This window comes from Giraffa tippelskirchi, chromosome 1, assembly GCF_054371585.1.
Source record: "Giraffa tippelskirchi isolate mGirTip1 chromosome 1, T2T-mGirTip1v1.2.pri, whole genome shotgun sequence".
Classification (NCBI taxonomy): Eukaryota; Metazoa; Chordata; class Mammalia; order Artiodactyla; family Giraffidae; genus Giraffa; species Giraffa tippelskirchi.
Genome location: NC_137275.1, coordinates 178,414,509 through 178,558,687, shown reverse-complemented (window position 1 = coordinate 178,558,687; position 144,179 = coordinate 178,414,509). Strand labels below are relative to the sequence as shown.

General features: G+C 40.2%; 1 protein-coding gene and 1 pseudogene across 5 annotated transcripts; one reads left to right on the top strand and one right to left on the bottom strand.

The window, feature by feature from the left end:
- Positions 1–43,958: 43,958 nt before the first annotated feature.
- Positions 43,959–119,130, bottom strand: MELK (maternal embryonic leucine zipper kinase). 5 transcript variants are annotated; one of them, XM_081508865.1, is made up of 20 exons: positions 118,992–119,130; positions 118,373–118,576; positions 118,048–118,253; positions 112,522–112,617; positions 110,865–110,950; positions 109,075–109,191; positions 108,053–108,196; positions 107,084–107,152; positions 105,250–105,342; positions 99,824–99,922; positions 83,233–83,301; positions 81,594–81,692; positions 75,950–76,036; positions 68,839–68,967; positions 63,259–63,381; positions 54,805–55,036; positions 51,784–51,880; positions 50,437–50,605; positions 47,183–47,286; positions 43,959–44,486 (listed from the first exon to the last, which is right to left on the bottom strand). In XM_081508865.1, exons 4-20 carry the CDS (start codon positions 112,577–112,579, stop codon positions 44,309–44,311), a joined length of 1,953 nt encoding a protein of 650 aa, XP_081364991.1. In that variant the 5' UTR covers positions 112,580–112,617; positions 118,048–118,253; positions 118,373–118,576; positions 118,992–119,130; the 3' UTR covers positions 43,959–44,308. The 5 variants fall into 5 exon arrangements, with proteins under 5 accessions (XP_081364991.1, XP_081364984.1, XP_081364975.1 ...); XM_081508858.1 differs by lacking the exon at positions 118,048–118,253; XM_081508849.1 differs by lacking the exons at positions 118,048–118,253; positions 118,373–118,576.
- Positions 119,131–120,553: 1,423 nt separating this feature from the next.
- Positions 120,554–121,299, top strand: LOC145513491 (large ribosomal subunit protein uL30 pseudogene; annotated as a pseudogene).
- Positions 121,300–144,179: the final 22,880 nt, after the last annotated feature.

The following is a 144,179-nucleotide window of genomic DNA, read 5'->3' as shown; positions in this document are numbered from 1 at the left end:
AATAGCCAGCTCCAGAAATTCCCCCTCAGCCCTGTCCCTCGGGTTCTTGTTCTGCTTCGAACACAGACCAGAGGGCAGTATATTAAAGTGCATTTGTCACTCAGTCGTGTTCGACTCTGCGACACCATGGACTGTAGCCCACCAGGCTCCTCTGTTCGTGGGATTTCCCAAGCAAGAATACTGGAGTGGGTTGCCATTTCCTTCTCCAGGGGATCTTATTGACCTAGGGATTGAATTTGAGTCTCCTGCATTGCAGGCAGATTCTTTACCGTCTGAAGCACCAGGGAATCCCTTAAAAGCATGCATCTCTTTTGACACAGCAAATGGATTTTTCTAGGAATGTCTAGAAACACAAGCAAGTCACCAAAAAGATTATGTGAAGATCAGTCTTAACAACACTCATCATGATGTTATTTATGTTTGGTTAAACCCTATGAAACTGCCATCTCTTAGGTCAAGAACAGCCAAATGTCAGAAATTTCATATTGTTTACTTTAATAATGTAACAAAATTAGAAACACTTAAATGCCCATTAATAGAGATGGTTGGCTGCATTTCAAGGCCCACTGGAAAACTACTTAGCTGTCTGAAATGATGTCACAGAACTATACTTGGTAGAACAGAAAGATTTCAGAATTATTTTTGATAAAATATAGTTGCATATTGTCTGATTCCTCTTCCATAAAAATGAAAAAAATAAATATGCAGAGATAAGGATAGACTCCAAGACGTTAAGAAGGGTTTTCCCTTGATATTGGGATTGTACATAATTTTTATTTTCTTTTTTTTGTTTATCCATATTTTCTGACTTGTATAACAAATGTGCATTGCTTGTATAATAATAATAATAAAAGGAAACAAGGGGTTTAACACACTCACACATACACACAATAATAAATTGTATGTCTCAGATTTGAATCTGAGATGCTGACCAAAGCTGAAACCAGGACCCAGGTCTGGCTATGGAGGGAGGTTCTGCCCTGCCACAAATGGGACCTGAGGGTGGGCCTCGCTCTTGTTGCAGGCTGGAGGCAGGCAGAGGAGGCAGAACAGGACATTGGAGAAGGGGCTGTGGACTGGGGTGGTGCCCTATTGCACTCTTAGGTCAAGTGATCTGGACAGCTGCCTGCACCATGGGCACTCCCCGGCTCTCTCGGGCCTGGCCTTAGGGCAGAAGAGGAGTAGGAAACATGTGTACAGGGGTGTGTTCTACCTGAACAAAAACTGAATTTCTAGCGTCTGAGCTTGGCTCCAAGAAAGGCAGGGTGGACAAAGCCAGGTCCACCCTAGATTCACCAAGGGCTCTGTCTCAATGAGGCCAGATAGCATTCTTGCCATTTGCTCGGGTGTTTGCTTCCGTATTTCCTAATAACATTTGTTTTTGCCTCATTCACATTACATAAGAGGCAGAGGTGATTTCAGTAGAAGCAGAGAGCAATTAAAAAGAACAAGGTGAGAACAAAGTGGGGACTTCCCTGGTGGTCCAGTGGCTAAGACTCCATGCTCCCAATGCAGAGGGCCTGGGTTCAATCCCTAGTCAGAGAACTAGATCCCACATGCTGCAACTAAAGATCCTGCCATGTTGCAATGCTCCCACTAAGATCTGATGCAGCCAAATAAATAAATACTGGGGGCAGGGGGAACAAGGGGGAAATGTTTAAAACAAAAGGATTGGGACTGATGCCTTATTTGTCAGTCATTTTTTTTCCTACCCCAAAGGACATTAAAAACTCCCCGGACTCTGAGAGAAGAAGATCAAAGAAGATCAAAGGGGTCCTTGAGAAGGGCCCAGAAGTCTGCCTCTCCCCTGGCTGAGCCCGTGGTTACAGGGATAACAGAAATCTCAGGTGAGTTTGGAGAGATCTGAAAGTTGGGGAGACCTGCGCCTCTTCCCCAGAGGAGGCCATGGAGGTACAAACCTGGGAGAGTCCCCATGTTCATGTGTGGGCAGGAGGGACAGAGAGAGAAAGCTGTGGGTGGTGTGCCTGAGCAGAGAGGGCCTTGGGGAGCATCAAGGAGCTTACTATCGCAGGAGAGAACAGTGGGATTTTCCCATGCCCCTTAGCGGCCTCTCAAGTAGCTGAGATTGCGACACTTTTGGAAAGGTCTGCCTTGGGAGGGAGAGATGGTGGAACCAAAGGCTGAGGGCATCATCTACAAGGGCCGGCAGCACTGATTGTCTCAAGGGTTGACAGCTAGAGTGGGTGTCTCCCAGAGCACAGACAGCCCCCAGATCATTTTGCAAAGACCCTAAGTGAACTTCCACCCAAAATTTACAGTTCAGCAGCTGAAGAGTAGGGAGAGAAACCCCAAAGTAATGAGATCACTTGGAATTCACTGAGACTAACTTCTTGCCTTGCAGCTGAATGACAGCTCAAAAGAGAAAGCATGCCCGGTGAAGAAAGATAAAGTCTCCTTTCTTGAAAACCCAAGCCTGTGGCCTGAGACTGGTGAGAGGATAATAAGGTCCTACTGAGCACCATGTCCTATGGATCTGCACTTTCTCAGGTATTCAGGTGGCCAGCAGAAAAGGCCAGGGTGGACAGGAGTGGAGAGATGGAGAGAGCAGGCTAACCAAGACTCAGAAAAGCCCTTGGCTGGAGAGACACAAAGTGAAGCAAGGGGGTGCTTAGGGCACCACATAAGCTCACGGCAGAGTCAGGTTTGGGACTCAGCTCTTTCTAACCCCAGGCGTTGCAAGTGGCCGCAAGACGAACAGAGCAGATTGGGGTGGATGGATGGGAACTGTAGAGCCATCCTGGGGGACATGGCTGGGTGGGCAGACAGTATCCCAGTCCAGACTACTCTCAGAAGACAGCCTGTGACTGAGATTTCCAGGAGCTCAGGTGCATGCTGAGCCAGCTGTCTCCAGCCATGGTGTCCTGTTAATAACTGTGCTGACTGTCCCCACGCATGTCAGCACTAATATCCCACACAGCCTTCTAGGACCTGATTTATCAGGATGGAGGGCACACTCTTACAGGGTCATAGCCCACTGTGGATCTCCACTCCTTTAGCGGTAAGTGGCAGAACATATTTTCTCTGCTAACATGACTGTATGTTAGAGGATAGATTATTTTAAGAATCAAGACTAAATTGAAACAAGGCAGGCTTGATTTTCTTCCCCCAAAACCATAGGAGAGGGTCATCTATCAGCGTGACGTAGTGGGCACAGTACTAAAGAGTGACTGTAAAGCTCAGAGTGAAGGACTCCATTCTAGCACTGATTTGCCAAAGTGACCTTGGGCAAGTCACTTACCCTCACTGAACCTCAGCTTCCTCATCATCAAAGTGGGGAACACTGTTCCCCATCCTAGTGCATAAAATGGTCTTACAAATATATCAGGAAAACACAAACTGGACATTTTACCAGGAAGTACATGTACACATATTCATGGCTGGTAAATACCGAAGAAATGTTCAAAATTTGTAATCAACTTAGAAATATAGATTAAACCAGCTAGAGGACATTTTTGATTATCAAATTGACAAATATTAAAATGTGATAAAAGCCAGCATCAGTGACTGTGTAGAGATACAGGCACTTTCAAACACTGTTGCTGAGAATATAAATCAGAACAACCTTTGTGGAGAGGAAACTTGGCTGTTAAAATGAGCTTACCCTCTGACACTGTAACTCCAAACCCAGGCATTTCTCTGGAGGAAATAATAACGGTGTGAACAAAGATGTAAGAACTTTAGGAATTTTATCCCTATAATTTTATCCCAATTATGGGAATCTGCTTATAATAGTTGGGGTTAGGGGACAAATGATCTAAATATCTGATCTTTAGGGATTGGGTAAAGAATGTTCCAACCATCTGATGGAACATTATGTATCCAATTTAGCTGTCAAAACAGTTAGTGACACAAAATTATTCCTTGTTAAGGTTTTTTTTTTTAAAGCAGGCTATAAGACAGAATCTAGAGTGAAATCTATGGAGGAAAAAATACTAGAAGAAAATACACCAAAATATGGACAATGGCGAGTCACTGGCAATGGGCTTCTAAGAGATTTTTATTTTCTTCTCTTTGTTTATTTGCATTGCCTACATATTCTACAGTGGCCTTTACACTCTTAATTTTACAGCAATAAAAGTTATTTAGTAACTATCCTTACTCTGTCTCCCAAGAGATGGAATGAGGATTGAGCTGTTGATACTAAGGAACTAGGACCACATAGAGGATCATGATTCCACTGCCTTCCATGAAACCCCTGCACTGGGTCAGAGTTGGTCATGCCCTTCTCAGGCCCCCATTCACTTATTTGTGTTCTTCTCTTGGTACTGACCACATGCTCTCTTCTCTTAGATTATTTACACATCCATTTCTCCTTGTGATCTGAGAGGTCACTGGTACAGAAGCCACCATGTTTTGAGTTTGTCACCTAGTCAGGGCTTGTCCTAGAATTACTACCCAGTGAGTGTCTGTTGAGTTAAATAAAATGGTCATCAGCTAGAGCTAGGTCACCTTGGATGCACATCCTGCTTGCTGCTTCTCAGAGGGGTCAGTTGCCCTTGTCTGTGCCAGCCCCAGCAAAGCCCATATGCAGCACCTTCCATCTCACCAGTCTTCTTCCTGGAAGACTGTTCACAGCTTGCTGATCCAGTGAAACTTTACCTATAGCACCTCCTCTGTGGGCAGCAGGGGTACCAGGCCATCCCAGACACAATTTCCTTGGGACCTCAAAACAACTCAGGAGGGAGATCAAGGGCTCTCAATCCCATTTTACAGATAAGGAAGCACAGGCTCTGCGAATTAGAATGAGTTGCTCTTAGAACTGTTTAGAAGAGGAGCCTATGCTTCCAGACTCTAATCCAGTGCTATAGCCCTGTGCTCAGGGTAACAGAAACCCAGACCCTAATGGGTACTCTCAAGTCTTCATATAGTAACAGATTCAGATCCAACACTACCCTTCACTATCTTTGTAGCTTTAGGCAAGGCCCTTTCCCTCTCAGAGCCTGTTTTCTCATTTGTAAAGTGGTGCTAATAATCTCTGTCTCAGAGGGTTGTTGAGGGGATTACATCAGAGAGGGAAGCTCCTCACACAGGATCTAGCTCAGTGTATACAAGTTGCCTCCCTGGTCAGGTGAGCCTTTGACAGAGGGCTGCCTTCAGACATGGCTGCCCAGGTGGGCTTTCTTTTGTGCTTCTCCATGGGAATGACTTTGCTCTTCGTGTGCCCTGAGATCAGAAGGCACTGCCCAGGAGACTGATGGCAATGTCTCCTCCTCTACCTCTCACCCAAAAGAGGGCTCCAAATTCCTTCTACAGATCCTTTACTGGGCAGAGGTAGGGGGTGGCAATAATAAGAAAAAGAGAGTGGGAGACTGACAGAATACATTTCTGCCACTGACTCACTGTGAACACATCACTTCTGGAGTGAAATGAGTCACATCCCTCCTAAAATATCAGATCCTAATGCCAGGTGTAAATCTTACCTTACATGGTAAAGTAGACTTTGTAGACATGATTAATTTACAGACCTTGAGATGGAGAGATTACCCTCAATAATCTGAGTGGATCCTAAATGCAGTCACAAAGATCCTTATATGAGAGAGGCAGAGGAAATTTGACACAGATGATAAGGCAATGTGAACATGGAGGCAGAGACTGGAGTCATGTGGCCATGAGCCAAGGAGTGCTAGCAGCCACCAGGAGCTGGAGGAGGCAAACGATGGATTCTCCCTTTAGAGTAGGGAGTGTGGCCTTGTGGACACTTGATTTTGGCCCAGTGAAACTGATTTTGGACTTCTAGTCTCAAGAACTGTGAGAGAATATATGTTTGTTTGAGGCCATCAAGTTTGTGGTTAATTGGTTACAACAGACATGAAAAAACAAATGCACTTACTCTCTCTGAGCTCATGGAAAAGTTCTGTGATGACATGCTTGTATAAATAAACTCTCAGGGTTTATTAGGTCAGGTCAAACAAAGCTTTCAGTTAAATGATGAAGAAAGTGACTCACTTATGGGTTGTGGTCTGCGATCATCTGATGTCAAATGTCATCCTTTTCAATGCCAGAGGCCAGTGCAGGATTGAGCACAACCTGACACTCTAGAGTGGGTCAGGAGTTCTCAGAAGTGCTCCACCCAGCCCCAAGACCCTGCAACTGGCCCAATTATAAACTGTGTACTCTTCTATGTAAAGGGCACTATGGTTACTTTTGTTTGAGAGAAAGAGTTCTGTTTCTCAAAGAAAGAAAAAAGAAAAGAAAGAAAAAAATCTTGGCATAGTCTCTAAGAATGTAGTTTTAGGAAGTGAAACAGCAGAAGAATGAATTATTAAAACCACCAGTCTAGTCCAATCCTCCCTATACAGACCAAGAAACCCAATGCCCAGAGAGGAGACAGGGTCTCACCCAGGGTCATGCCAGCTAGCTAGGAGAGGTGGCGAAGTGGCTGTTGTTTCATTTCTAGAATTACATTATTTAGACTGTGCCTCCAGCCTAGTCAGCAGCTGGACTAGGGGTACAGCTCAGTCCTTCCGGCTCCCCACACTTACACACATAACGCTCACACACTACTAGATTCCTAGCACTCCATGGTGTGCCAACTTACGTCCTCAAGAAGTCATCGTTGTGCTGGTTTCCTGGGGTTGCTATAACACATCACCACAAACTGGGAGGCCTAAAACAACAGAATGCATTCTCTCGTGGTTCCGGAGGCCAAAAGCCCAGAACCAAGGTGCCGGCAGGGTCATGCTCTCTCTGAAGGCTCTAGGCTTTCAGCTTCTTCTGACAATCTCTGGCACTCCTCGACTTGTGGCTGCATCACCCCATCTCTGCCTTTATCACCACAGGGCCCTCTCCCCTCTACGTCTCTCTGTGTCTCTGTTTCCTTTTCTTGTGAGGACATCAGTCTTTGGATTCGGGTCCACCAGTGTGATGCCATCTTGACCTGACTACATCCCCAAGGGCCCTCTATCACATGACAGGTCTAGGCAGACATGAATCTTAGAGGGACATTATTCAACCCAGCACAGCCATTTGGGCTCTTTATCCAAACAAATGAATAGCAGATGCTTCAGAGCCTAGCCTTGGCCAAATTCTTAAACATCCAAAGGATTTTCTCTGTACCTCTTTCTGCTGTGTATGGTAGTAAAAGGAAGCCCATTTTACTCTTTCTAGATTGTGCATTCAAGGGTGAAAAATGAGTTCCCAGTCCCCTCACATAGCCCCGGCACAAAGGAGGAAGCTGGAAACATTTGTTGCACAAATGAATAAGACGTCGAGAACACAGCCTGAAGAATGCCATTCCTGGAGATGGAGCAGCTGCCACTTCTCCTAGCTTGCTGGTGTCACAGCAGGCAGCTGAGTTGCTGAGAGTCCCCAAGATTCAGGGGCTCTGCCTGAAGGAGGCAGGAACAAGACTGGCATCTGGCAACCAGCCAGCAGGGGTCAGAGTGGTCTTATGGCTGCAGCCTCTGAGGATTCAGTTTGGCTCCACTCATCCAGCAGACTCCCAGAATCAAAGCGTTTCTGATTGCAAGGGCTAAGGAAATATCTAGTCCAACTCTTCTTTGTGTAGATGGAGAAACTAGCACCCAGAGGGAAGGGCCTTGCCCAAGCTCACACACAGCTGGGATCCAGGATTCCAGACTCCACTCCTTGGGTCAATCTAGTGCTGCCTGCCTTATTGGTCTGCCTGGAATCAATCCTTAACAAGTTAATTCAACAATGAGCTTTTAAAGGGATCCCTCCTTCATTGAATTTGATGTACACAATGTATATCCTCTTTGACCTAATGATAGCTCTTCCAGAAATGGACCTCAGATATGCATAAGGATGTTCACTGTGGTGTTGTTTATAAGAGAGAAAAATTGGAAACAACATACATTTCAACAGTATAGATCTCAGAGGAGCCTGGTGGGCTACAGTCCAAAGGGTTGCAAAGAGTCAGACACGACTAAGTGACTAAGCACACTCAGTTTAATCATTGATGGCATATTTGGTTTTGGAATATTGTGCAATCATTAAAAATAAATTTTAAGACGACACAAAGAAAATGTTTACAATATATAAAACGGGAAATAATAGCTATAGTATGTTCCTAATATTACAAAATTATATATATATACATATATATATACACACACACATATATCCTGATACCTAAGCAAAGATGGCACTTGTTTGGGGTCACAATTTAGGGCATTCTACACCCTACATTTCATAAACACACTCACACATGAATAGTTATTCCAGAAGACATGGGCATTTCTGTTGCCTGGGATCTGGTGCTTGGTGCTGCAAAGCGTAACCTTAAACACCAACTTGCAATTAACATCATTTAAGCCCTAGGAACTACATCTCTACCTCCTGCCCTCCATTTCTAAAACAAAAAGGGACTGAATCCCAGTGCCACAATACTGTGTGGGGTGAGTTGCTGCTGACACCAGAGACGGACACTGCCTCAGAGTGGAGGCAAGATTTGAGCAGTGGATGTGCTTAAAGAAAAGACAAATTAATTTGTCAAATACTTCCTCTCAGATAGCATGAAATGCAATCTTTTCTTGCATAACAAAGTATCATCTCCCAGTAGTGCCAAGTGTCCATTTCCTTGCTCTTCTTGTTGTAATTCGTGGTTCCAGGAGTACTCACTAATTAACACATTTGCAACAGCTGCACATAACAGCCGAGGAATGTTCTACAATAGCAAATAATTCATTTTACTCTTAAATTTGTATGCATGTAGATCTAGATATAATATGCATGAAGCATGATGCCAATTCTTTATATTGACAACTAGATGGACCTTGGCCATTAAAAATAGCATCGAGTTTTACTATTTTGAATATTTAGTTTAATTTACTCAAACATCTGAAAATTAATTAAAGTTTTCAGCTTTATTGGAATAATTTAATCTAAATTTTCAATATTTACTAATTATAATTTGAAGTTCGCCTTCTCATCTTAATAATTTTGAATATTTTAGAAGAAAAACAACTTCTTTAGGAAAATGATTTAAACATGTGGTATATGGGACTCCAATAGTATGCTTGCCCTTGTCCCTCAAGTGTACAGATTAGGCCTGTGTTTAGAAAAAGATCCTGAGAAAAAATATTTCAGAATTTTAAAGGAGGTTGAATATAGATTGCAAGACTGCCATGATTTTTATTCTTTTATCTTTTATTTGTATTTTCCTAAATTTTCCACAATGAAAAAATACTACTTGTCAAGTCGGAAAAGAGGCTTCCCTGGTGGCTCAGCAGTAAAGAATCCACCTGCCAATGCAGGAGATGTGGGTTCGATCCCTGGGTTGGGAAGATCCCCTGGAAAACAAAATGGCAACCTATTCCAGTATTCTTGCCTGTGAAATCCCATGGACAGAGGGGCTTAGCATGCTACAGTCCATGGGGGTCACAAAAATGTTGAACATGACTTAGCAACTAAACAACAACAAAGTTGGAAAAAACACAGTTTATTTTCAAGTGATGCGTATTTACCAGATCAGCTCTCCAACCCCACCTCAACGTGGAATTTCTACCCTCAACCAGGATCCTGGGACAGGTTTCTAATTGTACCCCTCTACTCCCACTACCACCCCAGTCTTCCAGCAGGAGGGACCCCAGGGTAGCTCTACCTCAGACCACTCAGCGTTTTCCCCCTCAGCCAACATCAGAGTCAGGTAATGAGATACATAAAGGAGCTCCTGAATGCCCCATGGACCACACTCCTGGCATAGCATTCTCTGCCCAAGGTTTCCCAGCGCAGTTAACTCAGTGCTACTTCTGGGCCCTAAATAGAAATCAGCACCCTCCCCAGAGTTTGCAGTGACCACACCTCCCCCACAATAGGGCTAAAACCCCCATACCTGACCTTACAGAATTCTCCTCTGACCTTACAGGATTCTCCTCTGGAAGATGATCAGATGAGCAAGCACACTGGGGGTAAGGGGAGATGCTATGATGGTTCTATTCTCAATTCCCCAACAGATAACGGGGGAAACATGTTTCTTCAGAGAAAATAGCAGTGGGATGTTCTCCCTGGTTCCCATCCAATCCCAGTCTCTGGCACCTGCAATTTCCCTTCACCACCACCCCACTGCACCCCACGCTACTCCCAGTGAACTTAAGTGAGGCTATTTTCCCTTGTCAGGCCGTCTAACTTTGAGGAAATGCTTCCCAGAATTGGGAGAGGGAGCGTTTACACCTTCAGGGTCCCCAAAGGGCGAAGCTGGGAGGACTTCAGAGCTGAATCAACCCCTCTTTGCATACATGAGGCTCAGATTTCCACCAAACACTGGCCCTAGGTCACAAAGCAATCATGTCCCAAGGGGAACCCACGAGTTTTCTCTTCTGGCACCCTGGACAGCCTAAAACTTTCCTTCACATTGTTACGTTTGAACCCTGGGGACTTCCCTGGCCATCCAGTGGTTAAGACTCTGTGCTCCAATGCAGAGGACAAGAGTTCAATCCCTGATTGGGGAACTAAGACCTCGCATGCCACACAGCATGGCCAAGTAAATAAATAAATAAATAGAATACCTGCCACATTCTTCAAGAAGATGTGCTTACACTTCAGGGTTTTTTAGAAAATTATCTCCACCAGGATGCTTGCCCTGAGCTACAAATTGAGCAAAGGCAGAGACTACAGTGCCTAATTCACCACAGTGGCCTCGGGGGTTTCCAGTGTGCTACCTGGTTCGCTGAATCTAGATGGACCTTTCCTCATATTTTCACATCTCTGAAAGGGGGTTATAACTTGTAATCAACCAACCACAGGTCAAAAGTTTAATTTGCAGCATTTTTTTTCTTAATAGATCCATCATTGTGCACCAGACAATTGATGCATCTTAGATTCAAAGAAATATGGTAAACACAACAATCGTGGCCAAAACATATTTGTCAAATGAATAAATGTACCAAGTGCTATGATAAGGGTCTACACATATTTCATTTACTTCTCCTCAAAAATCCTCCTATGAAGGAAGCAATATTATTCTCAGTTGACAGGTCAGAAAACTAAAATCTAGTACAGTTAAGACACTTACCCAAATCACACAGTAATGGTGGACCTGTAATCACCCCAGAAGAATGCAGTTCCCTTGTCAACAAGTAGGGTGACCAAGCAGCCGGGTTGGCCGTGGTCTGAGAGGTTGCCTGGAACATGAGAATTTCAGAGCTAAAACTAGCAAAGTCCTTGACAAACCAGGGTGCTTGAGCACCTTGCCACCAAGTCCAAGAGTCATCCACCCCTCTGCCTCCATCTCGTCCAGGGCCTGACCCTAAATAGGCCCCTAGAGCTGGCAGGATTCCCACAGCTGAGTCCCCTCTGAATCCGTAGCCCCTCCACTCTTCAGTACTAGGAAAGCCACCTATGTCCCCCCTTCCCTTAGTGTCTGCTGTCAATAGGCAGAAGATCCAGATGTTCACTGGACTGGCTGGGCTGTTCCCACAGCTGATGATGGCACATCTGACTGGGTTCTTGAAGCTTCACTGAAATCAAATACCAGGCTGTGTCTCCTTAATTCCCATTTCATGCTGCTATATGAATTTTGACAAGAAGCTCAATGTTTTCACGTTCTGAAAAGGTAATAATATTAGCACATTCAGACCCAAGAAAAAGGGTCCATTCCTTTGAAAAGCCTCCTAGCCTTGCTGACCAAGGTTGCTGGAATCCATGCAAGGCCCAAGTTTGTTTAGAAGGTCAAGTTGCCCATGGGCAGAACTTCTCATTGGTGGGGGGACCCCAACCTGAGGTGCTTATTATTGGATTGGCCAAAGAGTTTGTTCGGGGTTTTCCATACACTCTTATAGAAAAACCAGAACGAACTTTTGGGCCAACTCAATACAATGCAGACTCCAGGCCTCGGCCCAGACTTGATAAATCAGCCTCCAGGGATAGAGGCCAGCTATCTACATCTGAAATAAACTCCCCCTGTGGTTCTGATACATGCCAAAGTTTATGAACCACAGTAGAAGACAGTATTAGAAAATCTTGTGACTCATGTCACCTTACTCAGATTCTCATGAAGTTGGGCCCCCATTCAGGTGGGTCCAGACACTGGTGCCCCAACCACGGTGACCCTTGACCTGACCCTTGACCCAAGATCTTTCCTTCTGGGTCTGTCACTGCTGTCCCCACAGTTGGACTGGAGGTATTAAACAGCTCTGTTCCCCCTCAGGGGGTGATGGCTGCAGGACCTGGGAAGATTGCAGTCACAGATCAAGTATTCACGGGCACAGCCGCCCAGAGCCAAGTGCTTCTTTGGCATCTTTGGTGCCTTCTCCCAACCATCTTCACAGGGAACCGGGCTCTGCGTCCTCTCTGCCCCAGCCACCCCTGCCTCTGCTCACCACTTTCTCCCCTCTCCTGACCTGCTGATTCCCAGGGTTCCCAGTACTGGTGGATTTTACATGAGAAATGAATATATCAATCTAGGTCATCCCACCCTGACCACAAATCCATCCATGGAGCCACCAGGTCTGGGCTTTGCCCTCGGCTATATCCTCGGGGCTCAGCCTGGCACGTTGTAGGAAACAGTAAATAACTGGATAAATGGACTATGAATAAATCCCCACATGGCCCTATGAAGCAAGAACTATTTTTATCCCCACTTTCACAACTAAGGAACTGAGGCAGAGGTGAAGATATGTACTGCCCAATGACTATCTGGCAGAACAGAGCTGAAACCCATTCTTTGAGTCCCAGATCCCCAAGTTCTACCTCCACTTTTGAGAGGGTTCAGGAGTAGACAGACCTGGGCTAGTTTGGCAACTGGTTTGCTGTCTGTCCTGAAACCTGGCAATGTCATTTAAAAATCTCCTCTCTTCTTTCTCCTAGATTTCAATTTCTGCTTCTCTTTCTCCCCTCTCTCCCTTCTCAGACCTCACCTGCCCACTGGTTCCACAGCCTGATAGAGTCACAAAGACCCAGTGATCTCTTAATGAGGGACTTCTTTTTTAAAAAAAATATTTCTTTATTTATTTGGCTGCACTGGGTCTTAGTTGTGACGTTTGGGATTTTTTTTAGTTGTGGCACATGGGACCCCCGACCAGGGATTGAACCCAGGCCCCCTGCGTTGGGAGAGCAAAGTTTTAGCCACTGGATCACCGGGGAAATCCCTCTTAATGGGGAACTTCTCAAAATAAAGGCAGAGTCAAGCTGAATACTGAGAAAGCCCATCATCAGACTCAGGTGATTCACTAGCCACAGTGAGCTGGAGAAACAGAGGTAAATAAATATTGAAAAGAACTAGTGCTTTTTTGGTTTAAAGTCTGTCCTCAATATGAAAGAAAAATAAATTTAAAAAAAAATCAGCTCCTGAAGATGAAGAAAAAGTGTTTTTGAAAAACTTAGAGAAACAGATATAATAATGATAATTGGAAACTGGCTTCCACCCTTTAAAATGAATCCTGATGAGATGCATCCTGAAGTGTAAACAGATTTGAACAATAAGCTTATTGAACCATATACAATTATTTCTGGAGAGAAATGGATGAGCGGTTGGTTAGACAAATGGAAGAGGTGTGAATGATTCTTAACACTCTGATCTGGCAAAATGGTCCTTGGAAATTAATGGAACAAAAAATTATACCGGGGAAGAGAAGCATCATCAGGAGAAGGCACTAAACATAGGAACCATGAAATGAAAACGCATTCTTATGAATAGGAGAATTAATGAAATGAATTTAAGAAAAGGTCAAGTTGGGGAGAATATCGGATGGGCTGCAGTTCCACAAAGCCCCTAAATTTACTGTGGCATTTGAAGCACAGGACTTTGGAAGTTCAAAGTCCCAGAGAAAATCATCCATTCCATGCTTTTTCTTTACATGAGGACCTCAGGTCCAGAGAGGTTAATGACTTGTCCAAAGCCACACAGCAATGAGGGTACCAGTCATTTATGCTACACAGATGCTACATGTGGATCAAGGAAAGTCATGCTTCCATTTACTCTAAACTGCAAATTAGCAACTGAAACTACACTTCAGAAGGTGCTGACAAGCATGAGACAGGCCTAGATGAGCCAGCTCAAGAGTCTCCATGCATGGAACATGCTCTCTAGAGTCAAAGAAACCTGGGTTCAAATCCCGACTTTACCACCCAACAGTTATGACCTTGCAAATCACTCTACCTCTCCGAACCTCACTCTTCTCATCAGTAAAATGGGACCAACACTGCCTACTTTACAGAATGAAATGAAATATCCCAGGAAAAGCACCTAGCACTTGATAAGAATTCAAGAAACAGTGCTGATGTTATAGACATTGCCAGAATTCATTGTCTTAAGATTCAAAAGTTCACCAAAGGGGGGGGGACCTTTTAATGGCAATAGAAGGAAAGTAAAGCATCATGACAGATTGTCTGATCTTTCCCCCTCCCCCCAAAAATGAGAAATGGAGTGTTTCTCAAAAGCTTGCTAACTTTCCTCAGAGAATCCAAATGGCTCAGGTTTGCAGAAAAAATACACTTAGTCAGTGTGCACCACTTGGGGAAATGCTAGCATCTCTTTACAGTTTGGTTCTTGAGATACTCTTGAGGATTTGGACTGCCCTACCCCAGCTCATACCCTGAGGGTCCCTCTGTAGAACAGTGCCCCTATAACTAGTGGTGCCCACTCTGCAGGAGAGTAGGGTCCTTTGTCAGGCCCTCCACCCCCATCACTGGGTGTGGCTCAGGGAAAAAGGCCAAGATGGACCCTGATGAAGAGACTCCACTTACTATCACAGGAGAACACCAGGGAGGCACTATCCTCCCAGAGCTGTCTCAGGAGCAGTCAGGAAGGGGCTATCTGGCTGAGGCACAGGATTTTGCAGAGGTCAACTTTGAAAAATACCCACAGAGCTCCTGAGGTCTGCAGAGCCTATAGGGGACTCCACTCAGCAGCCCTATTTGCAAGGGAAATATGTGCCTGGCTAAGAACTAACTCCTGATCTATTCCTATGAGAAACCAAGGTGTATTTAGCTGGAATTATTTTCACAAAATGCTGCTATAATGAGTTTAACAGCTTATTGCCCAGTAAACTATCATGCTTTAGCTCTGTACAGATGTGAACTAAGAACCTGCAATCCGCAGGACAGACAGACTCAGGCACTCCAAGCTAAGACCATATGGCCATAGTTCTCTAGATCTTTCAGAATAAGCTGCCTGTCATGACTGAATTAACTCAACAGCAATGACATCCAGTTCAAATTCCACCGTATTTATAAAGCTTCCCAGATCCCCCATCAGAATCAGCTTCTTCCTCTAGATCCTGGGGCTCTGTGTTGACCACTGTCTGTCTGGAATTTAAGAAGACATGTCAAATGACAGCAATTGAGGTCAGGAACCATCTTTTCCTTCATCCCCAATGCCTTTAGCAGCATCTAGGTGGGTACCTGGCACACAGTCAGGCCTAAGAAGCATGAAATGAAATAATTGTGGAAAATGTAAGGCTGAGCCAAAAGGACTCAGAAGCCAAATTTTCCAACAGTGACTTTATTGTTTTTATTTCCCTTATTCTTGGTAGGGAAATTCAAGGTAGTTTATACCAAGGGACTTATAGTAAAAGGTAATGGACTCTGCGTCCAGTTATGGCTGGAGAGTTGACATCCTAGCTCAGTGAGCTGCCTAAGGGAGGGCAGATAAGACTGTTCTTTGGTAATGGATGGACCCAGGGTCAAAGTCTGACTCTACTGCTTACTAGCTTGGGCTTCATTTTCCTCATCTGTAATTAATAGATAACAGTGCTTGCCTTGTAGGATGTACTGAGACTTAAATATGATAATGTGCAAAGCACTTAGCTCACAGGAGGCCATAAGCACCATAGTCCCCTTCTCTGTTCATATTTTAAAGAGACATGGTGGGATAGAAAGTGGTGCAGTCGCTTCACTGCCCTGGACTAGGTTTGAAACTTCCCTTCCCTACATGTACTTGTGTGACTTTGAGCAAGTTATTTACCTTATGCAAGCCTCTGTTTTCTCATCTGAGAAACACAGTATGTATTTTATGGGTTTGAGGGAAGGTTAAATGAGATTACTTAAATGCTGAGACTAGTGCCTGGAACTTATTCAGTCCTAAACAAGTGGATGCTATTATGTTCTTCCTTAGGCTGGTTCAAGGCATTTATCAGGCCCACATTCAGAGCTGGACTTTGTGGTGGGCTCTGTGGATTTGGTGGTCCTGGCTGAGAGGGCCTGCCAAAAGGCAAAGGATCTAGCGAATGGGAGAAAACCTCCGATCTGGTCAGGACCACGGACAGCTCCACAGGCATTGCAGGCTAGACTGTGGAGGTGCCCGAGGTGCACAGTACCTGACGGTATGTCTTTCCAGGGGATACCAAGAACAGAGAACTTTAAGGGAATCTATTTCCTGGTCCTCAGCTTCCATAGGAAACATTTCCTAAAACTGATCTGCTTGTGGTGGAAGCATCATGCCAGTTTTCCATTCCATCTTCCCTTTTCTATAAAACCCCTTCTACTGTAGAGACTCATGCATCTTTTCACCCTGAATTTTATTATGATGCACTGTCCATTGAGTCCCAGCTTCTGGGACATCAAATAAAGGAATAAGCCAACAAATGGTGTTCTCAATGTCACGTTTAATCAAGGCTCTACAAATATCCCTCACCAGGGCCACCATATAAAGTTGTGCAGGTTGTCCACTGCATAATTTCTAGGGTTGCCATCTACATCATAGTCTATGTAAATGGCTCTCCCTGGAGACACAGATTGAGTGGCTGTATGAGGTGGTCTTCCCCGATCCATCTCATTAAGAGAAACATTTCCAGTAAAATTTAACTGTTTAATAATTATCAAAATTTGCAGTACATTCATGTTATTTTTATTGTTTCTATTACTAATATTTGAAGTAATAGTTCAGAAGAATTTTTTAATTCTTAGAAGCTTATGGTCACAAAAAACAAAAGAATTCAATTTATATACATCTCTTTGTTGCAGAGAAGTATGATAGGAAAATCAATAAAAGACTTTCATGCATAAAAATACATTACATTAGAATAAAATTCTGTGGGGGAAGTGGATTGGAAATATAATTTCCTACTGTTAAATCAGAGCTCATTCGTGTATTTTTTAAAAGGATGGTCGTGGGTCTCAAATTGCTATGATATTTGTATTTTATTGGATACATTCAAAATTGCAATGTGAGAGTTTTATCTTACAATGTCTATATTTAAAGTATACCACACATTACATCTTTTGTAATTCTTTTTAATTGTTTATTTTAAAGTATTTAAAATTGCTTCAGATATTCTAGATGTCAACTTTTAAATGCTCAAAAAGGGATACAGATTTTTAAAATCATTTTAGGGAGTATTGAGGAAAAAATGGCTAATTCCACTGATATTAACCCTATTTTAGACACTGGCCTGTCCTAGAAAGTGGATGCCTCCTCTGCACAGCAGAACAGGTATCCCACGTTGGAAGCACTAGTTCTTTGCTTTGCTTTAGGCCAAGCTCTGGTTCAGGGGCTAGGACATTACTATGTGAAAAGAATGGTCTTTGGCTACCAGACCAGGTTTGTCTGGATGTCTGCTATCATTTTTTTCCTCATCACAGAACTTGGGTTTTCTTCTGTGATTCTGGGCAAGTGTTCACCTTCCTTTGGTTTCCAGCAATCTGGCTGTCAGGAAGGGGTCAATCAGACTCTCAAGACTCATTTGGTTTGGGACTCTGGGTTCTCCTCCACCAACGCTCCCTCACTGAGTGCCTGATACCATAGCTGGTACATTGTAGGCTTACAGTTAATATGTCTACCCATGTGACAGCCTCAAATATGGAGAGATCTGCCTTTTCCCAGTAGAAAGTTCCAAAACAAAGCTTTTATTAAAAACTTAAAAAAAAAACTTTTTATTTTGTATTGGGATATAGCCAATTAACAATGTTGTGATAGTTTCAGTTGAGCAGCAGAGTGATTTCAGCCGTATTTATACATATATATGAATCCATTCACCCTCAAACTCCTCTCCCATTCAAGGCTGCCATATAACATTGAGCAGAATTCCATGTGCTATACAGTAGGTCCCTGTGGTTATCCATTTTAAATATAACGGTGTGTACATGTCCATCCCAAATTCCCTAACTATCCCTTCCCTGCATCCATCCCCTTACCCCAACCCACACCAACACCCCCACCACAACCATAAGTTCATTCTCTAAGTCTGTAAGTCTGTGAGTCTCTTTCTGCCAAAACAAAGCTTTTGACCTATGTGTATGTATAAACTTTTAGGAATATAGATGAGCTAGAGTGCTACTTATTTAATAAATTTTAAAATTCAATTTCACATACATGTAAAGTAACTTATACAATACATACTACTATACCAATATATTAATTATAAATTAATATGTTAATTAAAAGTTAGCACATTAATATAAAGCCTTACAAGTTACAAATATGTTTAGAAATATTTTTTCCATGTTTACATTTAATTCATGAAACAATTATATTCATTCTTTTCACATACATCTTTGACATTGGTATCTTTGTCACCACTAGAACCACTTTCCAAGTCATCTGACACAGCTTTCCAGAGAACATCATCTTCACTTCCATTCAAGTCATTTAGAATACAGGCCAGTTTGCATCTTAGGATGATGCTGTCACTGAAAATTATACTCCCAACCCCAAGTACCACTCTCTATTCATGAGCTCTGCAAAGTAACCACTTAGAGTATGTTGTCTTTTAAAGCAATCTTTAAAAGGCTTGTTTACAACATTCAACACTTGCAATTATAAGGAAAAATGACTAAATCTACACTTAGTGTTTTTGTCTCCATTCCTGACCTTCTTAGCATTTGAAGCACAGCATTGGTTGAAGTTATCAGGAGCTAATATGTCATCCCCAAATAGTGCTTTGTGAGTTAAAATAGTGCTTTGTGGCTATCAGGAAGGGGTCAATCAGACTCTCAAGACTCATTTGGTTTGGGACTCTGGGTTCTCCTCCACCAACGCTCCCTCACTGAGTGCCTGATACCATAGCTGGTACATTGTAGGCTTACAGTTAATATGTCTACCCATGTGACAGCTTCAAATATGGAGAGATCTGCCTTTGGAGTGAGTCCTGTAACAAAAGAGACTTAGTAAGGGCTTGAATAGAAGGTAAATCTTTCTTTTCTGAGAGGTAATGGGTGAGTGACTGAGTGGTAGATGAATAACCGGGTGTTGGAGTCTTTGGCTAAATTCAGTACCCTCTCTCCCAGGTTTGGGCTTCACCAAGGCTGCCCCCCCAGGTCCCTAGAGTCCTTAATTGGAATCTCCCCCAAGACTGACCCACCAGTACAATGGGTTCCAGTTTAGGCAGAGAGGCTGACAACAGCCTCATTTCAATCCAGACCCAAGCCCAAGAAAGGAAGCTATGTTTATCACATTATTCCTTGGTATAAACCGCACCTTGGAGCCTTCTCCTCTGCTACCCTGGTAAGTCTCCCAGCCCGGCTGAGAGGTGGCTGTTTAGCCATGAGGACAATGAAGCTCTAGACTTTTTTAAACTACATGTATAGAGACATGAAAACTTGGCCAATAATTAATCTCCCAAGTGGTTACAAACTTAGCCCAGTGGCTCAGAGTTAGACATCCCAGATTTAAATCCTGTTCTTCCACTCAAGAGACATATTACCAGTAATGAAACACTTAATCCTTCAAGGCTTTGCTTTTCTTACCTATAAAATGGGGATAATAATGTCTGTCTCAAAGGGCTGTTATGAGGATTAAAATAATGGTACCCAGCCCAGAACCTTGTACATCTGTAAGAACCTCAAGCTTCACGACTCAAGCTCTAAGGGCAGAGGACATAATATAAAAAGAACCAGATGCTCCTTGGGACAACACAAGTTTTCCCTGGGCAACAAGTGGCCACACTGCTTACCTTCGCATTTATGAAATGTAAAAAAGAAGATAGCAAACTGGCCACCTGCCCAGACTCACAACGATTCTAGCAGGGGACTTGGTGTGTGACAACTATGTTAAAAATCATGTTTGCAACTTGATTCTCTTATTACAAAAACGATACAGTTCATTATACAATTATACAGAGGAACAAAAAGAAAATTACAATCACCTCTAATTCCCAGAGATAACATTAGTTATTATTTTGGTATCCTTCCAATTCTTTTTTGTTTGTTGGTGGTTTTTTGTTTGCTTGCTTGCTTTTCCTCTCTTAATTGCAAACAGCGCATCATACCCTCCATATTATTTTGTAACTTACTTTTCTCACTTAACACCTGTGAACAGCTTCCTATAGGTGGCGCTAGTGGTAAAGAACCTGCCTGCCAATGCAGGGGACGCTAGAGACACAGGTTGGATCTCTGGTTTGGGAAGATGCCCTGAAGGAGGGCATGATATCCCACTTCAGTATTCTTGTCTGGAGAATCCCATGGACAGAAGAGCCTGACGGACTACAGTCCATAGGGTCGCACAGAGTCGGATGCGACTTACCAGGCATGCACATCATTTTAATGATACATAACCTACTAACTGACATGACCTAAAAAAAAAAAAAAAAAATTTTTTTTTGGAGGCTTTTGAGTTGTTTATAATTTTTCCCATCACTAAGAAGTCCTCTTAGAATTTTACAATGCATAAAGCACTTACTCCCATCACTTTGAATCTTCTCATTAACTCGAAAAGAAAACAATTTGATCATAATTCTCTCCACTTGACAGGTGAGAAAACTGAAGCTCACAAAGAACAAAAATGGCTTGCCCAAGGTCACTCAATAACTGGTAAAGCAGCGCCCAGCCTGGGTCTTCTGGATCTCCAGTCTGGCCAACCTCCTGACCCTCCTCCCCACCCCACCTCTCTGAACAGAGTAATGAATCCTCTAAAAGATGCTATGCATCTTCTGCCTCCTTCTATTCAGGAGCAGTGGGTTTAGAGGCACCACTTAACCCAGACCAGAAACCTTGACCCCCTAATCCAAAGGAGCTCCTCAAATACTCTCCAGCCTCTCACCCAGCTTTTTTTTTTTTTTAATATTTATTCCTTGTCTGTCCTGAGTCTTAGTTGCAGCATGTGGATCTACTTCCCTCACCACAGATCAAACCCAGGTCCCCTGCATTGGGAGCATGGAGTCTTAGGCACTGGACCACCAGGGAAGTGCTTTACCCAGTTTTATTTTAATCATTGTATTTATCAGTACTCATTATTTTCTTGTTTATTTACTTGTCATTTATATAGTTCAGCAATTTTCAATAGGGCAGAGCTAACCCTCAGTGTGTGCAAAACAAGGCGTGGGTTGTCTCACACCATTATAGCATCTGAACTTTAACCAGACATCCATGTGAGTCAAAAACCACTCAGAATTACCTAAATATAGACTCAGGCTCCATCTTACACACAAAGGCTTGTATGCTTGGTGTAACTGATACTGACTTTTCCAGGAACAGAACCCCCATGGAAAGCAAGAGATTACTTGACTTTCTTCAACTTGGCGTTTCCTCAGTTCAGAAAATCATGTCTTCAGTGGCATTCATGATATTTGAGTCACTGTTACTATACCTGTATCAGTCTGCATTTTTAGCTGTCACATTCAAAGCAATTCTAAGTATATTCACCAGTACCTTTTTTCAGTCCTTATTTCAAATTGTCAAAGAGAAAATGTCAACGCTCAGTTAGACATTATCTCTTTTTTTTATTCTTAAATTCAAACATTCATTATAAGTAAGTGAGCTTCATGGTGCTTTCTGGCATGTCCTTATGATCAAACATTAAATATTGAAATACATATTAGTTTGCTTCCTTAGTGGCTCAGATGGTAAAGAATCTGCCTGCACATCGGGAGACCTGGGCTTGATCCCTGGGTTGGGAAGGTCCCCTGGAGAAGGAAATGGTAATCCATTCCAGTATTCTTGCCTGGAGAATCTCATGAACAGAGGAGCGTGGTGGGCTACAGTCCATGGGGCCGCAAAGAGTCAGAGACGACTGAGCAACTAACACTTTCACTTTCACATTAGTTTGATTAAAATTCCTTTCCTTTTATTTCTCTATTACATTACAGTGAAGTCAGTGCTATATTGATTTTTAAAATTATGTGAATAAGTAGAATGTGTTATCTTTGAATTTAATTTCAGAATGGTAAAGGAGTCATTCAAGAGATTTGAGTTCCAAAGAAGTTTTTAGGTCTGACTGTGTTGAGAACCACTGGTGTGGTCTGTCTCCCTCACTAGAAAATCAGCGGCATGAAGGCAGGACCTGGTCTGACTGAATCCCCACACTGACTCCCGGCATCCAGAAGAGAAGGGTACTCAATAAAGACCAGCTGAATGAACAATGGAAATAGTCCAGGCATTATAAAAATTTGGGGTGGGGAAGATATTTATGGGCACAGGTCAACCTGTGACAAGTTGATTTGGTAACATTTATGAAATTCTTTTTCTCCAAGAACCAATCAGGATAGGAACCCTAGTCTGCCTGGATGTTGAGAAGATTCAAAGAGATCATGGATTTGCAGCCTCCTGGCACAGGGGAGGACTGAGTAATTGATTGCTGGTGGTGTTTTTGTTAGATTTCCCAAACAGTAAACTGTAATTCTCTATTCTCAGCTACCTGGCATCCTTCTCTGTTCAAAATCCGGTAGTTGTTATTAATATATTTTCCTAAGAACCTCCTCTTCCTATTCATTCCCTCCCACCTCCCCCATCGCAGGCCTGCACTACCTTCAATATTCTCACTCTAATTGGAAATTGGGGCTGTCAGGATGCCCTTCCTCTCCCCTCCCCAGTTCTCACCTTGCTCACAGATGCAAAGGTCCCTATGGCTCCAAGCAGAAGCCATAGACCAGGAGGACAGGCAGAGCCAGACTCCCCGTGGGCAGCATAGCGGGACAGACCTGGCGCCCCAGACTTCAGCTGCCATGCCGGGCCTGGACCTGCTCCCTCTGCCGACTCTCGGTGATGAAATGCTGCCGCCCCCGGGGAGCCGTCTCCAGCCTTCCACAGTGGCTCGGCGGCAGGTTTATCACACTCGCTGAGAGAAGACATAATCAATTCCCCAGCTGGCACTTTGCGCTGAATACCCACTTTTTCAGCTTGATAGCAGGACTAAATTAGTTATTTAGCAACTAGGCCCTAATTTAGAGCGAGCGAGAGCCTTGACAAGGATCATTGTTCAAGGCCATCTCCCCTTTCCCTTCAGATAGGAGGCCCACAAATCCCCAGAAGGTGATAAATAGACAATTAGAAAATAGATATATTTGGTTAGATCTACAAGGCTCCCTGGTGCTGTCAGGCTCACAATGAAGGGGGCCGGGGTAAATTGGTGGCCAATGAACACCAGCTGCACGGCCATCCGTCCTGCAGACACTCAGCCATATGTGGCCATTTACAGGCCGTCCTGAAGAATAGATCGGACCAATAAGACCAGAGGGAACTAAAAATACTTGATAAAGTTGGCTGCTCTTCATTTAACAAGAATAAAATATCTAATGGGGTGTAATGGAGGCCATCAATCACCTACTGCCAGACCCGGCTGTAATACCACACTTTTAACTATTAATGCTACTTTTTTTTTCTCTAATAAGTGGGACAGGCACAACCACTTTGTATACAGGGTGGATGTTTGGGGAGTGGAGATGAATGGAAGATGTTGGAGAGCTGTGGCAGAGGATGAGTTTTGGCTGAAAAACAGAAAGGATGGTGGGACTGAAAAGTGGTGCAGCCATTGTTGAAAACAGTATGGCGGTCCCTCAGAAAGTTAACGTAGAATTACCACATGAGCCAGCAATTCCACTCCTAGGTTTATACCCCAAAGAAGTGAAAGCAGGGACTCTAACAAATACTTGCACACCAATGCTCACAGCAGCATATTTACAATAGCCAAAAGGCAAAAGCAACCAAGGGTCCAACGATGGATGGATGAATAAATAAAATGTAGTGTATACATAAAATGGAATATTATTCAGCCTTAAAAAGGATGGAAATCCTAACACCTGCTCCAACTTGGATAAACCTTGAAGACATTATGATAAATGAAGAAAACCAGACATGGAAGGGCAAATATTGTATGATTTATTTTGTATCAAGTACCTAGAATAAGCAAATTCACAGAGATAGAAGGCAAACTGGTGGCTGCCAGGGGCCAGAGAGAGCAGGGAATGGGGAGTTGTTGATTAGTGTACAGAGTTTCAGTGAGCAGTGACCAAAAAGCTTCTGAACTAGATAGAGGTGATCATTGTATTAATACAACATTGAATGTACTTAATGTCATGAATTACACACCAAAATGGTTAAAATAATAAGTTTTATGTTATGTATATTTCACCGTAATTTTTTCTAATTTCAAATAGGAAAGGCAGAGCAGGAGAAACATTCCAATTCACTTTAAGAACAGAAAAATCTTGTGAATTCAATTAACCTAGGCGTATCTTTTAAAGTCACCCTAAACGATTGGTCTTCTCTTGGCAAATTGTGTTTTCTTGAGGCAGGGGGGTCTCAATTTCCTTGTCAATAGATGATAGATAACAACCCCTAACCCCTCTACTTCCCAGAGCTATTGTGACATCCAAATGAGACGAATGAGATATGAGCATTCTTTGTAAACTGTTAAGTGCTGTTGTCTAATTTGTCACCAGTACAGCTAAGAAACACTTCAGGAAACCTACTAAGGGTACTTCATCCACATGGACTGATCCATCAGTCTGAAAAATCCCATGGATGAGAAAGTCAGATCCCCACAGATGGAGACCAAATCCTGCCCTCAACCCACCATCCACTTGGGGAGGCTCCCCCTTGCCCACTGCTGGTTTCATGCATTATTCAGTCACCAGAGTCACCCTACGGTGGCCCTGATGGTGTCCTTCACAAAGTCTGAGAGTGTCTCCAGGCAGGGCAGACAAGTAACAAAAAGCAGAATGACTTTGAACACACCTGCAGAGAGCAGACGAGCCAGGTGCTGTGGCAGCGTGGGGCTGAGTGCTCTTTGCAGGGAGGCAGGAAAGGTCTGGGCATTTTAGAGGGGATGGTGACGGCTGCAGAACGACGGCCATCAGGTATCATGGAGACGCTTGTGGTTTGGGGTTTCCATTGTCTTTTTGCCACCCTCTACCACCAGAATGCATATTTTGGTTTTATTGAAAAGATTCCTTCTATGTCACTTTTAAAGCACCTTTATGCCTTTTAACTCATTTGATCCTTGAAACCACTGTGTGCATAAATAGATTGAATATTTCTTTCTCCTGAATCTGAGCATGCTCTGCTTGTGTCCTAGTTCACCAAGTCTGAATTCAACTCAGTCCCTCTGCTCACTGTTTTATATACATTCATGAACCCAGAAGCCCTATATCCCCTTTCTTTTTACATCTGACCCATGTTCAATATTTATTAATAATTCATTTAGCAAATTATACTATTAATATTAATATTTAGAAGCAGAAAATCAACTCAAACGAACTTAAACAAGGAAGAGAAAGTTAGTGTAAGGATTAAAGAGATTCTCATGAAGCCCAGGAACAGGAATGTGCCTAGGACCGAGGAAAAAAACTCAGAAGCTCAGTCTTGGTCACCACATTTTTCATCTCCCTTCTCTGGTTGGTTATCTATGATTTTCCCTCTCTCTCTCAATTTCCATATCAGTTTTCTATAATTCTCAGGTTCAAAGAGAAGTAAATATGGTTGCCAATAGTTCCTGATCTTCACCTCTTCTGTGTTTAACCACTAGAAGGAAGAAATCTGGCCCTTCTTCCATCCCAAAGTGTAAAAGCCCCAGGAGGAGGCTTACTGGCTTAGGCAGCCATCCTGGACCAACTGTAGGCAGGAACCACTATATGAATAGAATAGGGGGCAGGGAGCAATCCTAGAAGCAAAGGTTGGGGGATTAATGCCAGGAAACAAAACACAAGGTTTCCATTACCAAAGTCTTCTCTGGTCCACCGTGTGGGAAACAGTCATTCATCCAAAAATAAGTACTAAGTGTCTGCTACTTGCTAGCCACTGTGGTAGGCACTGGAGACAAAGCCGTGAACAAGAAACTACCCCTGTTCTCAGGGAGCTTACAGGCTATTTGGTAAGACAGATCATACATAATCATACCTGATAATTTATTGCAACTGGGGGGTATAAAGGAGGAGGACAGGATATATTTACACAGGACACATACCAAAATAGATTAGGAAATATAGATAAAATTTTATATATGTGTATGTATATATATCTTCCAACCTAGTTTGATGGATGAGACATCTTCCCTGAGGAAGTGAGACTGAAGATATGAAGGATGAATGGCAGTTGTCTGGACACTCTCCTAAGTACTCTGGGAAATTTAAAGATGAAGATCCTATCTTCAAGAAACTTCAGTCTAGCAGGGCAGTGTTTCCTGAAGAGCCCCACAGAATACTGGTTGCATATTAACAACTGTCTGATTTATAAGAAAAGTTTCTATGGTCAAATATATTTTGGAAATGCCTGGTTGGACAGTTAAACTGTTGTCTTTAGTGCAGAACTTGTTAGAGATTTTTATATGCCAAGGTACCCTGAGTATCTCTTCGGAGATTCTCTTTTCCAATTAAGACAAACCTTCACAAGTAACATCTTCAAATTCAAACAAAAGTGCTCTGTCAGAAAACTCTGTCAATTTATGGAGGGTAAGAGACCTGTCCAAGGACACACAGCTCATTAATGATAGAATTTGGATTCTACTGACCTTCCCACTGGGCCTTCCTCTTCCCTATCTTCCTTGCATGATAGAGGCTGCAAATGCAAGATAACCACTTCCTCAGCCTCCTTTTTAGCTGTGGATGGCCACATAACCCATTTCTGCTAATAAGATGATAGAAGAATTCTGCTTGAAGGCTTGTGAGAAAGATTTTGCTCCTGATGTTAAGAGAAACTTAATAGGATGAGTCCTCTCACTGGCTTCCCTTCCTAATTTTGTATTCTGTTGATAGAAGACATGGTGCTCTGGGCTGCTGCAGCCATCTTGTGACATTGAGGGGAGCTATCACCAATACCATGAGTGTAGAAAAGCATAAAGCAGATGGGAATAGCCATAGCCCTTGATCACAATAAGTTGCTGTGACCATCCACCACTCCACTTCTTGCCATGAATACCTACTTTAATGAGGGAGAATGTTATATGTTACTTGCTGCCAAAAAAAAAATTCTTATCAATTCAATTCTCATCCCTGCTCATCTAACCTGGACTTTTAAAATATACAATGTCTCATTGTCTAACATTATTCTGGTAGAATGTCTCTTAGAATAAAAATACCCAAATTTCATAAAACATTCATATCTTTCAATATATTTCAGTCAGTATTCATAAAGGAAAAAATTTAATTAAAAATTAATCCCAAAAATTCATCATGACATTATTAACAAAAAGATAAATGAGAAGTCTCCAGTTTTTTTTTAAATATAATTGGTAGATCATCAGAATCCCATACAAAATTTTAAAAAGCAGACCAGGAGACAACAAAAAGCAGGTGTGTCTCAGATGGAGTTGCCCTAATAGAAGCCTTGTCACTGTGCACAACTATTAACAACCTGATTTATCATATAATGTTGTAAGCATTTTTACATCCTAATACAATCATTTGTAACTTAAATTTAAACAGGCAGTTGACTGTGTTTTACTTATGTTTTAGTAAAATTTGGTTGAGAGGTTTGGGTTGCATATGACACATTGAATATTTTTTCCCATTTAAAATGATGGAAAATTAAATCCCAGTTGGTGTTTGTATGTAAAATGATTTTTAGGAATGAATTCCTGAAAGTACAGATGTGGTAAGAAAACTGAATTTGAATTGCTTTATAAATGCCTTCACTGAACTACAAATCAATACCCCTCTTGTATTAAGAATCAATATGATAATTGGTTGTATTAAGTGTTTCTGCATCTTCTGCAGAACAGTGATTACTCATTTGTTCTCCTTAAGTTTCTGCACCACAGAGCCCCAGGCCTGGCTGTGCCTTAGACGCACCTGGGGATCGTCTAAAAAATACAGGTGCACATGTCCCACCGCAGTTGGGTTAAACAGAATCTCTAGAGGCAGGGTTCATGCATCAGTATTTTTTTTTAACATCCCGGATCATTATTACGTATATTCAGTTTGAGAACCACTGCTCTAAATAACAAATTCTTCCAAGAACTTAGGAATAGGAAAACACTGATATAACAAGACTTATAAAACTCACCAAGTTCCTTTTTGTCTTGGCTACCAGGAACCTCAAACAAACAATTATAGTAACTCTCTTGTCCCTGGTTCTTACTTCAGTTAATTCTTTCCTTCCTTCAGATGTTCAGAGGCTGATTCTTTTAAGTCACTTGCATTACAATAAAATCTAAAATCTTCTGTGCTCTATCATCAGAATCCACCCACTCTGACCAATCATTCTGGCATGTGACCACACATGAACACACACACACACACACACAGCGGGGCTTAGCCTACTCCAGGAAGCCACACTTCTTGCTTTTGACTTAATCTTTTTTCCCTCTCTAGAAGTTAGATTGCCTTAAACATGTTCTACAGTGGTTAAAACCTTGACTAATCCAATTTTCTATGAATCAGGGTTATCAAATATTAATATCAACCTACTTTCTGTGGCTTAAAAAATATTTTACTTTGGGAACAAAATATATGGCTTCATTTATGCCTGAGTTCATCAACCAGTTAAAATTTTTTGTGTTGTTCTTTTCATCAGCTCTGACAAAATGATACGGAATTAGACACCCTGTGAACTGTTTCTTTGCTCTAATGTGTGAGCTGCGCTTCACTAGAGGGAATAAAATAATCCACTGTCATTTCTGTTCTTATCATATTCATTTTTTTGGCAGAGAATTTATTCACTCTTCACTATATAGTTATTTATGTGCTACAATCTCGCATTTTTGCGTTCCCCAGAGAATGCACCATTAAAACTCTTAATGTGACACCTCATATTTTTAGTAGACTAGAAAATAGTTACAATTTTAATTTAAATTGAAATGACTATGTAATAGCTGGACAAATCAGTTTGAGATCCCCAGAGCTCTTAATTGTAATTCTCCATTGTTTTCTATGCATAAATTTCTTTTCCAAAGTGTTCATTTTGAAATACTCACTCATTTTTTTTTTCAGCTGTTCCATGCTCATTCCAAACTCACTTATTTAATAATTTTCTATGGTTAACAACTTCACGATTAAACTTTAATGTTAAATATAAATGGTTGAAATAATAAGCTTATTAGAGTGTTTAGAAAAGAGAGAGGATTGGACATTTAAGGAATGATGAAGTTAAGTATAAAGTGTAAGAATAAGAGAGAAATTCAGTCTGGCCAAGAACAAAGCAGAGACATAGTTTTTTTTGGGGGGGGTGTATGTGTACATATATACATCATACACATATATATACATCTCATATATATATATGACTCTTGTGACCCCATGGACTGTAGCCTGCCAGGCTCCTCTGCCCATGGGATTCTCTAGGCAAGAATACTGGAGTGGGTTGCCATTCCCTTCTCTAGAGGATCTTCTCGACCCAGGGATTGAACCTGGGTCTCCTGCATTGCAGGCAGATTCTTTACCATCTGAGCCACTAGGGAAGGATATATATATATATACATCTCATATATATGATATGAATGTCCAAATCTGCTCCAAGGATTGGACAGAGGAGCCTTCTCTGATGGAATTCAGGGCTAGAAGCAGCTATGAGAATGTATAGCCTAACCTACTCATTTTACAAAAGAGGAACACAAAGTTGTAGAAAAGGGAATGATTGTTTTTTCAAAATCAAATGATGTCTTAGCAGGACCAGGGTAAGAGAAGAATCAGAAGTGAACTGAAAAAGGGGGTAAGAATTCTACTAAAGGCAGTCAGATAACCTCTTTTCTAGAATCCTTTCTAGAATCCCCACATCCACCGACACAAGAGTCAGAGCAATAAAGGATATCATAGCCTCCCACTCGCTGTGCTGAGGATATTTCACAGCATCTGATTCTCAGCTTAAAAACACGAACAAAAGACAACACCTGTGCTCCTGTCAGATCAGATTTTATTTTCACTTGGTCTGGCAATGTTAAGAAGGTAAAAATGTCTCCAATAGAAAACCACTGTAATGCCTCTCAAATAAGCCTTGACAGGTCTGCTCAGCTGTTTTGGACACTATTGGAAGTAAGAATATCTATACTTGTCCCTCCATGTGTGCACGCGTGCTTAGTTGTTTCAGTCGTGTCCGACTCTTTGCAACCCCATGGACTGTATGTTCCCCGCCAGGCTCGTCTGTCCACAGGATTCTCCAGGCAAGAATACTGGAGTGGGTTACCATGCCCTCCTCCAGGGGATCTTCCCCACTCAGAAATCAAACCCGTGTCTCCTTCATCTCCTACATTGCAGGCAGATTTTTTTGCCACTGAGCCACCAGAGAAGCCCTTGCCCCTCCATGCCACGCCCCAAATCCCTAGGACACACACAGAGGCCCTAATGAAGGTTGATTGCTGAGTTGTCCCTCTATTTAATGAAGAAAATTTAAACCACCTAGACAAAAGCCTTAGATAAATTCTGACAGATATGGGGTCTAACACTGACCCTGCTACTAATTGGCCATCTGGCTTTGGTCAAGTCCATTGACCACACTGGGCCTCAATTTACTTATATAAAATGAGAAGAAAAGTCTAAAGGCCTATCCGTTCAGCTCTAATAATCTATGGTTCCAATTCTATCCCTTAATTTCATCTTCATGGTCTTTCTGTGTTTAGTCACTCAGTCGTGTCTAACTCTTTGTGATTCTGTGGGACTGTAACCCGTCAGGCTCCTATGTCCCCGGAATTGTCCAGGCAAGAATACTGGAGTAGGTTGCCATTTCCTACCTACTCCAGGGGATCTTCCCAACCCAGGGGTCAAACCTAAGTCTCTTTCATCTCCTGCATTGGCAGGCAGATTCTTTACCAGTAGCACCACCTGGGAAGCCCTCATGGTCTTTACTTAACATTTATCGAGTGTGTTCTATAGGCTAGACTCTTGTTTGACACTGGGAATACCAAAGTGAAAAAGACACCATCTCTATTCTCCAGAGTCTCAGTCCATTGGAGTGATATGAACAATAAATAATGTGGAAATTATTATTAAGAATTAATATTATTAAATATTATTAATATGCTGGGACAACAGGTTTAAACTGAGATTATCCCAGGCAACCTGGGATGTATGGTCACTCTAAAGATGGGGATTATAGGAGAAAATAGAATTTGTGGAGATAATAAGTTTAGGTCTAGAAATGTTTCCTTTTAAGTGCCTATGGGACATCCAAATGGAGGACAATGGAAAGTTGGACACAGGGGCTGGGAGCTGAGGAAAGAGGACTGGGCCAGAGATTTAGATGTGGGAAGCACCATGAGCCACAGGACAGATGAGAACATCTAGAAAAGTGTGAAGAGCAGGAAGAGAAATGGCCAAGCCAGAAGCCTAGAATTAACATCTAAGGGACAGACAGAGGAAGAGGCTGGAAAGAAGATTGAAGAATGGTAGGAAAACCAGAAGAGAATATAATCAAAAGCAGAAGGGGGTTCCAGATGGAGGAAGTGGTCAACAGGGTCAGGGAACAGGAATAAGGTAGTCACCGAATTCAGCAGTGGTGTTCAGTGGTGGCGTCCTTGGGGACTCTACCTCTGGGCAGTTTCTTCCATAGCCACACTGTAATATCCCCTTCTGACCATAGGATTTCTCTTTAAATATCTTACCATCTGCTTGGAGTCTATCTGTGGGTCTGAAAAAATGGAGATGATATCCGAAGACTGTAAAATACTAGTACTTAAAAGATCAAATTGCATCAAGAATTGCTATTTGTAAAGCACTTTGGAAACCAGAAATATCATACTGAAGTTCTCTTTTTCTCCTACCCAACATCCTTTCTGCCTCCAAGATTCACTACTTGCCCTCATCTTCATTCTCCTTCCCCTGTGCCTTCAATCTTCATCTTCATAGGTCTTACCTGTCTAGGCTCCATCCAATTGTTCTTGCCATCAGATCCACGAGCATGTGGTCTGAATTTCTTACCTCTACTTCTCATCAGTGTCCCTGTGGACCTGAGGTCAAGCTTCTGCCCTACCACACTCTTGAAGCTGCCCCTGGTTCCTCCTTGACGAATCTAACACCCTCTTCTCATTCCTTAGTGTCCTTGTCCTCTCTGTAGCATCAAGCACCACTGTTCATCCCTCTTTCAAAGGTCTTCTCTCTTGACTTGAATGGCTTATTGTTTCTTCTCTCATCTCTTTTCAATTCCATTACCTGTTTTCAGAGTAGTTGACAGCGGCTGGATCCAGCTGCAAACTGCAGCTTGAGACAATATTACCCTGGGGCCTGGGGATATGCTGGGCCATTGAAAGGGCCATTTCTCCCTTCCGAAAGCCAGATCCTAGACTTGAACTCTCTACCAAGAAAGCCCTGGGGCTCCCATTCTGCAACGTAAAAATCAGATCCTAGATTCTCATGTCAAGAACTACATAGGATTATTGCTTCTCAGGGTTACAAGGGAATCTCAAATGATTTAGTTCAAAAGTCACCAAATGCTTATAATCCTTCCTCCATAGTCCCAGCTGAGGGCTCAGTGGGTAAAGGACCTGCATGCAGTGCAGGAGATGCTGGAGATATGGGTTCGATTCCTGGGTTGGGAAGATCCCCTGGAGGAGGGCACAACCCACTCCAGTATTCTTGCCTGCAAAGAGTCAGACACGACTGAAGCAAATGAACACAGCACATGGTCCCAGCTGAGGGACTGTCTTGTTTCTACTGGAGCACTCCAGGGATAGGGAACTGGCCACTTCTAGGCAAGCATCTTTCCTTCCCAAATAGCTAAGCAGAAAGGCCTCCCTCATAGCAAACCTACAAGGATTCCCCTGTAGTTCAGTTGGTAAGGAATCTGCCTGCAATGCAGAAGACCCAGGTTTGATTCCTGGATCAGGAAGATACCCCTGGAGAAGGAAATGGCAACCCACTCCAGTATTCTTGCCTGGGAAATCCCATGGGTGGAGAAGCCTGGTGGTCTACAGTCCATGGGGTTGCAAAGAGTCGGACATGCCTGAGCAACTAAGCACAGCACATAGCAAATCAAGACCAGTTTCTTATACCTGTGCATTTGGTAGTATTCTTTATACCCAATGGGTCCATCCATAAAAGTTCAAATCTCTCTTCCATAAATCTTCAGATTTCTGAAGATGTCTGTCACATCTCATTCTTGTCTCCATGAAGCCTGGCCATTCCTTCCACCATTCCTCACATCACATAGCTTCAACTCTCCTCATGACCCTGACCCACTTACCTGAAAGTAACCATTTCCAATAGTTAAGTGTGCGTGTGTGTGTGTGTGTGTGTGTGTGTAAGTGAATAAAAAGAATTTTTTTTAGTTTTCCTTTAAGTAGTTCATTTTTGCAAACATCAGGGAACAATTTCCGAGAGGCAGCATGACATATGATGACATAGGAACAAGGTTACCCAGAGCCCAGCACATCAGACAGTCTGGAAAACCCTTAAGTGAAGAACGCTTGTCTCCATGAAACCTTGATAATTTAAAAGGGACAATGACTATGAAGCAGTCAAGGTCTCCATTAAATTCTGCAAAGCTAGACGACTGGAAGGGGGGGCTTCTCATGCAAGGGGACCCTTTGGTCTTTAGCGACATCATTATCTGTGGGTTATTACCATTACTACAAATACTAATACACTTTTATTAAGCACTGGCAATGACCCAGGGCAAGTGAGTTTAAGTTCATATTATATCCATTTTCATTATCGAGAGAAAAGAGGAGAATGAACAAAGGACAGTAATGTGAAATTCTAAAGTAGGAAAAATGAAAAAAGGTTAATTAAAAAAAAAATCCACAGAGTAAAGAGAAAGGCTCCAACTGTTCGTGGTCAGGAGTCATGATGGATGGTGGATCTTGTCACCCTGGACTTGTCCCCTATGATTTCTTTCCATCTCTCTCTCTAAAAAGAGCCTCCTCTCAGCTAAGGACATGGCAGGGACTGGGGAAGGGTGGAGAGAAGGCAGTAGACTTATCTCAAGGGTCCCTGAAATTCTACAAATCAATGTTTCCTAATTCTAATGTCTAGCCCAAAACAGAATCAAATTTAACATTTAAAATACAGTAAAATATAAAAATAAAATGAAAAGATTAAATCCTGAGGGACACTCCCTTGCCTTTTTTTTGCACCCTTGACTCAAAGTATTCCACTCTCACCTCTGAGTACACACCCTGGCCTTCTGTATGGTTTACATTTCTTAGGAAACATATCAGAAATTTCCCACTGGACTTTCCTGGTGGTCCAGTGGTTAAAAGTCCAGGTTTCCACTGCAGAGGTTTCCCTGGTCAGGGAACTAAGATCCCAAATGCTGTGTGACACAGCCAAAAAAAAAAAAAGGAAATTTTCCATTAACCACCAAACTTTTCTCAGTCTCCTATGGAATTACACCTTTCTGCTCTATAACTCTGTGTTTGGTAATTGAAAATACTTTTCTGTGGAAGATATTTCTCTCCATCCAGCAAATGCCTGAGGCTTTTTAGAGTGTATAAGCCAGAATGAGAATTCAGAAAAACAAGCAGATCAGCAGAATAGACATCTAAATACAGAGTCAGCAATGTTGTATGGGTCAGAGTATCCTTATGTTTATGTCATAAGTTGAGGTGTTTGTAGCCACTCTGTCAGAGCTACTTTTCTTGGCTAAATTTTAATCCATCATTCCAAATTACACATCAAACCTTGGTGTCAGCCAAGAGGGACCCTGAAAGAGGTCTGTACATCTTTGTAGTCTGTGTTTCCATGCACATGTCATGTTTATAGAATCAAACCTGGAGACAAACAGTGACTTACCCAAGGTCACACAACTGTGTCAGGTCTGCTGAGTTCTCCCAGTGCCTGAGTCCTAGCATCCAGTGCTCTTCCTCCTAAAGTGCACAGTCTCATAGACAGTGGTACAAATGCCACAGGTGGGCTTAGAGAAGTCTTCACAATGCCTCAAATTTGGAATAAGAGGTCATAGTCAGGCCCTTCTCATATGCCATGAGAAACAGGTGCCTCCTGTAATGCTGACTTATATGAGGACTGGGCAGGAAGGAGATATCAAAAAACCATGTGAACTTCTATTTTTTACTGAGACCCTTAGCACCTTGATGGCAGGATAATACACGCATTCTTTCCCACATCCCACCTAGTACCAAGTTCAGATTCAATAAATGTCAACTGAGTAGCTGAACCAAATGAAGTTAAAAGTGAGTCAATATAGGGGGACACATGTATACCTATGGCAGATTCATGCTGATGTATGACAAAAACCATCACAATATTGTAAAGCAATTATCCTCCAATTAAAATAAATTAATTCAGTTCAGTTCAGTTCAGTCGCTCAGTCGTGTCCGACTCTTTGTGACCCCATGAGCTGCAGCACGCCAGGCCTCCTTGTCCATCACCAACTCCCGGAGTTTACCCAAACTCATGTCCACTGTCAGTGATGCCATCCAGCCATTTCATCCTCTGTCGTCCCCTTCTCCTCCTGCCCTCAATCTTTCCCAGAATCAGGGTCTTTTCAAATGAATCAGCTCTTCGCATCAGATGGCCAAAGTATTGGAGTTTCAACTTCAACATCAGTCCTTCCAATGAATACCCAGGGCTGATCAAAAATTTTTCAAAGTGAGTCAATAATGAATATTCAACAAATAGCATGAGGTTAACTGGCTAGTCATTTGGGGGTGTTAAGTTTGGTAGAGGTAGGACTAGGGCTGGGCATGTGTATCAGATCTGTTTTGGCAAGGCCACTGCACAGATTCCAGTGAGGAGGACATCGTGAAGCTTGTCTGTGGACCTTTTCGGGGGACCCTGTGCTGAGTTGTACACATAGTCTAACAATTCTTGCAATCCCTCTTCATGGAGGGCATTATTTCTTCCATTTTACAATCGAGAACCAGAATCTCTCAGAGGCCAAGCAATCGCTCAGTCTCCTAGCTAGGCCATAAACAGAGCTTTTATAGTAATGGCCGTTTTAAACATCTTTTTTTAAAATTTCCAACAACTCCAATGCTTCCACTTAATGACACACCCTTATCAATGTGGGTGTTACTGTTGTTATTAGCACTTCCCCACTTTCTGGCACTAAGAGATGATCCAGACTCATCTTCCATATTTCCAGCCCCAGTCCTAGAATCAGCCAGTTCTCCGAGGAGCCCTGGTTCCTTTTATTAGAGAATAATATTAGGAGCTAAGATCTGAGCCTTAAGTCTGCTTGCTGCTACCAGGTGTCTTTGAAACTCTGTCAGCTGACAGAAGAAATACGGGTACAAATATGAACTTGTGTGTTTATATATAGGTTTATATATTTCTATATGTAACCATCTGTATCTATACTAAGGTAAACACTGCACAGATCATTCCAGTTTCCTTCCCTTGTTTATCTGTAAATTCTTACTCCAATGGTGAGAAATCTGGCTTCCACCACCCAAAATCCATTTACTTCAGTTCCAGTATCAGAAGTATCAGAATATCACAAGTATCAAAAGTGTTAACCTGTGTTCCCGTGAGAAACAACTTTATCATTGAAAGTAGAGTGCTTATGTGTGGTTTCTTTTGCACTGAGTCTTACACACTTCCCTCATTTCCAAAGTTACTTAGGTCAGCACATTTTCCTCCACTCCCTTTAAAGAGGTTGTTTCATACATCTGTAATACAGTTAGATCCTCTTGTCACAGTGTACATTTTTTCCTGGCTTATCCCACCTTCTAAATGATTTTTAAAAAATTCATATTACAGTCATGCTATAGAATGAAGGCTTGTGTCTGTCCCTTACTCCCCAATTCATATGTTGAAACCTAATCCCCAATGCGATGCTATGTGGGGGTGGGACCTTTAGAAGGTGATTATGTCATGAGGATGGGGCCCTTGTGAATGGAATTAGTGCCTTTACAAAAGACCCCAGAGAACTCACTCACTCCTTCCTTCATGTGAGGTCACAACAAGAAGACATCTGCCTCTGAACCAGGAAGCAAGCATATGCCAGTGCCTTGATCTTGGATTTTCCAGCCTCCATAACTGTGAGAAATAAATGTTTAAGCCAGCCAGTCTATGGTTCATGGCTACAGCAGCCTGAATACAACAAATATTTACTCACTGTGCTGAAAGTTCAATAGATTTTGACAAATGCATATTACGTACCCACCATTAAAGTATCATACAGTAGCTTTACCAACCTAAAAACTCCCTGTGCTTCGCCTATTCAACACTCCTTCCCATCACATTGATCTTTTTAATGTCTCCAGTTTAGCCTTTTCCAGAATAACTGCAACCACACAGTAGTCTCTTCAGATTGATTTCCTTCACATAGCAATCTATGTTTAATGTTCTTCCATGTCTTTTCGTGGCTTGATAGCTCATTTCTTTTTATTGCTGAATAATTTTCCACTGTATGGCTGTACCACAGTGTGTTTATCCAGTCAAGTATTGAAGGACATTTTTGTGGCTTCCAATTTTGGGCAATTATGAATAAAGTTATTATAAACATTCACATGCAGATCTTTTTGTGAACCTAAGTTTTCAAATCAATTGGGTAAAGACTTAAGAGCACAATTACTGGGTTATATAATGAGATTATGTTTAGCTTTGTAAGAAACTATCAAAACGTCTTCCTGAGTGCATGTACCATTTTGCATTTCTATCAGCAATGAATAAGAGTTCCTGCTGTTCCACATCTTTGTCAATATTTGATATTATCAGTTTCTGGATTTCAGCCATGCCAATAGTACCTCACTTTAATTAGAAATTCTCCAGTGACAAATGATGTTAAGCACCTTGTCATATATTTATTTGCCATTTGTTTATCTTTGATGAACAATCTATTCAGATCTTTCATTCATTTTTTAAGTTGTGTTATTTTCTTATGGTTGACTTTTATTAAAAAAAAAGAATTCTTTTATTTCTTGTGTACAAGTCTTTTACCAGAAAAGTGTTTACCAAATGTTTTCTCCCATTCTGTAGGTTGTTGTTTCCCTTTGTTGATGGTGTCCTTTGAAGCAAGTTTTTAATGTTGACAAAGTGTCAACTTTTCCTCTTGTTGCTTGTGCAGTTCAGTTCAGTCGCTCAGTTGTGTCCGACTCCTTGCGACCCCATGAATCGTAGCACGCCAGGCTTCCCTGTCCATCACCAACTCCCAGAGTCTACCCAAACCCATGCCCATCGAGTCGGTGATGCCATCCAGATATCTCATCCTCTGTCGTCCCCTTCTCCTCCTGCCCCCAATCCTTCCCAGCATTAGGGTCTTTTCCAATCAGTCAACTCTTTGCATGAGGTGGCCAAAGTATTGGAGTTTCAGCTTCAACATCAGTCCTTCCAATGAACACCCAGGACTGATCTCCTTTAGGATGGACTGGTTGGATGTCCTTGCAGTCCAAGGGACTCTCAAGAGTCTTCTCCAACACCACAGTTCAAAGGCATCAATTCTTCGGCGCTCAGCTTTCTTCACTGTCCAACTCTCACATCCATACATGACTACTGGAAAAACCATAGTCTTGACTAGACGGACCTTTGTTGGCAAAGTAATGTCTCTGCTTAAACATGCTATCTAGGTTGTGCATTTCATGTCATATCTAAGTAACCATTGCCTAATCCAAGATTGAAGGCAAAAGGAGAAGGGGTCAGCAGAGGATGAGAGTTAGATATTAATAGCATCCCCGGCTCAATGGATATGAATTGGAACAAACTCCGGGAGACGGTGGAAGACAGAGGAGCCTGACATGCTATAGTCCATGGGGTTGCAAAGAGGCAGACATGACAGAACGACTAAACAGCAACAAAACAAATCCAAGGTCATATTTAATCCTGTACTTTTAAAGCATTTTTATCATTTTAGCTTTCACATTTAAGTCATTGATACACTTTATTTTTTATATGGTGTGAGGCAGGAGTCCAGCTTCATCTTTACATGTGGATATCAAGTTATCTGAGCACCATTTGTTGAAAATGCTGTCCTTTCCTCATCAAATTGTCTTGACTTCTTTGTCAAAAATCAGTTGACCACTGTGATAGGCAGAAGAATGCCCTCCAATCAAAGACATTGCAATCTAATTTCTAGAATATATGAAAATGATAAATTACACGTCAAAGGAGAATAAAGCTTTCAGATAAAGTTGCCAAACAGCTGGCCCTATAATAGGAAAATAACCCTGCATTGTCTGGGTAGGCCCAATCATCTTTGTCTGAAGATGGAAGATGACGGCCACGAGCTGAGAATTGCAAGCAGCCTCTAGAAACTGGAAAAGGAAAGGAAGTGGATCCTACTTTATAAGAAAGGCTTTTAAATACATAATTCTATAGGCCTGTATTACACAATAATCATAATTATAAAAATAAGCTCTTTAAAAATACATGAAATTACTGTGGAATCCAGAAGCTGAAAGTCATTCACTTCTTATTCCCTTAGTAGATTGTATTCTCCTTACTCAGGAAGACTTTGAATTCGTTACTTTTACTAAAGAGAATCACATCACACGTTCAACTGTAATACCCTTATTACAGTGTAATGAAGTCTGAAATACTGATGTTTTCCTATGTCTTAACCATTTTGTGTAAAATTGCTGTTATAAGAAAGCAATATTTTAATACATAGCCTATATAATATATGCTTTATATTTATAATTATATTATATACTATATTTATATTTACAATATAATCATGCTTTCCTACATGGTACAATTTCAGGAAAGAGGTATTACCTCTACACTTTGGAGCCTATCATGCCTGGTTCAAATCCAATGCACTTTTAAGCTTTATACAACCTGAAGTGAGTTATTAATTTGCCTTTCTGAGCCTCAGTGTTCCCCTCTGTGAAAAGGGATACCACCTCCCTTGCAGAGTTAGTGTAAAGCTAAATGAGTTAATGTGTGTAATACATGTTACGATGATTTGAAAACACTGATCTAAATCAGGGGTCAGCAAACTTTTTCTGCAAATACTTTATGATAGTAAATACTTTCTGTTTTCTTGGTCATACATTATAAAAACCAATCAACCCTGCCACTGAGAAACAAAAATACACACTATGAGCTATTTTACATTGGCCATGCTCCCATAAAACTTTGCCAAAAAAGACTGCAAGGTGGCCCACAAGCCTGTTTGCTGACCCCTGATACAAATCATCCAGCATAGTATCTGCCACACAGTGGGCACTCAATACCTGACACCTCTATAATCTTCACTGTTTCTCCCTATCATAGTCAACAAACACAATCTTTTATTGTTCCTGAGATTCAGTCACCATTCTATCATTACTAACTTCCAAAATATTCAAAACTACCTATAATGATGCTGCAAAAGCTTCTGGGGGTCTCTCTCTGCTGCCAACATCCAAAAAACTGATTGATTATCTTCCATGATGTTACTGGACCGCAGATGCTAAGGTAGACGGGAACTTCAAGACTGTTGGTTCAGCTCATACTTAAATCCCTTCTATGACCCATCTCACAAATAGCTGTCCAACATGTCTGAATACCTCCAATGAAAGGGCAATAGTCTAAGTGTCTTTTCTCTTGTCTGGTAGCTTGGAGTTTTTCTGAAAGCTCTTTATTGTGAGTTTAAGTTCAATACGGTTCAGGGACTTCCCTGGTGGTCCAGTGGTGAAGACTCCACACTTCCACTGCACAGGGAATGGGTTCAATCTTTGGTTAAGGAACTAAGATCCCACATGCCATGCAGTGTGGCCAAAAAAAGGAGTTCAATGCGGTTAAACATGATAAGCATAGATTGAGTCCCTACTAAGATATAACCTCTACCTCCAACTCGTCACTGGACTTTCTTTGCCTGTTATTCTCACTAAAACAAGACGCATACTCTCTCCCCTTGTGAGTCCTCCAGTTTTCAAACTCCCAATTCCTTCAACAATCCTTTACAAATTCCCTCATCTTCCTTTACATTGCCTTCCCCTGGACATAAAATTCACACAGGCCCCACAAAGAAGCCCAGCTATGGCTGGATGATGGAGAACAAAGCCAACTTACAACTATGTAGATTTAGTTTAGTGTCAACAATCTAAACCATATTTGCCTCTTGAGAACTAACCTAGCCTCATTTACTTAACTACACCTATATCCCTTTAATTTTCCAAATGGTTCTATAGAATTAGAGCTAAGTGACAGATTTTTAGATGATATGGCAACTATTAACATTTTTTCTTAAAGAAAAGGAAGATTTTAGCCTAAAGAGCAATCAGGGAACCTATTTTAACTTGATCCAGTCTGATGGGTAGCAGAATAACAGCATTTCTAGACTGAATTGATCCCCCAAAAAAGATTTTTAATTTTTAAAAAATTTTAAAAGTAAATATACTAAAAACTCCAATTTAAGGATTGCAATTGTTAGACCAGATGTTTAAAAAATAAAATAAAATATAAAATAGTATTTCTTATATTAAGGTTAAGCAGTGTTTTTAAAATGTGTTTATGTGATGGATCCTAAGGCAAAATGTGCTTCTTACTATGGTTCATGATCAAAAGTTTTTGAGAATCATTGTTCTAGACCATGCCATCTGCTATAGAAACAGAAGAGTGATCCTTCTGTCTTATAAAAGTAGATAAATTGGGCTTTAGAAAATTAAAACTTCTGTTCTTCAAAAGACACCATCAAGAAGTACAAAGACAACCTACACAATAATTAAAAAATTACAAATCACATATTTGAAAAGGGACTTATATCTAGAACTATAGAATTCTTACAACTCAACAGTAAAAAGAAAAACAGCCCAATTAAAAATGAGCAAAGGCGTCCCCGCCGGCGGGCCGTCGCCCGCGTCCCCCGGGGCGCGGCGCGGCGCGCCCCGCCGCGCGTCGGGACCGGGACCGGGGTCCGGTGCGGAGAGCCCTTCGTCCCGGGACACGGGGCGCGGCCGGAAAGGCGGCTGCCCCCTCGCCCGTCACGCACCGCACGTTCGTGGGGCACCTGGCGCTAAACCATTCGTAGACGACCTGCTTCTGGGTCGGGGTTTCGTACGTAGCAGAGCAGCTCCCTCGCTGCGATCTATTGAAAGTCAGCCCTCGACACACACAAAAAAATGAGCAAAGGATCTAAATAGATATTTCTCAAAAAAAAGATGTATAAATGGCCAACAGGCACATGAAAAAAATGCTCAATGTCATTAGTCATTAGGGAAAAGCAAATGAAAACCACACTGAGATACCACTTCATATCACTTTGCAGGACTAAAATAAAAAAGACAATAAGAAATGCTAGAATATAAATGTGAAAAAATTAGAACCCTCATACATTGCTGGTGGAATCATAAAATCATAAGCAATTTGTCAGTTTCTCAAAATGTTAGATGACTCAGCAATTCCAATCCTAGGTATACACACAAGAGAATTGAACACCTACGTCCACACAAAAACTTGTACACAAATATCCAGAGCAGCATTATTTACAATAGCCATGAAGCAGAAACAACCCAAATATCCATCAACTGATAAATGGATAAATGTAATGTGATATATCCATACAATGGAATATTTTTCCACAGTAAAACAGAAAGAAGTCCTAAAATATGCTACAACATGATGAATCTTAAAAATACTATGCTAAGCTGAAGGAAGCTAGACCCCAAAGGCCACAAATAAGATTTCATTTATATCAAATGTCCATAGTAGTCAAGTCCATAGAGGGAGAAAGTAGATTAGTGGTTGCCAGGGGCTGCGGGGGGTGGGGGTGAGGGGTTCAGGAATTGGGAGTTACCACTAATGGGTACAAGGGTTCTCTTTCAGGTGGTGAAAATGTTCTAAAATTAGATTGTGGTGATGGTTGCACAAATGGGAATATACTAAGAACCACTGAACTGTGCACTTTAAAGGGGTAATTTTATAGGATGTGAACTGTATTTCAGTAAAGCTGCTATAAAAAAATTTTAAACTCCTTGACAGCACTCCTTTATCAAAACAGTTTAGTGGAGGCTTCAAGTTCCTTCAAGTTTTTATCACTTATTTCCAGCTAAACTTTTGAATCCTCATCTCCTGCTATCCTCCCCGTAGCACCTTCTGCCTGGACCCTAAACACACAAGCCATTTTATCATTCCATGCCTTTGCACATACTATTCATGCTGCCAAGAATGTCATACTGTTTTCTCTTTCTATTGAACTCATGTATCTTTCAAGATCAAATCCAATTTCCTTCAAGAAGTTATCCCTTACTCCTCCAGACAAAGTTGATCATGCTGTCTATACTATAAGTACTGGTTGATTTATATGCAGTTACCCTTTTAATGGGCTTCCCAGGTGGCGCTAGTGGTAAAGAACCCACCTACCAATGCAGAGACGTAAGAGACGGGGGTTCGATCCCTGGGTCAGGAAGATCCCCTGGAGAAGGGAAGGGCAACCCACTCTAGTATTCTTGCCTAGAGAATTCCATGGACAGAGAAACCTGCCGAGTTACAGTCCATAGGGTCACAAAGAGATGGACATGATGGAAATGACTTACACATACACAACCTGCTAAGAGACTGAACTTGAGTTTATTAGACAGTTTGATATTCAGTCCTAGAACCTAATGCTTATAAGCACTTAGTAAATGTTTACTGAACAAATGAATGGTAAAACATTTCCTCACTACTGACTAGAAACACTGCTATTTTTTTCTCCAACTAGCTTAACTCATAAAATCCATACAAATATAACTTTAGTGCTGAACTTTAGAGACCAGTAAAATAAAATAAAAAGACAAATTTGAGGCCAACCTTGAGACTTACGGAAAATTACTATAAAGTAACATTTCATGGGGGTTCATAGTTCAGATACTTATCATTGTTGACTGAACACACTTACTGAAGTCAACACTCTTTTATTCAACATATTAAATGTGTTGTTTAACTCTGGTAACCACAGCTGTGACTTAGTTAACGATCTCAATAAATCCTACTTAAATCAGAGACAGGAAAAAATTATGCAAATGAATTCTTATCTGTTTTTCTGCCCAAGGCATATTTGATAACAGAGAAAACATACTCCAAATAGTCTCTACTTAATAGTCAAGAAGCCATTTAAGGTTTTATTTGGATCAAAATCAAATACAAAGAGGAGAAGCCTGCTATGTTCACAAATGATTTTATTTCAGAAAGAAATTACACATTAAAAAGAAGACATAGTTAAGAGCTTCCATTCATGTATAGAAGTGACTCTAAGAAAGTAACCAGTTATTAATACATAAAGCGCATGATTTAAAAAGACAGTAATAGATAATGACAGATGGGCTTGCCTTAGGTTCACCCACAAAATAGTATCTTTTGTCTAAAAACAAAAAGATATTGGTCTTTGAGACAGCTCTTTAGACATGAGTTTGTACTTCCAGTGGACTTGAAAAATCAAACCAATCACACCAGGCTCTACATAGGCTGTATCACACCCATACTCATCAAGAAAAATGGAAACCACCCATCAATTAAACCTTGCAGCTAGATAGGATGTCTTCCACTAATCTCTTGTAAACCCAGGCATCACCCTTAAGCCGCTGCCTCCTGATACCCACCACATCGGGTTTTTGAAGCTGGCACACTTCTAGTTCAAACTGCATTGTCACTTTGCCAAAATCTGACTGTGTTTGACACTTCAGTGTATAGCTGTGAAAAACAAGATAAGAAGCCAGTTAGTAGGAGAATCATGAATATTCTGTATACTACAAGAGATTTCTAAGCCTCTTAAAGGCCAGTGGGGAAAATGAACCATGATTTCATATTAAGCAATGTAGAACTGCTTACAGTTTCCAGATGACCTAGCTATGCTTTAGTGATGGAGTATGACTAGTGTTTTCCCAAAAGCTGAACCAGAATCTTGGGAAAAAAAAAAAAAAAAGGCTGAAAAGGCTTTATCAGAATTCTCCTTTGCTCCAAAGAAAAATGCTTTATTCATAGCTATACAAGCCATTCATGCTTAAGAAATCTTGTGGCATCCTTTATGCAACTCTTTCAATGGTGTAAGCTGTGAACATTTGGCCATTTCCACAATGTTCACAACAAAAGAAAGCAGAGGGAAGATGAAGAATGTTTTATTTTGTGCACTTCATCAGAAACTTCTGTCTTTCATATAAATTAAGCTGAAGCCACCAACCTGTTAGTAAGAAACATGTTTTTGAGGTTTTTCCTAATAGTGAATGTGAAAGTTGCTCAGTCGTGTCCAACTCTTTGCAACCCCATGGACTATACAGTTCATGGAATTCTCCAGGCAAGAATACTGGAGTGGGTAGCCTTTCCCTTCTCCAGTGGATCTTCCCAACCCAGGGATCGAACCCAGGTCTCCCGCTTTGCAGGCAGATTCTTTACCAGCTGAGCCTCAAGGGAAGCCCTACTTTCTAATAGTAATAAGAGGTTATGATCATTATAACACTTTAGGGCAGAGTTATAAAATACATCGCTCTTTTTCTTACTTGTGTCCTTTGGGGCTTGATCTATTAAAAATAAGCAGTCGATACAAGAAATGCCATAAGGTATACCCTGTAATTTAGGTTCCTGATGGGAAGATGAAGCACAGAGCAGTGTAGTCACATCAAAGATAAAACGTGATTCCTTCCTCATTGGAAAAAGATAGTAATGGAATATAACAGAGATTAGTGGCACCACACCACTGAAAAGTTCGTTATTCCGCTTTGTCACAAAGAAAGTAAAAACAGGTAAGATAAAAAGAAAAATAAGGGATTAAGGCAGACCTTTGGGTGGATCAGGAAGTTCAAGGAACAGATTATTGGTTAATAGCCAGTTAGTGACCTGACAGACTATATGCTAAAGGAAAAATAATTGAAAGCTTTCTCATAAAGATTCAGTGAGAGGTTCTGTAACTGTGAATAAACCCCAAGCATGAAGAGCAAGTCAGGGTTAGATGTGTTCTAATGACATCTGAAGAAGAAAGCCGGGGTTCACATAAGGAGTGCTTGCCAACACTTACAGAGAGTGAAAAGTAAAATTACTGTTGCAAAAGATTCTTTCTTAAAATCTTCTCTCTATTGACTGTTCTGTTTAAATGTTTTTGTTAATTTATTAGCGGCTGTTCTGTCATTGAGCAGTCACTAAGTCATGTCCAACTCTTTGTGATCTCGTGGACTACAGCACACCACGCTTCCCTGCCCGTCACTATCTCCCAGAGTTTGCTAAAATTCATGTCCATTGAGTCAGTGATGCTATCCAACCATCTCATCCTCTCTCGGCCTTCAATCTTTCCCAGCATCAGGGCCTTTTCCAATAGGTCGGCTCCTTGCATCAGGTAGCTGAAGTATTGGAGCTTCAGCATCAGTTCTTCCAATGAATATTCAGGGTTGATTTCCTTTAGGACTGACTGGTTTGATCTCCTTGCAGTCCAAGGGACTCTCAAGAGTCTTCTCCAGCACCACAATTCAAATGTATCAATTCTTTGGCACTCAGCCTTCTTTATGGTCCAACTCTCACATCTGTACATGACTACTGGAAAAACCATAGCTCTGACAATACAGACCTCTGTTGGCAAAGTGATACCTCTGCTTTTCAATACGCTGTCTAGGTTTATCATAGCTTTCCTTCCAAGGAGCAATAGTCTTTTAATTTCATGGCTGCAGTCATGTCCGCAGTGATTCTGGAGCTCAAGAAAATAAAATCTGTCACTGTTTCCATTTTTTTTTTCCCCTTCTATTTGCCATGAAGTGATGGGACTGGATGCCATGATTTTAGTATTCTGAATGCTGAGTTTTAAGTCTGTTTTTTCATTCTTCTATTAGTGCTTTAATAATGAAATTTTAGAGAGACATACTAAGTGGAAATGCTTAGAAATATGAACATCTTAAGTAACCAGAAGAGTTCTGGTTGTCCAAACCATGAGATCATGACCCAGGTTTTGATGGCAGTTCATTCAACAGTGGGAAAGAGATAAAGTGATGTACTTTCTAAAGTACTGAAAACCAATCTTATCACATAGACATCACAAAGAGGAGTGTGTATACATATTGATTTGTTTAAGGTATCTCATAAATTTAGATTACAACTTAGAAATATTATTTTTAAGCAGAACATTAAAGAAAAATAGAAGATGCAAAAGAAAACTGGAAGAAATTCAGATTTTTCTATTTTGAAAAGTCTAACTGTGAAAGTGGTGACAATATGGTCACTTAAAAAACTTCTAAAGCCCATATAGAACAAAAGAGAATAAATTATAAACACAGACACTATCATAAAAGCTTTTTTGGAAAAAATGAAATGGAAGACATACATATTTTTAATAAGGAGAGAGGGGACTCAACCTATATTTTCTCAAAGTTCAAAAGACATCAAGTAATAGATGTAAACATGCTTCTTACCCCTTCTGTACAAAGTCAACGTGCTTCTTTGGAAGAACAGACATTATTTCATTCAAGAGTTGATCTGGATTCATTAATCTGGTTGTAGTCACATTATAGTGAGGCTTAAAAAAGAAAAAGAAAGGATGAGAAGTAAATCCTTACATTAACACAAAGACCATCCTACCTGATTTAGAGATCCCAAACTCCTCAATATAGTACCATTTCAAGTGGAAATATTTCAAGACAAACAAAATTTACAATCAACTCTTAGTAAATTGGACTAAGATGGTACTGGGAAAGCCTAGAGAAATCATGTTTATTAGTAATAACCTCCATATCATCATTTTTATATTTGCATCTTCCTCTCCTGCCAGCTTTTTAAATAAGTAAATAAATATTAAATAATGTCTATCTCTCTGAGCTCTACCTATTTCCCCTTTCCTACACTGTGATAAAGATTCCTGCAGTGTAAACTGTGAAAAAACAAATGCCCTAGAAAATTTCACTTGTATATAGTTGGATGTGTTTCCTTAATTATTTCTTGATTACTTAAGGAGTTTTATAGAATCCCAGGAGCTGATTCTATGACAGTTCCATGAAGGAATGAATATAACAGGTTTTTCTCATTCACTCACAGCATATTTCTCAGAAATAATTTCATTCCTAATTGGTAACTGTCCATCCATTCATTCAACAACTATTTATTGAAGGCTTACTAGGTGCCAGGCACTGTTTTAATAGGTCCCAGAGACAGACAAGAATCTCTGCCTTTCTAGTACTACCTTTACTGTCAAACAAAATTATACGTTCTATGTCTTTAAGATTTCAGTTCCTTTTATAAATAACAAAATGCTGAGGTTGGAAAAGACCCCACTACCTTACTTTCCAAGAACCTATGACTCAAAGAAGAAATACAAGTTTCTTAGGATGGGGTTTCCCAAAATGTGATAAAAAATTATAACTGGACTTAGAACTCTAAGTGGTACATGTATACTTTAATTTTGGTCACACTGCATAGCATGCGGGATCTTAGTTCCCTGACAAGAGTTCAAGCCTGTACCCAGTGCAGCAGAAGTACGGAGTCTGAACCATTAGATCACCAGGGAAGTCCCCAGCTAAATATTTTTATGTATTTGTTCCAATCTGATTTAGAAAAATATAATTAGCAAAAACTAATAATATATTGTTTCCTTTTAAATAGATACAAGCTTTTAAAAAGTCATCTTGATTGTGGTGGTTTCACAGGTGCATTATGTATGCCAAAGTACATGAATCATACATTCTTAATATATGCAGATTATCACATGTCAATTATACCTCTAAATCTATTTTAATTCTGCCTCACATAATGCTCACTTTGGCAGCACATATACTAAAATGCATCATATAAAGAAAGTATCAGAAAAATAACAGTGTAGATTATACACTGATATGCCGATATAAAGGTGACTATCAAACGACTGGAGTTCAGGAACCTCAGTTTCAGGTTATAAAAGGAACAAGAGGCACAGCTGTGACAAGCTCCTCTGTCTCTTGGCTTCCAACTCAGGACTTTTTTGCCAAATTAACTTGGTCTTTACAAGATAATAACAAACTATACACTTGCAAATCACAATCAAGTGATTTCTTTTGTAAAATAAAGAAGTGATCTTATTTTATCTATTTAAAATTCAGATTTTTAAAGACTGCTTCCTAAAAGAGGGCTTAACTACATATGGTTTGCAATCTTAAAAAACTAAGGTGTTCTTCATACCATCTTTTACCTTTTTTTTGCCCCATCTCACAGCTTGTGGGATCTTAGTTCCCCAAGGGATCAAACCTGTGTTCCCTGCAGTGGAAGCACTGGACCACCAGGAAAATCCCTTTGCGCCATCCTTTTAATTTTCTGTAAGTTTATAATTTTTAACTTAACAACCAGGTGGAAAAATGAGGCTAATCTCCTAAAGCAAGTCCTTCAGTTCTGAAAAACTTTAAACATTAGAAAGGGTTAAAGATCCAAAGTTAGATAAAGTTTTAGATGCTAGGCATGTGCTAATTACAACTGTAGTTCTGCTACACTGGGGTTAAAATGCTCAACACTGGCAAAAATAATGATACTTGACACTAGAATACCTTATATCAATAAAGCATTTCATATGCAGTGTGGCATTTCATACAGTCTTGTTTACATATCCCAACTCTGGGAAGCTGCCAGAGTAGACATTCTCTCCAGTTTTTACAAATAAAGACATTGAGAAAGTCAGAGATAAAATGACTTAGCCAAGCTACACTGTATGAAGCTGAGGCTACAACCAGGCTTCTCATTCCCATCTTGTCATTTTTCTCCTACCTTCTGGAAGCACTGGGAAATACCTAGAAAGCCAACTAGTATCACAGCAGTTTCTACTGAAAAATGTATTCAAGTTCCAAACAATTTACATAGGTGAACATTTCAAGGATGTTAATCCATTAGTATTTGATAACTGCTTAGCATCTCAATAACGTATATAATTGGACAAGTTTCCTTAATCTTTTTTATTTACTATTCTCATAGAAATGACATATGATTTTCATAATCCCAGTGCCAGGGTTTGAAATACCTCACAACTCTCTCCAACTAGAGAAATCTCAGAATAAAAGGATAAAATATACCTAATAAACAGTCATATGAAACATAAAACTCCAGTGAATTATGTAAGTTCTACAAGGCAACAGACACTAATAGAGAAGTCCTATCTTCTCTCACTTTAAGACAGAACATAAACAGGATCTCAGAACATTCTCCCCTGAAGCACCCAGCCTCCCTTCTGGGTCTGTTGCTATTCTCCTCACACACACCACACTCAAAGTCCAAATTAACTTCCCCTGCATTCAAACATTTTGTGAAGGCCTACAAATGCACCCACGTGTCAGGGACTCTTCTCTGTACCAGAAATAGGACAACTGAGCACAAGTTCCCACCCTTAAGACAGTTCCTCATACACGCCCCATGCTTCCTCATCTCCATGTTGCCTCTGAGATTAATCCCCCTACCTGAACTTGAATATTTAAATTTCAGTTATTTGTCCCCCCCAAAGACCAACTGTATGTAATTTACCTCCACATTAAGCCCACTGCATAGTAACATGTATACTTTAGGTGCTCAAAAAATATGTACATATTAGCTAAACAGACGAACAAGTAAATTAAAAATATTAATCAATTCACACATTCAGTACTTTTCTTTGGAAAAAAAATAGTACAATTAGCAGTCAGCTTCTAAAATCCATATTAAAGAATTTCAGTCCACCTACCTTTAGTCTTCTTGGCCCATCTTTGACAGAGCCTTTCCTTTTGCTCCTGGTAAGCACTGTGATAACCTTATCCAACCCCTTCTCGAGGCTCCCAAACACTTTGGTTCCTTTTCTTTTTGGAGTTTCCTCTACATGTACTTGGTTGAGATTGAGTTCTACTGAGCGACACCTGAGGGAAAAAAAACAAAAACTTCATGAGGAGGAGCTGGACTTCCGCCTGTTGGCCCCTCACAGAGGTGCTTTGGTCCTGCCCGATAGGTGCCAGGTATGCCCAGGCCAGCCCATCTTATTCTTCTTCAGGGAGCATGAAAGCCATCTCCCACCCAAATGCAGCCATCACCTGTCCCCCGAGCCAAATGCCAAAATTATTTTTTCCCCTACCTTTTTTATTTTTAATGTCAAATCTGTAGAAGAGTTGAGCAAAATACATAACCACCACCCACATAGCCTTATAGATTAATATTTTATTAATATTTTGTCACATTTGCTTTATGTATATATAATAAACATATTAAAAAATAAGCCATCAAAGTAATCTATCTGAAGATATCACAACCCTTTATTCTAAAACACTTCAGTACACATCATTCATGTATCAATATTTTCCTACATAATCACAATCTCATTATGATATCAAGAAAATGAGTAATAATGCCATGCATGTATGCTCAATCGTGTCTGACTCTTTGCTTCTGTTAGTAGACATCCATACTCACTGGCAGAAGTGTAGGGAAAGATGAGCCTCAGCACAGGAACCCTGGCCCCAGCCTCCCAGCCTGCTGTATTTTTTTATTCTATTTATTTATTTTTGGCTGTGCTGGGTCCGCACTGCGGCCCAGGCTTTTCTCTAGTTGTGGCGAGAAGGGGCTCCTCTCCAGTTGCAGTGTACGCTCTTCTCATTGAGGTGGCTTCTTTTGTTGGGAAGCACAGCCTCTAGGGCACAAGGCTTCAGTAGTTGCAGTTGCCAGGATCTAGAGCACAAGCTCAATAGTTGTGCTTCACAGGCTTAGCTGCTTTGCAGCATGTGGGATCATCCCAGATCAGGGATCAAATCCATGTCTCCTGCACTGGCAGGGGGATGCTTTACCACTGAGTCACAAAGAAGCCCCTGCTGTATTTTAAGTTAAGGTGTCAATCCTACTGCTGATGAGTCTCACAACTGCCCCCTGAGGAAAGCAGTGTCAACAGCCTCAGTAATGACCACAGACTACGTTTATACAGACATTCCTACGTTCCCTGACAGAATTCACATGCTGGTTTACCTTAATTGGGTTTATCATATATGAAAAAAGGAAATCTGGTTACATATACTAAAGAGTAAAAGAGTCTTAAAAACCGAACACTTACCGCCTCTCAGGGCTAATGACTCCTGTTATTAACGTCTCTGTTCCTGTTGAATTTAGCGGCATTTTAATTGGGGTTTCTTCCAGGAATTGGTTTCCAGCTATTAGAAAAACAACAAATACAAACCATATATAGTTTACAAGCTATGGTTTCAAAATTTTTATCAATAATGCATGTATCACCTCATTCACTGGCTCAGAAATATTATAATCACTTGCCCAGTGATGTTAATGCTCTAATTCTTTAAAGAAATGTTTCCATGTGATTTATAATAAAAACAAAATCATTTTGCTTTACAAGTGTGACTCTGCTTTTTCTTCACTGTAAAACTGAGGCCATGCTTATGATTTTGTTATAAATATCACATGACAAATCTAAATAGAACATATAAATAATACTTCATGATAATTGATTCTCCTTTCTATAAATAAAAGTCAATTTGTATTTATACCTTTAATTGATAAATTGCTGAGAGGTGTTAACTCAATTCATAGCCCTTTCAACTCCTGTCAGGCAAAGAGAACAGTCCCCTGTGAAAGCTGACAAAAGTTATTAAAGACGTTGTGAGCTTTAGTTATTTTTATACTCCATATTCCAGAATTTGGGGTTTTATTCTAGCAGTGTATTTGTAACTGATATAGTTTGTGACAAATCTGCATTAACAATCTGGTTACTGCTAATTAGCTAACTTTTTGTTCATGATCTAAAGGTTGTATACTGCTTAGAAATATAAGATACCAAGGTTTTAAAAAGAGATCAGGGGTTTTGTTTTATTTATGGCTATATAGCATTACTCTCACTGGTTCCCCAAGAATAAGAAAATAAGATTAATCAACAATACCTATGAAAACAGTTTTCATCTTTGTGTACTGAGGGTATCTACTACCCATACATAGTTACCCTTCAACAAACTCTCATTAAATGGATTAGATAGGATTCAGAAAAATAAAACTAATTCTTAGGTCAAAAAATGACTCAGAGGGACTGCCCTGGTGATCCAGTGGCTAAGACTCCATGCTTCCAATGCAGGTGGCTCAGGTTTGATTCCTTGATCAGGGGATTAGATCCCACATGCTGCAATGAGGACCCAGAGCAGCAAAATAATAATAAAAAATAAGTATTAAAAAAATGACTCAGAGCAAAAGTAAAATGCAAAGTGCTGAGGGAGGCTATCAACTGGGGCTTCAGCCACTGCTTCTCTTGGCAGCCCTTATGTTTAAAGAAAAATGGCCAAAAATAGCTTCTGACCAATGTAATCTCTCACAGGGACAAGATATGTAAATTAATGACACTTTAAGATTATAAATTCCAAACTACCTATATTTTAAAAACTTTCAGAATTACATAAATTTTTTATTTAAAGTCAATATTAGAAGGGACTATTTTTAAAAAATAATTAAAAACAAAAAAAAAGCCCTGAATAGGTTAAGATGAGTTAAAGGTCCATTCTAGTTCCCTGCCCAACCTCATGACTCACGAAGGACCTTGTAGGTATATTAAGAGAAAAAAGAGAAAGAGATACGATGCAACAGCAGCAATTACTGAGGTCCTACTATGTGAAAATATTATCTCATTAACACTCATAAATAACCACAGGCTTCCACATATGACACCAAACCAGCCTCATGATTTTAGGGAGAGTGTTGATTCAACTGGATAATGCTATCAACAGAACTTCCAGCAAATAGTCTCACCAAGTGTTTCATAATATCTTTGTGTATAAGAAGTCGACTCTAGAACTGGCTATCGGTTAGTCAGTTAGCAAACTGGAAATACAATAGTAGGATGTGGGCAGCCATTCACAAGGCAATGTTTCAGAGCGTGGGTTCATTAAGATTTTAACATAACACACGAGTAGGTCACAATTGCTGGAAAGAAAACTAATAAAGTTTAGGTGTCATTTCTTTAAAGTGACAAAGACTAGATCACAGTAAATAAAATCCCTTCAGGCTCTCTCTAATTTATTCATTTCTTCATTCAACAGAAATGGCCCCCATTATATAACAGGCACTAGGTTTCCCAGGTGGCACTAGTGGTAAAGAACCTGCCTGCCAATGCGGAGACATAAAAGACACAGATTTGATCCCTGGGTCGGGAAGATCCCCTGCAGTATTCTTGCCTGGAGAATCCCAGAGACAGAGGAGCCTGGAGGGCTACAGACCATGGGGTCGCAAAGAGTCAGACAGACTTTAGCAACTTGGCATGCATGCAGGCATCTAATAGGTACAACATACCAAGTATGGCTCCAGCTATGTACTATGCCATGTCACAGTACAGTAAGACAGAGTCGACTCTCATGACACTGTCTCATCCTGGTGAGACCTAGTACTAGAAAACTGGATTCAGTTCTAGGCACTATGTTTTAAACAGAGTGACAAAATAGAATGTGCCCAGATAAGACCAGCAACGAAAACACTGAGATGTCACCAAGGAAACAGCTTGAATAATTGGTGATGATTAAAATGAAGAGGAAATCAAGGTAAATGAGAGAGCTGTAATATGGATACAACTCTAGGTATCTGGAAGAGCATCAGTAATATAACAGGCAGAACAGGATCAGACACCAAAACTGGAGCTCCAGACGAGTAAGAAGGGCTCAGCATAGACTTGAATGGAGTCATTCTATGTGGGGGCAGAGGGGCAAGCAAGGTCTCAGCCTACATGTACGACCTTGGGCAAATCCCTTCACTCATCTGAGTCTCAGGTTCCTCAGTTGTAAAAAGGATAGGGGGATTAAATCAGCTATAACTTGCCTTTCACTTTTGATATTCTATGATGCTATGATTCAACTCTATAAATGTGGGAAAGAGAAAAACTTAATAACATTTGAGAAAAATTTGAAGTTGATAAATATGCTTTCATTCCAACTAATGCAAATAACATATGCTTAAAAAACAGCCTGGCTTCTCCTATAATTCCTGAGAGCAATGCTAGCCATTTCTGATCTGTTATATGTTTATTTAGCATAGTAAGAAAAAGGAATTTCAAGATATTTTGCTACTGTTTAATCTAAACAGCAAATACCTTTTGAGGGTGTACTGTAATGATTTGGTGTAGTGAGTATTTCTCTTTTATACTGGTTCTTATTAACTGGAGTCTTTGGCTCAGGAAATACAAAGCACTCTTCATTCTTTACAGCAGACTTAGGAGTATATACATTTTCTTTGTTCTTTAATTTATTGGCAGATGCCCTGCATAATACTGGAGTTAATGATGTAGATTCCAGGCCATTTGATTCTGTCCAATGCTTGGCAAACTGGAAAAAAAAAAGTTACTGGATAAAGCACATTGAAGAAGAAAAGTCAATTTCTTTACAACATGCCTTAATCATTTGCAAATTACCTTGCACCATTTTTGTTAAAATGAAACACTATCAAAAGGATATTATTGGCGATACCAGGAAATTTGAAAATGTATATTCAGTACTCTTTAGTTAGTATATGTAGATCACTTTAGGCTGTTCTATTGACAGGTAATTTTCAACATGTTTCAAGCTGTATTTAATCAAACACACCCAGATTCTAGGCAATTGAGGATGGCCACAAATAAATCCCTAAGAATTGCTTCCCACATCTAGACTGCCAGTTTGTTTCTAATATGTAACAAGAAATAAAAGTTTAGTCAATGACCAGCACAGAAAAACTATGTTACAATGTTCTAACAGAAATGTTGCATAGAAAATATGTCTTAATCCTTTTAAATTTATGGTTGAGCTTGCAAAACAGATAGGAAAATCCTCAGAGGTCAAACTAAAAACAGGAGCATGAATGCAGAAACGTAATCAAGGCTGAAACTGTCTGTTGCCCTAAGGGCCTCTACCCACTCTCCCATAATCTACAGCAGATGAGACCTATGCAAGGTGCTAAGTTAGAGCCAAAGCTTCCAGGTAAAGCCAGGAGGGGCCAAAACGAAAATGAAAGGGTAATAAATTTAAATCTGCCCTGTAAAGGAGTTGGCAAAAAAATCTGTCTGTCCTGATTATGGCTCTGGAGAAGAAAAGAGAGTTTCCTTTAACAATTGCTAAGTAACCTAACCACAGGGCAGTCTTCACACAGGTTTGGAGCTCAAATTCATATCCCAGAAATTTCAGCCTTAGAATTTGATTTAAAATAGTTCTAGTCCCAAATGGTTGTATTCCAGGAACATGACAGAAGGAAACACAATTCCTATCTGAAAGTAGTAGTGAAAGTCATTCAGTCGTGTCCGACTGTTGCGACCCCATGGACTGTAGCCCGCCAGGCTCCTCTGTCCATGGGATTCTCCAGGCAAGAATACTGGAGTGGGTTGCCATTTCCTTCTCCAGGGGATCTTCCTGACCCAGGAATCGAACCCAAGTCTCCTGCATTGCAGGCAGGTTCTTTACCAACTGAGCTATGAGGGAAGCCTCTATCTGAAAGAAAACCTTAAATCTAGCACAACCTAAGACCTCAACCCTTAATCCAAGCCTCAAAGCATTCCCAAAGAGTTCCAAGAAAAATGAGCCTATTAAAAAAAATCACACATGATACAAACACCATGAGCAATCAGGAGAAAAAGATGTAAAATATTAAAATTATCAAGTACAGAACATAAATATGTTCATATGTTCAAAATAATAAAAAATTAAAAACATGAAAAGAGAAATGTTAAAGCAATTTTGAAAAAGAATAAAAATCTCTAGAAATAATGCAATGATAAAAATGAAAAATTCAATGGACATGTCAAATAGCAGAACAGATAGAAATGAAAAAAGAACGTGAATGTGAAATAAATCTGAAATGACCTAGAACACAGCTTAGAAGGAAAGATATGGGATATACAAAAGAGAGTTTAAACTAAATGGAAGACAAAGCCCTATGGTCTAACATATATCTACTATATGTTCCAGAGATGGATAATAGAGACAATGAAAATGCAGTAGTTACTCAAGGTATTTTCTAAAATTAATTAAAGATAGAAATCCTCAAATACAGGAAACACAATGAATCGCAAACAAAAAGAAATCCATATATATATATACCAGGTTGTACAACTCTAGAAGAAGAGAAGCGAAAAGCAAAGGAGAAAAGGAAAGATATTCCCATCTCAATGCAGAGTTCCAAAGAATAGCAAGGAGAGATAAGAAAGCCTTCCTCAGAGATCAATGCAAAGAAATAGAGGAAAACAACAGAATGGGAAAGACTAGAGATCTCTTCAAGAAAATTAGAGATACCACGGGAACATCTCATGCAAAGATGGGCTCGATAAAGGACAGAAATGGTATGGACCTAACAGAAGATATTAAGAAGAGGTGGCAAGAATACACAGAAGAACTGTACAAAAAAGATCTTCACGACCCAGATAATCACGATGGTGTGATCACTCACCTAGAGCCAGACATCCTGGAATGTGAAGTCAAGTGGGCCTTAGAAAGCATCACTACAAACAAAACTAGTGGAGGTGATGGAATTCCAGTTGAGCTATTTCAAATACTGAAAGATGATGCTGTGAAAGTGCTGCACTTGATATGCCAGCAAACTTGGAAAACTCAGCTGTGGCCACAGGACTGGAAAAGGTCAGATTTCATTCCAATCCCAAAGAAAGGCAATGCCAAAGAATGCTCAAACTACCGCACAATTGCACTCATCTCACACGCTAGTAAAGTAATGCTCAAAATTCTCCAAGCCAGGCTTCAGCAATACATGAACTGTGAACTTCCAGATGTTCAAGCTGGTTTTAGAAAAGGCAGAGGAACCAGAGATCAAATTGCCAACATCCGCTGGATCATCGAAAAAGCAAGAGTTCCAGAAAAACATCTATTTTTTTTTCTCTGCTTTATTGACTATGACAAAGCCTTTGACTGTGTGGATCACAATAAACTGTGGAAAATTCTGAAAGAGATGGGAATACCAGACCATCTGATCTGTCTCTTGAGAAATCTGTATGCAGGTCAGGAAGCAACAGTTAGAACTGGACATGGAACAACAGACTGGTTCCAAATAGGAAAAGGAGTACGTCAAGGCTGTATATTGTCACCCTGCTTATTTAACTTATATGCAGAGCACATCATGAGAAACGCTGGCCTAGAAGAAACACAAGCTGGACTCAAGATTGCTGGGAAAAATATCAATAACCTGAGATATGCAGATGACACCACCCTTATGGCAGAAAGCGAAGAAGAACTAAAGAGCCTCTCGATGAAAATGAAAGAGGAGAGTGAAAAAGTTGGCTTAAAGCTCAACATTCAGGAAAGTAAGATTATGGCATCTGGTCCCATCATTGCATGGGAAATAGATGGGGAAACAGTGTCAGACTTTATTTTTTGGGGCTCCAAAATCACTGCTGATGGTGATTGCAGCCATGAAATTAAAAGATGCTTACTCCTTGGAAGGAAGGTTATGACCAACCTAGATAGCATATTTAAAAGCAGAGACATTACTCTGCTAACAAAGGTCCGTCTAGTCAAGGCTATGGTTTTTCCAGTAGTCATGTATGGATGTGAGAGTTGGATGGTGAAGAAAGCTGAGAGCCGAAGAATTGATGCTTTTGAACTGTGGTGTTGGAGAAGACTCTTGAGAGTCCCTTGGACTGCAAGAAGATCTAACCAGTCCATCCTAAAGATCAGTCCTGGGTGTTCATTGGAAGGACTGATGTTGAAGCTGAAACTCCAATACTTTGGCCACCTCATGTGAAGAGTTGACTCATTGGAAAAGACCTTAATGCTGGGAAGAATTGGGGGCAGGAGGAGAAGGGGACGACAGAGGATGAGATATCTGGATGGCATCATCAACTCGACGGACATGGGTTTGGGTAGACTTTGGGAGTTGGTGATGGACAGGGAGGCCTGGCGTGCTGCGATTCATGGGGTCACAGAGAGTCGGACACGACTGAGCAACTGAACTGAACAACTCTAGAAGACACTACTCACCCAGACAATAGACCTAACAATGAGACTGCAGAACACCAAAAGCAAAGACAAAGTCCTAAAAAGAGCCAGGGAGAAAAGACTAACTAGAAAGCAACCTGACTGACACTGATTCAGTTCAGTTGCTCAGTCATGTCCAACTCTTTGTGACCCCATGGACTGCAGCATGCCAGGCCTCCCTGTCCATCACCAACTCCCGGAGTTTACTCAAACTCATGTCCATTGAGTCAGTGATGCCATCCAACCACCTCATCCTCGGTCATCCCCTTCTCCTCCTGCCTTCAATCTTTCCCAGCATCAGGGTCTTTTCAAATGAGTCAGCTCTTTGCATCAGGTGGCCAAAGTACTGGAGTTTCAGCTTCAACATCAGTCCTTCCAATGAACACCGAGGACTGATCTCCTTTAGGATGGACTGATTGGATCTCCTGCAGTCCAAGGGACTTTCAAGAGTCTTTTCCAACACCACAGTTCAAAAGCATCAGTTTTTTGGCACTCAGCTTTCTTTATAGTCCAACTCTCACATCCATACATGACTACTGGGAAAACCATAGCTTTGACTAGGCAGACCTTTGGCAAAGTAATGTCTCTGCTTTTTCATATGCTGTCTAGGTAGGTCATAGCTTTTCTTCCAAGGAGTAAGTGTCTTTTAATTTCATGGCTGCAGTCACCATCAGCAGTGATTCTGGAGTCCCCAAAAATAAAGTCTGTCACTGTTTCCATTGTTTCCCCACCTATTTGCCATGAAGTGATGGGACCAGATGCCATGATCTCAGTTTTCTGAATGTTGAGTTGTAAGCCAACTTTTCCACTCTTCTCTTCCACTTTCATCAAGAGGCTCTTTAGTTTTTCTTTACTTTCTGCCATAAGGGTGGTGTCGTCTGCATATCTGAGGTTACTGGTATTTCTCCTGGCAACCTTGATTCCAGCTTGTGCTTCATCCAGTCCAGCATTTCTCATGATGTACTCTGCACATAAGTTAAATAAGCAGGGTGACAACAGATGGCCTTGACGTACTCCTTTCCCTATTTGGAACCAGTCTGTTGTTCCATGTCCAGTTCTAACTGTTGCTTCCTGACCTGCATACAGATTTCTCAGGAGGCAGGTCAGGTGGTTGGTATTCCCATCTCTTGAAGAATTTTCCAGTTTGTTGTGATCCACACAGTCAAAGGCTTTGGTATAGTCAATAAAGCAGAAGTAGATGTTTTTCTGGAACTCTCTTGCTTTTTTGATGTTCCAGCGGATGTTGGCAATTTGATGTCTGGTTCCTCTGCCTTTTCTAAATCCAGCTTGAACATCTGGAAGTTCATGGTTCACGTGTTGAAACCTGGCTTGGAGAATTTTGAGCATTACTTTGCTAGTGAGATGAGTGAAATTGTGTGGTCGTTTGAGTATTCTTTGGCATTGCTCTTCTTTGCGATTGGAATGAAAACTGATCTTTTCCAGTTCTGTGGCCACTACTGTTTTCCAAATTTGCTGGCAAATTTGCTGACACTGATCACTCAATGGTAACCGCAGAAGCCACAAGACAGTAGAGGATAAGGAAATAGCAACCCACTCCAATATTCTTGCCTTGGAAATCCCATGGACAGAGGAGCCTGGTGGGCTACAGTTCATGGGGTTGGACATGACTTAGCAATTAAACAATTCTCTATTAAATAAAAAATAAACAGATTTCTAGGAGAACAGAGGGAAAAAAAAAGAGAGTGGAATAATATGTTCAAAATGAAGAGTGTAAAATAACTGATAAACTAGAAATCAATATACAGAGAAACTACATTCCAAAAATGAAAGTGAAAAAAAGACAATTTTAGCTAATTTAGAAAGAGTGTTTGCCATCGATTGTGACTTCTACTAAAGGAAATCTTAAAGGATACACTTCAGGAAGAAAAAAAATAATTTTAGAATGAAGGATTTGAGAGATAAGAAGGGTAAGTAAATGAAGGAAAATGTGAGTCAATCAAAACAAATATCAATAGCATTACATTCTAAAAATGTAATTTATGAAGTTAAAAATGCAAAGAGCCAAAAAAAATTGTACCACAGTTATGCAAAATTAACTACTGGAGGAGAATGAGTGAAAGGTCCATGAGACCATAGTATCCATTTGATTTTATGCCAAAACATTTTAAAACTTAAATGAAATGGACACTAGAAAAACAAAATTCACGAAACTGACAAGAAGAAATTGAAATACTGTGTAGTCCTATAAACACAAAAGAAATTGAATCTGTAGCTGATTAGCTTCTCACAGAAAAATTCCAGGCCCAGCTAGTTACATAAGCTCCATCATACATTCAAGGAAAATATAATTAATAGCTCTTAAATACCATTCTAGAGAATAAAAAAGAGAGACTATGTTCCAAATCATTTTAAAAGACAAATTATAATCTTAATATCTATGAGATACAATTAATATAAGGTGGGATGGGATGCAAGAACAGGGGAAGAAAGCCTTTTACTCTTTATTCAACATAGTCCCATAATGTTTGAATTTTTTTACAAGATGAATATACCCATGTATTACTTACACATAACTAAAATTTTCAAAAAAAAAAAGTCATTTAAGAATTGGTTAATCTCACTTAAGAACACAGAAGCAAAAATTCTAAATGAAAATTATTAGTAAACTAAACCCAGCAATATGTAAAAAAGACAGCAATACCTCATGACAAACTGGGCTTATCTAAAGAATGCAAAATTTTTTTTAAATCTAATCTATTAATATAACATATACTACATTAACAAATGGAAAGAACAAAGCCAGATGTTTATCTCAATAGATTGAATTCTATCTAATCTTTTTCTCTGCAACTGAGATTCATAATTTTTAAGCAAACCAGGATAGATGAGAAAATTTTCTTAGTCTGAAAAATATGGGGTTGGAGGCAACAGAGAAGAGAAAGGGAAAAGGAGGATAATAGGAAAAGGGAAAGAAGAACAGAGAAAGGGCGAGGGAAGGGGAATGAAAAAAAAAACAAGCACCATATTTAATGATAAAATATAAGAAGCATCATTCTACAGTTGGGAAGAACATAAGAATGTCTGCTATATTGTTAGAACTACTGAGTGCAGTAATAAAATGACACTAAAGGCATGAGAATTGGAAAGGAAATAACGAAACTATCATTCACAGCTAATTTTTTATAATATGTGAAAGGATATATATTTAAGAGTTTATGAAAGCTGTTGAATTTAAGATCAATACACAAAAATCAATTTCATATCTATACACCAGTATTAGACAGTTAGAAAATGTGACTTTAAAAAGCCTAATATTCCCAATAGCAATAAAAAATAAAAGTACTCAGGAATAAATCTAGTAAAAGATATATAAGATCTTTTGGGAGAAATTTATAAAATTTTATTGAAAGCAATTAACTAAAACTTGATAAATAGCAAGGTATACTATGTCTACAGATGGGGGGTTTGAGAGTACAGACCTCAATTTTTTCCCAAATTGAATCTTAGAACCAATGTAATTTCAATTTTTAAGTGTATGTAAATTTATCAATTTATCAAAAATTTATCAAAATGACTCTAAAATGTACATGGAAATGCAAAGGAATAAGAAATAGCCAAGATATCCCTATAGAAGCCTAACATGGGAGGAAACTGGCCATTCAGATCAAAGAAATATTATAAAACTGAAGAAGGCAGATGGTGCAAATAAACCAATGAAACAAAATATTTCTCAAAAGCAGACATACATATAACAACTTGATATCTCACAAAAGTGCCACTGTAGATCAGTGCAGAAAGACTGGACTTTATAATGGTGCTGGCACAACTGGTTATAAGAGGAAGAATTGATTCCCTACCTCACACCATACAAGAGAATTAATTCTCCATAGATTAAAGACTTAAATGTGAAAAAAAAAGCTTTAAAACTTGAGAAGCAATATGTGTGAATGCATTTATAACTTTTGGAGAATGATTTCTTTTAAAAGATACAAAAGTTACAAACCATAAAGAGAAATACTGACAACTCATTAAAATTAATGACTCCTGCCATCAAAATAAAAAGACAAGTGACAAACTCAAATGATATACCTATACACCTGCAATACACAACCAACAAAGGGTTAGAATTAAACTTAGAATTTCCTCAATACCACAAGAGAAAAGAAACATTCCAATAGAAAAATGGGCAAAAGACACAAAAAACCATTTCATAAAATAGGAAAAAAGATTGGCTGATCAACATATGAAAAGATACAAACGTAATCAAAAAAGTACAAATTAAAACCACACTGAGATATCACTTCACATTCATCAGATTAGAAAATATTAAATACAAAAAATATCAAGTATTGATAAGTTTGTGGAACAGGGACATTTAAATTCTAGCTCATTTTGTAAAGAGGAGGGGAGGGGAGGAAAAGAAAAAAAGAGCAGTAAAGTGCTCCAAAATGAAAAGAATTCAACTTGGAAATAATCGGCTTCCCTTCATTTATATCCCAACAACCTCCTGCTAATATTTTCAATGGTTTAGGAATTCATGAAATTTGCAAACACAAATTAGATCTCATGTTATATCCTAGATATTTTTCTAATTGAGATAACATACTCTACTTGAAATAATAAAAATAACCAACCTGTGGTGTTTGTGGAGTAGCCACACCTCTTGATGAAATGTCTTCACACCATTCATAGTTTATTAATCCAGCCACATAATTTTCATCACTGGTGATCATATCTTCTAGACTCACATTCTTTGACTATTTAAAAACAGAAGAACTCAGAAAACAATGCCACCATGACTCAGTTTTAAAAGGGTACATTACAGGCACAGGGCAAGGCCCTGGAAGCAGAAACAAATGAGAGACAGTATATAGAAGGAGCTCACATCCAAAACAGAAAACAAGAAGTCAAAAGTCTTTAATTCAAATTATTAGATAGGAAAATCTCTGACTCTCAAACAAGATGCCTTGGAATATTCTTATGTTATATGGCTAAGTAGCTTATCATTATCAGACTACAACACCAGACAAATGACTCCTTTGCAAATCCACAAATAAGAAGCTCTCTGACAAAGTAGAAAATGGAAGGAACTCTTGAAATAGAGGTTTCTTGGTTGGAAGAACATACTGAGTAGTTACCAATTCCTACTAGGAATAAATTAGCCTTATGAAACATCTCCTGGAGACAAGATATTTGGGATCCTCTGCTAATAATACCACCAGAGTCACTTATTTTCCTTCATTCTTCCTCCTCAATAAACTGTCTGTGCTCAGTTGCTCAGGCGTGTCTGACTCTCTGCAACCTCATGGACTGTAGCCTGCCCAGTTCCTCTGTCCATGGCATTCCCCAGGCAAGGACAGTAGAGTGGGGATTGAACCTGCATCTCCTGCAGTAGTAGGCAGATTCTTTACCACTGAGCCACCTGGGAAGCTAAATAAACTAGGAATACACTAGATATACTCTAAATTCTAAGACTATGCAGTATAGTTGGATTTTTTATTTTTCTTTCCTTCAACATCTATTTAGCCTGGTCAGGCAACTGTACTTGAATTTCTTACATCCCCAAAATCCCTTCTTTTCTAATTTTCTAATTCAAGGACAAATCTTCTCATATCTAAACTATTCAAGTAGACAATATAATCCCCACCACTAGTCTTTCCACCCTCTCAACCAGGGATGACTCAGATTCTTTGTTCTGAGTTCTCCAGGGTTGTCAATTACCATCAACTAGAACTAGTTACAAATAGGAAAAGGAGTACGTCAAGGCTGTATATTGTCACCCTGCTTATTTAACTTATATGCAGAGTACATCATGAGAAACGCTGGGCTGGAAGAAACACAAGCTGGAATCAAGATTGCCGGGAGAAATATCAGTAACCTCAGATATGCGGATGACATCACCCTTATGGCAGAAAGTGAAGAAGAACTAAAGAGCCTCTTGATGAAGGTGAAAGAGGAGAGTGAAAAAGTTGGCTTAAAGCTTAACGTTCAGAAAACTAAGATCATGGCATCTGGTCCAATCATTTCATGGGAAATAGATGGGGAAACAGTGTCAGACTTTATTTTTTTGGGCTCCAGAAACACTGCTGATGGTGACTGCAGCCATGAAATTAAAAGACGCTTACTCCTTGGAAGGAAGGTTATGGCCAACCTAGATAGCATATTGAAAAGCAGAGACATTACTTTGCCAACAAAAGTCCGTCTAGTCAAGGCTATGGTTTTTCCAGTGGTCATGTATGGATGTGAGAGTTGGACGGTGAAGAAAGCTGAGCGCCGAAGAATTGATGCTTTTGAACTGTGGTGTTGGAGAAGACTCTTGAGAGTCCCTTGGACTGCAAGGAGATCCAATCAATCCATCCTAAAAGAGATCAATCCTGGGTGTTCATTGGAAGGTCTGATGTTGAAGCTGAAACTCCAATACTTTGGCCACCTCATGCGAAGGGTTGACTCATTGGAAAAGACCCTAATGCTGGGTAGGATTGGGGGTGGGAGGAGAAGGGGACGACAGAGGATGAGATGGTTGGATGGCATCACCGACTCGATGGACATGGGTTTGGGTAGACTCCGGGAGTTGGTGATGGACAGAGAGGCCTGGCGTGCTGCAATTCATGGGGTCGCAGAGAGTTGGACACGACTGAGTGACTGAACTGAACTGAGAACTAGTTACATGGAGTGCTAGACTGAGAAAAATACTAAAACTAAGTCTAGGCTCAGTGGGGAAAAGCACAGTGTTGTATGAGTGAGGGCTACAGTAGAGAGTAAAAGCACATACACATCCCTGACTGAATAATCCTATATACAAATGGATGAATTCTGAAAATCAGTCAAGTTGGTGATTTGTCATTGTCATGGCTTGCTCAAAAATCCAGTTTCCCATTACCTATAGCATAAAGTCTAATCCTCTGATCTGGCATTTCAAGGTTCTCTACAATCTGGCTTTCAGCTACCTTTCCAGATCACCCATTCTCTCTCTCTCTTACTTTTCCCCCTTGAACTCTATTTTAACCAAATAAATCTAATCATTGCCAAAAGAATACATCAAGCACAATTAGGAGAATGAGTTTTTGCTAATTCCATTTATCTTGCCCTAAATTCTGTGTTCCTTCTTTTCCACTTTCCTAAACTTAACAACGGAGAAGGCAATGGCACCCCACTCCAGTACTCTTGCCTGGAAAATCCCATGGACAGAGGAGCCTGGTAGGCTGCAGTCCATGGGGTCGCTAGGAGTCCGGACACAACTGAAAGACTTCCCTTTCACTTTTCACTTTCATGCATTGGCAAAGGAAATGGCAACCCACTCCAGTGTTCTTGCCTGGAGAATCCCAGGGACGGGGGAGCCTGGTGGGCTGTTGTCTATGGGGTCGCACAGAGTCAAACACGACTGAAGCGACTTAGCAGCAGCAGCAAACTTAACAATGGATCCAGTTTGAATTACCCATAGTGATCACTCCCATGCTCTGTAAAGCCCCTACCACACATCTCTAGTGCTTACCTGGCACCCACCATCTACTTTGATGTTGTGTTATTTATACATGTCTTGCCTCATCTTATCTGTTAGACAGCAAGCACTCTCCTTCATACAGACTGTTTTCTAAGAGCTAGCACAGGGCCTGAAAATGCTAATGATGTTGAAAATATGTGGTCTTTTTGTGATTCTCAGATCAGATTGTATTATCATTTCACTAAAAGTGTCATCCATTGATTAATAGTTCAGAATTACTTACTTTTTTATAAAGAACACTCTAGAGAAAAAAAGAGTGATTCTATCAAGTAGCGGAAAAGCAGAAAGAGACTATATAGCTTGCTTCAAGCCTTAGTGAGTTGCATAAAGATCAGGGAGAAAAAAAAAACAAAATTTGATTTCTACTTCATTTCTTGTCATTAAAAACTCTCTTTACTGACTATAAAAATTGACTCAATAATATAAATGCCCAAATAATTAAATTATTGGGTAAATGCTCATTAGATGGAAGATTAAATACCTTCCCAGATCATTTTTACTTGGATAGTCTATGACTCATATAAGCACATCAATTGAGACCAAGCTAATCCAGATATAAGAAAATTTAATGGCTCAGGAAAATGTCTAAGACCTTTTAACTAGCGTGTCATAAACTCAAAAACTTAGGGAGTTCCCTGGCAGTCCAGTGTGGTTAGGATTCTGCACTTTCATTGCTGAGGGCCTGGGTTCAATCCCTGGTCAGGGAGCTAGGATCCCGCATGCCACACAGTACAGCCAAAAAATAAAAAATAAATAAAATAAAATTAAGCTGAGGTTTATTCTAAGTATGGAGGTATCTAACATCTCTCTGAAATTACCGTGATCAGAAGCAAAGTTTATGTTTTTGCGTCCTCCTGAACCCAAAGGTACCGACTTGAGTATCAGACTTTAAAGAGTTCGCTCTGTGAGCAGCAGGATGAGGGATGGGATGATTCATGGAGTCAGTAAGTAAAAGATCTGCCTGGGCATGGGATATTCACCAACCCCGTATAACTCTCTGAGAACAGACTAGAAAAACAGCTCACCCTTTGCTGTCCACCTGAAACTATCACAACACTGTAAATCGGCTATGCTCCAATACAAAACTAAAAATTTTTTAAAAAGAAAAACAGCCCAGCAGTAAGATTATCTCACTTCAGAGATTTCTTCACACAACAGTCCCTTATACTAACACTTTCCATTTTTAATTTGGTCAAAAGACCAACTAGGGAGAGAAGGGAGACAAGTTAGGTCTCGCAGGGACAAAAGAACCACTACACGTGCAGTACATGATTGACAAGTGCCAAAAAAGAGAGATCTACATGAGTTGTTAAAGGAATTGCCGGGGCTGGGGGTATGGGTGGATTCAACAAAAGATTATGAAAGGGGTAGCATTTGAAGATTTTTAAAACACAGTTTTGAGATTTAAAGAAAAAAATATCTGGGAGGTAGGAGGGAAATTCAAGACGGAGGGGACATATGTACACTTATGGCTGATTCACGTTGTTGGACGGCAGAAAACAACACAACACTGTAAGGCAATTATCCTCCAATTTAAAAAAAATATCACTGCACTCACATAATCATCTGGGCTATACTGGATTCTAGGCTTCCCAGGTGGCACAGTGGTATAGAATTTGCCTGCCAATGCAGGAGATGCTAGAGATGCAGTTTCAATTCTGGGGAGAAGAAGATCCCCTGGAAGAGGAAATGACAACCCACTCCAGTATTCTTGCCCGGGAAATCCCAGGGACAGAAGAGCCTGGCGGGCTACAGTCCATATAGTTCCAAAGAGTCAAACACAACTGAGAGACTGAGCAAACATACTGGATTCCGCAAAGAAGGCACACTCCCTCTCTCTGAGAATAACAAAAGTACAGTTTTCTAGCGCTAAAATCTAAAGACAGCAAGATATTTGTAAATTATCTTACAATAAAGGACTCAACATTAAAAAAAAAAAAAAAATCATTTAAACTGCAACCTGAACTAATGGAAGGAAGATTATACTACAAAGCTCCACATCCATTCGGCAAAGTATTTGGAAGGCAGAATTTTAAGCCATGGGAAATACAGAGAATCACATAGAAAACAGAGACTTAGGAATGACACAGTGCTTCCAAATAGGTAAGGCTTCTCCACCATTCTACACATTCATGACGAAGGAAAATGAGACAAAGACTACAAAATAGAAAAAAATAAACTGGTTACAAGTCATACAAGAAATTTGAGTTGCATGAGCTATATCTACTATTCAAAACATCCTAAACCCCTAACATAAATGAGTATCAAAATATTCACTGAAACACTTCATTTACATAAAGCATATATAATTTGTCCTATAATTTACATAAGATACAAACAAGCATACTAAAAAAGACTGGAAAGACAGTAAAATATAAACTATTTTATCTATAGATGGTAGTAGCTTTATAGATAAATTATATTCTCCTTTATCTGTGGCTTAAAATTATTCTACAACAATCAGGAGTTACTTTCATGGGAAAAAAGGAGGAAGGGAGAAATTTTTCTTTTAATGCCATGCAGACATTCAAAATTTTAGCATTCAAGCTCAGAATTTCTCATTTCCCTTAACAAAAATATTTAAATCATAAAATGCCTTGCCTCCGGGTCCTTGACATCAGCAAATTAACCTTCCTGGCATGTATCCACTCATGAACAGAGTGAGCACATGGCAAGAGTGGGTGGCACTCACACAAAAGGTTCTAACATTCACCTTTATGTTTGTGACTGGCGTTGAGTCGGCCTGTCCATAGGAAGAAAGAAGCCTTAAACGAACCGGTTTTCCCCGAGCCTTCTTGGCTAGGAGCAGAAGGTAAGTAGCTGTGAGGTGATCATACTGCCACTGGAGAAAAGAAAATCAAGTTGTTTAGAAGACTAAACTTGCTTTTGACATCATCTTTATTTTAAATTAACAGTTTTCCCCAATGTCATGACATTCAGAGTTTAGAAATTTTTTTTAAGCTTTACAAAGCATACAATGAAAAACAGCAATCCCCTACACCATACCCCACACACAATTTCCACTCCCTAAAAGGCATAACTTTTTAATACTTTCAGTTATTTTCTCTGTATTTCTAAATCAATTGATTATACAGCTTTAAATTTTGGTTTAGTGTCAGATAGTGTCTCTAGCTTTCTTACTATGGAAAAAAGAAATTAGCTCTATTTCAAATCCTTCCTTTTCTCCCAACACATCTCCTTCCTATATCCTCCTACTAGAATTTTATCACAATTTTTAGTTAAATCACATTAATGTTATTATAATCATGTAAATAGTCCTTACAACTAAGTAAAGGTAATGTCCAAAACATTTAATTGGTACCCTGACATCAATCAGAACAGAGGCCAAAAGGTGGGTAGAGTCCTGGGGAATCCCTGCCATGCCAATTATTAAACTTTTTAATTATTGGCTGAATGGGAGGTAAATTTTTTGAGATTTTGCATGTCTGATAAATGACTGTATGCTGTTCACACACTTGATTCTAGTTTGGCTGAGTATGGAATTCTAGGTTGACAATAATTTTTACAGCTTTGAAGGCACTGTCCCATGGTCTTCTCACTTTTAGTACAGTTATCAAAAAATCAAGTCTTTCTGATTCTCAAACCTTTGTGTATGACCTTTTGCTTCCTGTCTCTAGAAAATCTGGATCTTCCTTTTCACCCCTAGTTTTCTGGAAGTTTACTAAAATAGGCTTTTGTGCAGATTTATTTTCTTCCATTTTGCCAAGCCCTAGTTACTTATACTTTCACTTCCGGAATATTTTTTCTCATACTGTTTCTTTGATGGTTTCCTTCCCCTCTGTTTTTTATTTTCCTGCAGCTTCTATTATGTGTATGTTGGACCTTTCTTACCTTCTCTTCTCTTTGTGCATATATTTGTCTTTAGGTTCTACCTTTGAAAGATTTCACATTAACTTCATTTTCAAATATGTCTACTGAGCTTTTTATTTCTCTGGTCATATTTTAAATCTTCAAGAGCTATCTCTTAAAATGTTCTTTTTAAGTCATCTTATTCCTATTTCGAAAAAGAAATAGCTTCTCTTATCTCAAAGAATAGTAATTATTGTTTCTTAGCCATTTTCTTCCACTCCCTGCATTATCTGATTTTTTCTGAGTATCTATACTTTTGCTTCACTCTCTCCCCGACCCCATTGTTTTGATCTTTGACTTTCATGTTAGAGGCTATCCTCAAAGGTCTGGTGATCTCTGGCTGATTGTCTCTATTTAGAAGCAAAGAGCATACTACACAGCTAAAAGACACTATGTGTAGTTTGAGGCAGTTCATTACCTTTGGGGCTTCTCTCTAACACAGCAGTCCTCAACCTTTTTTACACCAGGGACTGGTCTTGTGGAAGGCAATTTTTCTACAGATGGGGGTGAGGGGAGGATGGTTTCTGGATGATTCAAGCACATTACATTTATTGTGCACTTTATTTCTATTATTATTACATTGTGATACATAATGAAATAATTATACAACTCACCATAATGCAGAATCAGATTATCAGGTCTTAGATTCTAATAGGTATGCAACCTAAATTCCTCACATATGCAGTTTACAGTAGAGTTCACACTCCCATGAGAATCTAATGCTGCTGCTGATCTGACAGGAGGAGCTCAAGCAGTAATGCAAGCGATGGGGAGCAGCTGTAAATACAGATGAAGCCTCACTTGCTCACTCTCCAGCCCGCTGCTCACCTCCTGCTGTGTGGGTTGGTTGCTAACAGGCTATGGACCATACCAGTTTGTGGCCCAGGGGTTGGGAAGCCCTGCTTTAAGGTTAACAGGCAGGAAGTTGAACGAACAACCACTGGTATAATAGGTCTTTTCTCCTGGCTTTCCCCTAGAGATGAGTCTCCCAGTATTTTCCCCAATCCCACTGCAGTTAGGATAAAATCCTGATCCCAGCATTCTCAGATTTGAATAGGGAAGGGAGTTAGAGATGGTGGTTCACTGTTCAGTAAGGGGATTGTGTGTGTCAATGCATCCATTTCAGAATGGCTCATCACCCCCACCTGAGCTGCATCTGGTACAAGAGCATGTCTTGTTTAGTGTCTCTCCAGTCTTCTGTTGGAGTGGGGGAAAGGTTATCATGCAGCACAAGGTAAAGAAAGGGACCTAGCAGTCTAATTGCTCCTAATAGAGACTTCCAACCAATCTTCCTAGTTGCCAACCTGCTCACTTCCCTGACTCCAGAGGTTCCTAGGACCTCTGGTTCCTGAGTCTTTCTGGAGGTCCAGGGCTCTAACAATTTGCCTACTGCCTTTTCCCACTCCATGCACTTTGCTTTCAGTTTTCTCCAAAATGCTAGGTCAGCTGCCACTTAGCTATTTTATAACTTCTAAAATTTTATTGACATTTCTTTTATCTCCTCTTTCATTCTTTTCATTGTGAAATATTTGCCTTTTTATTCCTTTATTATTATTTTAGTGAGGTTTTAGGAGGTGTTGAATATAAACATGTCTGTTCAATCCTCACGAAAAACTAAGTTTCTAAATAATGTACTCAAGACTATGAGACTCTCTGCCTTGTAAAAGTGTTAAAATTTAAAACTAAATAGTATTTTATGCTATGTATCTCTCACAAAGGGGTCATGTCTCACTTGTCATCTCTCACATGACCCAAAGAGGTCTACTATCACCTCTGATTTTATTAATAAGTTTTATCTGTTAACACTTTAGATAGCCACAATTGTAGTATATACTTTGAAATTTACATAATGGACATATCAATCTAGTGGAAGAAGTGTAACACTGTGATAAATTATCATGGAATGTTGTCTTTTATTCAGATAGGTTGGGGAGAAGGAAGGATGGGAAAGGTTTCATGGAGAAGGTACTTGGAAACTGGGTGAAAACTAACTCTCTATTCTCTAAAAGTTATGTTAAAGATTTTATTTATTTAACTGTTTATTCATTTATTTTTTTAGCCATGCAGCATAGCTTATAGGATCTTAGTTCCCCGACCAGGTACTGACTTCTACACCCCAGGAATGAGGCACCAGGTCATAATCACTGGACCGCCAGATAATTCCCATGTTAAAGGTTTTTTTTGCACCTTCCACATCTATGGTCTCATGTGTGATAAATGCCTTTTTGAAAGGGATGCCATAAACTGATCAGAGACAATGTCTCAGAAATAAGTTGCCACTTGCTTGTCAACAATGGCATAACCCAGGCATTGTAAACAATACTGGGAAAATGCTGAGTTTTAGGTGGAGTTTTCTAAACATACCTCAGAGCTTAATAATCATCTGGGAAACTCTCTATTTCCCTAGGCAAAAAAGCAACCTTTTAATAACTTTTTTGCCATAGCTATTGCATACTACTTATGATAATATGCACAGGGGAGTTCTGTGTTTAATAACAGATAAATCAATGCATTAGTTAGGCTTTCCAGGTGATGTCAATCCTCAAGTCTAACACAACCAATGTCTCTCTTATCTTTTAAGCAGCTCCCTCTTTAGAAAGTCAAATGTCTGAGAGTAAAGCAAAAGGTTTACCTGTTATAAAGAAGGTTCTACTTCCAGGAAATGAAAAACATTTTAAAATCCCCAGTTACTGTTCACGCAAACCAAAATGTTAAAGGACTGCCTGGGCGCCTGGGCTGAGGACAGGCAGCTACTGGATCACAGGGTTTGATAAACTGAGGAGCTCCTTTCCCTGACCTTGCTCCTGGGGTGTAGCGGTGTCGTCCTGAATTAATTCTCACAACCACACAGGATTATAAGAGACAGTGCAGGGAGAGCTCACGAAAGAGCAACTGCCCAAGAAAATCCTGAGTGCGTATTTACTGAATCTCCTTCTTGGACAAGGAAGTCATGTAGGAAGGCTTTGAAGATAAGGAAGTTTGTTCTACGTGCAGAACAACGCCTGCTGAGGCTGACGTGTCAGCCAAGACATCTGTCTTAAGGGCATGAGAAAGAGCATGTAAGGAAAGGGTAAGACAGAATAGTCTCCAGAACACAGGGTCTTGAGAAAGGAACAACATTTATATTCCCACAACGGGGCCCTCAATCTTTAAACCTCCGTCACCAGAATACATCAGAGTTTACACCACAGGGGTGAGGGGAAAGGATCTGTCTTGGTCTGGAGGTCCTTGTGTGCACATGGGACCTTCAGTCAAGTTCCCCAACCAGATGACTGGCTGCTCCACAATCCAGAGCCATTCACAGCTGGACGACGAGGGGGAAAGTGAGGAAAGCAATGAAGTGGAAGCTCTAGCACTGGAGGAAATCTCAAGAAGGTTAAAACAAGATGGCTCAAAATCATGACACATGAGAGATTCTCACTTCCAATACAAAAAGCAGTTTAAGAATGCTCAGGTATATAATATAAAAGTGGTAGTTCCAAAAGTTGAATGTTTGTGAATAATATTGTTTTTCTCTGTTTACACAAAGATCAGCAGCTCCATATCCAGCATGGATCACATTAAACTGATCTCTGTCCTGTCTAGCCAGCCTGAAAAGTAACAGCAGAGTGCCCAAAACACCAGAAAAAAAAATATTAATAAACCATGGCTGATCTCAAATCTGGTTTTCCCAAGGCTCTTTAAACTGGAAAGTACCTAGAACCAATGTGAATTCTCTGAGACTTCCCAGACCAGGATTTCTCAACTTCAACACTATTGATAACTGACCTGGATAATTTGTGGCCAGGGCCTATTTTGTGTACTATAGGATATTTAGCAGCATCCCTGGGCTCTACCCACCAGGTGATATTAGCATATACACACACCCTAGTTGTGACAACCAAAAATGTCCCTGGAGGGGCAAAATCACTCCCAGTTGAGAACCACTGATTCAGACCAGTGTTTCACAATGAATCACTTGGGTTCTACTAAGATGCAGATTCTGATTCAGTAGGTCTGAGGTGCACAAAGTGATGCTGATGCTGCTGGTCATACATCACACTTTGAAGAGCAAGAATCTAGAGTAGTACCTCCCAACCTCTGTCTACATACTACAATCATTTGGGAAGCTTTTAAAAATTCTGATGCTTAGGCCACACCCCAGATCAATGAAATAATAATCTCTGGGGTTGGGATTTAGGCATCAGGATTAAAGTTCCTAGGTTATTCCAATGTTCAGCCAAGGTTTTGAAGAGGTTGTCTACTCATCCCTAGGACTGGAAAATAAATACAAACAGGCATTTAAGAATGAAGGGAAAGTACACAAGAAGAAAACTATTACTTTCCTCACACATTCTTGACGCTTGTCATGCCCAGCTTTCAAGATAACTGAGATGTTTAGAGAGATATAATACCAGAAAACCATCTCTATCATGCTTCATTATATTGTTTTATAATTCCTATTTCCATTTCTGTTTCAAGTTTGAAAATTATATGTAGAGACCACATAAAGGATACTATTTTAAAGACTTTTTACCCAAAGATTCTTGAAGTTTTGAGTATGTTACTTTTCAAATTCAGATTTTAAAAGTTTGTGAATCTCCTGCCAAAGTTTTTCTGCATAAAACAACATGATACATGAAATTTGCTTTGAAATGTCTTAGCTAAAAAGGGCAGATGGAGGACAGTGCTGGGATATAGATAAAACTGGCAAAATGTTAATACCTGTTAATTAAAGCTAGAAGACGAGTGCATGGAAAATCATTGTTATTAGACTAGCCCCTCTATAGATATTTGAAAATTTCTATAATAACAATTGAAAAAGCAATTTCTTGAATCCAAAATATAGCTTTCTATTAAAGATCATCCCAAAGAAAGTCATGTTTACATGAAACTCGTCTATGTGAAAATTTCAAATTTTCACTGTAAAAGAAGAAAGACCTGGGACTTCCCTGGTGGTCCAGTGGCTAGGACTCCTGCTCCTAATGCAGGGGGCCTGGGTTCAATCCCTGGTCAGGGAACTGGATCCTACATGCCACAACTAAGAGTTCTCATGCTGCAACTAAGACCTGGTATAGCCAAATAAATACTTTAAAAAAAAAAAAGGACCTGACATATCTAGCAGCAGTTCCCAATTCTTGCCATTTCCTTTCATTCCTTTGAAAAAGTAAATTATCACTCTGTTTTCCAGATATGTTCCATTTGTCTGAAATTGTCTTTCAAAAGACTTACTGTGTCATTCAAAAGAATTCTTTCGTATCTCCTCACTGAAAAAACTTGTGGCTTAGCAGAGCTTTGGTTAGTTCTTTAAAAAAAAATCTGCTTAAGGCCTTTACCTTTCAAGTTAGAAAAGAGGAAAAAGCAAACACAATTCATAGGTGATGGAAGACATGGTACTGAACCAGGAGGTAAGCTGGGTGCAATCCCTGCCCATCATGTCAGACTGTACTCAGAGACAGCCTCTGTTTCCAAGAGAAACTACATATAGGATCTAGTGATTAAGCATCTGAAACAGCTAAAAATGATCCAACACCAGAAATCATGATAATCATTTCATGTATCTGGTTCATAAGGTTGGGGGTGATGTGATGCTAATGGGATGCTTTCAGGTAAAATGAAAACTGCTTTGTGTTTACCTCATTGCTACAGCAGAATCACACTTCTATGTTAAAGAATTTAAAGTTGTCAGAATCGGAACTCTGAAAATTCTCTGGACTCATTTGATCTGTTTCTTAATTTTTTTTCCACTGTAATTCTCTTTGTTCAACCTCATTTCTAAAGAGGATATCTAGCAGACGTCAGAAAAGAGGTGAAAATATACACAAACACAAACTAAGTGCAATACAGTATTTCCACCCAGGATAAAATCTTAGGCCTGAAAAATGCTGTATTATTTTTAATGTACTGATAAAACAAAACAAAACAAAAAGATGAAACAAAAGATAATACTTTCAAACTCATGCTGTATTTCTTACCAGGGAAATTAAATCCTCCATAGTTTGCCTGTTGTTTCTGTGATGTACAGAAAGTTCCGTTACACAATCTTCATCAAGGTGAATAAGCTAGAAAAAAATTTTTATCAATTTTATTAACATTAATAAAATATTTATGGTTTTGAAACCTTTAAATTATCATAATTATCTTATAAAATCAAACGCCAACATGTAAAAACAACATGAGTTTATCAAACTCTAAGGTAAGAATAAACATCCTCCACAATTTTTAGAGATATAAGCAGATAACAATAAGCAGTTCAAGAAGGTGATGAGCTCTCTTTCCTAGCTCTTCACGTCCCTATCATCATCTGATCAACTGCTACAATTCTGCTGTGCAGCCCAGGGACTCTACTCTCCTCCCCTACTGCAAGACAGGGATGGGCATTTGCATCAAAGAACAGTCATCTAGGCATCAAAAACTAGTGGCTGCACAAGAGACTAGGTAAAGAGTGGGTCAGACTTGTAGCATATAGTCTCCCAGGTTATGTTTGGGTTTAGCACAATCCAAGGAGCCCTTCTGATGGTGCCACAGATGCTGCACAATCATCATTATGATGAAGGCACTGGCAAAGCACAATTGTTAAAAGGAAGAAGTAATACTGCCTCCACACAAACATTATTTTGATTAAGGACAGAAATGATCCAAGTAGTCTGACCCCTGCAAGATGAGACCTCACCAGAGATGGGACCAGAAATAGGTTCTCAAAACCAAACAAGGACCACTGAGAGTGAAAAGGCAGGCAGGATCTGGCCTGTCCCTGCAACAAGAGTTCAGAAAATCACAGAGGAAGAGAATTATAAGGAATGTAATTATAAAGTCATATTTCCAATGTAAGAATTCACTTCACAACAGCCCCAGTAAGTGAGGTTTCACTTTCTACTTAGTCTTCATCTCCAGAACAGCTGGGATGGTTAGCTTCTTCCTCCTCCCCTAAGATTTGTCTCCTTCTCATTCCTACCCACTGTGAATCGGTACAATCTGACAGCTGACAGGTTTTAGAAGTAGACGACCTTGGTTTTAATCATTGTATCACAAAGAACCGTGTGATCTTGAGCATGTTATTACACCACCCTGAGTCTCAGTTTCATCATCTGTAAAATAGAGATGGCACCCGCCATGTAACATATGCAAGCTATGTGGAATACCTAAGTGAAGAGGCCCTCAAAAAATGGTTAACTATTTTTACTAACAGTCTTAATTCTATTTCCTCTTTGGTATAAGAGCCTTTCATAAATTTGAATATTCCTATTATCAACAACCTTTCTTCTCCAAGCATTCTCTTTTCCAGTCCCTTTAACCACTGTTTCAGTGATTAACTCTTCCCAACCATTCTGGTCCTTTCTTTAGATCACATAGTTCAGGTTGTCACTGACCCTCAAGACCCAAGAGAGGTTTGCCCAGCAGAAGGCAGAGCACTATCATGACCTTCCCTTGTTCTGGACACCATAGTTGTCACAGCAAACTCAAGGGAAAATCATGCTGCCACCATGAAACTACAGGGACAGTACAAACAACGACCTGCATGACTGGCTGGTACTTCACGGGCTATGGAGAATGTGGAGACCACAAACGTTTATACTGATGGTTCTAGGAACGTCAACAATGCCACAAGTAAGTTTTCCTTGTGATGCTTTGACCTTAGCAGTTCCCCAAACTGCAGATTCCCACTTCAGGAAGAACTCAGACTCAGAAGCCCAGACACTTTACAACTCAGCTGGCTATCTTCTTGTTGATATCACTGCTCAAGCATGAAAGACAGGATTTCTGGGGTTCCCACCATGATTTTAAGCCACTCTCATAAAAACAAAAATCTCTCCCCGATAGCCTCTTGCTCTGTACTTTTACCACAGGGTATGTGGAGGAAAAGAAGGAAGGGTAGGAAGGAGATGTGATCTTCTTTGCTGGGTGCTTGAACTGGAAAGAATGAAAAGAGTGGGACAAGACACCAAAGTCTGAAAAATATGGTTTCTCAAGTTGGGTTTTTCAAAGAGGTTCAATACTTTAAGTACTCTGAATTCTCAGCCACACATGCTCCAGTTAAATTAAGTACAAAAATGTGTACCAAAAGCTGGCCAATTATTTTGGATTATCCGTGCCTACTACATTTCCTGTTCAGTCGGGCAGAAAATGGAACTGAATATAACTTTTATTTGATACAATACTTGAATACTACAGCTACATGTGAAAATGATAGGAGATCATGCATAGAGTTACAGAATAGCATCTCTACATTAAATATCCAAGTAAATCTGAATTATTTTTTATAGTTCACCCTTGATGAAAGACAATACTGAGGCAGACAAGCGAATACTTCAAAAAGCAATAATCCCTTATGGCTTTTCTGTATATAACTCATTTGATCCCTGCAATAGCTCAGTAAGGCAGACATAAAAGATGAATGACATTACATTTAAAGCACTCTATAAGTGACAAAACACAATCCAAACATACAGAAGAGACTGACATTAGAATACCCACATTAGAGGTGAGAAAATGAAGACTCAGAAAAATTTATGCCATTTGCCCAAGATGGGCATTTTTCACCCTAGCCTAGGGTTCTTCCTACCACACCACAATGCCACCTGTCCAAGACTCTGTTCCAATAGCTATTCCAACAGAGACCCGACAAGTAATTCTCATAACAAAGGCTACTGCTACACAGAATACTGGACCTGAGTTTCAACTGTTGACCTGTCAGATCCATTATGTTCTGGAGCCCTTCTGTTTGGGTTAAGATCCTGGTTCTACACTCACTAGTTATTTGACCTTGGGTAAGTTATCTCATGGTTCTGTGTTCAACTGCTTCATCTGCAAGTGGGGACAATATCAGTACCCACTTCAGAGGGCTTGTATGAGGGTTAAATGAATTAAAAGAGTTAAAAAGATAAAGCCCTTAAGGGTACTATCCTAAGGGCTCTATTATTATACTATAGTACTATAACAGCACACTTTTCTATTATAGTAAGCATTCAATATATGTGAGCAATTATTATACTAATATGTAAGGAAAACCATATACATTTTCAGAACACTCAAATCCTCAAAACTATGTATCCTACTTTATACAATGCCCCAATTTAAAATAATCTTCGTGCTGTTGAAATCAGAGACTTTCTTCATTTTGGCATCTATTCTATTGCAAACAGTAGCATATCCTACCCTGTTAAGGATCACAGCTGAGAAGACATGAAAAGCCCTCCCACACATGGAGAAATGATGACCCCCAATGGCTGAACACAGGCATTGGCACCACGCATGGTCACCATCCCGCAAGGGGCACTGCATAGCTCCCCTGGCCCTGCTGCCACACTGCTCGGACATCATACGTTGGGCTGTCTCTAGGCTCTGCTATTAGCATTAAGCTGCTGCTCTAATTGTGTTTGCTCAGTAGACAGTGAAGTTGTCTTAAAGGGTGAAAGGAAACAGGGAGAAGAGAAATTTCAGAGACTGACAATCACAGGTGAATCAGGAGGGATTTCAGATCAGGCTGTATGGTCCTAACAGGGGACAGACTAGTGAGAAGGGGTTAAAAACAAACAGCCTGTTTTTCCAAGTATTTATATTTATTGGTGTGATTCTTCCAGAAAGCAAATACCCTACAGCTGTTTCAGATCTACAGTGTGGCGTGTCTCCAAACTATTCTGTTGACCCATGAACAAACTCCACTTCACTGTAGACATTTTAGATTATCAAAAATCATCCCCAATTATCTGATAAGGCTATTAAAATACTTCTCCTTTAAAGCATTAAAATGTTTTTCTAACTACACGTCTGTGTGAGGCTACATTTTCTTAATATGCTTTAACCAAAACAAGGTATCAAAACAGAGTGTGAAGCAGATGAGTACCCAAGTGTCTTCTATTAAGCTAGACTTGAAAGAAATTTGCAAAGACGTAAAGCAGTGCCACTCTTCTCACTATATTTATTTCTTAAATAGTTATGTTTAACTTATTGATTTCTTTGTCTACGAAAAGGGGATAAGAATTGTACCAACTTTGATGCCTACACCTTCCACACCGGCTCTGGGTTTTGCCTCATGGCTTGCTTTGGCCAGACTTTAGTAAGTACAATGAAAGCAGAGGCTTGAAAAATGTTGAGTGTTAGGACTTGCCCACTTTCCTGCTTTTTTTGGAATCCAGCCACCATATCAAGAAGCTCAGAGTAGCCTGCTGGACACAATATGACCCAACAAATAACCAGCATAAACAGCTGGGGTTTTTTTTTTGCCATGCTATGTATGTCATATGTGGGATCTTAATTCCTTGACCAGGGATCAAAACCGTGTCTCCTGCAATAGAAGCATGGAGTCTTAACCACTGAACCACCAGGGGAGTCCCAACAGCTGGTCTTTTGAGTGCATCTTACACAATCAAGCCACGTTAGAGTCACCAGTTGACTGCAGCCACACGAGTGACCTCAGATAAGACCCACACAAGAACAGCCCAGCTGAGCCCCAAATTACTGATCCACAGAAACTGTAAATTATTATTGTTTTAAATCACTAAGTTTGTTTTTTTTAATATAGCAATAGTTCATTAATATACAAAATGTGGCTACCCCTTACATAAAATAAACTGTAAAAATTTACTGTGTAACACAGGGAACTATCAGTCAATATCTTATAATAACCTATAATGGAAAATAATTTGAATACATATATATGCATAACTGAATCACTTTGCTGTACATCTAAAACTAACACAATATTTTAAATTAACTATAATTTTTTAAATTACACATATTCTTTAGTAACGCTCACATTTTATCAAGTTCAAACTGCCATTTGTTAAAAAATATTTTTAAAACAGTAATGTAGGAATACTTGTTAATATAATTGCTTAAACTTGCAAAGCACTCTGTTAAAGTTCTTTCCTTATATATATTAAACCAGTTCTCGGGGTGTGGTGTGGTCTGCAGATCCCGGAGGATCTCCAATCAAAACAACATAACAAAACAGACAATGCAGAAGCAGGTGAGATCCAAGTGCCTTCCTTTAAGCTAGACTTTAAATAAACTTGCAAAGATATAAAACAATGCTATTCTTCTCACCACATTTATTTTTTAAACAGTCATTTTTCATAAAAATATTTATTTGTGATAAACTGTAACAGGAATAGTACTGTTACTTTTAAGTGAATCAATTAATAAATATTTTAATAAATTAACATTAAGAGCATAAAGGGGGCCTCAGACTTAAAAGTATGAGAACCACTGCAACCTCATAACTACTGTGGGAAGTAGACAAAGAACAGGTTTAACATACCTTTTACAGATGAATATACAGGTTTGGAAAAGTTAAGTAACCTGCCTAAGATTCTCAGAGCACTGTTCACAATCCTGACTATGTGAGAGACACCTGGGAGCTTTTTTAAATATCCATTAATTGTTGCGGGAGGGGGCACAGGCACTTTTTAAGGTCCTTGTGATTCTCGTGTGCCGGCCTGGTTAGGAACCACTGTCCGAGAGATTAACAGGTGAATGTATAATTCAGTTATAGTCTCCCAAACAACAATCTGACGAACAAGTCTACAAAATATATTCTCTTTTATACTTAGACCACATCACTGTACATCCTGAATCCACACAAAGTTTTTTGTTTGTTTGTTTTTTAATTCTACTTACAGGAGCCTTGCTTTGCCACTGAACAGGACAGTTGTAATCGTGCATGATCCAGGGGTGGTTCAAGAGATTTTTCACAGAAATCCGTTTCTTTGGGTCCACCTAGTGGCCATTGAGAGGTAGCTGGAGATTAACATTTCAAATAGAGAGCATAGAACACCTTTTTCTCCTGAGAACTCAAAATTCATCAGAACAGATGTAAACTTTTATCATCACAAAAATGCTGTCAAAGACCTTAAAATGGCCTTGGAATAAATTCTTTTAAAAAGGGAATAGAAGCAAGAGAACTATAGCAACCAACACGGCTTAGAAGATAAATGTTTAACAAACATGAACTTCATTGGTATGGACATTATTCATGAAGTTCAGTCAATCTATTGTATGATGTAATAGTCTTTTGCTGGAAAACCTATTCACAGGAAATATTCACCAATTTAATATTCAAGCAGCCACAATGCAGGGCATTCACACTGAATATGCAATCTCTACCTCCGGTGAGCTTACAATCACATAGAACAAGTTGAAAAGCATACCTTTCTTTTCCATTTGTAATTTTCAAATGTGAGGAAAGGAAAATTAATCAACACAGATTAAGTTTTGGGGAGTTTAGAAGAAAGGATGAGGTGTTTTCAATCTCATTATGGAGATTTGGTGGTCTGGCCTACTTAATCAAGGTGGGTGAGCTTGGGTGAGCTTGAAGTAAATTTTGAATAAAAAGTAGAGATGGCTTAATAGATGGAAAACTGAAATACATAATAATGAAAAACATACTGCACTAATAAGGTACTCATATTTTCAAAGTGTTTCCTATTAATCTCATTTATCCACATAACACTATGTAGCAGTGAGGCCAAGCTCAGAATCCCCATTTTCAGGTCAGAACCAAGTTAGGTGGCATGCCTATTGATCAGTAGGGAGGATAACTAGCCTTCAGCACTCCTATCTTTCACCTTCAGAGGTCATTACACCAAATCAGTGATTCTTAAATGTGGCCCCCCAAGACCAGCAGCATCAGTGTCATCTGGGAGCTTGTTAGAAATGCAAACTCTTAGTCCTGCCCCAGATCTATAGAATCCAACACTCTCCGTTTGAAGCCCAGCAATTTGCGTTTTAATAAGCCCATTTGGCAATTTTGGTACATGCTAAAGTTTGAGAACCACAGCATTAGATCAAGGGCCCACTCAGTTGTACATCAGCTCATTCAAGCATTTATTCCATATCCACTATATATCTAGCATACAAAGAGTGGGAGCAAGAAAACAGAAAACAGTGGAGCAAGAGCTGATTAAACTGACAATTCTCAAGAAAAGGGTAGAAAAACCAAACCACCAAAGACATATATTACCTGTCTTAAAAAAAAAAATGCAGGTCTTCCCTGGAGGTCCAGTGGTTAAAACTCCACACTTCTACTACAGGAGACGGGGGTTCGATCCCTGATCAGGGAAGATCCCACATGCCACGTGGTATGGCAAAAAAAAAAATTGCATTTGCAAAGAAAGCACTAGTAGAGAATATTTGCAGAATAGATACAATGAATAGAATTTTTTAAAGGTGATGTATAAATGTAGTAGCACCACAGACATCTTAAAATCAAACAACTGCAATAGACTTCTATTATTTAAAAATAAATAACAAAGATTACCTGTAGCATTTGCTGAAGAAGTAGAACGCTACTGGGAGAGAGCCACTTAGGAACATCATATTTCCCTCTCTACAAAAAACAAGAAAAGCATTAAAGAGATTTAGGTTCAATCAGCCTTAACAAAAATTTCTATAGTTAACAACATGCTAGAGATTTACTTCCAAGCTTGAAGACTTCACCCAACTTTGCTAAGTTGCTTCAGTCGTGTCCAACTCTGTGCAGCCCCACAGACGGCAGCCCACCAGGCTCCCCCGTCCCTGGGATTCTCCAGGCAAGAATACTGGAGTGGGTTGCCATTTCCTTCTCCAATGCAGGAAAGTGAAAAGTGAAAGTGAAGTCGCTCAGTCATGTCCGACTCCGCTAAGACATGGCAAACATATATCTTACAGGCCTTTGGAATCTACAGTATTATTAGTGGACAGAAGTATACACTGTAGTCAATGTTCGTACTGCTAAAGCAAATTTTAGTTTATAATCCCAGAAGAATTGTCAGTTGACAAAATTAGGTCACAGAAAAGCATATTTGGTAACTGGACACAGGCTGTGGTTACAAACAGGTCACATATCATCTACAAGGCAGAATTCACTATCACTGAAGAACTGCCACTGAAGAAAGCCACCCTTTTAAGGAATGGAAGAGACTCAGGAGACAAATGTTCATAACCTGTTAGACATTACAGTCACTAAGTCATCAACCAAAACAAGACTAGGAGCTTGCTAAACGCTAACACATGATAGAATAGTACCTCTTCACACAACCTGTCACACACACCCCTTTCCCAATTCAAAGGTAATGACAGAATCATTTTTCTTAGCAGAGAACAAATTGTTTAATGATGCTAGGATAACAGGTTAATTGTATGAGGAAATTAAGATTGAACTATAATTCACAATCTACATCAAAATTAATTCTACCCAGATTAAAGAGTTAAATGCAAACACAAAACCATGAGAATACTGAAAGTATCTGTGATTAGTTTTTAGAACCTGTCTAGACATGACAGCAATACCAAAAACTATAAAGATTAACAGATGACAAAATTAAAAGCTGACATTTCTGTATAGCAAAACACAACTAACAAAGTTAATTAACAACAAATTGAGTAGGGGAAAAGCCTTTCCACCTAAATGACAAAAGACTAACCTACTTTATCATGTAAAGAGCTCTCACAGATCACCATCAATCCTCTTCTTTCAAACATTTCCCCTTCACAGCAAATGGCAATTGCCTTACCAACTCCTCAGGTCAGAAACCTTGGATCATGGGCTTCCTTGGGGATCCAATGGCTAAGACTTCACATTGCCAATGCAAGAGGCCTGGGTTCAATCCCCATCAGGGAACTAGATCCCACATGCTGCAATTAAGAGTTTGCACGCCACTACTAAAGATCCTGCTGGCTGCAACTAAAGAACTTCAATGCCACAGTGAAGATCAAAGGTCCTGAGTGTGGCAGCTAAGACCCAACACAGCCAAATAAATAAACAAATATTTTACAAAAACAAGAAGAAACCTTGGGCCATCTTTAGCTCCTCTTTCCTTCACACTTCACATCCAAACCATCAGCAAATCTACCGGTTCTATGTTATATATCCAGAAACCCCTGTCACTACCTGTCCCACACCTCCAGGCTCTTTCATCTGATACACCACAAGAGGCTCCCAGCTAGTCTTCCAGAGCCCTTCACTGCCCCCCACAGTCTAGTCTCTATTTATCAGCACCAATGTTCTTTCAAAACATTCGGTCAGGTCATGTCACTTCACTATCCAAAACTCTTTAAAGGCTCCCTACCTCACTCAGAATGAAATCCAAATTCCTTACTCTGGCTCCAGGCCCAGTGTGGTCTGTGCCCCACATCTACCAACTCCTTGTTACCTCTCAAACTCACCTCCTCACTCTCTCCCTCACTCACCAAACTACCATCACACCACAAGTCAAACACAGGCCTGCCTTAGGTCCTTTGCATACTTTGTTCCCGCCACTATCATGCTTTCCTCAATATGAGCAGAGCTTGTACTTTTTTACCTTCTTCAGGTCTCCCCTTAAATACCAGTGGTATCAATGAGGTCTCCCCAAACCACCATTATAAATAGCATCCTCATGCACCATCATCTCTACCACCCTTTCCAGGTACCTTCTGTACAGTCCTTATCTCCACTTGTCATACTACATATTTATTTGTTTATTTTCTACATATTTGTTTATATGTCATACTACATATTATTTATTTTGTACACACACACAACCAGCATATTTATTTTGTTTAAATATGTCATACTACATGTTTATTTGTTTATCAACACATATTTATTTGTTTATAAATATGTCATACTACATATTTGTTTATACATTAGAATATTTTCTAATGTATTCTATTTACATTAGAATATAAACTCTTTAAAAAAATCACAGGGATTTTGTCTGTACTGTTCACCTAGAACATTGTCTGGCCCTAACATAAAAGGTGCTCAATTAATATTTGTTGAATAAATGAAGAAATAGGATAAAAGCATATACTCCAAAAGAAAATGGACAAAGAATATTCACAATTCCAAAAACAAGAGCTTTAAAATGGTCAAGAAACATGATAACATGTTCAACTAATCTAGTAATAAAAAAGTAGTTAATTTAAACAAAAATATGATCTAAATGGATAAACTTCAAAAAAAATTATCCAGTGTTAGAGTACAGGGGCAAGAGCACTTATACATACATTGAGAGAGTATAAACGTTTCTGAAGACTACTGTGGAAATATGTATAAAAAACATTCAAGATCAAATATCCTTGATCCAGCAATTACACTTCTAGCAATTTATCCTAAGCAAATAATTTGGCATAAAAAAGTTATTACTGTTATGAATAGTAATATTCATCACATAATTGTTTGTGATAACTATGGGGACTAAGGAACATGGTCTGAGAGAATCCAGAGGGTCCCCAAAACTAATCAAAGACAAAATTACCTGAATAAGGATCCTAAGTTAGAAATCTATTACAGGTCCAGGGAGACGAGGGTGTTAGGTAGTTAGAAGAGGAAAAAGTAGCCCAGAATGGCGGTGGCCAAAGGACAAAGAAGAGAAAAGCCCGGGAAAATAGAACAAAGGAAGGTCCGAGGACCAGAGTGAGAACCTCAGGTGAAACAAACAGCCCTCCTGGCTAGCCCAATTTACACAGGGCAGGCTCGGGGGAGGAGAAAAAACATAGAAAAAGAGGAGCCAAAATTGAGCCTCTGGCCTCTCTTCTCTTCGCATCTTTTGGGTCAGCCCGCCCTCATGCCTCAAGGATGTATTTTCCTTTGTTTGCCAAATAAAACTGAGCTGTAACACTGGTCCCTCCGTCGCTTCAAATTTTTGCTGCGGTGAGACAGAATCAAGGAAATTACAAACTCCCCCGACAAGGGCAAGCACACACATGTGCATGCATGTAAGTACATGCACACGCGCACACACACACATACACACACCCAGAATAACTGAACTAGCCTGGAACAGTAGAGGCAGGTAGGTGGAGAAGCCATCAACTAGCAGCAGCATTGCATTCTCTGTCCTTATGAACTGTCTAGGACACAATTCTCACGGGAACCAGTCCAGCTTAAAGGTGAGGAGCGAAATGGACAGTACAGATCACTCAGAATCTGAGACCTACATGACAGGCTGGACTTTCATTATGTTAAAGAAACAGTCAAAGTTCCAAAGAAATGTTATCAAGCAATTTATTTAAAAAGAAAAGGTGCTAATGTTAAAGCAGCTCAACCTCTTACTCAGCCTCTCTGATGAGAGCAGACAGGTTGACCTACAAAGTATTTCCTAGGAAGGGCAAGAGTTTTCATTTTACAAATGACATTTAATGTTATTAAATTTTTCACTCTCCTTTATCTAAAGCACTCACTACTACCCGGAGATCCCATGCCTATTTATGCCTTGCCAGAGCACCTAAACACATGCCAATGTCCGGGGCTGACAGTTTGTTTCTGAATTGTAATGAGAAGCCTCTAATTCATTTTTCCTTAGCACCCCTCATCCACCAAGCACTGAAGGCTCAGTGCTGCCTGGGGTCAGGCTTATCCCTGGGAAGGGGGGATTTTTAGATGCTTCAGCCACTTTGCTGGGACTCAGCATCAAGTCACATGCAGGACAGGCCGTGACTTGGCTGGCCCCACTCTCTTATCTCAGCTTTTCCTTATTCCTGCATCCAGATGTCTCTCATGATTCAAACCCTGGGTATCTGACATGTTCTCTTTCTTGGCAAACTGATGGTTTGCCTGGTACCTCAAATACCATAGCCTGCTGTTACCAGGGTCCCGTAGAAAACAGAGACAGCCTGGGGTTAGGACTCTACTATCTACTTACACCGATGAGAGTCAAGATCTGAGTCTCCAATCACAACCTGCACAGCCTCAAGTCTGCTGCTTACTCTCTGGATACCAACTGCACAGGGTTGAATGGTGTCCCCCCAAAACTTAAGTCCACCTGAAACCTGTGAATGCACCCTTATTTGGAAATAGGGGCTTTTGCAGAAGTAATCAAGTTAAGATGTCCTGGGTTAGGCTGGGCCCTAAATCCAAAATAACTGGGGGGTATTCTTATAAGAATCGGGGCACTTAGAAGCAGAGACACAAACACACAGGAGAGAAGACCACATAAACACAGAGGCAGAGACTGGAGTGACACACCTATAAACCAAGGACTGCCAAAGATTGCAGGCAAACACAAGAAGCTAGCGAGGGCAAAAGAGGAGTCCCTCCAGATCCTTCAGAGAGACCATGGCCTGCTGACACCCTGGTTTTAGACTTCTAGTCTCCAGAACTGAAAGAATGAATATCTGCCATTTTAAGCCTCCACCTTGTAGTACTTTGTGACAACAACTGTAGAAAACTAACAGACCATCTCTAAGGGTTTAACTTACTTGCATTACTTGCTTAACTTACTTGCATCTCCTATCATCATCTACCCACCCAAGAAGAATTCTGGTTCCAGATTCCAGCCCTTTCTGGTCTGTTCCAACACACAAATAACAGTTCCTAACCAGAACTATGATAATAAATGTTTAACCATTAAGTCCCAAAACTACCATCCAAAACACAAGTACTCTTAACTAAAAATAGCAGAATTCTACAGAAATCAGATATAAAAATGAATTTGCAGGCCAAAGAACTGAATAACAAGAGCCACCAGGCTGATTCCAACTTTCCCTTTGCCTTTTACTTCTCACCCCTTTGATCATCCTAACTTGAACTCATGAAGTCTCTTTTAATAGATCCCCTGTGCTATGCTATAAGCTAGTACTAATAGAAGCAATACTACCCACAGGCGGGCAGGGAGGACAGTGAATGAGATGTATGGTGCCTGGTGCACTGGAAACGGGCAGGGCCTGGAGTCATACTCTGTATTTGAATCCCAGTCTGCCTCTTAGCTGCTCCTTGAACCTGTACAAGTTATGTCATTTTTCTGACCCTATTTCCTAACCGTAAGCCCTGGAGACAAACCGTCTATATCCAAATGTAGGACCTATCACTTACTAGCTGTGTGGATGGGCTATGTAACCTCGCTGTGCCTCAGTTTCCTCATCTGAGAAAGAAATACAATAATAGTATCAACTCCATAAACTGCTGCTAGCATTCAATGATTTAATACATATAAAGCACTTAGCACAGGGTTAGGCACAGAATTAAGAACTCAGTACCTGCTAGTTTGTACTATTAAGGCTGCCTTCACTACTATTACTGCTACTACTATTACTACCGTTACAGTCTGGGAAACAAGTACAGTGATGCTACTTACAGGGCATTACTGTACGTGGGATTATTCCACTAAAAGGAATAAAAGAGAATGTATGGGAAAGCACTTGGCAAAGTGGCTTGCACAAGAGGCAATAAATGTTTGTTCAATCTGAAATAAAAAGAAGTGGGAGATAGGGCTACTCAAAGGGCAGAGAGATAGGGCAGACCAAAGATAGCATTGTGGCCAAAGCCATACATGCTGCTGCTGCTGCTGCTAAGTCGCTTCAGTCATGTCTGACTCTGTGCGACCCCATAGACGGCAGCCCACCAGGCTCCTTCGTCCCTGGGATTCTCCAGGCAAGAATACTGGAGTGGGTGGCCATTTCCTTCTCCAATGCATGAAAGTGAAAAGTGAAAGTGAAGTCACTCAGTCATGTCTGACTCCTAGCGACCCCATGGACTGCAGCCTACCAGGCTCCTCCATCCATGGGATTTTCCAGGCAAGAGTACTGGAGTGGGTCGCCATTGCCTTCTCCAAGCCATACATACTGGGGTGCTAAATATTCAGTACAGTAAAAACGTCTAGAGTCATTCTGAGGATGCACCTGCCCTCACAATAGTGCTTTGCCCCATCGCAGCTGCCTTAGGATCTCCAGATTACCTGGTAAGAACAAATCAACTAGTCAAGTCCTGCTCACATCACCCACCCACTTTCTCTGTTTGGACAGAACAGCTCGGTAGAGCACCATCGACAAAGGAAGCATGAAGCCTGTGCCCCAGCACCATGACCTAACATTCTCAGCTTCATCCTCTACACTGAAATAGAGTTCAGAGCTGAGTTCTGCTGCCAGGCTCACCCCAACCACTTATTGGTACACAGTACTCAAAAACACACACAGCACTTGTATACATATTTTACCCTGTGCAGTGGGCAGGGATTACTAACCACATCATACAAGTGAGGAAACTATGTCTCAGCCAGGGAAATCAAATAGCTCTTCAATGTTATAAGGCACTGGTTCTCAACCGAGGGCGATTTTGTCCCCCGGGGGACATCTGGCAGTGTCAGGAGGCATTTTTGATTGTCGTGATTTGGAGGCCGCTACTGGCATCTAGTGAGTAAAGGCCAGGGATACTGCTAAACACCCCACAATGCACAGGACAGTCCCCCACTACAAAGAATTACCCAGTTCAAAATGTCAGTGGTGCCAAAGTTGAGAAACATTGTTACAGAGCAATAAAGGGGCAGAGATAGTAAAGAAAGATATAATACTTATTGTATTGTACTGTGCTGGAAAGTCTAAGGATACCTAGGAGTAAGGACAAAGGTTCCATCTTTAAATATTGAAAGTATGTATCTATAAAGGGTCAAACAGAAAAGGCCTTAAAGGAACAATTCTGCTGGGGAAGAGCATCTCCACAAAAGGCCCTGTGTCAACCAAGCCTGTGCCCCTTAACCCTGGTTTATGTCCAGTATTTGGAGAATTCTTGTTTATTTAAGAGCTGATTACCTTGCAAATGAGAGCAAGAAACAGGTAATAGATGGTGAAACCAATTGGGAGGAAGGAAAAAAGATCTGTGTGCTAATAAGCAAGATAATCCTGGGAAAACTGGTGAGCTTGGAATTGTTCATTTTTCACATAGTACTAAGAAAGGCGGTTGATCTCTCCAACACATAATAGTACTGGAGTCAGCTCTATAATTGTAAAGTATTATCTCATAAAGAGATAACTTCCTCATTTTCTTTAAAAACCATACTTGTTAGAAAACAATTTTACTTTCAAGCTACTCAACTTTCATTTACTAAATTAGTTATATTTCCTTAATGTTTGTGTACCCAGAATCGGAGTACAGTCATGCTTGTCTTTAAATACAGTGATAGTAAATGAATATAGGTGACATTAATAAGATTAATACTCAGTCTATTAGTAACCATGCTGGAAACTGCAGTTTAGCATTTTGGTTAAAATTGTCAACACAAAAGCTAAACAAAGTCTGCCTTTTAAAAAGAGTTACATACAGTATGTCAAATACTGCTGGGTTTTTCAATCAAACCAAGAACTGAGGGAAGTGTTATTCCCAACTGAGGAATTTTAGAACATTCTAGGCAAAGATACATACTGCATGCAAGTGATACGACACCTTAATTAGATTCAACCAGCAGCCTGTATTACACTGTGACTCGGAACAATAGTTCTGAGCCAAGATTACAATAAATTTCAAAATCTATAATGTGTGAAATTAAATTCCAAAATAATGCATAAAAGTCCTAATTTGAATCAAGTTTCAACTTGCAAATACATGAAAAACTAAAAAATGAAATTCAGAGTAAGAGAAACAAAGAATATACAGTATTAGTAAATAATATCAATCAGGAAGGCTAAATCTCTATTGAACAAGAATTAGACATTTTCTACTCATTGCATGACAGAAATATTTGATTTACCTCAAATATCAAAACTTGAATCTAACACCTACTATTAGGATATAACACTTTTATGTTATCTTAAGGTAAGTCCTCTCTCCCAAAGGATTCACCCAGAATCCACTAGTGCATTCAATAAATAAATAAAAATAGAGAACACTGAAATTTATATGTTAGTACTAAATTTGTATGTTAGTACGTGTATTGGTAAAACAATACATTAATAATTAGGAGCATCAGGAATTCCCTGGCGGTCTAGTGATTAGGAGTCCTTGATTCACTGCAGGGAGCATGGGATTGATCCCTAGTCAAGACACTAAGTTTCCTCAAGTAGCACGGAGCAGCTACAAAAGAAAAAAAATTGACTGAACAAAAATAAAACAATTCCTGCATAGCCAAAAAAAGTCTTAAACACAGAAAAAGGTGATACAATATATTGATGGGATTATGAAGAAATATGTGTTTTCACGCTATTGCTGGTGACTGTATAAATTCATAGAACTTTGCTGGGAAATAATTTGGCAATATCAAATAAACTTACTAATTCACATACCTCTGACCCATATGTAAGAGGACATTTCATGCAAAGACAGGCACAACAAAGGACAGAAACAGTATGGACCAACAAAGGACAGAAACAGTATGGACCTAAGAGAAGCAGAGATATTAAGAAGAGGTGACAAGAATACACAGAAAAACTATACAAAAAAAGATCTTAATGACCCAGATAACCATGACGGTATATCATTCACCTAGAGCCAGATATCTTACGATGTCAAGTGGGCCTTAGGAAGCATTACTACAAACAAAGCTAGTGGAGGTGATGGAATTCCATCTGAACTATTTCAAATCCTAAAGGATGATGCTGTTAAAGTGCTGCGCTCAAAATGCCAGCAAATTTGGAAAATTCAGCAGTGGCCACAGGACCAGAAAAGGTCAGTTTTCATTCCAATCCCAAAGAAAAGCAATGCCAAAGAATACTCAAAGTACTGCACAATTGCACTTATTTCAAATGTTAGCAAAGTAATGCTCAAAATCCTTCAAGCTAGGCTTCAACAGTATGTGAACCAAGAACTTCCATATGTACAAGCTGGATTTAGAAAAGGCAGAGGAACCAGAGACCAAATTGCCACCATCCATTGGATCATAGAAAAACCTAGAGAATTCCAGAAAAATATCTACTTCTGCTTCATTGACTATGCTAAAGCCTTTGACTGTGGATCACAATAAACTGTGGAAAACTCTTAAAGAGATGGAATATCAGACCACCTGACCTGCCTCCTGCGAAACCTGTATGCAGGTCAAGAAGCAACAGTTAGAACTGGACATGGAATAACAGACTGGTTCAAAATTGGGAAAGGAGTATGTAAAGGCTGTATATTGTCACCTTACTTATTTAACTTATATGCAGATTACATCATGTGAAATGCCAGGCTGGATGAAGCAACAGGCTGGAAGCAAGATTGCAGGGAGAAATTTCAATAACCTCAGATATGCAGATGACACCACACTTAGGGCAGAGAGCAAAGAGGAACTAAAGAGCCTCTTGATGAAAGTGAAAGAGGAGAGCAAAAACGCTGGCTTAAAATAAAACTCAACCTTCAAAAAACTAAGATGATGGCATCTGGTCCCATCACTTCATGGCAAATAGATGGGGAAACAATGGAAACAGTGATGGACTTTTATTTTCTTGGGCTCCAAAATCACTGTGGATAGTGACTGCAGCTATGAAATTAAAAGATGCCTGCTCCTTGGAAGAAAAGCAATGACAAACCTAGACAGAGTATTAAAAAACAGAGACATTACTTTGCCAACAAAGGTCTGTATAGTCAAAGCTATGGTTTTTCCAGTAGTCATGTATGGATGTGAGAGCTGGACAATAAAAAAGGCTTAGCACCAAAGAACTGATACCTTTGAACTGTGGTGCTGGAGAAGACTCTTGAAAGTCCCTTGGACAGCAAGGAGATTAAACCAGTCCATCCTAAAGGAAATCAACCTTGACTATTCATTGGAAGGACTGATGCTGAAGCTGAAACTGCAATACTTTGGCCACCTGATGCGAAGAGCTGACTCACTGGAAAAGACCTTGATGCTGAGAAAGATTGAGGGCAGGAGGAGAAGGGCATGACAGAGGATGAGATGGTTGGATGACATCACCGACTTCAATGGACATGAGTTTGAGCACATTTTGGGAGTTGGTAAAGGACAGAGAAGCCTGGCATGCTGTAGTCCATGGGGTCGCAAAGAGTGAGACACGACTGAGCGACTGAATAACAAATGACCATAACTCTTTGAGTAATTTTCTCATAGACATATGCACAATGTACAAAATGACTCCTTAGAAACTACTTAACTACCCATTAACCTAGGATTGTTTAGATAATTAAGGTATATAATTTATCATTTAAAATTTTTTAATTTATATTTTAGATAAATTAAGGTACGTAATTTAAATTAAGTTACATAAAGTAAGGCTGGCTTAGATATATTAAAATACAATACACTGCAATTCTATGAAGTGAATTCTATGAATATATGGAATTTAGAAAGATGGTAACGATGACCCTATATGCGAGACAGCAAAAGAGACACAGGTGTAAAGAACAGACTTTTGCCTCTGTGGGAGAAGGTGAGAGTGGGATGATTTGAGAGAATAGCACTGAAACATGTATATTATCATATGTGAAATAGATCACCAGTCCAGGTTCGATACATGAGACAGGGAGCTCAGGGCTGGTGCACTGGGATGACCCTGAGGGATGGGATGGGGAGGGAGGTGGAAGGGAGAGTCAGGATGGGGAACACATGTACACCCATGGCTGATTCATGTGAATGTATGGGAAAAACCACCATAATATTGTTATTAGTCTCCAATTAAAAGGAAAAAAAAAAGAAAAAAAATTCTATGAAGTTCTGAGCTGGGTATGAAATGGTATGATTTCCAATACATACCATTAGAAGACAAGATACAGAACAGTGTTTGTGGTATGCTACCATCTGTATGACAAAACTGGGAAAAGGGTAGCATAAAGAGATAAAAAAAAAAATTCCTTATATAGTATAGATTAATCTGGAAAAAAATACATAAAAATCTGACATACATTTTGTAAGGGGTTAAATAAACATCATGCCAATAAACTAAAAAATTTAGACAAAATAGACACATTCATTATGCTCAAAACTGAACTCCTTATCATCCATGCTCTACCAGGAATCTTCTCCATCTCAGTTGATGGCAGTTCCAACTTTCTGGTTGCTCAGGTTACTCCCCTCATCCCATCCATCAGCAAATTACACTAGCAGTACCTTCAAAAGACAACAGATTAGTCTAAACGTATATCCTGACTATGGAGGTGGCTACATGAATCTCTGTGTGTTAAAATCTGTAGAAGTGTTACACACAAAATTTTTATTTTACTCTGTGTTCACTTTACTCTTAAAAAAAAAAAAAAAAGACACCTAGAATCCAACCACTTCTCTCTACCTCAATGGCTACCATCTCTTGTCTGAAAATTACTACCATATTCCCCTCACCCATCTCCCTGGTTCTCCTCTTTGCTTTTTATAGCCTATCTCCACACAGTAGCCACTGTGGTCTTGATAAAATCTGAACAAGACCATGACTGTTTTCTGCTCAGAACCCTCTGGTGGTTCCCTATTTCACTTAAAGAAAAAGCCAGAATCTTTGACAGTTACAGAGCCCAAGGCAGCTGGAGCTCCGAGCCTGAGACTTCGTTTCTATGGCTCTCCTACTTTGGTCCACTCCGTGGCACGGGCCCTCTGCTCTCCCTTGACTATATCAGGCATGCTTCTACCTACTAGCCTTTGCTCTGCTTTTTTGCCTGAAATATTCTCTGCCTCGATGACCACTTGACTAACATTCTCACCTCCTTCTCACCAAATCTTGCTCAAATCTCACCTCTGACTACCTTATTTAATATTTAATAATGCAACCAGGATCATGGCATCTGGTCCTATCAGTTCATGACAAATAGATGGGGAAACAGTGGCTGACTTTATTTTTTGGGGCTCCAAAATCACTGCAGATGGTGACTGCAGCCATGAAATTAAAAGACGCTTACTCCTTGGAAGGAAATTTATGACCAACCTAGACAGCATATTAAAAAGCAGAGACATTATTTTGTCAACAAAAGTCCGTCTAGTCAAGGCTATGGTTTTTCTAGTAGTCATGGATGGATGTGCGAGTTGGACTATAAAGAAAGCTGAGCACTGAAGAATTGATACTTTTGAACTGCGGTGTTGGAGAAGATTCTTGAGAGTCCCTTGGACTGTAAGGAGATCCAACTAGTCCATCCTAAAGGAGATCAGTCCTGGGTGTTCATTGGAAGGACTGATGTTGAAGCTGAAACTCCAATACTTTGGCCACCTGATGCAAAGAGCTGACTCATTTGAAAAGACCCTGATGCTGGGAAAGATTGAGGGCAGGAGGAGAAGGGGATGACAGAGGATGAGATGGTTGGATGGCATCACTGACTCAATGGACATGAGTTTGGGCAGACTCTGGCAGTTGGTGATGGACAGGGAGGCCTGGCGTGCTGCGGTTCATGGGTTCGCAAAGAGTCAGACATGACCGAGCGACTGAACTGAACTGAATGCAACCAGCCCTTCTTTTTCCCTTCACACCCCTCCATCTATTCGCCTGATTCCTCTTTACCCTACTCAATTTTTTCGTTTTTCTAAAGCACATGAAAGTGAAAGTGAAGTTGCTCAGTCGTGTCCGACTCTTTGCGACCCCATGGACTGTAGCCTACCAGGCTCCTCCGTCCATGGGATTTTCCAGGTAAGAGTACTGGAGTGGCTTGCCATTTCCTTCTCCAGGGATTTTCTCGACCCAGGGATTGAACCCAGGTCTCCTGCATTGTAGGCAGACACTTTTACCATCTGAGCCACCAGGGAAGTCGATCATCTTTTAATACAGTTTATTTATTATACCTATTATCTCTTTCTACCACTGTCAGTATTTTTTTCCCTGCCACTGTACTATAAACTCCATGGGGGCAGGGACCTTCCATCTGTTTTTACTCACAGATAATGACATATCCCAAGCATCTAGAAAAGTGCCTGGCACAGATAGGTGTTCAGAAACTGTTTAAAATTTAAGAATTTCATCCTAAGATGAGTAAGCAATGAGGACACTGAGATAATGGGAAGCCAGTTCACCTAGGATGATGCCTACAGTTTACACTCTGGCTTGAGTAAAATGGGAAAGAAGCCACTGGAGAGCTTTTAGTAAAGTAATGGGATCTTACTATTTTTAAATCTTCCCATAAAGAAGTCACTGTTGGAGATGGATTTTCAAACTTATTCCATAACATTCAAAAATTCCAAGCTTAAACTGCCTCTACACACACACACACAAAATAAACAGTAAAAGGAAGAATAGTCCCCAATTAACTTTATGTGGCTACTAAAATCTTGAAGCCAAAAAAACCAAGAGTTCTAGAAAGGGAAACTACACATTAATCTCTGAACAAATTTTAAGTCCTGGACAAAATATTGGCAAACCAAATTTAGAAATGTATGTCAGTCACAGTAGCTAACATTTACTGAGCATTACACTAAATGAACTAACTCATTTAATCCTGACAACCCTGTGTTGTGAATACTATCACCTATTTTACAGATGAAGAAGCTGACACACAGAGAGGCTAAGTAATTTGCCGAAGTCCATAGGCAGAAAGTAGAGATCCTGGATTTTTAAAATATCAATGAGATTCTGATTTAACTTTTCTGGGGGTTGGACCTGATGTTTTTAAAAGCACCCCAAGTGATGCTGTTATGCTGCCAGGGTTGTAAACCAGTGCACTAAGTCCATAGCTAAGGCTTCCCCCACGCTGAAAGTGATTACACGGACACAGCCAGGGTGAGAGATGTTTTAGTGAAAATTCAAATATGAAACAAGAAGCAGAGAGGAGACAACAGGGTAACTCTATGACCGTGTGTCCCCACACTGTCTTTCTAGAATTCTAGAAGGTTTAAGATTTCATGCTATTAACACCTAACAGATCCATTCTTCTTCATCTTTGGAGAAATTTGTCTGTCAGTTTATTTCTTTAGCATGGAGTACCCCCTATCCCCAAAAAGAGTATGGTAAAACATACTAGCAGCTTATAATACTAAAGTTATTTTCAGAACAAAAACCAGAGTGCTACTTTAAAGAAAGAGTAGCAAAAAACGGGAATAACTCAAGAGGTCAACCAAATATTTTTCAAAAGTATAACTGGAAAACTGTCCCTGAGCTGCCCAAAGACCAAGCCTCCTTCCCACTTCACATCTGTTAACTAAAGCTGAAGCTACAAAGGGATCTTAACACTGTTTTCCCTGTATGCTGCTGTTAACCAGGCGGCTGTGGCTCTGTGAGGAACTGAGTTCTGACAGGAACTGCTGTCCCAGGCAGCACTGCTAGTAGAGCCAAGGCAGTAACTGCTACCCCGCAAAGTTTAGAGGAGGCTTCTTGAGAAGGGACGGGGAGAAACACGTGCTGTCTTGGCTACCCTGGCAGGCTCCAGCCCACTGCCCCATCCATCCCCCTCTCCAAGAGGCACACATGCTCACAGTTCCCCAAAACATGAGCAGTAGCTACTGCTAACACCACTTCTCTTTGATCCTGCAGAAGCAGAGCTCCTCAGCCTTCAAGAAACTGAAACTACTACAACTCCATCACTTCCCCAAACTATTCTTGTAGTTTTCGCACTGATTTTTAAAGCATTTTCCAGGGTGGGATACAGGAAAAACTATTAAGTCAAATAAATACTGCAGATTGAACTCTGTGCCCTTAGCCTTGGTTGTTCTACAGAGCAGGCAATGAGCCAACTGCCTCTGCCACTTTCAACCCTGTGTGCTACTTCCCAGAAATAAAAGCTGATGTAGGCAGCCTCCCTACAAAAGGGAGTTAGAGACCTAATGGTCCAGACACAGAAAACTTCTGATCATTTCTGCCCATTATGCCTTTGCTGATACTGTTCACCAGACACGCTCTCTCCCACATCCCTTTCTCAAGTGCTTCTGACCTTTCAAAGGCCAGCTCAAACCTCACTTCCTGTAAGATGTTCTCCCAAATCCCACATCCACTCCTGCATTAACTTCACGTATACCTCTGTTATAAAAATGGCCATCCCCTCACCCTTTCCCCTTTTTATTTTCATTTTTTTTCTTTTGAATTTTTTATTTTGCATTGGGGTATAGCCGATTAACAATGTTGTGACAGTTTCAGGTGAACAGCGAAGGGACTCAGCCACATATACACGTTAAGGAATTTGGGACGGTCATGTACACCCTGCTGTATTTAAAATGGATAACCAACAAGGGCCTACTGTACAGCACAGGGAATTCTGCTCAATGTTATGTGGCAGCCTGGATGGAAGGGGTTTGAAGGGAAAATGGATACATGTATATGTGTGCTTTTCCCCTTTTTAGATAGCCATATATCTGTCTCCAACAAGAAATCTGGCCCTGGGGGAAAATGACCAAGTTTCATAGGTCTTTGTTCATGCTTTTCAGTATCTCAAAGAAGACCTTCAGGAAATATTTGTTAAACAGAATGGAATTCCAGCTGCATTGAGAAGCTGCTCTGCTGGTCTGACCTTGGTTTGCTATGGACACAACGCGGTGCTCTTCCTCTTTACATGTCTTCTTCTGTTAGCGTGCTTTGAATATAACGCTTTAAAAAGAATTTTACTACTTTCCTTCCCATATGATTTCTTATTTTTTTAATTGAATATAGTTCATATAACATAAAATTCACTTTTAAAGTATACACTTTAGTGGTCCTTAATATATCCACCAAGTTGTGCAATCATCACCACTATCTAATTCTATAATGTTTTCATCAACCTAAAAAGAAACCCTTTACCCTTAAGTAGTCACCCCCCACTGTCCCATAATCTCAGATCTACTGTCTCTAATATATATGATTTTAACAAAACTTACAACACTCTTCATTGTGGTTTTATTATACCTTAAAGCCAATTTTACCTTCAAAAAAAAAAGCTTCTCTCGTTTTAACATAACTCAAAAGAAAAATGTGATTTAACACAGCAACTTACTAAGGCATCATTTCAGGATACAAAACAAAAATTCTTACCAGGAAAATCAGCTTACATGTTTACTTTCCCATTTGTTTTTGTTTTGTTAAGCTTCTTATTGAAGAAGTATAATATGCATATAGAAAAGGACACCTATCATAGGGTATATCTTGGTAAATTTTCAAAAACTGAATACATAAGTATAATCAGCATTCAGATCAAAAACCAAACAGAAGCCTCCACCATGTCTCTCAGCCACTACCCACCTCCAAAGAGTAACCACTATCCTTACTTCTAACAGCATAGATTACTTCTACCTGTTTCTGCACTTTTATAAATAGAAGCATATAGTTTGCAGTATAATAAACTCTCACAATGAAATTCTATGTCTTGTAATACTCACCATAATCTTTTTGTACAAAGCCATGACATTATCGTCATCAAATGGTAGAAAGCCACACATAAGTACATATAAGAGTATGCCCATGCTCCAAACATCTGCCTGATGAGAAAAAAATCAAAAGACAAAAAATTAGAACACATTTCAAAATAGCAGTACACAGAATCTTTACAGAGCTGGAAAAGACCTCAGAGATCATCCAATTCAACCAGCTCATTCTACAATGTGAAGCCCAGAAAAGGAAGGCTCATCCAAAGTCACCCAGCCAAGGGCAGGCCACCCAGGCAGGTCTCTCGACTTCCAGTTCAGTGCACTCCCCTCCAGTGCTTAATAGAAAATCTTTTCCAGTTGGCTGGATTGGGCATGATAAGGAAGAAGATGAGGCCAAGTCTCTGATTCTGAAAGAGAAAACTATAGTGCTACTGAGGGTTTATTACATATGAGGATTATGTAAACATGCATGAGAAAATCAAAACAAGTTTTAAAATTTACTACTGATAATCTGCAAATGTGACTAAGCTGCACTGTAAAGTCCTCTCTATGTAGAGAAACCTTAATAAAGTTCACTAAATGACTTTTCAAGGATCAAGGCTAGAAATTAGCCTGCCAATACAAATAGCCCCACAAATCTCAAAACCCCAGAAAGGAGTTAACCTTTACGTAAGATAGCCATTCGACCACTGGCTGAGAAGTCACAGTTCCCACCCTCATTTGAGCCTTGGGAAAACTTTAATTTTTATACTAAATAACACCAATCTCACACCTAGTCCTGCCTACCAAATCACATCATATTATTAGGACTCAACAAGGAAACCCTGGGTGAACAGTGTACTTTCAAGTGAACAAGTGATTCTTCTTCCAAGTTGCAGGAGGTCAGAAATTAACCATTTATGCCTGAAAGATGTCAAATGCTTCATCTATAAATTGAGTCTGGGTGGCATGGTACTCCTGACTGGGATGTTAAAGTTAAGGTAAAGAGGCTATACAGGAGAGGCAAGGGTGGGAAAACTGTATTGGGTACCATACTATGAGCAGAAGTGGAGAAAGCGCTGAAGCTCTACTAGGTGGGGGAGGGGGAGACAGACAGCTGTTCTGCCAGGTGGTAACAGTGCTAAGGAGAAAAATCACGCAGGCTAAGAGGACAGGAAAAGAAGATTCGTGGCAGAGGGAACAACAGGCATGAGGTGGAACAGCAGAAGCCAGTGCAGCTGGAGCAGAGGGACCAGGAAGAAACAGGAAGAGATCAAGCCCTGAGCCTTTGGAGTGGGAGCACTGTCTCCAAGACCTTAGACTACCAGAGAACTAACCCTAGGGAGTATCAAATAGTGAGAACTCACACAAAGGAAACCACTTGAATATAAGAATACAAGACCCAGCATCACCCAACCACCTGTAGCACATCTAAACAACAAACAAAACAAAAATACAAACCTAGTCATCAGCAGCGGAGAAGGCAATGGCACCCCACTCCAGTACCCTTGCCTGGAAAATCCCATGGACGGAGGAGCCTGGTAGGCTACAGTCCATGGGGTCGCTAAGAGTCGGACACGACTGAGCGACTTCACTTTCACTTTTCCCTTTCATGCACTGGAGAACGAAATGGCAACCCACTCCAGTATTCTTGCCTGGAGAATCCCGGGGATGGCGGAGCCTTGGTGGGCTGCCGTCTATGGGGTCGCACAGAGTCGGACACGACTGAAGCGACTTAGCAGCAGCAGTAGCAGCAGTCATCAGCAGACAGGATTACCACCTCACTCAGCCTTGCCCATCAGAGAAAAAACAAACAAAAACTCAGCACAAATCTCACCCTATAGGAAGCTTACACAAACTAGTGGACCAACCTTTGGTGGGCAGAAACCAAAAGGAAGAAAGAATTCAACCTTGAAGCCTGGGAAAAAGAGACCTCAAACACAGGAAGTTTAAATAAATAATGAAAAGGCAGAGAAACACTATACAAATGAAGGAACAAACTAGAAACACATAAGTCCAAATAAAAGAAGAAGAACTAGGCAAATTCCCTGGAAAAGAATTCAGAATGATAGTAAAGATGATCAAAAACCATGAAAACAAAATGTAGAAAATGCAAGACTCAATTAACAAAGACCTAGAAGAATTAAAGAATAAACATACAGAGACAAACAATACAATTACCGAAATTAAAACTACTCTGAAGGAATCAATAGCAGAATATCTGAAGCATAAGAATGAATCAGTGAACTGGAAGACAAAATGGTGGAAATAACTTATGAAAAGCAGAATAAAGTAAAAAAAATGAAAAGAACTGAGGATAGTCTCAGAGACCTCTGTGACAATATCAAATGCACCAACATTTGAATTATAGGGGTCCCAGAAGAAGAAGAGAAAAAGAAAGGGTATGAGAAAATTTTTGAATAGATTATAGTTGAAAATTTCCCCAGCATGGAAAAGGATATAGTCAGTCAAGTCCAAGAGGCACAAAGAGTCGCATACAGGATAAACCCAAGGAGAAACACACCAAGACACATACTAATCAAACTAACAAAGATTAAATACAAAGAAAGAGGCTACACAGGAAAGAGTGGGCTAATACAGCCTTGTCAAATGCCATAAGAAGAGGTCAACAGAGAGACTTCCTCTGAGAAAACTACAAAAGGAATTAGAGATGTTTACCATGGAACATTCCATAAAGCATGATCTGAACCATGAGCAACAGAATAATCTAAATTACTTATTTAAGAAAGAAAATTCCTAAAGCCCCACCTTAGAAAACAAAACAAAATCTCTAAATATACTGCCCTGAGTTCTGCATATTTTAACAAGTGCCCCCAGACAATGCCTTGGTACACTGTCCTTAAGAAATTATCCTAGAAGGATGGAAAACTGAACTAAAATGGATAAGAAGACAAGATCCTGTGGGAAAACCTTGATGCATTCAAACCAGCAGAGCCTCATCACCAGACCTCTAGGAATCTTGTGAGCATCAGGCATGTGATTACCACACCTTCTAGGAGACTAAAAAGAGTACAGGTGTGCGGTAAAGCCTCACTCAGTTCAAATCTTGACCCACAGTTGCTAGTTGTGATCCTGCAAAGGCACTTAATTTCTGAGCCCCAGTATCTTTATCTTATGAAACAGAGTAACAGTATTCACTCCAAGGGATTTTTGTGCAGATTAAATGAAAATTTTAAAAAGGATCTACCATGTGGAATCCTTGTGCATTATTACAGGAATGTAAAATGCTGCTGCCACTATGGAAAACAGTATGGCAGTTCCTCAAAAAATTAAAAATAGAACTACCATATGATCTAGCAACTCCACATTTGGGTATCTATCTGAAAGAACTGAAAGCAAGGTCTCAAAGAGATATGTGTGTCTACCAGCATTATTCACAATAACCAAAAGATAAAAGTAATCCTAGTGTCCATGGATAAATGCATAAATAAAATATGGTATATACATGTAATGGTATACTACTCAGACTTAAAAAGGAGGGAAATTCTGATACATGCTCCACAATATGGATGAACCTTGAAGATATTACACTAATAAAATAAAACAATCACACAAAAAAACAAATATTGTATGAGTCCACAATACAAGGTACCTAGCCTAGTCAAACTCACACAGATAGAAAGTAAAAGGACAGCTGCCAGGGGAGCAGGGAGTGGAGAATGGAGTTACTATTTAATAGGTTTAGTCTCAGTTTTGCAAGATTAAAAGAGCTCTGGAGATTGACTGCACAATAATATGAATGTACCTAACACTACTGAATTGCACATTTAAAAACAGTTCAAATAGGAATTGTATCCTTATAAATGGTTCAGATGGCAAATATTATGTCATGTGTATTTTACCACAATTGAAAGAAAGAAAAAAAAAGATCTAGCATGATTCCAGGACTATGATAAATATTCAGTAAAAGTTTGCCCATTTCTTATGATGTCCTGAGAAGGCCACAATATCACCTCTGTGGTATTTCTACCAAAAATGCATAACACAAAACTAACCAAACAAATTCAAATTGAGGGCCATTTTATAAAATAACCGGCTTCCCCCAAAATTTCAAGGTCATGAAGATGAAGAAAGCTGGATTAAAGAACAAAGAAATGCAACAGTACAACGCATGATCCTGAATGGAATCCTGGACTGGAGGGAAAATACAGCTGTAAAAGACATGATTGGTACAATTAACACCATCTGAACATGAATTGTGGGTTAAATAAATTATACCAATGTTAAACTTTCTGATTTTGATAACTAAAGTGAATTTATTTTGATAAATAAAAGAAGGACACCTTGGGAATTTCCCAGCAGCCCAGTGGTTAGGATTCAGCGCTTTCACTACTGTGGCCCAGGTTCAATCAATCCCTGGTGAGTGAACTAAGATCATCCCACAAGCCACGCAGCATGGCCAAAAAAATAATAAATAAATGAGAGAGCCCTTGCTTTTAGGAAATATATACATAGCATTTAATGGTAAAGGGGTATGATGTCTCCAACTTACTCTCAATTGAATTGGTTCAAAACATAATTTACATGTATATAAACACAGAGAATACTAAAACAAATAGGGAAAAATGTAAACAGTTGTAAATTTGGCAAAATATATATAGAAGTTTCTCATTCCATATTTGTAACTATTCTGTAAGTTTGAGAATGTATCCAAATAAAAGGTCACCAAAAACAAGTTAGTCTTCATCTTCTCATGTTACAAATTAAGTAAACTGGCATATCTCAAAGTTTCTCCCACATAACACCAGTTTCAAAAGATGCTCCACTTAAAAAGTGGATTCTGTAGGCACATGAAACTGAGACCAGCTGCTCTCTGTGATGGTCTCCTCTCAGAGGACATTGTACAGGAACATATTAAAATTCAGAAACATCCTGAACTAAAGAAAACTGTTCAACCCAGTATTTCCAGAGCTTTTGACAACTAAACCTTTTCCATTTTATGACAATATCAGCAAAATCAGTACTCCAAAGAGTGTAAGGGGCTGACTAGCATGCCAGTAGTTAAGCGGCAATGCCCAGGGCTTTCTGAGCCTGGCCCTCTTACACAGGACTGCAGGCCTCCGTTAACTGGCTGTGGATAAAGTACAGCCAGCTATCCGAGGTTTTCTCTGTGCTAAACATCATCTCTGCAAACTAAGCCTATAATCCTGGCCTCATACTCTACCTGGCTGGACTAATCAGTCTAAATTATGGCACTGTTAAACACAAAACCCCAGAAATACATCCTTGTTTCACAAGAATACTGTGTATTATTATATTTATTGCAAGCTGTTCATTTCCCTTATTACTGTACATATCTTACTCTCTGACTAGACAACTCTTTGATTAACAAGTTTATTTCTTACCTCGTTACATCCTCAACTCACAGTGCCTGACTCACTACAGATCACCAGTAAACATATATTGATTATATATTGAATTAATCACTGAATAATTACCTCTGATCCCAGATATGATTTGCCTTGTATTAATTCAGGTGCTGCATAAGCAAGACTCCCACAGCAGGTCTGTAGGTGATAATCCTTGTTACCCTGCCAATAAGATAAAAATGAAACACTTATTAACTACAGCCCTTAAGAGAATTAAAACCCTGATAAACATTCTTCCAATATAAGCAAAGAGATGCTAGATGAGAGTTACCCCAAATGATAAGAGACTTTCTGCTGCCAACTCAATATTCTGCCCATGTGCATGCATGCACATGTGGCTTCCTCCTCTCTGGATTTCCAACACCACCAAGACCTGGCATGAAAAAAATCCTTCTCCCCTTAGCTCAGTCAAATCAAGTTCGTACTTCCCTAGGCATCCATTTGCATAATAATCAGCATACATCCAAGCACCCAAATCCTCCCACTCCCAAGTACTCAAGAAAAAAGGATTATTTCTCTAAAGGACCCTATCTCCAATGGCAAATCTTTACAAATATATAAGTTTCTTTTCTCCAAGAGGGAAGAAAGCAAACACTACACAAAACAAAGCCTTGGGAGTCTGTTTTCTAGACTTGGTTATAACAGAGATCATGACTTCCGCCTCCAGATCTGTTCAAATAAGGATCCTCTGGTCTCCCACAGAAACATGGAGACACAATGCAAATGATACCACTGCCTCACACTTCTACAGAGTTCCACAAATGGCAAATGGCTTATGAAACTGCAAGATTTCATTTACAACTGCAACAGCACACCCAGAAGTCAGCTCCTCAGCAGAAAGCTGAGGCCACCTTCTCCCAGTCAAGTCTTGCTTTGTGAGATGGAGTCTGTGTGGGTTGAATCCGTGGCAGCCATAAATAAAGGCTGTCGGAGTCTGTCACAAACATTCTCCACTGCCTCCTGTGATGAACATGACTTAAACCAGCTTATCAGCTCAAAGTAAGCTTTATCTTTATTGCTTGTCGATCAGAAAAATGCCTTCTTGCATTTGGTTCCCAGACACAAGACTCGACTGACAATCTCTGAAGAGCCAAGGGAAGGAGAGGAAAATCAGAAAGAATCAGACATTCAGCCAAAGGGGCAAAATCTGCCTCTCTTTGCATTCAGCTAATTCTGATTGGGGCAGGAAATAATCATGGGACTCCAAGGGGCTGAGACAAGTCTGAAATTTCAACATTCTTAATGAGGGTAGACAGTTCATTTTAGAGACTGTGAGTACCATCATTAGAGGATTCAAGCGGAAGCCTCCAACAGCAGCCACACAGGAAGAAAGTTCAAAGTCACCTCAAAGAGAAGGTACGCTGGAGAACACCAGTACTTAACTATGGAGTGCAAATTAAGGAAATAATTCACGGTATAAATTTTAAAGTACATATGGACTTTTTCCTTCTTCTTTTATAAGGAAAGGGGATTGTCTCTCAAAATGTAACTAATTGTTAGTTATATAATCATATGGATAATAAAGAACAGATTTTCACCAGATTTCCTGAAATGCATATCTAAACAAAGAAAGGCATCATCTAACAGGAACATACTCCAACTGCAAACACATGGTCAATTCAGCATTCATACTGTGATGACTTCCTGACACTTCAGTCCTGCAAATTTTCTCACAGCATACCCATGGGGTTTTCAGCAGGACCAACCGTGGACCTACAGCAGTGGTTTTCAACCTTGGCTACATGTTAAAATCATCAAGGGAACTTATAAAAAGCGTGAAATTTAGCATTCTTCTCAATGGATGCAACCAGGCTCACTAAATACTAAATGGAAGTTAGTGTAAGATAACAGGCAAGAGGTGCACTGGCAAAGGAAATAAACTCATTTTTATCTCTGCACTTACCTTGGGTTTTGCACAGAGACCAAAGTCAATCAGCTTTAATTTATGATATTCATCAAACAACAAATTTTCCTGAAAAAAAAAAAGACATTTTCATAATTATATACAGTCTTCCTTATATCACATCCCACCTCTAGCTATTCCTAAAAGCACTTTAAGGTTGGGTACAGAGTAAAAAAATCAATTTAAAAAAAAAGAATGAAGTGACAAGAATAGAAGGAAAGAGAAGAGGAGAGGAATGTTGATAACTATCCTGCTTCCCCTCAAGACACATTAGCATAAACTACTTTCTCCTTGGTACTCTGAGGTTCAACTACAAGCAAACATGATATGTGCCAAAGGCAAGTTTGAACAGAAACAGTGAACTCAAATCAAAGAATTGGATAAAAACAAAGGGAAAAGGACAGAAACTGCAGTATCTTGTTAGGGCAATTCTAGATCTCAAACCCTAGTACCAAATTACGTTGGAATTCATGTTCACCAGCATGCATATTAGTCAGAGCCTACACACTTAAGAGTATCAAATTTTTATTCTGCCCTTGAAAAGCAGAGTCTGCCCATTTCATTGAACTGTTCATTTCTGAAGCATAATGGAATTAAAATTAAAGGAAGATGATGTCAGGAAAAGAGTATCAAGAGGAAGATACTCAAAGACAATATTCTCAAAGAAAATACTCAAAACTCTTCTTTCCTAGGAATAAAACCTGAGGTTTATATTCTGCAGCTGATTACAAAGACATTTATAATGTCACACAAAATTGACAAAGAAATAGAATGCCAATAATAAGTCCATCCAGAAGAGCCTAGCAGGAGTCAAAAGTCAAAAAGAAAAAAGAAAGATACATTAGGAATGGAACAAAAAAATAAGCAAAGCCCAGATAAATTCTAAACAGAAAGAACATTTGGAAACTGAGTGATGACAGGTAAATGATGTCAAATTCTCAGGTGAGCATTTGTAATGCAGTCACTTACTGGTTTGAGGTCCCTGTGAGCATAACCCTGGTTGTGCACATAAGCAACTGCAGACACTATCTGACGGAAGACAACACGGGTCTCCTCCTCTGACAGGCGATCGTGGGAAATTATGTAGTCAAACAGCTCTCCTCCAGGGCAATACTGCAAGAGCAGCAGAGTCACATAAATATCATTATTACTTGCAAAAATCAGAGGAATTTAAAATAAAAAATCATACTTAACTCAGAGATGTTGTTAATTCAATTTATAAGCAAAGGAATGAACTAATTCAGGTATATTCAAAAATACACTCTCAGTATTCCAGCTTTCGGAATACTTTTGGTCTTGAGCTATTTATTTATTTATTTATTATTTTTTAGTTGCACGGGGTCTTTGTTGCTTCATGTGGGTTTTCTCCAGGAACAAATTCTAACCTATTCTGTCCACTAAAGCACACCATCACATGAGAAGGGTATTACAAAGGATATATTTACAATGTATCTCCAATTTATTATACATGTCTACTTGGTCTAAATTGTTACAGATAGAACTTAAACAGGTAAGCCACTTAGCATTTAATCTTGCAAGTGAAATGAATTTAATACCTCTCTCATAACTATCATAAAATGAAAGAGAATGGCCTGAATAAAGTTTGTGTTCCCCAAAAAATTCCTGTGTGGAAACTCTAAGCCCTGAAGATGGTGATTTTAGAAGGTGGAACCTTTGGGAGGTGATTAGGACATGAGGGAGGAGTCCTCATGAATGAAATAAGTGCTCTCATAAAAGAGGCTCCAGAGAGATCGATCCCTAGCCTTTTCTATCATGTAAGCACACAGCAATAAGGTACCAGCTATGAACCAGAAAGAGGACCCTCACCCAACCATGCCAGTGCCTTGATCTTGGGATTCCCAGCCTCCAGAACTGTGAGAAATAAATTGCTGTTGTTCATAAGCTACTCAGTCTGTGATACTTGTTATAGCAGCCCAAACAGACCTAAGACAGTGACAAATAACTTTAGGTCTCTGGAACTTACTACTGACCTCAAGAACCATGAATATTTTGTTGGCTGTCTCTATCACATGGTAGAGTTGACATATATGCTGATGTCTCAGGTTCTTCAAGGCATCAATTTCTGTTTTGACCCGAGGCAAATCACTCTGTGACAAAACATTTTATTAAATGAGCAATAAACTTATTTGGAAAATATTCCAACCCCCAATATCAACAACTGTAATACTAAGTAGCAAAAGCAGTCGATGGCCTCAAACCAACTTGCTCAACAATACAGAAATAGAGAACAAAAACTTATTTCTGTGCACATTTTCAAAAGGCCCTGAGGGTTTTACAAAGGAAAAGTTCAGTCTGAAGCAAGAGTACAACATCCAGAAAAAAATTAAATAATCTCAATCCCTATAGAAGGTTAGCATTCCAAACAGGAAAAAGGACAGGAACACTATCCAGTGTGCACGCCTAGGCTACCACTTCGTTCTCCGCAATGTCCATTAAGAAGCATCGTGAAACCTATGGCTGATCCATGTTAATGTTTGATAGAAACCAGTGTAATACTGTAAAGCAATTATCCTTCAATCAAAAAATAAATTTTTTAAAAAAGAAGCCTGCTGAGCTAAAAATTGGTTAATGTAGATAAAAGGTATTCACTATCTCAGCCTTCAAACTTTTCAAAGAGCTTAAAATTTTTCAAAATAAGAAGTTGGCTGGGAGGAGGATAGCCAAGTTGAAAAAATTTTAAAGTCCATAGTAACGATAAAAATCCAGACATCCATTTAGTAAACAAGTAATATTTTATTATAAAAAGTGACTCAGTCTAATGATCAGTGGTTTCAGATCCAATTAACTTAGGGCCATGCAACCTGATATTAATTCTTAACCCAAGAAGTTGTAACTTTAACTATTCTGATATGATGATCTTTTTTTCTTCTTTTCTGGGGGGATGTGGGAATCTGATGACTAAAACCCTAAAAATAATTAAAATATTTTTAAAGTCCTAGGAAGTAACTAAAATAAGCATAATAACAATAGGAAATATAAAAACCAGTTTAGAATTAATGAATATCATCATATTGATGCTTTAGAATAAGTTTTGAGTACTAGCATGTTACATCTTATAATAAAAATTCACATTTTATCTGCTATTAAGGTGTTTGCTGGGTCAAGTAAATAAGGTACACTAAAGTTATAACTGAAGTTTATTGCTTAAGGGAATTAATCAGTTTTGTAACCAATGTTTAAATGATCAAGAAAAATGATTTTTAATACCTTTTCATTAGTTTAATAAACACAGTATTGAGCACTAAAAACGAAAACATTGAAGAAGAGCCTGAATTGTCAGTTGACAGGTTATTTAAAATAATTCTGATATAGATCACTTTGTGATTTTGGCATATATTTCAGAAGGAGTTCAGAGAATTGAGTGACACTACTATAACAAAATATTCTCTTTAACTTATTTATATATGTTAATCAGCATTTACATCCTTAAAAATAAAGTAACAATTCATATTAAACTCTGCCAGGCTCCTCTGTCCATGGAATTTTTCAGGCAAGATTACTGGAGTGGGTTGCCATTTCCTTCTCCAGGGGATCTTCCCAACCCAGGGATCGAACTTGCATCGCCTGGGTCTCTGCATTAGCAGGCAGATTCTTTATCACTGAGCCACCAGGGAAGCCCTCTTAAAACCATAGATTTATACATAACTGGCTGTGGAAATGTTATTTTAATAAAAGAGCAATAACTAGAACATTAGAGAAAATTCACTTTGTAATTCACAAAACTGATCTATGAATATTTTTAAATTAATATTAAACTTACCCCTAGTGCATTTTTATCCATGATTTTTATAGCTACCATTTCTCCAGTGAGGATATGGCAGGCAAGTTTGACCTTTGCAAAGCCACCTAAGTATAGGAAAATGTATTATGAAGAGATAAGAAAACTAACTTAAATATCATCAGCAGAGCAAACTGAGAACTCAAGTACAAATACCTTTCCATGTACTTTATAAAGCTCTCTTAAGCTATATTTTCCTGAAGTTTGTAGCCCTTTTTTTCATATTGCTTCCAAAGCATTAGCCATGATCCTTACCTCTTCTTATCCAATGACTGGCTAAAGATTCCTTTTTGCCATTATAGGCTATCTTTAATTTTGCAATTAGGAAGAAGTACAAATTTGTTTTATAATTCTTTAGAAATTTGTTTTATAATTAACATTGCAATTAAACCCGCTTTTTAATTAACACTGTCAAAACACAATATAAAGTTGCAGAGACAAAAGACAAATAATATGAAACTTCCATTCAGTTTTAAAACTGAAAAAATAAGCAATTATGTTTCAAAATAGGCTCAAAAGCTGGGTAAATATCTACATTCAGGTATCTGAAAGACACAAACTTAGTACCTCTAAAAAGAAGTTCCCAGAAGTCCCTCCCATGGTGTTCCCCATCTCAGTAAATGGCAACTCATCTTCCCAGATCAGGCCAAAAGCCTGGAAGCTATCTTTAGCCTTTCCCTTTTGTCTCACACCCCATACCCAACTCATCAACATAGCCCATTGGCTCTGTCTTCAAAAATTTATTAATGTTTACTTTGGGAGAAATGAGGCAGGCACTGAATGGAAATGTTCTATGTCCTGATCTGAACATATGGGCATATATGAGCCAAAACGCCACCAAATGTATAACACTTTGCTTATTTTACTATGTATTATGCCTCAATAAGTTATATTTATATGTACATATGTGTGTCTGTATACAGAAGCCCACCCCTTTCTATACACAGAATCCCACTACCTTCAATTCTATCACCATCCATGTCACCATTGTCTCCAGTATCACTCACCTAAATTATTGCAGTAACTTCCTAACATCTATCTGCTTCTGCCTTTGCCCTCTCCCAACCAGTCTTTTCACAATCAAGTAGCCAGAGTGATCCTTAAAAACAAAAGGTCAGATCACTCCTTGGCTCAAAACTCTCTAGTGACTTTTATTCTAAATAAAATGAACTACAAGACTTTTCCTACAACTTACCTCTCTCTTGTTCCACTTTTTCTTACTAAAATAAGTTCAAAAAATTTTAAACTATGTAAGTTAGGCTAAAAAGCTCATGGTTTGCCAGAAACCAACACAATATTGTAAACCAGTTATCCTTCAACCAAAAATAAGTAATTTTTTTTTCATTTTTAGAGTCTTTATTGAATTTTTTTATAATATTGCTTCCGTTTTGTTGTTTTTTTTTTTTATTGAAGGATAATTGCTTTACAGAATTTTGTTGTTTGCTGGAGAGGATGTGGAGAAAAAGGAATGCTCTTAGCACTGTTGATGGGAATGTAAATTGATACAGCCATGATGGAAGATGGTATGGAGATTCCTTAAAAATAAGTAAATTTAAAAAAAAGAAAAAAGCTCATGGCTGCCCCATTACACTCTACTCTCAAATGGATGACCTATTCTCTTCAAGGAAAAATTAATTACCTGTTCCAATAGTTTCATATAATTCATAGTATTTGAGAAGTTCATCATAATCTTTCATAGTCCTCCTGGAAGTTTACTCAAAATTATAAAAAGAACCTGTAAGACAAAAACAGTACACAATCAAAAAGGGAACTACTAAGAGATTATCTCCTTCACTCTTGTAGCTACAAATATAAATAAGTCTCAGGCATATAAATCATACTGAGAAAACTGATTAGCCATAGGAAAAAACAAAACAAGACAAAACTAGATTCCTCTCACTCCATTCATAAAAATCAATTCCAGATCAAATAAAGACAAATATGAATGGTAAATCTTTAAAAATTTTTAATAGAACATTGTTATCATTTCAGGATAGAAAAGGGTTCTTTAAATAGACAGAGAAACGGTTAATCATAAAAAATAATCAGACTGGGATGTTCTCATCAAAACGTGAACAATGTTTCCCACAGGGCCTGTCCATGACCATGTAAAGAATGTTTCTATGTGAAGCAGTTAAAATTACTTTCTTTTAATATTAATTTTTATTTATTTATTTGGCTGCTCTGGGTCTTAGTTGCTTGCAGGATCTTTAGTTGTTGCAGCATGCCAAGCATGTGGGATCTAGTTTCCTGACCAGGGATCGAACCCAGGCCCCCTGCATCAGGAGCACAGTCTTAACCACTGGACCACCAGGGAAGTCCCTGAAGCCGTTAAAATGATAATGTTCTTTTATTTGACAGACTGCTGCTTTCTCACCAACAACACCCTTAGCGCTACCTCATTGCTCCCACTTCCTTCTTCCTCACATAGCCAAAAGCTGAAATGCTCCTGCTCTTTGATAGTATCCATTCCAAAACTGGTCCTTGTTTCCCCAGCACAAGCCCAAACCATATAAGCCCCTTTCAACCCACTCTTATTGAGATGCCCAAGATCCTAGGGAGCAGGGTTCCTCTTGCTGCAGCAAGCTAAGGACACCTAATGTTTTTAAATTATAGATGTGTTCCTAACGGTTTGTGGTTCATACACCTTAACAAAAATTACTAACTCGAATAGAATGAGAGGAAGAGAATTCCAGAAAGAAAGAATTTAGGTGCAAAGATCCCAGAGGAAGAAAAGGCTGACATGTACTGAACTGAGGCTGCTTTCAGAAGTACCAACAAAAAGAAATGCAGATTTGGCACTGAGACAATTGGTTAGGCATATGGGGAAAAGGAACACTGCATCTCTACCTCACACCACACACAAAATCAATTACAGGACTGGAAAAGGTCAGTTTTTATTCCAATCCCTAAGAAAGGCAATGCCAAAGAATGCTCAAACTACTGCACCACTGCACTCATCTCACATGCTAGTAAAGTAATGCTCAAAATTCTCCAAGCCAGGCTTCAACAATACATGAACCGTGAACTTTCAGATGTTCAAGCTGGTTTTAGAAAAGGCAGAGGAACCAGAGATCAAATTGCCAACATACGCTGGATCATAGAAAAAGCAAGAGAGTTCCAAAAAAACATCTATTTCTGCTTTATTGACTATGCCAAAGCCTTTGACTGTGTGGATAACAATAAACTGTGGAAAATTCTGAAAGAGATGGGAATACCAGACCACCTGACCTGCATCTTGAGAAATGTGTATGCAGGTCAGGAAGCAACAGTTAGAACTGGACATGGAACAACAGACTGGTTCCAAATAGGAAAAGGAGTACATCAGGGCTATATATTGTCACCCTGCTTACTTAACTCATATGCAGAGTACATCATGAGACATTCTGGGCTGGATGAAGCACAAGCTGGAATCAAGATTGCTGGGAGAAACATCAATAACCTGAGATATTCAGATGACACCACCCTTATGGCAGAAAGTGAAGAACTAAAGAGCCTCTTGATGAAAGTGAAAGAGGAGAGTGAAAAAGTTGGCTTAAAGCTCAACATTCAGAAAACTAAGATCATGGCATCTGGTCCCATCACTTCATGGCAGATAGATGGGGAATCAGGAGAAACAGTGTCAGACTTTATTTTGGGGGGCTCCAAAATCACTGCAGATGGTGACTGCAGCCATGAAATTAAAAGATGCCTGCTCCTTGGAAGAAAAATTATGACCAACCTAGACAGCATATTAAAAAGCAGAGACATTACTTTGCCAACAAAGGTCCATCTAGTCAAGGCTATGGTTTTTCCAGTGGTCATGTATGGATGTGAGAGTTGGACTGTGAAGAAAGCTGAGCGCCAAAGAATTGATTGCTTTTGAACTGTGGTGTTGGAGAAGACTCTTGAGAGTCCCTTGGACTGCAAGGAGATCCAACTAGTCCATCCTAAAGGAGATCAGTCCTGGTTGTTCATTGGAAGGACTGATGTTGAAGCTGAAACTCCAGTACTTTGGCCACCTGATACAAAGAGCTGACTCATTTGAAAAGACCCTGATGCTGGGTAGGATTGAGGGCAGGAGGAGAAGGGGACGACAGAGGATGAGATGGTTGGATGGCATCACCAACTCAATGGACATGAGTTTGAGTAAACTCTGGGAGTTGGTGATGGACAGGGAGGCCTGGCATGCTGCAGTCCATGGGGTCGCAAAGAGTCGGACACGACTGAGCAGCTGAACTGAACTGAAAGACTTTAAAGACAAACGTTTAAAATATATACAGATAAGGCCTTGCCTATACCAGACATATACCTAGGAGTGGCAAGAGGAAGAGCATGACTATAACAATTAGAAAAGTTAGAATTAGAAGAATACAGTTTCACGAAGCCAAGAAGGAAGGAAAAAAGCAAAACTAGTAAAAGAAAATTTATAGGAAGCAGATTTCTAAATAAATTTGAAAGCGCTCCTATACAGGTCAAGTCCTAGGACCTGAGTTTAGGTGCTACAAAGTGGAGATTTCTTATAGGTAGACCAGCACAGCACACCAAGGGCTCTAGAGATCACAAAGGACTTTGAGCCAAGGCCTAGCTAGTGATGAACTCCTTTGCTGGTCTGACCCCTGTGCCCAGAGCTTCCTGTGACCTAGCAGTGGACTAGGTATGGCACTATAGGGTTCAAGATGCCAGGACCCCACTCTCTGTAACACTTAGGTAAGTATATGCACAGCCAACTGGGACTTGGGTAAAGTTCCACCTGGAAAGGACAGAACTCATGTATATCCTAATTACTACCACTCCGTAGTGGAAACCTGGTGCTAGTGCTCATTTCTAGAGCCAGATAGCCTCCCTTACCAACTGGGAGAGTTTTAGCAAATCTGCTGAAGGCTCTGGGGTCAGTTATGTAGCCAGCACCATGTTTACTAACTTTAAGTTCTCTGTCCTTCATCCTGGCTCTTCCAGAGCCGAATGACCAGCGTGTCATTAAATCTTAATAATGGTGGTAACTTTGGAAGACCTACAGTATGGTCTAGTCTCAACCTTAGGACTATGGTGAGTTTATAAAGGAAAAGATAGAGTAACAGGGAAGGTTTTCACTATAGTGAAGATGGGCCATCTTCTTAAACTGAGGTGGAGAAAAAACTGAATGAAATTATCAAAAGCCCAAGAGCCACAGATGATCTTTTTCTAAAGATCTCTTTAAATATCCTCTTAAAATGCTTCAAGTACTCTGACTCCATGAGTCACTTTACTTGGAGATAAAAGGTAGGTTATTTAGCAAGTAAAAAGCCTTCAAAAATTTAATCAGTGAAATGAACACTAGAGCAAAAGTTTTGGAGGGAAAAACATCAAAACTCAAGAAAACAATCAGCTTAAAAAATGGTTTTAGTAGCAATGTCAACGTTGAAATAGCAAGAAAGATGAAGATCATGGGAAAAAGACCGAGATACAGTAAACAATATTAGTCATTTTCTAGGAAGAACTGGCATTGGACCAACTTAATAATCAGGTTGAACTTTTAATCTAGCAGAATCTGCACAAACAGCGTAGGGAAACAAAAGAAGGAAAGTCTGGTCCTGATGCTAATAGAAAGCTGGTGATATAAAATGAAATATTTCTGCTTCAAGTGGCAAAAGTTGTTCTAGGCAAGGAGACAATACAGAGGACATATTTATTCTTCCTGGGCACCTGAGATACAGGATGAGAAATATCCTTAACAGCAGTACTAATTCGGAAACCTTTTAAAGGGCATTTGTCACTGGAGCAAATTGGGAATAAAGTGGAACCACACCCCCAAAGACAGGAATCACAGGACTAAGAATTTTTAAAACAAGTAAAAATAGCAGTAAAATACAGAGGTCAATACAAGGCTAAGAAATCTTTGGGATCCTAATGAGGGAGAAGAGAGTGAGCAGGATATTGGAAATGGAGGGATGTCAGGCTATAAATCTGTTTAGAAAGTTGTCTGATATAAAAGTAGGCTATCAGGTTCCTTAGAGAGCAGAGCCCCAACTAATGCAATATTGGTATATTCAGAACACAGGGGTTAAAGAGGAAACACAAATAGACATTATGAAGCTTAAAAACCATGAAATGGAAAATGTTCCCCAGTGGCCTAGTGGTAAGAATTCCAGCCTTTCACTGCTGTGATCCAGGTTCAATCTCTGATGGGGAACTGAGATCCTGCAAGCCGCATGGCACAGCCAAAAAACAAACAAACAAAAGACCATGAGATGAAAATAGACAAAGGAAAAGGAACAGGCCTTAGGAAATAAAAGATGCTAATTGCCACCATGCACATGCCTAAATTCCATACAAAAGACTGGGCTATTTTAAACTGCCACACTCAGAAAAAGAAAGCAACTGGTATGATGTTGGAATTGATTTTCCCAGATAAGGGATATAAGAGCCTCTTAATCAATGTCTTGACAGATTTTTCCCAGATGGGTTTTGAACTTTCAGGTTATAGCCTCCAGTCAACTAGCAGGGATCGACTTGCATCAGTATAAGACTGAATCACATACCTCCTCTTTTTTTCTTCCTTTCATTTTCGTATCTACTCCCTTCCCTCAAATCATACCATGTCTTCAGGGAAGTAAAACTAATGTGGGCCTAAATTATATTTATTTAATCCAGGTAACATTATTTTTGCTACTGTATAAGACAACTAGTGTTTATATTGCAAACTGCTATAATGATAGCAGATTTTACTTGGCTTGTGGAAGTAGAATTGATTCTAAATCTTCTTAAGTCTCCTTTCTGTTTATCCTCTGGAGTCTGGAAATACAGAATAAAGACACGTGACTGGAGTTATCCAGCTGCTGCTAAAGGAGGTATATGATTAGTTAAATGTGGAAGGGAACCTCCCAACTGTGGATAAGGAAGAAGGAAACTAGACCCCAATCAGACACCTGATTGTCCTTCTGAATGTGACTAAATAGAACTGGAACTATATAAAACTGTGGTCCTGAACTTTTCTGAGGAAACAAGGAATGCCTAGATAGTGGGAGGAAGTTTATCAGTAAATTTTACAGGATAGCAACAAATTGGGGGCATTTTCTTACCAACATAGTCTTATTTGGGCTATGCTATTAGCTGCTGTGTAGTACATTTACATTATCTAGTGAGCTTGGTAAGACATTGATGCTGAGGATATTTCAAATGAGAAGCAGAATACAGAATGTCTTACAATGTGACCTTGTAATACATTTAATTAACATCCAGTTCTGCTCCCTTGCAGAGGCTTCTGGGAACACCAACAGAGAGACATTCATTCCCAAAGGCAGTAAGAGATTGATCTGATCATCTCCTTGGTCCACAGTAGATATACTGACAGGATAGATCAACTGGTGAGACAAGCCCATGAAGGTGCAGTGAGGACATTTCTGATTTATCCTACACAGCACAGAAACAGAAACCAAAATATGAACAAAAAAGTGAGGAACATTAATCTTTAAGCAAAACTCCAGGCACCTGTGATGCTGCCCTACCTTCCCCCTTTCCCTTTCCATTACCGAAGAGATATACCAATGGTGGAGCTCAGAGAGGCCGGATCACTCCCCTGGGACGCTCTCCTTTGGAAGTCTCCCTTTCCCTACTGGTCTTTCGGTGAGAGCCACTCCTTTTACTGCTGTAGCATTCGGTGTATACTCCCCTTTCAGTGTGAGTCTCTTAAGCCACTACTTTGAGAAGGTGAAGGAAGAGGAAGGCTTTGGACTCTGAAAAGGTGGTGAAAAGACATAACACATTTCCTTTTTCACTGAACTGCCCCAGTAAATTGAGTTGTATGAACAGAAACAACTTGAAATCCTTCTTTGAACGTCTTTCTCGGAGACCGTCAAGGTCGTGCAAACGTGGAATGGGAATTCACACCTATTCCAGCCTCCTAGGTGGCAAGGGCTTCCCCTGCACACCTCATCGATAACCCGGAGGAGGATACGATCACTATCCCCATTTACAGCGGAGAAAACCGGGGGGGTCAGGAAGACCAATTATCTCATCCAGGGAACCGAACTCGCAAGGCGGGGGCTCCTGAAGTTCCCGATGAGCCAGCAGCACACTGGGCTCAAGCCGCTGTCCCCCGCGCTGCGCAATGCCGAGACCTCGGCCCTCACCCACGCGGGACACACTGACCTGAGGGCGGAGGGCTGGGAGGGACTGAACCAGACAGACAGACGCACTGGACTGCAATCCCGAAGAAAGCGACGAGTGCAGAAAGTTCCTAGGAACCTTTGGGATGGTCTGGTTCTGGCCGTTTCCGCCCGCCAAGGGAATCAAACCTCGCGCGCCGGAAGGGGCGGGGGGTGCGGCGGGGGCGGGGCTCATCGGGGACGGTGCGGTCCCTGCGAAGAGGGGCGGGGTCGCTCGCCGGCTGAGAGGGGACTTCAAGTCTTCGTAGTCAACCTGGAGTGTGACTGAGGGCACAGAAGATTTGCCTGGTGGTGTGGACGTACAGAGTTTCCACATATTTAAACTTTCTTAAGTTCTCCTTCCTAAAATTAATCTGTAGAGAAGTCACTAGTACTGAATGTTCTCATTTTCGTCCTCCTCTTGCCTCATGGCCCTTCTCTCATCCAGCGAAAGACAAGTATACCTCTGCCCTCTCCACATCTTACTATAAACTGTGTTGCCAGGAGGAATGAAATCCCCAGGAGCCATTAGATAACTCAAAGTAGCAGAAACACCAACCTAGCATCACTGTAAAGTCCTTCTAATACTTTCTACCGTTTGATCATTATTTATGTGACTTTCACCTGATGTATGAATTACAATTGTAATGATAACTCGATCCTGTCGTAAAAAAAAAAAATTTATAGCAAGAGTAAAGAAAAAGTATTAAGTATAAATTTATACAAGTGTTTTTAGGGGCTTCCCTGGTGGCTCAGGCGGTAAAGAATCCGTCTGCAATGAGGGTAGACCTGGGTTTGATCCCTGGGTTGGGAAGATCCCCTGGAGGAGGGCATGGCAACCCACTCCAGTATTCTTGCCTGGAGAATCCCATGGACAGAGGAGCCTGCTGGGCTCCAGTCCACAGGGTCACAGAGTCGGACACGGAGCTACTAAGCACAGCACAGCATACTACAGTAAAATATTTTCAAGCAAAAAAAAAAAAGATTACACTAAGATAACATGTGTGAAACCTAAATATGAATTATAGGGAAAATAAGCAAGTTAAAAAAGAAATCGCATATTTTGTTTGTGTATTTTTTTTTAATAATAGTAGGTATCAAATCATCTGGTATTTCCAATCCATTGGATATCTTCAAAGGAGTTATTGCTTCACTGTCTGAGATTTACAGTAAACAGTTGTTCTAAAATACATAAATACAATTAATCCAAAAATTAAAATTTTTGTGGACTATGCAAAATCATGAGGAGAGCGTGGGCGGTGGAAAGCAATTCGGTGTTTACAGCCTGATCCCAGCATTATGACAATACAGTTGAAACCTAAAGGGATAGGTTTTAAAGATGACACAGCTCTAAAAAGTTTGGAAGCCTTGTAAAGGCAGGTTTGGAAGCCTTGTAAAGGCAGGTTTATGCAACTTTTGCCAGGAATTAGGGTTAGCAAGATCGCAGCGTGGATGGTCCTGGTCATCCAGCCAAGAGCCAGAACAGATGTTTCTATGGTCCAGTAAATATAGAGCGGTTCCGCGCTTCCCCACCTGCGCATGAGCAGTAGTCGCAGACTCGGAAAGATGGCGGAGGAGGAGCTAAGAGAGAAGATCCCTTTGGTTCTAGAAAACCTCCTGAAAAAACGGAAGTTTTATCAGGTCCTTGGAGCCATCCAGGCAAAGCTTTTGCAAAAGAAGGAACAGAGGAATGGAAAAGAGGTCAAGTTTTAGCGATTAGAATGGTTCCTCCATGATTCCTGGCCGAAACTGTGTGACAACCGACCACAGACAACTGAAAGTGAAACCTCTTGGCTTGAAAGTGCCAGGTAAACATTATTTGGTCTCTGTTGTAGTCATCTAGAGGATTAATGGGGTGAGTTTACTGGTGCAGTGGACTATTGCAGGACAGCCTGAATAAGATTTTCAGTTATGTCTTTGTGAAAGTAACCCTTCAAACCATAAAAACACTTCCTATTGTGGAACCTCATGTGACCTGGGCATTTCCAAATCTGAAATCTGAACAAGTCTGTTCGGAAACTCATCTTGAAATGTGGACAAGCCAAGGTCAAGAATAAAACCATCCCTCTGAGAGACAACACAGTGACTGAGGAGCACCTGGGGAAGTTTGGTATTATTTGCTTTGTCAAAACCTCATTCATGAAATTGCCTTCTCAGGGAAGAATGTTTAGGCAATCTCAGGGTTCCGGGGCCCTTTCCAACTCTCAGTGGCTCATCAGGCTACCACAAATAGAGTGGGTTTCCTCAGGCAGATGGGCTCCCCTGACTATGGATGTGAATGCATCAGTCAGCTGAATCAGCAGCTGAACTAAACCCAGGATATCTGAAAGCATAGTGCATTTGGAAGCATGTGTTTTTGTTTTCTGAAATTGTTACCCAATATCTTCAAAGTTTATTTTCTCTTCTATCTTCAGAAACTGGAGGGGGAAAGTTCAGGGGAAAGATGGTGATATTGGCACCCCAGTTCCAAGGAAAAATTCCTGTGTTTTCTGTGTTGGTCACTTTCCACCTCTGAAACCAGCCCAAGACTCATGCCACAGAGGAGGGATGCTTTGTCACATCTTCTATCCTGGGGTTTAATGAATGAATACCTAAGCATGAACACAAGAGAGCAGTGGACCAACCCCAGGGGGCGTACTTGAACCTATTAAGAATGCCATGGTAAGGACTTCCCTGGTGGTCCGGTGGCTAAGACTCCACACTCCCAATGCAGGGGGCCCGGGTTAAATCCCTGGTCAGGGAACTAGGTCCCACATGTCGCAACTAAGAGTTTTCATGCTGCAAATAAAGATCCCAAGTGCCATAACTAAGACCCGGAGGAGCCAAATAGATAAATAAATATAAATAAATATTAAAAAAAAAGAATGCCATGGTATATTACTGAGTCCCTGTGCCATCTATGACTCAGGGAAATGCCCACCATTTAGTTCTGCTGGGCTTCAAGATGGAATTTTCTGGTTTTCCTTATGGTTTCTTAAAACCCAAGTCGGGAAAGAGTGAGCCATTTTCTTGGTTTGGCATGGATGAAATTAGCACCATTTGGTCTTTCAGGCCCCAGACAAGTGGCATAATTGGACCCTTTCCTTATATATTCTAGAATCGAGAAGTATTGCCCTCTACCCTGCAGGTAGACCAACACTCATGGAGATGTTAGACCTAAAAAGGGGGTCTGATCCTGCTTGTGTTTGTCATTGGTGTCCATCCCTAAATGGGCCTTTCCTCTGCTCCTAACACTCCTATCACACTTGCTTCAACTTGCCATCTAAGTAGGTAGCAAGGATGTGCCAGGCCAAGCTTAAAAGCTGAAAACATGTTTAACTATTGTATCCCCTGGTCCTTTAAGATCAGCTCTGCTGCAGTTTGGGTTCATGGGGCGCTCAAACGTGTTAGTCCAAAGTTACACTGCTCACTACCTGACAGGTCAATAAATGGAGAGATGAGTTGTTGGGACAAGGAATGGGGACTTTATTCAGAAAGCCAGTAAACCGAGAGATGGTGAGCTTCTACCCCCCAAAACTGTCTTGCTTGAGTTAGAATTCAGGTTTCTTTTATACTGATAGGAGAGGGAGTAAAGTCAAGTATTTCTGGGTTCCCATCAGCCTCCAGAGGGGCTGTGTTAGTTGTTCACAGGTGGGCCTGGTCAGCAAACAAAGCTTTCTTAGCTTAATGCTCATTACCTGGGAGGCAGATTCCCAGACATGGGCCGTTATGTATAATTTAAGTTTATAGACAACATCCCTTTAGTGATGAACTTGTAATAGAATATAAAATGTTCTTCCCTGTTACACGCATAACTGTGGGATTGAGTTGGAGGTATTAACAGTGCCTTAAAATGTGTCAAATTATGAGGTAATTATGTTGGTTGCCCCAAGAGGTAACCTGCCAGGATTACATGTTCTAGATGTTACTCTTATACTGTGAAGCATTGTGAAATCAGATTACTTTAAAAATGATGTATCAAAAAGTCATGGGAAAAGAGTAGTTACAAGTGTGGAAGTCCAGGGTTTATATCCTGGATCTTATACTAAATATGAGAATGTTCCCATTCTTACCTGTAAAATGGGGTTAATATAGTCTAGCCTGTCTGCATCATATGGTTATGAGTACTAAGGAAAATAACCATTTTTAACTTAAAATTCTACATAAGTAAAGGAGGTTATAAAAGATATAATTAAAAGTATGGTGTGAAAAATTAGATATCTATTTAAAAGTTTTTCAAAATCATGTGGAGTGTGCATATTCAAAAGCACTTGAGTGTTTCTGAATTAAGGAGAGTAATTATGCTGCAAGAGGAAAGGGTTCAGTGCAGGGAGGCAGGGCCTGAGCTGTGGGACCTGACCTGAAAGAAGTGCCTGCCCTTCTGTCAACCTGTTTCCTCAAATGGACAGTAAGGAGATTGGATATGATTTTGCTGCTCCCTGGTTTTTGAGCCACTAAATGGGTGGGTCAGGCTATTTGGAGTATAACATCTCTACCAATAGTAACACCATTAGCATAATAAAACCCTCTACAATTTTTTGAATGATTAATATGCATTTATATGCATCCTGTCTATAACCAAGTGTCTGCCCCTCCCACATAGGGTAATTTGTGCTGATCATTCTATAATCAGTCACCAGTGTCTACCCTATGCCTCAACCTGTTCAGGGCAATGCCTGAGGAAAGAAGAAAAGAGAGATGGCTTCTGCCCAAGGAAACTCAAACACAGACTAGCAATATCCTTAGAGCAACCAACTCTAACAAAGGACCAGACAGAAGCACTAACTGTTAATACAAGTGCACTCATTCATGCTGGTTCAAACTCAAAATGGGGAGCAATTATCTCTAACCAAGGGACTGAAGTATTTTGTACTGGAGTTAGGCCTTGGGGGAAAAAATAGAAAATTTTGACGAGGGAAAAGCATTCCCCAGATGGGGAATTCTGTGTGCAGAAGCACAGAAGCAAGAAAACACAAGTCTCCTGGGAGAAAGTTATGTTGGATGGAGTACAGGAAACAAGGGGTGTGGCAGGAAAGGAAGAGCCAGTAATCAGGGAACTCTTGGTGAAGGGCTGGCCTTGTGTGCCGTGCTTGAGTCGGGAGGGGTGCTAACCAGGAAAGAGAGATGAGCAGTTGTGCGTTTCAGACAAAGCCCAGGCAGCCACTCTGCCCACATAAAAGTATCCATGCCTGGCAAGGCACGGCAAGAGCTGTGCTTCCCTGGTGGTGGAATGAATGACTGAATGTCAGCACCATTTGTGGCTGAGTCATCAGTGGGGACGAGAAGCAAAGGTCCATTCATTACAGTGCTGTTTCTCTTCTGAAGCGGTTGAGGTTAGCATACCTCAGGCTACAAATCATGCCTTGATTCTTATAAACAATCCAAGAGAAAATGGGAAACCACACAAAATTCAGTTTGGGGCCATCGTTCTGCTGGAAGAGGAGACAGCTCAAAAAAAAAAACCTATTAAAAATACTTCAGGAATTTGAATGTGAAAACTACTTTGGGAGTTTGTTAAATTTCCTAATTTTGATAAATTGTAGGGGTGTACGAGAATGTCTTTGTTTATAGGAAAGCATGGTGGGAAGATGATGGTGGTGATAGGACAAAATGTAGAATTAGTGAATCTGGGGAAAGGGTATATGGGAATTCCTTGCTCTGTTCTATTCTTGCAACTTTCTAATAACTTTGAAATTATTTCAAAATTAAAAGTAACCCCAAAATGTCAACGTTTCTTTTTTTTCTTATAGTATTTAATTTATTTATTTGGCTGCACCAGGTTCTAGTTGCAGCACTGGAGATCTTCAGTCTTCATCTGCAACATGCAGGATCTTTTTTTTTTTTTCATGCAGGATCTTTTAGTTGGCATGCAGGATCTTTAGTCACAGCATGCAAACTCTTAGTTGCAGCATATAGGATCTGGTTTCCTGATCAAGGATCAAACCCAGGCCCCCCCTGCATTGGCAGCACAGGGTCTTAGCCACTGGACCACCAGGGAAATCCCAGGAATATGTTTCTTAATTTTGTTTGTCCCTTAGCACTTACCACAGGGTCTTAAAATTACTGTAATTAAAAATGTCTTATCACTTTCTTTTAATATTAAAAAAAGATTTAATATACATATTTATTGATTGATTTGGCTGCATTGGGTCTCCATTGCTGCACGTAGGCTTTCTCTAGTTGCGGCAAGCGGGAGTTACTCTTCTTTGTGGTGCTCCAGCTTCTCAGTGGGGTGGCTTCTTTTGTAGAACCCGAGCTCTAGGGCACAGGCTTCAGTAGCTGTGGCGCATGGGCTTAGTTGCTTTGTGGCGTGTGGGATCTTCCTGGACCAGGGATCGAACTTGTGTGCCCTGCATTGGTAGGCAAATTCTTAACCACTGGACTACCAAGGAAGTCCCTACAATATTTTTAGCTCTTGAATTCTATTCTCTGCTAGACAGTGTTCTATAGGTTGTATATACATTATTTCTAATCCTGCAGAATAGGTATTCTTATACCCATTTTACAAATGAGGACACTAAGTTTCAAGAAGTTTAGATATCTGATAAGAATGAATCAGGAATCCAAAGCCCAGGATTTTTCAGCTGTAATTCTCAGTTAATTTTTGCTGAATAAAATTTGAGAGAAGTTTGAACAATTTCAGGTGCAATACAAATATAAGAGACTTAATGAATTACTGAGAATGATAATGAACACTCTGACCTAAAGAGCACCTTCATCAGTAGGCAAAGGCTAAGTATTAATGGGATACTACGTAACCAGTTTTTCAAAAAGAATTAGGTAAGTATATTGCCATTAGGGTCACTAGATAAAATTGCAACATACTGGAGACATATTTACACTTAAAAAAATCCACTATTTTATCCAGAATTCAAATTTAACTGAGCATTTTGTATTTTTATTTGCTCTATCTGCCAACCCTAAATGCCATGAAATGATGTCCATTTTTTAAGTAAACAAAATAAGCTGCTTACTTAAATTGTACAGTGCCATTTGTGTTTAGAGAAATGTGTAAGTATAGGAAAAAGCCTATAGGAAGGTTATACGTTATAGTGTTAATATTCTCTCCAGAAAATGGAATTAAGGTAAGTTATGGCAAAAAGACTTAGTTTTTACTTTCCATACTACTATAATGAGGCTTATTGTATTGCATGTATTTTAATTGAAATCTTTATTGAGATAATTGTAGATTCATACACAGTAGTGAGAAATAATGCAGAGAGTTCTCTTGTATGCTTTGCTACATTTCTCTCTCAAGTTGGAAAAAAAATCCCTCTTTTTTTCTAGACTGCTACTTATTCTGAACCTGTTGACACCTATTGAGTATCTACAATTCAATTCCATTCTGACACTATCTGAAATTAGCATTAGCATAAGAGCTTAGTCCCATAAAACTGATCCCACTTCAGATGCCAGTCTGGAGTTGAGGCCTCCTGTATTTCTGACCAAACAGTTGTAAAGGAGGGGTTTCCATGACCCCCTTCTTGAGTTGGATAATCTGATAAAGCAGCTTGCAGAACTCAGAAAAAGAGTTTATCTACTACATTACTGACTTATTATTAAAGGATACAACTCAGGAACAGCCAAACAGAAGAGATATCTAGAGCAAGATGTGGGAAGAGGCACGGAGCTTCCATGCCCCCTCCAGGACCATCAGCCTCCTGGCACCTTGATGTGTTCAGCAGCTTCTGTGAATGCTTCAGGTAGGGTTTTTGATAGAGGCTCTTCTATGTAGACATGATTGATTAAATTATTGACCACTAATGATTAGCCCAACCTCCAGCTTCTCCTCCCCTCCCTAGGTGTTAGGAGAGTGGGGCTCAAACTTCCAACCCTCTAATCATGTGGTTGATTTTCCAAGTGGAAACCAGTCCCCCTCCTTAAGAGCTTTTTAGGAGCCTCTAGCCACAAGTCATCTCATTAACATACAAAAATACACTTACTACTTCAGAGATTACAAGGCTTTTAAGAGCTGTGTGACAGGAAAAGAGGAAGTGAGGAGGGCAGACACCAAATATGTATTTATTATTATGTCACACACATTGCCCCAGTGGTAACATTTTGCAAAACAAATTCATCCAAGTTGTCACATGTATCAATGGTACATTTGTTTTTTTGCCAGGTAGCATTCCATGATTGGATGTACCACAATCTATTTAACCATTCACCTGTTGAAGGACATCTGGGATGATCACAGTTTGGGGCTATTATAAAGTTGCTGTGAACATTTGTGTGTGGGTTATTGCATGCATTTTTAAAACTAATTTTTAGATCTAAGAATAACAGAACATATAAAAATGTTAAAACATCAACATGACACAAAAAAATAAATTGCAAAGCAAACAGCAAACTGGGAAAGATTTACAATGTATACATAGACTAACAAAATAAACTGGTAGCTGAGATTGCTTTTGGGGCTGGGAACTGGTTGGCTAGAGGAAAGAGAAAAAAGACTTCTTTCTCAACACTTTGGTTTGTACCTTTTGAATTTTATACCAGACTTGTCTATTACTCTCTCAAAACTGAATTGTTTTTTTAAAAGTAATACTTGCATTTAAAAAAGTGTTTTACAACAGATATGATTACTTATAATTTTAAAATATTGGAGGGGAGGCCTCCCTGGTGGCTCAGTGGTAAAGAATCTGCCTACCAATGTAGGAGATACAGGTTCGATCCTTGGTCCAGGAAGATCCCACATGCCACAGAGCGACTAAGCCCATGCACCACAACTACTGAAGCCTGTGCACCTAGAGCCCATGCTCTGCAACAAGAGAAGCGACTGCAATGAGAAGCCTGTGCACTGCAACTGGAGAGTAACCTCCGATGACCACAACTAGAGAAAAGCCCGAGAAGCAGCAAAGACCCAGCACAGCCAAAAATAAAGAAAGAAAATTATTCTTTAAATAATTTCATTTAAAAAAAATTACAGGGGCTTCCCAGGTGGTGCTAATGGTAAAGAACCTGCATGTCAAGGCAGGAGACATAGACACGGTTCAGTCCCTAGGTCAAGAAGAATCCTTGGAGGAGGGCATGGCAACCCACTCCAGTATTCTTGCCTGGAGAATCCCATGGACAGAGGAGCCTGGTGGGCTACAGTCCATAGGGTTGTGACTGAAGCGACTTAGTACATATTTTAAAAAAATTTTTAAGATGTTTATGAATAATCTTCTGTATGAAATAAACAGAAAAATCCCTGTATGTGGACAGTGGTTTCAGAGCTAGATTATCCTCTCTGAATGGCCTGTACTCCCAGAACCTGGGAACCTGGGCAGGAACTGTTGCTCTGATTGGAATTAATAGAATTTATGAAAATCACCAAAATTTAGAAATCTTGCCCACTCAAGGCATTAAATTGTATGTTGCCAACAAAATAAAATGTTTTCCTCAAATCTTTACCAGGAGAACAGAAACCAGCCAACTAAGACGGTCACAATGATCAGAGAAATACTAGTCCAGGAAACATAAGTTATCAGTGACAAAAGTGGGAGAGGAGAAACAAAAGTAAAAATAAATGAATGAGACCTAATTAAAATTAAAATCTTTGCACAGCAAAAGAAATCTATCAACAAAGCCAAAAGACAACTTACCGAATGGGGGAAAATATTTGCAAATGATATGATCAATAAGGGGTTAAGATCCAAAATATATAAATTACTCACACAACTCAGTATCAGAGAAACAACCTGATTAAAAACATAGGCAGAACACTTGAATAGACATTTTTTCAAAAAAGACGTACAGATGGTCAATAAGCACACGAAAAAATGTTCAATATGGGTAATCATCAGAGAAATGCAAATCAAAACCACAATGAGATATCACCTCACACTTGTCAGAATGGCTATCATCAAAAAAAACCACAAATAGCAAATGTTGGTGAGGATGCAGAGAAAAGGAAATCCTTGTACACTGTTGGTGGGAATGTAACTTGGTGCAGCCATTGTGGAAAACACTATGGAGATTCTGCAAAAAACTAAAAGTAGAACTACATATGGTCTAGCATTTCCACTCCTGGGTATATATCCAAAGAAAATTAAAACATTACTTCAAAAAGGTACATGGACCCCAATGTTCATAGCCGCATTATTTACAATAGCCAATATATGGAAGCAACCTAGATGTCCATCAACAGATGAATGGATAAAGATGTGAGATATATATATATATACATATATATATATATTAGAATATTACTGAGCCATAAAAAAGAATGAAAAGTTGCCATTTGCAACAACATAATGGACCTAGAGAGTATTATGCTTAGTGAAATAAGTCAGACAGAGAAGGGCAAATACTGTATGATATCACTTGTATATGGAATCTAAAAAATAAAATCAGTGAATATAACAAAAAAGAAGCAAACTCACAGATAAAAAGAGCAAACTATTGGTTACCAGTGAGGAGATGGAAGATAGGGGTAGGGGATTAAGAGATACAAACTACTATGTATAAAATAGGCTACAAGGGTATATTGTATAGCAACATGGAATATAACTAATATTTTCTAATAACTTTAAATGGAGTAGGATCTATACAAATTTTGAATCACTACATTGCATACCTAAAACTATATAATATTGTAAATAACACATCAATTTTCTTTTAAAAGTGGAGAAGGAAAGGGACCTGAGTGTAACATCAAGGAAAGAAGACCAACTTTTAAGAAATAAATACTGTGTATCCAGTCCCTGTGGTTGGAAGACTTGTCACCGGAGGAGAGACTGAGCAGGGCAGCAGGGAGAATTCTGAGCCCTTTCAGAGCCAGAAGGGACCGCCCCACAGCAGCCTCCTGTCCCCTTGCCTCTCTCAAAACCTGCACTCTCTGAGCAGTTTTCTGGCAGCTAGGAGTGGCCAGTCCCCACATGTCTACTGTCCTCCTGTGAAGGAATCTGCAAGCTCTGGCTTTCTCTAGTAGTCTTCTAGGAGTTTGGTGACTGCTGTAAGCACCCCAAAACTGGAGTCTTCTGAGTCTGTGGAGCCTGAGTTGTAGTTCCCAGGAGAATGCACACTCCACCTCTGTGATCATAGAGCCTTATGCACACATCTCCAGTAGTGCACTTAGCAGCAAGGCTCAAGGTCAGCTGGTTGAATGGTGCTCCCCCAGAGAGACTCTCTAACTCTAGAGACCAGGATCCATGTCTGTGTGGCTTATCCATCTTGATACACGGTAGAAGCTTAGTAAACTTTCTTTTTTTAAATAGTGCATGTATGTGTGAAAGAGAACTCAGCTTAATTTTGAATTTAAATCTCCATTCTGCCAAAGTAGCAGAAACATAGTCTTTTAGAATCCACCCTTCAGTCTCTCCCCATCCCATCAAGATGATGGAGGTGAGTATCTGACCCTTGATCATCATGACAGCCATGACAGCCTTGGTCATCATAGTGACAGCCCGTGCCAGTGACTGTCACTACTGCTCTCCTTCCTGAGAGCCAGGACCTTCACCCCAGAAGATCTTTGCCCCTCTGTGCCATCTAACAGTATGGAGATCAGGCTGCTCCCTCCTCCCAGACTTCAGCTTTGCCTCTTGGGGCTCTGTCCAGAAGGCAGGTCTTGTCTCTTGGAATGCCACCAAGATTTGTGTCATCAAGACTTCCCCTTTGTCTTTTCTTTCTTCCAGCCTTAGGGAAACCTCTTCTCTGTTTGAGGGAGGGGTTTGCCAAGCCCTGCTGTCTTCCACAGACGTTTTATCAATCCTTGAAGTCTTCTTTTTGGAAAGGCACACATTTTTGGACACCAAAGCAAGAGACTCATTTGATTTTTCTTTCTATCGCATTCCTTCCCTAGGGACATAAACAACAAAAAAAGGGCAGCACTTTGAATGAAGGAGGGTGTTGGGGAGGATGAGTTGAGGGGAGAATAGTAAACCACATGGAGAAAGGAATACTGTTAAACATCACAAAAATGTTCAGTTCAGTTCAGTCACTCAGTCATGTCTGACTCTTTGTGACCCCATGGACTGCAGCACGCCAGGCCTCCCTGTCCATCACCAACTCCTGGAGCCTACTCAAACTCATGTCCATTGCATCGGTGATGCCATTCAACCATCTCATCCTCTGTTGTCCCCTTCTCCTCCCACCTTCAATCTTTCTCAGCATCAAGGTCTTTTCCAATGAGTCGGTTCTTTGCATCAGGTGGCCAAAATATGGCAGTTTCAGCTTCAGCATCAGTCCTTCCAATGAATATTCAGGACTGATCTCCTTTAGGATGGACTGGTTGGATGTCCTTGCAGTCCAAGGGACTCTCAAGAGTCTTCTCCAACACCACAGTTCAAAAGCATCAATTCTTCAGTGCTCAGCTTTCTTTATAGTCCAACTCTCACATCCATACATGACTCCTGGAAAAACAATAGCTTTGACCAGATGGACCTTTGTTGGCAAAGTAATGTCTCTGCTTTTTAATATGCTGTCAGGATTGGTCATAGCTTTTCTTCCAGGGAGCAAGAATCTTTTAATTTCATGGCTGCAGTCACCATCTGCAGTGTTAGGTCGTAACAATTCAATACATAAATCATAATGGAAGAGAATATAAAAAGAATGTATATATGTGTATACCTGAAGTCACTTTGCTGTATGGTAGAAATTAACATAGTAAAACAACTGTACTTCAATTTTTTAAATAATTTTTTGAAAAACCTCAGTGCATTTTAAATGACATGTCAATGAATGAACATCCACACCTGCCAAGGAAACAGTGATCTTGCATTGTCTCCCAACTCCAATTCAGCTGCAGTACTGTGTGTGCCTGAGATCATGGCCATCAGAAGAACAGATCATTTGGAGGGTCATCTACAGTAACCAGAGCCCACAGAGCAGCCTTCTTAAAATAGCTTTAACTCTCCGTTCAGAAGCTATTCACGCCAGCCAAGATTGCCAGAATCCCTGAAACTGGGTTGTAGTGTGGAAAGCCCAACCTGTTCATTCTGAGGAATATTTCCAGGTTCAGGCGAGGCAGCAGGTCCAAGGGCAGTAAGATTCGGGCCAGTACATTAGGACCAGATGGGCTGCAGCTGAGGCACTTTGGCCTGTCTTCTTGGCCTCTATTGTGTACTCAGTCCTCTGCAACAGTTATTGTGGACCCCTCCTTGTCATGACTTCATCACAGCAGAGCTTCCTTCATTCTCCCTCCTCTGGGATGTATGTAGATCTGAACTGAAGGACAGAGAGAAAGGCTGTGACTAAGAAATGGCCATGGCCACAGTAAGAAGGCTCATTGACAGTCTTTATACCTCCAATCCTGTAGTCATGATACCCATTCTGCCCTTGAGAAGGCCATGCAAAGCCCTCAGGGGATCCCAGTGAGCTCACACACCATCAACCCCCAAGTCCAGAAGGGGCTGCACCAGGCCTGGAGCCTTCCAAATCAGGGCCTGGACTTTAAGATTCTGCAGTGAGCAGGCATGTGCCAAGTGCTTGCTGTGTACAGAGACAGAGGTGAAAGTGATACCGCTCACTCATTAACACACTCAACAAATACTCACTGAAGAGAACACATAAATAAGTGACTTCATTTCAGATTGTGACATTTCCTAAGAAGACTAAGTAGGGAGAGGGAATAGAAAGTGATGCAAAGAGAGAGTTGCTGTTTATTTTTATTGAGACATAGTTGATTTACAATGTTAGTTTCAGGTGTTCAACATAGTGATTTAGTATATTCACAGATTATACTCCATTAAAAGTTATTATAAGATAACGGCTATAATCCCCTGTGCTATACAGTATATCCTTGTTGCTCATCTCTTTTATACATAGTAGTTTATGTCTCTTCATCTCACATCCCTATCTTACCCCTCCCTCCTTCCCTCTCTCCACTGGTAGTCACTGGTTTATTTTCTATCTCTTGACTCTGTTTCTATTTTGTCACATATAGCAGCACTGTTTGCTATAGCCAAGGAATGGAAGCAACCCAAGGATCCATCAACAGACAAATGGATAAAGAAGATATGGTGGGGACTTAGCTGGTGGTCTAGTGGTTAAGATTCCAAGCTTCCAGCACTAGGGGTGCAGGTGTGATCCCTGGTCAGGGAACTAAGATCCCACATGCCTCACAGTGTGGCCGGAAAAAAAAAAAAAAAAAAAAGATGTGCTATATACATATACAATGGAATATTATCTGTAAAATAAGAATGAAATTCTGCCATTTGCAGCATTGTGGATAGACCTAGAGAATATTATACTTAGTGAAATAAGTCAGAGGAACACTGTGTGATATCACTTACATGTGGAATCTAAAAAATAAAAGACACAAATGTGTGTAGCAAAACAGAGAGCTGCTGCTTTTGATAAGGCCATCCAGAAAGTCCCCTCTGAGGAGATGACAAGAGAGTGGAGGTGAGAAGGGGAAGAAATAGAGAGAGCCATGTGAAGGTGGGAAAGAACATTCCACACAGAGGGAACAACAGAGACAGGCTCCGAGCAGGATCAGGCTCAGCATGTTCAAAGGCCCGTGTGGCTGGAGTGAACAAGAGCAGAGAGGCTGGCAGTTAGGTGGCGAGGTGGGGCCACCAGATTGCATAAGGCCCTGAAGCCCAGTAAAGTACTTCAGACTTCACTGCAAGTGTGATGTAAAGTCATGCTTGGGGAGTGATATGACCTGACTTACATTTTTTAAAAATCAGAAGGCAGCTGTGCAGGCAATCAACTGGATATATTTTGAATATATCCAGCATCCCAAAAGCTTTTCACCATCCGTTACTGTCACTCAGATCCAAGCCACGTGGAGACTTTCTTGGCATCCACTTGGACAGCAGTAGTGGTCTTTCTTGATTGGTCTTACTGCTTAAACTCTTACCCCTTCCAGTTGATCACCTGCACAGCTGCCTTCTGATTTTGGGACGCTGGATATATTTTGAAGGACTTCCCTGGTGGCTCAGATGATAAAGCGTCTGCCTACAATGCGAGACACCCGGGTTCAATCCCTGGATTGGGAAGATCTCCTGGAGAAGGAAATGACAATGCACTCCAGTATTCCTGGAAAATCCCATGGACTGAGGAGCCTGGTAGGCTATAGTCCATGGGGTTGCAAAGAGTCGGACACAACTGAGCGACGTCACTTTCACTTTCTATATTTTGAAAGAGGAAACTTTTTGAAGAATGAAGAAACAAGAATCAAGCATAAGTCCAAGGTTTTTGAGCAGAGCAACTGGGTGAATCATGATACCATCAACTGAGATGGTTATATATAGAGGCGGGGCGGGAGGAGGTCTGGAGTGAAGAATTCTATCTGAGGTTTTTTAATTTTGGAACAACAAGTAGGCAGCTAGATACGTGATTCTGGAGCTCGGGAGATAGGTTGAGACTACAGACAGACTGGAGAGTCATTGTGCAGAGGTGGTATTTAAGCTCCAGGGCTAGATGAGATGAGTAGGAAGACAGTGGAGATGGAGAAGAGGCTTGTGAATTGCACACCAGGACATGCCACCACGATGTGGTCAGAAAGACAAGAAGTGGCTGAGAAGGTACGAGGACAAGCATATGGTGACTGGGAAGCCTGGGGAGGAAGTGCTTCAAGGAGTGCGTCAAAACCTGCTAGGAGATAAAAATAAGATGAGAATGGAGAGTTCACCATTCACTTGGGAAGGTGGAAACGGTGGTAACCTTTCAGAGAAACGCTAGGGGGCTTGCCTCACTGAAGTGAACTGAGAAGAAAATGAAAGGTGAGGATGGTCAATGAGTATGAGAGAGTCCCAGCAGGAACCACAGAACCACAGGCCCGCCCGTTGGGGGGTTGTAATGAAGATGCTCCTTACTGAGGTAGGTGGAGTAAGAGTATTAAAGGGGAAGTTGAGACTCCCAGCAAATAGAATAGTGAGAAGCTGAAGCCTAAGGAGCAGGAGAAGAAGATTGTATTAGCTGAAGTTGGGTGAAAAGCCATGGAAGAGGGGCCCCCTGGCGCAGAAGTTGTAGTTGAGGGAAGCAGCCCTTGGAAACCGTGAGGTGGGGGAGAAGCACAAGGAATAAACTGGGGTGAACTCAGTTGTAAGTCATTGGAAGCCAGCAGGTAAGGCAGCCTGGTGATAAAATCCACAGAAGCCAGCTTCCTGGGGCAGGGATGGGTGGCGAGAGAATGGACGAAAGGGTGGGAAGGGGTGGGAAGGGAGCTGGAAAAAAATTAGCAGAGCTGTAAGTTGGGGGAGGGAGAGGACAGCAAGTACAGGTGACTTCGGCACAAACCAGAAGAGAAGGTAGCAAGGCACAGAAATGGTAAAGAGGACAGCGCAGACATCAAATCCCAGCCTCGCCACTGTTTTGCTACTTACACAGTGATGAACTTTCCTGGGGGTTGTGAAAACTAAATGAGATTGTAGATGTAAGGTTCTTGGGTTCAGTGAAGTGTAGCTATTATTACATGCTATAAATATGCTATAAAGATAAAGCATTAGCTTATATAAAAAGTAGCTTTGAAGTATCATGTTTAAAAATCACAGTGATTTAATGTAGGTTCAAGATGAGGAAATCATGTCCTGCTTCTGGGATCTCTGCCTAAAAGCACCTGTTGAACCTGCGGCTATGCGTGCTGTTACCAGCTGGTGGCAGCATGCCCCAGTCATGGTTTCATTATTTGAAGAGCTGACTTTTTAAAAGGTTTTGAACAGAAGGACAGCCAGACATTATGGATCTCCTGATGAAGTGCACAGCACCACCTCTGAAGTAGCCTTGCCAAAAAAGCAAACCTGAGTCCAAAGCAGGCTCTGGATCCAACTACCAATTTACAGAAAATACAGGAAAGGAAGAGCCATGTTAATCAACCTCACGAGGATGCAACACAGCAAAACCAGAGTATGGAAATCTCTATGGGACAAACACCTTGGTTTCTTTAAAGGAAAAAAAAAAGCGAGGAAAGAGCAAGGCTGGAAGAGGAATCTTCCAATTAAAAGAGACTGAAGAGACAAACTTAACACGTCACAATAAAGAAGCACTAGGGAGATATGAATGCTGACTGAATTTTGGATGATATTAAGTAATCACTTAATTTTGGGGGGGTGGGGAATGTTGGTCTGGTAGTTATACTTTTTCAAAGGAAGTATTTTGATCTCTTTTTCTTTTTAAAGATACATATTGGAATATAGGTGTAATGGTAGAATGTCTGTATATACTTCAGAATAATCTGTAGAGGGCAAGGGTAAGAGAAGACGGATGAGGAAGTGAAAACAAAATTGGCCATGAGTTAATTGCTGTTGAAGTTAAGCAGTGTACCTGGAGGTTCATTATATCCTTGTGTTATGGACTATATATCTGTGTCTCCCCAATATTCTTTTTTTTTTTAATTTATTTATTTTTAATTTATTTATTTTAGTTGGAGGCTAATTACTTTACAATATTGTAGTGGTTTTTGCCATACATTGACATGAATCAGCCATGGGTTTACATGTGTTCCCCTTCCTGGACCCCCCTCCCACCTCCCTCCCTCCCCATCCCATCCCTCTGGGTCATCCCATTGCCCCAGCCCTGAGCATTTGTCTCATGCATCGAACCTGGAATGACGTTCTGTTTCACATATGATAATATACATGTTTCAATGCTATTCTCTCAAAACGTCCCACCCTCACCTTCTCCCTCAGAGTCCATAAGACTGTTCTAGGCATCTGTGTCTCTTTTTCTGTCTTGCATATAGGGTTATCATTACCATCTTTCAAATTCCATATATATGCATTAGTATACTGTACTGATGTTTTTCTTTCTGGTTTACTTCACTCTGTATAATGGGCTCCAGTTTTATCCATCTCAATAGAACTGATTCAAATGTATTTTTTTAATGGCTGAGTAATATTCCATTGTGTATATGTACCACAGCTTCCATATCCATTCGTCTGATGATGGACATCTAGGTTGCTTCTATGTCCTGGCTATTATAAACAGTGCTACAATGAACATTGTCCCCAATATTCTTATGTTGAAGCCCTAACCCTTATGATATAATAATATTAAGAAGTATTAGGGGATCATGAGGATGGAGCTCCTATGATGGTATTAGGGCTCTTACAAGAAGAGAAAGAAATACCAGATCTCCCTCTGGTGAGGGTACAGAAAGAAGGCAGCCATCTGCAAACCAGAAAGAGGGCCTTCACCAGAGCGTGACGATGCTAGCACCCTGATCTGACGGACTAGCCTCCAAAACTATGAGAAATAAATGTCTTTTGTTTATCCCACCCAGTCTACGGTGTTTTGTAAGGGCAGTGCAAACATATGGTAGTTGCAGTCAGCAACATGTCAGTCACAGGGAAGCTTTGTAAAATGCAGAGTCTCAGGCCCCACCCCAGACTTCTGAGTCAGAATTGCAGTTAAACAAGCTCCCCAGGTGAATCATAGGGACACTTAATGCTTAAGAAGCATCAAATTACATTCTTCTTTCTACTTTGTGTATGTTTGATATTTTCACAGTAAAAATATAAAAACTAAGAAATTATAAAAAGAAAATGTGTACTGTATAGCAAGTATTACATCAAAGATGCTCATTAAATATTGGTTGGGGTGAGCCAGATGCTGCTCACATAACAAATATTTCTAATTTTCTTATAGAAAATAAATATGTCACAATTTCAGTGTGTGATGGTTAAAAATTCAGCACATATCAGTGTATTTAATCTTTGCAAAAAACCTCCAAAGTAACCTTTTGCTACAGATTTCAGCGGTGAGTAAAATAAAATTTAGAGTGACCAAGTGACTCATCCAAGATCTCACAGGTTCTAAGTGGGAAAAACCAGGACTTCTAACTCCAAAACCCTTTCTCTTTCTACCACTACACCATAATTCTGGGAATTGAAATGTTTCCTAAGCTTTTGTAGTTTGTTTTTATATAATTTGATTTGGGTTTTAGTCTTTTATATGTCGGTTTTTGAAGTTTCCTCTTATAATAGGGCTTGTTGGACCACAGTTATTTTTACTTCCCCCTTTGCTTTCTACTGACACTCTGCTGGGAATATAATGCCGCTCCGGCTTTTCAATCTTTCTTTCTTCAAGAGACAATTACCTCAATCCTTAAATTTATCTCATTCACAGTATCTTGAAACTTTAGGATTAAAATGACTAAGTTATGAGAATAACATCAATATTTCATGAATTTCTCTGTGTGTTGAAATCCCTTGGGGAACTTTAAAAATTCCCGATGGAATTAGTCTCTGAGGGAAGGACCCAAGCATAAGCTCCCCAGGCAATCCCAGTGGGCAGTCTAGTTTGAGAACCAGTGACCTAGCTATTCTCATTGGAAGCAGCGCTACCTAAGAAACATTTCAGAAATTTGTGGAGGCATTTTCACTGACAAAATATTAAAAATGGCTAAAATTTAAAATAAGGGATGGTGAGGATACAGAGAAAATGGATCACTCATACATTGCTGGTGACAATGTAAAATGATGCAGCTGCTCTGAAAAATAGTTGGACGGTGTCTTTTAAAATCAAAAATGGACTTAACATGTGACCCAGAAATTTCACTCTTAGGCATTTATCTCAGAGAAACGATTATTTATTTTCACACAAAATCATGTCCATGAATGTTCAAATGTTCATAGCAGCTTTATTCACAATAGCTGTAAATTGGAAACTGCCCAAGTGTCTTTCAACAGATGAATGGTTAAATAAACTGTGGTACATCCATACCATGTGGGATGGCTAATTTTATGTGTCAACTTGATGAGCCACAGGGTGCCCAGATTAAACGTTATTTCTGGATGTGTCTGGATGAGATTAGCATTTGAATTGGTGGACTCAAAGCAGATTACCCGCCCCCCTCCCAACTCCCCTGATTTGGGTGGGCATCATCCAATCCACTGAGAGCCTAGAAAGAACAAAGGCCGCAGGAAAGCAAATTTGCCCTTTTTTTTCCTGCCTCACTGCTTGAACTGCTGAGATGTCTCATCTCACTTTCTACCCCTGGACTAGGATTTACGCCATCAGCTCACTTCTCAGGCTTTGGGACTCTGACTGAATTACACCTCTGGCTTTCCTGGGCCTCCAGTTTGCAGACTGCGGATTATGTGCCTTCTCAGCCACCATAATTGCATGAGCCAATTCCTCAGAATAAATCAATCTCTTTCCATACATCAGTTCAGTTCAGTCACTCAGTCGTGTCCGACTCTTTGCGACCCCATGAACCACAGCACACCAGGCCTCCCTGTCCATCACCAACTCCTGGAGTCCACCCAAGCCCGTGTCCATTGAGTCGGTAATGCCATCCAACCATCTCATCCTCTGTCATCCCCTTCTCCTCCTGCCCTCAATCTTTCCCAGCATCAGGGTCTTTTCCAATGAGTCAGCTCTTCACATCAGGTGGCCAAAGTATTGGAGTTTCAGCTTCAACATCAGTCCTTCCAATGAACACCCAGGACTGATGTCCTTTAGGATGGACTGGTTGGACCTCCTTGCAGTCCAAGGGACTCTCAACTCCAACACCACAGCTCAAAAGCATCAATTCTTCGGTGCTCAGCTTTCTTTATAGTCCAACTCTCACATCCATACATGACTACTCTCTCTTTATCTCTCTATCTGTATGTATATATAGAGAGAATGAGAGAAAGTGTATTCTGGGGGATCTGGAGATGTGTGTCCCGGCTGGATTTCAGAATTGATGGGAACCAGCAACTGCTATGTACTGATCCCTGGCTCTAGGAAGGATGGGGTCTAATGTGGTTATCTTATCCTTCTTATCCCCACGTCACCACTCTGTGTTTCACATCTCACAGCTACACCTGATTTAAAGGATAAGCTCCTAGACTTCAAACCAAGGCCTTAATGGAATGAGACTTTGCGGGGAGGGTGTGAGTCTGTTTTACATGTGGGAGAGATGTGAATTGCTGCGGTCAGAGGAGTGACTGGTAGATTGTCGCTGAACATGGCTTTCATTCATTCCTTTCCTCCCTGTCCAGGCATGCCATTCCTCTATCAAGAGGTAAATTCTGCTTCCTCACCCCTTGAGCCTAGGCTGGCCTTGAGACTTGCTTTGGCCAAAAGAATACGGCAGAAGTGTGTCACTGGGCCTACACTTTAACAGAACTGGCTTGATACCCTCTTATAGAGATTCACCTGAAACCACCATCCTGTGAAGAAACCTTTCCTCGCAGGAAACCCAAGGAAACCTGGAGAAAGACTGTGTGGAGGAGCACTGAAGCTGCTTCAGCTGCGCAACTGCCAGCTGAATGCACCTGAGTGACTCAGCTATTGCCATGCAGAACAGAAGCACCACCCAGCCAAGCCTGGGCTTAATTCCTGACCCATAGACTCATGAGAATAATTTTTTTTTTTTTTTTACTTTTTAATTTAATAAACTGGAAGTCTTACAATTAGAAGCAGAGGGGGTTTTTCTTCCTCTCCAAGAGTCCCCTGGAGGGAGATCTACACTCACACTCACTCATACCCTCACACACTCACACTGACTCACTCACAGTTCCTGGCTAGAACCCAGGGATGGGAGGTGGAGACCTGTTCACTCACCACCTCGAGGTGGCCTTGAGCAGGTCCCTATGGTGTCTTCCACTACCTCGACACCACCTCGCCCAGCCCTTGACAATATTCAGAGCATGTCCTCATCCTCATGGACCTTCACTATGAAGTGGGCAGGGATTAATGTGTCCATTTTATAGATAAATAAAACTGAGTCTCTGAGAGTCACCTGCTCAAAACAGCTGAGGATACAAGAGAGTCTGGACAAAGCAAGATGGGGATGGGGAAGATTTAAAAGTGTAGAGGTGAGGAAAGGAGTGGGAGAGTGTCATTGCTAACCCTCTGGTGGACTGTGATCTCAGACCTCAGGATAGTATATTATTGTTTTAATCATTGAGTTTTGGGGTGTTAGGTAGCAAGAAATAGCTATTCTCAGTGGCTCAAGGCCTCCCCTGATGAAAAGCAAGTACTATTACCTTAATTAAAAGTACAGGTAAAACTTTTCCAACATATAATATGTTATATATTATAATATAATATATGTATTATTGGGAGGCATATAATATATTGGGAGGCTTCCAGGTCAAGATTGGACTCCGTATCAACAGATTCATTCCAGAGTGGGAAACTAGGTACACAACTGGAATTCTTGAGAAAGACCTGCCAAGGCGATTTGTTCCGCCTTATGAAATTCTTTTGGCTGCTCCCATGACTGTACTTTGTACCAGACCACCCATGTGGATATGCGCATCTCTTTGCAAGCCTGCCTGGAGACTGGAGACAAGCCACAGCCACATCAAAAGTACTAAGAGCTGAGAAGCCACAGCCACATCAAAAAGCTCTGAAAACTAAGTACTCCTGAGTCCTCTCCAAACACAGTACCTTCCAGGACTATGATAGCCAGAAAGGGAATCCCTCAGTTTTTTGCTGCTCTGTAGTAGCTTTCACCTGGAAAGAGAAGTGACATCCACAACTAACTAAGAAATATCCACTGTGAAGTGTTCTTGGAGAATTGTGTGGATGTGCAGATAAATAACCCGAGGACTGGCTGTGTGAAATGGGAAACCTCAGAGAGAGTCCTGCGTATAGGATTCCTTGCAGTCTTTACCTTGCTTGTGATGGTAGTTTGCTGCTGCCTACGTGGAAGGTCTTCCTTCCCCCTCACTCACCTTCCCCATCATACAGTGATGGTGAATAGCAGTTATCCCTAGAAAGGCACACCCACAGCCCAGTGAACACACAGATATGAATTTGTGGATTGATCTGTCCCAAGAGGGGAGAAAATGATGGGGAAAGCAGCCTCTCCCTAATGAAACATTGGAAAATATCGGGCTGGCAAAACTCAAGTGTCAAAAATATCTCAAATGTTTTACTCACCTGCACAAATACTGTAATGCTTTTATAGAAATTCTAAATATTTTTTTGAGCAAATGACTGTGACTTCTTTCAAGTTAATGTTATTGCTACTCTTTCAAAAATGCTTTTTAAAAAACAAAGCTAGACTATTTATATTGGAAATTTTGAAATATGTGCAACAATGGACCAGAATAGTATAATGAACCCATACACTCATCAACAAGCTACAGCACTTACCAGCTCATAGTCAGTCTGGTTTCATCTGTACGCCTGCCTAGTACCCTTGCCCGGATATTATATCTTTTCATATAAATATTTTAGATGTCTCTAAAAATGAGGATTATTTTTAAACCATAACCACAATGCTATTCTCACATGTAAAAAAGTTTATAAAACTTACTTAATAGAATCAAATATTCAGAGTGTGCATTCCCTCAATTATCTCATTTTTACCAGTTTGTTCAAATCAGGACTCAAAGTATAAAGATATATACTTTGTAATTGGTGGCAAGTTTCTTAAATCTCTTTTAATATATAGGATCTTTCTTATTACTTTTCTCTTGTGATTTTTAATAAGAAATAGGACCAATTATCTATAGTGTTTGTAATCAAATAGTCTTTTTGAAATTGGCTAACTTTTGACAATTTTTGAAATTGGCTGACTTCTGACTGTAAGATATGTCCACCACAGAGAGTCATAATGCCTCATCTGCCCTGCTTATGTCACAAGGGTCCTCCTGCAGTTTGATACTACAATCACATGGTGCTTTTTGGAGGAGAATCTGAGGTTTTACTGCGGATAAAAGAGAAGTCTCTATTTTGATGGGTTAGGGAATTAAAACTTCATAGTCCTAACCTCTGTCTGGTGAGCATTTCCTTCTTCCCTCCCTTCTTGCAGTGTAGGTGCTACAAATAGCAAGGTCTTGTTTTTCAATTCAGAGTCTGGGATCCAAGTTCCGAAAGAGTTCACTACCAGCTGATGGCATAGGATCTTGAACTTTCCCCCAGAGTAGTCCTCATATCCCCACATTTCCCCTAAACAACCAAACAACATTTATTAAGGAGATGGCAAGTAGAAACCTCAGTTCTCAAATTTACATTTCAAGAAATGAAACTTTATTCCAAAGAAGACATCAGTTCAGTTCAATCGCTCAGGTGTGTCCGACTCTCTGCGACCCCATGAATTGCAGCACGCCAGGCCTCTCTGTCCATCACCAACTCCCGGAGTCTACCCAAACCCATGTCCATCGAGTCGGTGATGCCATCCAACCATCTCATCCTCTGTCGTCCCCTTCTCCTCCCGCCCCCAATCCTACCCAGCATTAGGGTCTTTTCCAATGAGTCAGCCCTTCGCATGAGGTGGCCAAAGTATTGGAGTTTCAGCTTCAACATCAGACCTTCCAATGAACACCCAGGATTGATCTCTTTTAGGATGGATTGATTGGATCTCCTTGCAGTCTAAGGGACTCTCAAGAGTCTTCTCCAACACCACAGTTCAAAAGCATCAATTCTTCGGCGCTCAGCTTTCTTCACCGTCCAACTCTCACATCCATACATGACCACTAGAAAAACGATAGCCTTGACTAGACGGACTTTTGTTGGCAAAGTGATGTCTCTGCTTTTCAATATGCTATCTAGGTTGGCCATAACCTTCCTTCCAAGGAGTAAGCGTCTTTTAATTTCATGGCTGCAGTCACCATCAGCAGTGATTCTGGAGCCCAAAAAAATAAAGTCTGACACTGTTTCCACTGTTTCCCCATCTATTTCCCAGGGAGCGATGGGACCAGATGCCATGATCTTAGTTTTCTGAACATTGAGCTTTAAGCCAACTTTTTCACTCTCCTCCTTCACCTTCATCAAGAGGCTCTTTAGTTCTTCTTCACTCTCTGCCATAAGGGTGGTATCATCCACATATCTGAGGTTATTGATATTTCTCCCGGCAATCTTGATTCCAGCTTGTGTTTCTTCCAGCCCAGCGGTTCTCATGATGTACTCTGCATATAAGTTAAATAAGCAGGGTGACAATATACAGCCTTGACGTACTCCTTTTCCTATTTGGAACCAGTCTGTTGTTCCATGTCCAGTTCTAACTGTTGCTTCCTGACCTGCATACAGGTTTCTCAAGAGACAGGTCAGATGGTCTTGTATTCCCATTTCTTTCAGAATTTTCCACAGTTTATTGTGATCCACACAGTCACAGGCTTTGGCATAGTCAATAAAGCAGAAATAGATGTTTTTCTGAAACTCTCTTGCTTTTTTGATGATCCAGCGAATATTGGCAATTTGATCTCTGGTTCCTCTGCCTTTTCTAAAACCAGCTTGAACATCTGGAAGTTCACAGTTCACATATTGCTGAAGCCTGGCTTGGAGAATTCTGAGCATTACTTTACTAGCATGTGAGATGAGTGCAATTGTGCGGTAGTTTGAGCATTCTTTGGCATTGCCTTTCTTGGAATGAAAACTGACCTTTTCCAGTCCTGTAGCC

Coding starts and splice junctions, on each gene's coding strand:
- MELK (XM_081508865.1), bottom strand. CDS start 112,579: ATGAAAGATTATGATGAACTTCTCAAATACTATGAATTATATGAAACT. Junction 105,343..107,083: donor GTCTCTGTGCAAAACCCAAG/GTAAGTGCAGAG, acceptor TCTTATTGGCAG/GGTAACAAGGATTATCACCT. Junction 83,302..99,823: donor CTTTGTACAAAAAGATTATG/GTGAGTATTACA, acceptor TGTTTTTTGTAG/AGAGGGAAATATGATGTTCC.